This window comes from Girardinichthys multiradiatus, chromosome 17 (assembly GCF_021462225.1).
Source record: "Girardinichthys multiradiatus isolate DD_20200921_A chromosome 17, DD_fGirMul_XY1, whole genome shotgun sequence".
Lineage (NCBI taxonomy): Eukaryota > Metazoa > Chordata > Actinopteri > Cyprinodontiformes > Goodeidae > Girardinichthys > Girardinichthys multiradiatus.
In genome coordinates this window covers 26186830-26308725 of record NC_061809.1, presented here as the reverse complement: position 1 = coordinate 26308725, position 121896 = coordinate 26186830, and the positions used below count along the sequence as shown (strand labels likewise).

Genomic DNA, 121896 nt, shown 5'->3' with positions numbered 1-121896 from the left:
TTTTTTCTTCCCAGCACTGCAGAATAAAAACTGCTCCTTTCTCTATAAGCTGACTTACATAAAGATGACGAAGGAAATGAAGATGCTATGAGTTCATAGTTCCCGTAACTCAGTCCCAGTAAAACTGGGAGCTGTCCATTCCCCTTCCTGTAAATAATGATTAATCCTTTGTTCCAGCCGCCACCGGAAGCGACCATACTGGAAGCTCCGCCCCCTCGTATATAACCCAGAGCCAACCCCCGGATGATCCCACTTGTCTCTCATCTCTGGTGTCGGACCTCGTCTGGACTCGAACTTCAGCATTAAAGGTTGTTTTTTTTTCCGGTACCATTTACAGCCGCAGAAATGGCTCAGATAAACAGCTGCCTCAAACGGACCTTCATTGGGTTCAACTTCCTCTTCGCGGTAAGTTGGCGTGTTTTAAAAAATAGAGAAAATGATTAAGGATCAATTAGAATTTAAAGTGCGTAGTTGAAACTGGAGCCATGTAGCTCTGTTTATGCTGCTTAACTACACCTTAATAACGCGTTTAAACATTTAAAAGCTCTTACATTCAAACAAACTGTAATTTGATAAATGGTCCTCATTTCTTATTTATATATCGGTCCAAAGATGGAAATAGCTTAGATATCTGGATCTTCAATTGGTTGAAAGAAACTGCAGAATCACCCAGTTCCGGTTCGGCTGGGATTAGGTGTTTTACATGGCCTGTTTAGGCTGTACATGTAGGGATTCTGGATTAAGAGTTTAAGATGTTCAAATGTAGTAGAGTCTTTACAAAAAAGAGTGAAACAGCGCTTTATTTCTACATAATCAGACATTAACTTTAACTTCTTTACCTTAAAGTTGGACATGATCTGTTTATTCCTATTATTTTACAGCTTTTTGTTGGACAAATTGTTTGACATTTTTGATTTCATGCAAATGTTTAAAACCAGTGGGGATCGATTTATTTCAGGATATGAATTTATTTAATAGCGGCTGATTTTCTTTAGATGATCAAATCCTTTTGGTTTCTGTTTCTTTGTTAAGCTAAAAATCATCTGTAAATCTGGGATTTCTTCGCAGAAACGGTTGATTTTGACTGTAATTATTTGTGGATCAGGTTGATTTCTTTGTGTGGTTATGAAACCGGACCTGTTGGTTTGATCAGGTTACCTGCTGGCACCCATGTCTGCTCAGGCCAGGACGCGTTCAGGCTCCAGCTTTGTGTAACTCTTCAAACAGGCCTTCCCAGTTTCACATACTGGGTAGTGTGAGCTGTCGAGCTGCATTTTTAGGTCCTAAACTAACAGAAAAGTGTTCAATTCCAACATTAAAGCCATTAAAACTGATATTTGGGATTTCTTTGTGTAATCATGTGGGTTGTAGAGCTTTACAAGCTCACAGATGGGGGAAACCGATTTTTTGTGTTTAAAATATGTACTATGACAGAGCAGAGGCCTGAACGATCTCTGTGACCTTGTTTAACTCTCCGCTTTGAATATGAGATACAATCCCAGCTCCTAAATTCTGTAGATTATTTTAAACCCAGTTTACAATCTGAGAAGCCTTTTATTTTATTTGTGAAAGTTTGAAGAAGGCGGATTTTATTTCTTTTTAGAATCTAGGTCAACTCTGATGAGCCTCAGTTATAAATCTAATTCATAAACATGTCCAACCTGGACGGTTTTGTCCCACACCGATCAAAGATTGTTAAAGCAACCATTTCAGGTCTGTAAAAAAGCTTCTTAATGTGTTTAAAACTGAGTATTTTCATAGCTGTTTTCCAGTCCACTTTTCTGCATTGTTCTACACTGTCTCCAGATTGTCCACCAGCAGGATGGATTTAATTAATCAGGTCTTTCTTTTAGATTATCGGAGGAATCATCATCGGCCTTGCTGTTCTGTCTCAGATCCTCACCAGCGCTGAAAAGGATCCAAGTGTAAGCACTCACACTGTGTTTCATAAACGCAAAAACTAAAGTTGGCTTAAAAATGTAAATGTACATGTGTGCTGTCGCCCCTGGTCCCTGCAGGTGGAGGGTCGGGGCATGGGCCTCATCGTCCTCTACATCATGGGTACCGTCACCATGCTGCTCGGCCTCCTGGGAGCCTTTGGAGCTTACAAGGAGCAGAAACTGTCTCTGGTTGTGGTGAGTGCAGTTTCAGATCCAACAGGATGTCGTAAGTTTGGATTTACCAGCGATTTGAGATGTTGCATCATGCAGGAGTCTTTATTTCGAAACAAACGGGACGTGTTTGTTGAAACGGGCTCCGGTCTGAGGGGGGAAATTAAACAAGAAGCAATAAAAACTCTGTGTGAGATGAGCTTCAGGAACATCTGTGATTTCGTTTTTCAGACTGGTTTATATAGTTAGGAAACATTTATTTATAAGTTCTTTAGAAGATCGTGATTTGAAACTGTAGAAAAATCACCTGAGGGCAGACGCCATGCCCTAGTTGTTAACAACGTAAATTATCCCAAGATGCTACAGCATCTTAAAAGGATCCATGTGGTTTATGGCATGATCCAGTTTGTTACATAAATAACATTTAGTTCGAGCCACTAAAGAACGAGGAAGAGTTGTGAACAGGAGACATAATTCTGGTGTTTCCAGTCAAAATTTGATCTTTGCTGTGGAAAAATAAGATCTGAAGATGTTCCTTTAACCGTCTCTGGTCCACATCCGGGTCAGCTCGGATGTGGACCAGATTCTCTTTTAGATAACTAATAACTCAAAAGACTTTGGTTCTGTTTACTCCCAGAATACCAGCTCTTCCAACCACCTAACTGACATGTGGATTTAATTTGAACTCTGAACTGTGAGAAAAAACATTTACATATCTGAGTTTAATTGGTTTGTTATTCACTTTAAAAAATGACCAGGATGCAATTATTAATTTCTGAGATCAGCAGTTGTCCAGGAGGGCTTAAATAAAGTGGATATTGTTGTGTAATTTCTGCAGTTCCTGGTCTGCATGGTCATTGGAGCTTTCTTGATGATCCGAGGAGGAATCCCTGCAGCTATCTCACGTCCTCAGGTAACATCCCTGTTCCTCCACGCAGGAGAGGAGGTCCAGCAGGAGCACCTAACTGGAAATAACAGTTTCATTTTTCTACTTTTTGCCAGTTAAACGTTCAGCAGTGAATTTAATTAAATCTTAGGACTCATTAGCAAAAAAAAAAAGTCAAATTTGACTTTATTTGGGTATAATTATCCAGAAACTGTTTTCAGACAAATTTAAGTTGAAAATGATTCAAAACCTCACATTTATATGTTATAAAATAGGATAAAGTGATAATTGTCACACTGGCACAGTGTTTTTTTTACTTTTCTATATTAAGACTGAAATATTGTAATACTACGTAGATGAAACGGTAAAACTTAAATAATTTGATCTAAATAAATAAACACCAGAAATGGATAAAACCCTGGAAAATAATTTTTGAAAATATTTTACAGCAAGGGCTGCACGTTGGCGCAGTTGGTAGCACTGTTGCCTTGCAGCAAGAAGGTCCTGGGTTCGATTCCTGGCCAGGGGGTCTTTCTGCATGGAGTTTGCATGTTTTCCCCGTGCATGCGTGGGTTTTCACCAGGTACTCTGGCTTCCTCCCACAGTGCAAAGACCTGCCTGTTAGGTTAATTGGTCACTCTAAATTGACCTTAGGTGTATGAATGAGTGTGTGCATGGTTGTTTGTGTGTTGCCCTGCGATGGACTGGCAACCTGTTCAGGGTGAACCCGCCTCTCGCCCGTAGACTGCTGGAGATATGGCACCAGCAATGACTGACTGAATATTTTACAGCAAACAAACTTTACTCTAGAAAATTATGATTAAATGTTTCTTTTTTCCTTCCGAACTACTAACCTTTAATTTATTAGTTAAATCAGTGATTTCATAAACAAATGTTAATTTCTTGGGATTCCTGAACTTCCTTTTCTTTTCAGACTCGTTTATTTCCAGTTTGGTTTGCCTGTGAAAAGAATTGGGGGAACAAACGCTTCTGAGATGACTGCAGATGTTCCGGTGGTTTTCTGCTCGGCGTCGTTTCTGCCGATGAATAAATCCCTGCTGTTTGCTTGTTTGTAGATAGAGGGAGTTCTGGAGGAAAAGTTCAGGGATCTTCTGCCTCTCAACTCCGCCTCGTTCCAGGTGAAGCACATGGCCGACACCCTGCAGACTCAGGTGAGATGTCAACCTGCTTCTCCAGTGGAGGACTGTGATCTAGTCCTCCTTCGGAAACAAGAAAACAACGGAGCGTATGACACCCTCAGAGCAGGTGGTGTAGACCTTTCCACCCACCTCTCTGCTCATTCTGAAAGCATCTGAGCCCACAGAGATGTTTGTGGAGCATTCTAACTCCACAGCCTCAAACCTGGTTTATTTCTGATCGGTAAAAAAAACCCACAGGTTTCAAACTGCTTCAGAAACCTTCAGCTTCAGTCCCAGAGACACCAGTTGGTAGACAGGTGTGCCTCGGGCCGTCTGATTGGCCAACCAATGTCTCAGGAATTATTTTATGACTAACTGTCAGGCTGTAAAACTCTTGGTTCTCTCTCATCACTTCCTGTTTTCCTGAAGGTGGCTGAACATTTAACCGTCCCATCACTTCCACATTTTCTTTGACTAGAAGGTGAAACTGATCAGAAAGCAGAGCAAAAGAACCGATCTCACGTCAGGCTGTTTTCATTTTCATCCCGTAAGATCGGATTGAGTCGTGTTAAAGCAGCAGCTGAAACTCGGTTTCTATAGTGTGAGAAAGTGAGTTTTCACGTTCTCGGTGGGAAAACCACAGTTTGGCCTACATTAAAGCTTCAAAGCAAAACCACAACAGGAAGGTTTCACTGTGGGCTGCTCAGTACTAGATCCAACCACCTCTGCACCCAGTCATCACAGCCAAAAAAATAAAACAAGCGGACTTTGTTTTTGCCACCATCAAGTAAAAGTAGCTTCAGTGCGTTTAAACGTCAAACCCGAGGAAAGTTAAAGTCAGATGGATGGCCTCCATTTGTCCTCGGTTCTGTCCCCGGTCGTAGAAATTTTACAGATTAAAAAAAGAAAATAGTCAGATAAAATGTTGGTTAGTGATAATCTGCATTTTATCTCAATTATATGTTTCCTTGATATTGTTCAGCTGTAGTGGAAAACGGTTAAGTGAATTCATCCTGAGGTCGGAAAAAGCCCAACAGCTCATCTCAGACTTTTATCGAAGGGTTAAACGAGGAAGCATCTTGTTTTCTGGGGTTCATGTGTACAAATGAGACCAAAGTAGAGCAAAGCACAGAGAAATGTCTCAAACCAACCTCATGCCCGGTGGTGGAGGGTTGGCGGTTTGTTGTGACATTTAAACTGTGATGCAGCTACAAGCCTGAAGCTCAGTGTTCCTCCTGCGGTTTCAGATGCACTGCTGCGGCCTGTTCAGCTACACAGACTGGAACAATGACATCCCCGCCTCATGCCTGTGCTCCGACGAGGACGAGGAAAAATACGAGTGCAGGATGCTCGGCTACTCTGTGAGTAACTGCTCTCTGGCTCAGTCAGACTCACGTGTTTAATCCACCTGGAGCCACTAATGTTTTTATGTTTACGTCTCTTCCAGTATCTCAGCCAGAGAAGGTCCATCTACAGCAAGGTCAGTAAACCTGAGCTGGTTTAGCAACCTGACAGTAAAATCCAGTGATTGGATAAAGTAACTGATGTTTCTCCGTCCTTCCTGCAGCCCTGCTTCCCCATCCTCATGCACTACATCCTGCTACTCGCTGACATCTCGCTCGGGATCATCTTCACTCTGGCTGCTCTGGCTGTGAGGACACCCTTAGTTTATTTAGACATCACTGCTGCAACATAACTGATTAAAACATTATTTTAAATTAAAACTGCTAATAAGACCTGCACTAGACTACAGGGTGCCATTAAAATGAGTTAAGCTCTACTCAGACGTGTGGAAAGGAACATTAAATACTGTAGTTTTGTCCTTTTTAAGTCTATTCAAAGAGATTCATCTTGTTGAAGATAAAGGAAAGTTTGCTTTTAAAATGTTTGGTATGATATCAGCCTAAAAACATCAATTTAAAATACCAGAAACTGTTATTCAGATTAGATAGATTTGTGTTTTTAAAACACTTTAACCTTCAAGCTGGAGTTATGTGTCCAGTCTTCCTCAGATTAGAAATTTTAATAAATAACAGTGAAAATTCCCAGCTGAAGGTTAAATTCCTCTGATGGAGACCAGGAACGTAAACAGACTATCCAGGCAGATAAAACGTTCTGCTGCCTCGAGCTGCTTCCACATTCAAGGTTTCAGATCCGTAAGTGAATAAGAGGAACATCACAACAACTGTTGTGGTTTAACGGTTTTATCTGTGTTTAACCAGAAATAACCTTTCATTTGTAGTCCTTCTGCCGTTTTAACCAAGTTTCAAACAAAAAGCAACCAAACGAGATAAAATCATGTGTTGAACTTTATTAAACCCGTTTCATCTCAGCTCAGATAGAAAACACCCCAATCTAAAACCTGTTGACGTTTCCGTTTATTTCCTCGTTTTCATCAACATCCTCTCACCGCTCAGGTTCTCGGCGTGGTTCTGTCCTCCATCATGATCCACCAGCTGCGTCAGCCCAACAGAACCACCGTCCTCTTCAGTGTTCCCGCCATCTTCACTTCAGGACCTCCAAAGTACCAGGAGCTGCACAACCCTCCTCCCCCCTACTAAAGGAGCAGCGCCACTTTTCTGTCGTGCTAGCTTGGCGCTACACGCCGTCCTGCTTTTCCAGCTTGTTTTTTATTAAGGACTACATCTAAAGTGCCTTTCATGCCTGTGAGGAGCCCACTGCTTCATTTTCTAACAGGGGAGAAACTTCCCAGAGAAACCTCTGGACCAGCCTTCATAGAATGCCTTTTAAACCACTGATTAGTTTTAGTGAAGAAAGTTTTAAATTTGCTCTTCTGATTATTGGGGAAACAAAATAAACATGTTTTTTAAAGTTTGGTTTTAATTCTCTGGGAGCTTTTAAGAAATAAGTTTGTGGAAGTTTATTATTTTAAAGCTGACATGTTCACTTCTTGTCCTGTTTGGTTCAGATTACTTAAAAAATAAAAGTTGAAGGATTGAGGAGGAAGCCATAAACGTCTTAATCACAATGAAGAGTTTTATTCACCTGTTGTTACCTGATTTACTTTTCATATATTAAACATGTAGATTTGCTGCTTGTTTGACAAAATGCCACTTTCAGCCTGCTGGTAGATTACAGTCACTGATTTTTATTTTTTATTACAAAAACGTCAAAAGTGACGATGAATGTTGAAATAATTCGAATACCTTGAATATTTTCATTTGTTTTCTGCAAAACATGGAAAAAACTCATTTTACTCTAGCTTAAAGGGAAATAAAATCAAATGAAACGGTGTGTTTGGTGTCTGCTGAGCAGTGAAACGTTTCAAAGGTCTTCAGGTTTTTAGAGTTATAATAGGAGGCAGCACAGACCCCCAGATTATCCAATAATCAGATTATTAATGGATCATATGTGGGATCAGGTATTCCTATGACTGGAGCAGAACTTTGGGTTCTGCTTGTAAAGCCATGGGGAAAAAAGGCTCTCTCCAGTTATAGACAAAAACTAAGTACACCCTTCCATTCTTTATATGATTTGAGGAAGAAACAGGCAGCTGCTGCTGATCACATGCATTGATTAATTGATATATCAGTATGGCCACCTCTAGAAAAGCAATTCGCTGCTCTGGAGCACAAAGGGTTGTATTCCATCACTGACAGGATGGAAAGACATCAGCAGTGAGCTTAAAGAAGAAATTACCAGTTAATCTAGGAAGGTTTATAAAGATATTTCCTAAAGTCCGTCATTTTGAAGAGAGGAAGATCATTACTGAGAGAAACATTTAGACAGCTGAAAATCTCCCCAAGAGTCGTCATCCTGTCTAATTAACCCCAAGGTCAGAGCGTGAAGTGCTCAAAGAAATGACCTACAAGCTTCATGTCAGACTCTATAGGCCTCAGTGTGTTAAAGTTTAAAGTTCATGACAAGACATTTAAAAAAAGTCCAGACAAGTGTGGATTATTTGGAAGAGTTGAAGGTGGAGGCTTCTGTTTAAAAAACATTCTGGTAGACCGACTTAAACTTCCTTTAGACACGAGACCAAAGTAGAGATGTATGGTCATAATGGACAGCACCATGATTGAAGACAACCAAGCAACATATAAACATTAACAAGTCCTCCTTGTCAAGCATGGTGGTGGAGGGATGATGATTTGTGCTTGTTTGTCAACGTCTGGACTTCGACTCCTTACAGTCATTAAGTGGACCGTGATTACTGTTGTATACTGAAGTATTCTGGAGTCAGAGTCTGAGGCCATCTGTCCAGCAGCTGATGCTGGGCCCTGACAGGGTCATCACTGGGATGATTATCCTAAACACAACAGCAGGTCTAAAACAGCTTGCCTGAAAACAAAAAGAATAAGAGGGTGGCACTGGTCCAGTCCAAGTCTGGACCTTGAGTTGAGGGAAATGCTATGGTGGGATAGAAGAATGAGGCACAGTTTCTCCACAATGAGGTGAGAGACCAGGAAACATCTACTGAGAGGTCCTCCTGCCGAATGTGGTTCTGGATCATAACTTTGTCTTTCCAGGGTTCTCATTTTGGCCTCAAATTTGTTTAATAAAGGTGTTGAATTGGTCGTGTAATTTAATAAAAATTTAAATAACTTCAATGTGATGGCTTTTTTATAGTTTCACATGCATTTAAACTCTGTAGCAACATGATCAGATTTGGAGTACGGCACTGTGAAAACAGAACCCAGTCTTCTCTGTGTGTACATGGGTCAAAAGGTTTGTTTTATAACAGAAAAAAGTTGATGTTGTCCCCGCTGGTTATTCAAATCAGCAACTGGGAAATTCCCAATTCTGCCCTCAGATGTACCGAAACCTCTCAGCTGAGGAGGAAGCAGCCTGGTTCGGATTTAATCTGCAAGTCTGGTAATATTTTAAACACGAATATGAGTTTTTGCTGATAGGTAAACATAATAAACATCTTAACTCTTCTCTATGATGATTAGTGTTACTAAAGTTGGGCAAAAATGGTTTGATAACAAAGATGTTCAGTTGGAATCTTGCCCCCAAAACAGCTGAAAACCAAAGTGATTCATTTGCTTAAAGCGCCATCTAGTGGACAGACGAAACATCTGTCTAATTGGAATCAGCAGCAGGTGAGAACTTTTACCTTGAGTCAAACATTTTACTCGATTGAGAAAAGACACCAGAAAAGGTCCAGAAAAAACTCACATTACCTTCCCACCTTGGCCCACCTGCTTAAGTGGGCTAAGAGCCTCCTAAAAGACCCTTTACACCCAGGAAACTGATACTTCTCCACCCTTCCATCAGGAAGAATGAGGGCACGTACCAACGAGATAGAAATAGTTTCTTCCCTCAGCCTGTGGACACTCTGCTGAATAATCTCTCTGAAATAAAGCATAGCTGACAGTCAGGCAAAATGTCGTAACGGACTGTTAAAGACTGTAATGGTGACTGGACATAGAAATACATTGACCTTTTAATTTATACATCTATGTATTTTGCTTTTAATTTATTTCTTTTTCGCTTATTTTAACTGTACAGTGTATATCTTTGAGTTACTTTTGAACTGTGTTTTGTTGTCTGACATACTTGCTGCCAACAAAATTTCATTGTACTGCCTTGTGCATGTAATGACAATAAAGTTTATCTTTTTCACACTGTGGTCAATGGCAATGAGACCCCAAAAATGATTTTATCTTTTAGGGTTTTCATTTAATAAAACCAACAGCCTGGTTTGCTTTCTTGCACCTGAGAATATAGAGAATTTAAGAAAATATATTTCTAAAGAGAGGTTTAGGAGGAAGTAGAACCATTATGTCTTAGCATGATTGCTGAATGAGTTGACACAATGCCTACAAACAGTAAAATAATATTTTTTTTATTATTTGTGTTTTTGCTTTCAATAACCTGCTAAATTAGAGACTGTTGAATATTGCTCCTAAAAAAAAGTATAAATGTGGGTATAATTGGATTTAGAGACATTAGACACATAAGAAATAAAAGAAATTCCAGCCACAATACATAGATAACTTTATTGATGCTGCTGTTGCTTAAGCAGGACTTTGAAATTAATTTACAATGTTTTTTTTGGACAGGTAACTTTTTTTCACTGTTTTAAATAGAGCTAAAAACTGTAAAAATACTTTGTTCTCTTTTTCACAAAAAAAAAAAAAAAGTAGGCAATAAGCGTATGTAATTATTGATCTCTCATTATTTATTTGTCCTCTGATGTTATGTAATTCAGTTTCGCATACCTCTAATGCTGTACAGGTCCTTCTCAAAATATTAGCATATTGTGATAAAGTTCATTATTTTCCATAATGTCATGATGAAAATTTAACATTCATATATTTTAGATTCATTGCACACTAACTGAAATATTTCAGGTCTTTTATTGTCTTAATACGGATGATTTTGGCATACAGCTCATGAAAACCCAAAATTCCTATCTCACAAAATTAGCATATCATTAAAAGGGTCTCTAAACGAGCTATGAACCTAATCATCTGAATCAACAAGTTAACTCTAAACACCTGCAAAAGATTCCTGAGGCCTTTAAAACTCCCAGCCTGGTTCATCACTCAAAACCCCAATCATGGGTAAGACTGCCGACCTGACTGCTGTCCAGAAGGCCACTATTGACACCCTCAAGCAAGAGGGTAAGACACAGAAAGAAATTTCTGAACGAATAGGCTGTTCCCAGAGTGCTGTATCAAGGCACCTCAGTGGGAAGTCTGTGGGAAGGAAAAAGTGTGGCAGAAAACGCTGCACAACGAGAAGAGGTGACCGGACCCTGAGGAAGATTTTGGAGAAGGGCCGATTCCAGACCTTGGGGGACCTGCGGAAGCAGTGGACTGAGTCTGGAGTAGAAACATCCAGAGCCACCGTGTACAGGCGTGTGCAGGAAATGGGCTACAGGTGCCGCATTCCCCAGGTCAAGCCACTTTTGAACCAGAAACAGCGGCAGAAGCGCCTGACCTGGGCTACAGAGAAGCAGCACTGGACTGTTGTTCAGTGGTCCAAAGTACTTTTTTCAGATGAAAGCAAATTCTGCATGTCATTCGGAAATCAAGGTGCCAGAGTCTGGAGGAAGACTGGGGAGAAGGAAATGCCAAAATGCCAGAAGTCCAGTGTCAAGTACCCACAGTCAGTGATGGTCTGGGGTGCCGTGTCAGCTGCTGGTGTTGGTCCACTGTGTTTTATCAAGGGCAGGGTCAATGCAGCTAGCTATCAGGAGATTTTGGAGCACTTCATGCTTCCATCTGCTGAAAAGCTTTATGGAGATGAAGATTTCATTTTTCAGCACGACCTGGCACCTGCTCACAGTGCCAAAACCACTGGTAAATGGTTTACTGACCATGGTATCACTGTGCTCAATTGGCCTGCCAACTCTCCTGACCTGAACCCCATAGAGAATCTGTGGGATATTGTGAAGAGAACGTTGAGAGACTCAAGACCCAACACTCTGGATGAGCTAAAGGCCGCTATCGAAGCATCCTGGGCCTCCATAAGACCTCAGCAGTGCCACAGGCTGATTGCCTCCATGCCACGCCGCATTGAAGCAGTCATTTCTGCAAAAGGATTCCCGACCAAGTATTGAGTGCATAACTGTACATGATTATTTGAAGGTTGACGTTTTTTGTATTAAAAACACTTTTCTTTTATTGGTCGGATGAAATATGCTAATTTTGTGAGATAGGAATTTTGGGTTTTCATGAGCTGTATGCCAAAATCATCCGTATTAAGACAATAAAAGACCTGAAATATTTCAGTTAGTGTGCAATGAATCTAAAATATATGAATGTTAAATTTTCATCATGACATTATGGAAAATAATTAACTCTATCACAATATGCTAATATTTTGAGAAGGACCTGTATATGCACACAATTTGCAATTTCTACAATTCTCCACAATGGCGCACTTGCTGTTGCATGAATCATGTGTAATTCCCACTGTGACCGCTAGACCCCCTTATAATAGGACCTTTACCACCCAGCATTTGTGGCATACCTACATCACCTAAACTGTATTCAGCCCATTGGTTTAACAACTGAGTTTAATTCTTATATTCCTAAGCTTGTCTGTAAAACTGATGAACTTTATGTTCTTTCTTAATTAATAGTCTTTTTTTACCAGAACATTTCTTCAGTACTCTTTTAAACTTTGTGTAGGATTAGCACTTAATGAAAAGGTGGTGACTAGTATGTGTTTGATAGCTCATAGGGGCAACTTAGGAGTAGAAATAAGACAAGGATTAGGAAATTAAAAATGCTGAACAAAAATATCTAAAACTGAATATGAATAGGTGAGCAACAAAACAGGTCCAATTAAAAAAATAAATTTATAAAAATATAGTGAAAAAGTTTTTTCCACACATTTCAGAAAATGAAACTGAGGTACAGAATCCCCATTGCTTGAAGTCACTGATGGTTGGGCTGTCATGTGTCACCTGCTGGTGTTGGTCCACTTGGTTTTGTTAAACTTCACAGTCAATGTGGCCATCTACCAGGAAGTGTTCCTTCTGCTGACAAGCTTTGTGGTGATGTTAATTTAATTTTCTAGCAGGACTTGGTACCGGTCCACACTGCCATTGGGACCAATGACCATAGTGTTAGTGTGCTTGATTGATCAGCAAACTGGCCTGACCAGAAGCCCATAGAGAATCTATGGAGTATTCTCAAGAGGAAGACTAGAGACACCAGAACCAGCAATGCAGATGACCTGAAGACCACTATTAAAGAAACCTGGGCTTCCTGAACACCACAGCAGAACCAGAGGCTGATCTCTTCCAGGCCACGCATTGGAGATCAGCCTTGATGTAGTATTTTATACAAAAGGAGCCCAGACCAAGTATTGAGTTCTTAGAAATTAACATACTTTCCAGAAGCCTCACGTTTCTGTTTAAAATATAATTTTTTTATTGATCTTATTTAAAATTCTCATTTTCTGAGACATTGAATATTTGGTTTTTATTATCTGTAAGTCATAATCATCAAAATTACAAGTAATAAAGACTAGAAATATGGTTACTCTATGTAGGATGAATCTATATATGAATTTTACTTTCTAGAATGAGGGACAAAAAAGTTTGAACTTTTACTTGTGTAGAATATAAAATATCTATGTATGTAATATGACTTATCTATGTGTGTAACTGCAATGTGTGAAGCATAGAAAGGGCCGAGGGAGTGAGGAGCATAGAGAGTGCAAGGTCATAAATTAGAAGAGGACAAGGAAGGCCAGAGACAGGGGAGGATGTTACAATCAGAAGTATTCCTTATTTGGATTGTTATGTTATGTTATACATGTGTGCCATGATATATGTATATGTTGAAGACACCCTTGAGACTGAATAAAACTAGCTGGAAGCAAGAGTTGATCAGAGTTGGGCTCGCAGATACTTGGCTGGAGTCTCCATCTCTCACTCTGCAGAGGCGAACATAAAGTAGATTGTACTTGTGTTTATTTCACTCTTTGAAACCTGTACCCAAATCAACGGACCCGGGGAAGCAGAGACGGCTTCAACACTTGTTATTCTTGTGTGATTTGGTTGATATTTGTAGTTTTTCCACCTTTAACCACTCAGTTACCTAAGCATAAACAATGAGTTGTATGCTTAAATATTTTACTGTCAATAAATTATTTTTCTCCTTTAACAAGTAAAACTTGGAAAATGTGATTTTCGACCAAAATTGTTTTATTTCCTTAGCTGAACGTAACTGCTGGGTTGATTTTATTCTGGTTTCCAAACCTCAGGGTTAGCTAACATTGTTGCACCGGCAGCCATGTTTTTTTTCGACAACGACAAGAAGCGAAGAAGAAAAAAACCCTCTTTATTTCTCACTTTACCGATAAAACTAAAAGCTGATGTGTTTTTTAAACGAAAATCCGAAAATCTGAGTTTTAAACGATTACATTTTTGAAGGACGGTTTGGTTTTATCACGGAGGCAGCGCGAGTTTAGCATGAAGCTAACATGAAGCTAATAGCTGAAATGGTAAGACTCAGTGAGTTGGAGTCGTTACACTTTAATTAGTTCAGTAAATTTAAGGTTTATTTATTACTTGGTAAAATACTGGCCTGTTAGTGCTGGTGCTTTCACGGTTTTTATTTTTTTTTTAACTCAGTCTATTTTATCGGGATTATTAGTGGTTAACGGGTGACCATTATTTTAATCATAATTGAATGTTTACTGATTTAATTAATTGGTTAAAAATTATTTCTTAACATTTTTGCTAACCCCCAAAAATTATTATTATTGAACATTTCTCCTCCCCGTCCTCCTCTTCCCTCTCTCCCTTGGCCAGCCTCCACCTGAGCGTCATCTTTCCTCATTATCTCCCAGACTCGGATGGAAATAACCCGTCTCAGTTCACAGCAGCCACCGCTTCCACCACCACCTCAGACCGGCTGTCCCTCCTTCTCTCAGGCCGCTGCAGGGGACTGCAAGGCGGGGAACGAGCGGTAGGAGACCCGGCGGTGGAAGAAGACGAGTGGATCTCTGCTACTGACAGCTGCTTTAGCGAAAACAAGCCCTTCTGCTGTCCTTGATGTTCCTTGACAGCGGAGCTTCTGAGAGACGGTTTGTTTCATTGTGACCCACAGAAAGGCAGCATGATCCGCTGCAGCAGAGAAGAAGAGGGAGGCTTCCTCACCATGTTTTTCTGGTTGTGTTTAATTTGGACACAGCTGCTGATCCCAGGTAAGCGTCTGCTGACTGGATGCTGTCTCAGTCCACAAACACACACAGCATTAACACAACATATTGCCAGATAAATTGTTTTTTTCCACAACCTTCCCAAAAATAATCAAATATGCAGCTGATATGTGTTCATTTGATAAAGAGTCAGTTACATCTCTATAAAGCTTACTTTAGATGGTCAGATGTGTTTTATGATGGATATTTATATGTTGCAGATGGGATATGTTGTCTGTGGTTTAGTGTGAGGAAGTAGCATTCCTGATAGGCAATTCACAGTTTTCAATAAAATGCTTCAAAAAGGCTAAAACATTTCCCAAATGTTTAATTGTGACATTTGTAAAAAAAAAAATGTTTCCATTCTGAAGTCAACATTATATTTTTCTCAGATTCCAAAGAGAAAACTGTTTTATTTCTTTGTCTTAATGCATACCAGATACATCAGTTAAGCAGAAAGGAGAATCAGATGTAGTATTTTTAGCTTGGAGCGGTTTTTGAGTCAGCTGCAGAAGATGCCAGCATTCCCACTGCGTCTCCAGGGGCTATTCAGTGATGCAGTTCCTGTTTGAATGCCTTAAACTGAATATAGGTCAAAGTAGACCTTCACATGTAGTCTTCATAAACCCAGAGCCTAACTGTAACTCAAACAGCTTTACATGAACCTCAGTGATTAGATGTTAATCATAATGGTTGCATTAATGCAAATCCAGAAAAACCCAGACGGTTTTGGCGGAAGCTGGTTTTCCTTTTTAGAGAATGAGCTTACTTGTCTGGATTAGTAGCGGTGCCTTTTATAGAGTGTTTCTGAATATTTTCAAGAGGAATAAAAAAGAAAAGCTAAATAATTTACAAATTTGACATAAAAAAAAAAAAAAAATGGACCAACTGTTTGAAATACAGAATTGCAACCCGACAACTTTAATTGTGCCCAAGTCTCCAGTTAGGCTTTTTTTAAGGTTTCAGCGTTGGGTTCTGTCTGTTTGTTAGTGGGAAACATGGTATTAGTCCAAGCTCCGAACCCGATCAAAGAAAAACAGCGTAGTGAAAAAAACCAAAAACAAGACAGTTTATATACCGAAGACGGTGGTTTTAAGTACTACTGTTCCCCTTTACACCTAAATCCAGACTGAAACCAGTTTACTTTAAATGGAAGTCTCTGTAGAGATGCTTTTAAAGGAACTTTAAAGCAATCAGACATTTTAAAAAGCAGTAGGAGCCTGTTCTCTCTATCAGGAGACATTCTCTGAACTATCTTGAGTTTATTGCATGTTTGAGCTCATTAGACAAAAAAAAAAAAATAAAGAAGTTTTGTCGTAAATGTTGGCGAGCAGTTTAGTGGAGGTGTGTTACTATCAGTGAGTCTGCGGCTCTGTTTCTGCTTCAAAGGCTGGATTTGTGAATATACGACTAGCTACGCACCGTCCCCCCTAAAGAGCTTATTATCCCTGTTCATAAATGAAACATCCCCAGAATATCATTTATTGCTCGGGAAGAATGTCAAACTTTGGTCAGATTTTCCTGAAAATTAGTAGAAATATTTTGAATTAACCAAGTCTATTACAGTCATAGTATATTTTTCAAAAATCACCTGATTTGATGCTGCTTGAACCAAACCATGTGTAAAGGAAAAAACAATCTTGAGTTCATTTGATCTTAAATTTAGAATTTATCTGCAAACTAAGATACTTTTTTAATGGTGAAAACATCCTTTTCTACAAGAGCTACACAATATCAGGACATTTAAAAGCAATTCTGTTGCTGAATATTATGACGACGATATGATTAACCAACATTTCCTGCCTTTTGCTCTTTTTTTTATTGTTTTACTTCATTAAAATGTCCCTGCCATATTCTGTGAGCTTTAGCATTCAATGAACCTGATCTTTAAGACGAGTTTGTGTTGTTCTTATCCTGAAAATGATTTTGGCTGTCTGACGATGACTGATTCCTGCAGTAAATCAGCTGTTAATTAAAGTCTTCAGGTTTGTCATCCAGAGAAAAATAGCTGACATGTATTTATCATTTGGTGCAGTCTTGGTTCAGAGTGTTTATTTCATCGGTGTTGTCTTCGTCACAGTGGGGGGGTTCTTTTGGAACGATTTAGCTGATTAGATGGAGAACATTTGATCAGTCTGTCGTGGTCAGCAGGTTGCTTTGACAGGGGAGCTGAGAGCCAAATTATGGTTCTTGTGATTGATGATTCAGCTGTGAGGGAGCAGCTGTGATGCTGATTACACGAGAGAAACGGACTGAGCTTCCAGCATTTTCTACACAAAACACTCTGAGCTTTATTTTTAAACACAGGACCGGTCTGCCTTTTCTTTGCATTTGTGCTGATATTTGAAAGCAGATTAATTATTTTATCTGTGTGATGGTAGCACATCCCAAACCATATTTGTAAAAGCTTAAAAAAAGGAAATGGTCCTGCATATTTGTCTGCACAAACAGATCGGATAAAGGATTTCTTTCCTGCTCTGCTTTGTCTTGTAATTTTCTTCCAGCTTCAACAGAGGCATGATGACCCCTGTCCAATAAGAGCTCAGCTCAGCATCCTGCATAGCAACCGGGACGCTGTCGTTAGGGAGAAAAGAAGTGAGGAGGGGATGGAGAAAGCTGAGTCAGGTTCACAGCATCTCAGAGGAGATCTGTTGTTCTTAAACGCAGGTTTCAGCAGTTTTTACAATCAGGGAAAACTACTCTTTTGAATTCATTTGGCTTTCATGTAATTTCTGACAGTTTGGACCCAAATTATTTAATTTTTGTTTTATTTGTTTTACATCATTTCTTGCTGTCCATCTATTCCTGCTTGTCAAACTTTGCAGATGCAAATATTTCTTATTTCTGACGGATCCAGCCTTCTTTTTAATGAAGGATTTTGTGCATACAGGTCCTTCTCAAAATATTAGCATATGGTGATAAAGTTCATTATTTTCCATAATGTCATGATGAAAATTTAACATTCATATATTTTAGATTCATTGCACACTAACTGAAATATTTCAGGTCTTTTATTGTCTTAATATGGATGATTTTGGCATACAGCTCATGAAAACCCAAAATTCATATCTCACAAAATTAGCATATCATTAAAAGGGTCTCTAAACGAGCTATGAACCTAATCATCTGAATCAACGAGTTAACTCTAAACACCTGCAAAAGATTCCTGAGGCCTTTAAAACTCCCAGCCTGGTTCATCACTCAAAACCCCAATCATGGGTAAGACTGCCGACCTGACTGCTGTCCAGAAGGCCACTATTGACACCCTCAAGCAAGAGGGTAAGACACAGAAAGACATTTCTGAACGAATAGGCTGTTCCCAGAGTGCTGTATCAAGGCACCTCAGTGGGAAGTCTGAGGGAAGGAAAAAGTGTGGCAGAAAATGCTGCACAACGAGAAGAGGTGACCGGACCCTGAGGAAGATTGTGGAGAAGGGCCGATTCCAGACCTTGGGGGACCTGCGGAAGCAGTGGACTGAGTCTGGAGTAGAAACATCCAGAGCCACCGTGCACAGGCGTGTGCAGGAAATGGGCTACAGGTGCCGCATTCCCCAGGTCAAGCCACTTTTGAACCAGAAACAGTGGCAGAAGCGCCTGACCTGGGCTACAGAGAAGCAGCACTGGACTGTTGCTCAGTGGTCCAAAGTACTTTTTTTGGATGAAAGCAAATTCTGCATGTCATTCGGAAATCAAGGTGCCAGAGTCTGGAGGAAGACTGGGGAGAAGGAAATGCCAAAATGCCAGAAGTCCAGTGTCAAGTACCCACAGTCAGTGATGGTCTGGGGTGCCGTGTCAGCTGCTGGTGTTGGCCCACTGTGTTTTATCAAGGGCAGGGTCAATGCAGCTAGCTATCAGGAGATTTTGGAGCACTTCATGCTTCCATCTGCTGAAAAGCTTTATGGAGATGAAGATTTCATTTTTCAGCACGACCTGGCACCTGCTCACAGTGCCAAAACCACTGGTAAATGGTTTACTGACCATGGTATCACTGTGTTCAATTGGCCTGCCAACTCTCCTGACCTGAACCCCATAGAGAATCTGTGGGATATTGTGAAGAGAACGTTGAGAGATTCAAGACCCAACACTCTGGATGAGCTAAAGGCCGCTATCGAAGCATCCTGGGCCTCCATAAGACCTCAGCAGTGCCACAGGCTGATTGCCTCCATGCCACGCCGCATTGAAGCAGTCATTTCTGCAAAAGGATTCCCGACCAAGTATTGAGTGCATAACTGTACATGATTATTTGAAGGTTGACGTTTTTTGTATTAAAAACACTTTTCTTTTATTGGTCGGATGAAATATGCTAATTTTGTGAGATATGAATTTTGGGTTTTCATGAGCTGTATGCCAAAATCATCCGTATTAAGACAATAAAAGACCTGAAATATTTCAGTTAGTGTGCAATGAATCTAAAATATATGAATGTTAAATTTTCATCATGACATTATGGAAAATAATGAACTTTATCACAATATGCTAATATTTTGAGAAGGACCTGTATAACATCACCTTTAAAATAGGTTGAGATGCCATGTTGTTATTTTAGTTAATTAAACAGAGAAATCCACCACAGATCGTTAAAACAGGGTTTCTACACAGTCTTGAAAAGTCTGGAATCTGCTTGGTGTTGTATGTCCGAGATAAATATATTGTTAGACATTTTGTGACACTTTGCCAAGTTAAGCGCTGGCACTCTATCATATATGGATAACTTGAACTACTGGATGTCGCATTTTACCCTATTTGTGTCTGTTGCCATTGTGGGATCCATACCGGGCTGTATGAGCTACGTATGGTGACGCTGAGAAGGTCACTCTTCCTACTCCAGGAGTGTTGACTAATGTCTTGCTCAGCCATTAGTCTGTCGAGAATGAAAGCTATGATTTTCACCCTCTAAAACTATAACTGGTTATTATGTCACAGTGTTCAGACTCTATAATTTACCTAGAGTAGATCAGAGGAGACCATAACGTCTGTCTATTTCACAGCATTTACACTCTAAAACAGAATTATAATCACTTCAAAATTAGCGGAATCTTGCAACACTCAAAGATTTTAAATATTTAAAGCCTGAGAGATGTTTCCCAAAGGAACATAAACCACGTACGCACATGTGTGACCTGCTTGAAGAGCGCTCATTGAAAGGGTGGTCTTCAAACGGGTCACAGAAGACAAAATAACCTCCTTGACCTTAACCACTGGGAGTTCGAATGTGACCCCTCCACTGAAATGGGTCTAAACAGAAGCCCTAGCGACTTCCATGTCCTCAGTTCTTATCCTGATCGACTTCTCAACTGCATTTGACACAATCAACCACGTTATGTCCAGCGTGAGCATCTCCAGGAGGACACACTGCTAGTTTGACTTGTACCTCCCTGGTCGGTCATTTAACGTACCCGGGATTAGTTACTGTTCTGCAGCACAACTACTTGCCAGAGGGGTCCCCCAAGGCACAGTACTGTGACCTCTACTCTTTGTCATATACACCACCTCACTGGGCCTGATCATCTGATCACACGGATCTCTTTCTGCTGCTATGCTGACGATACCCAGCGCTTCCTGACATTGCCACCTGACGACCACGGCCACAGAGTGAATCTCAGACTGTCTGACAAATCAACACAGATAAAAATCATCAACCTGCCCCAAGCAGCTCTGTTAGCTTTGATATTAACTGCATTGTTTTATCCTAATTTGTAAGTTCCTTTGGATAAAAGAGCTAAATACAGAAACAATGTCGTCATTGTTTTTATTTGTGCCTAAAAATCCTAAAACATCATTTTGATCTGAATTTCCTTCTCAAAATGTTGCAGGTACTGGAAAAGGTTTCTGCACTGGAAATGCTCTTTTTGTTTGATTTATTGTGACCAGGAATATGACTTAACTGTTTTATCAAGTGATTCATTATCTGTGAGTCATAATCATCAAAACTACAAGAAATAAAGACCTGAAATATTTGCACAGCAGAGGTTTCAATCTGTGATTCTCTTCCAGTCCTTATTCCAGGAACACTGTTTTCATTGAGTTTAATGATATTCCAACACATTTGGTGTTAATCTAGAGATCCTCTGAACATCTTTGCTTCTCAAAGACTTTATATATATATATATATATATATATATATATATATATATATATATATGAACGCAACCATTATTTTGAAAAGCAGGCCCTTCGCATTTATGTATACATTTTTATTTGTTCGGAGAAGCCAGCGATGGAAAAACAGAAAGACAATTGACAGTTTCATTTTTAATTGTTACAAGATGGTGCTTTGGACAAAACAAAGTGATCTGCTTGCTTTGCAAGGGTGAATTATTTAATCACCGAAGCAGTTTATCACGGCCATGTCGCCTAAAGGCGAAGCACCCCGGTGTTGGGAGGGTGGAGGGCTCCGACAGACTACTTTGGGCCGCATTCCAAGCAAACTAGCAACACAATAACGGATCACACTAATTCATATTTTTATTATATTTTTATTATATATTTTTATCTCTTAGTAATTAAGATAATTTATTCTGAATTTGATTTAAAGGTCATGATATCTGTAGTTTAATTTTATACCGATTGAAAATATATTTTAGGATGCTGATTGGTTAAGTTTTACTGCATGTTTTAATGTATGTTTTTACCTGTTGTTGAAATTAAATGTAATATTTGGTAATTTGTGTAACTTTTAGTAATCTTTATTTATATTATGACATTTTTGAAACGTATTTATATATTATTTTTTTATCCTAGTTTTACCACTTTCATCAGGATATTAGTATTGTTATGTTTCATTGAATTTTAGGTCTAAGTTTATTTTCATCATCATCCTTAATGCTGATTGTTTCCTGAACCTCACCTCAGCTGCACATTTCTCTTCATTTTTATTTGTTTTTCCACGCTTAGTTATGTTTAGCTCCTTATTTCCTTTTTGTTGTGGCCGAAAGCCGCCTTTTAATTAAAGTCTGACTGATTCTTGTTAAATCTGCTTTAATAATCAAACGCAGAGCTGGAAGAACCAGAACTTACAGAATTAATTATTATTTTCTTCTCAGAGTGTTCTGCTGGAGGGCCCTTCCCTACCCACCATCCGGGTCACCTCCCTCCATCTCTGTACCCTCAGAGAGATGCGAACAAGCTGCCAGAGTCCCGCTCCCACCTCCATCGCCACCACCAGCGCCACCACCAGAACCCTGCCTGGGCTGCCCGGCACGAGTCTCGGCTTCAGCAGGAGCTCAGCGCCCGGCGGAGCCTGGACCTGCTGGAACAGCTGCATCAGGATGTGGAACCGGATAACTTTGGCTGGCGTGTTGTACCCAATGAATATGTGATTACAATGGTGAGTGATTTGTCTTCAGGTCTGAGTATTTATAGTTTTACTGTATGAGGTATTTCTAGGGGAGGGTGGTGATATTTCCTATTTTTACTGAACCTTGATGGTTCCGTTTTGTAAAAAGATAAATTTTTTGCCTCAGTCACTTGACAAACTGGTAGTTTGAAGCTGATCCAGATCAATAAGTACTGGTGCCCCACAGGGGTGTGTTCTATCCCCACTCCTCTTCTCTCTGTACACAAATGACTGCACCTCATCGGACTCGTCCGTGAAACTCCTGAAGTTTGCAGACGACACCACTGTCATTGGACTGATCCAGGACGGTGATGAGTCTGCATACAGACAGCAGGTGGATCGGCTGGTACACTGGTGCGGTCAGAACTACCTTGAACTGAACCCACTCAAGACTGGAAATGGTGGTGGACTTTCAGAGAACACCACCCCAATACACCCCCCACCATCCTCAACAACACTGTATCGGCCGTGGACCACTTCAGGTTCTTAGGAACCACCATCTCTGAGGACCTGAGATGGTCTTCACACATAGACACTGTTCAGAAGAAGGCCCAGCAGAGACTGTACTTCCTGAGGCAACTCAAGAAGTTCAACCTTCCACAGCAGCTGCTGGTCATCTTCTCCACTGCCATCATCCAATCTGTCCTGTCTTCATCTATCTCAGTGTGGTTTGGATCATCCACAAAACAGGACAGGTCCAGACTGCAACGAATAATCAGAACTACAGAGAATAATCAGGGCTGACCTTCCCTCCATCCAGGACTTATACAGGTCAAGGGTCAGGAAAAGAGCTGCTAAAATCTCTGCAGACCCCACACACCCTGCACATAAACTGTTCAGAGTTTTACCTTCAGGTGGCGCTACAGAGCACTGTTCACTAAAACCAGCCGCCACAGAGACAGTTTCTTCCCCCAGGCTGTTTCTCTGTTGAACATTCAATAGAGTACAAAACAACAGCATACAAATGTTGCAAATGCACCTTTGTATATATGTGTATTTACAGACATAAAGATATATGCATAAATATATTTAAAAACCCAGAGAGCAAAGTGTATCGGAGTCAAATTCCTTGTTTGTATGTACGAACTTGGCAATAAAGCTGATTCTGATTAATGGTGGAAGCCCTGTCTGCTCCCATTAGTTGATTTCAGATATCCAAGTTGGTGTTTGGCTTCATCAGTTCAGCTGTTTTATGCAGGCTAAATCGACGTGTGGATGAAGTGTTTCTCTGTGCATCAAGGGCAAATGCTGCTAAGCAAAGTACTTGGTTTATGAAGCAGGAGAACAACAGAGCAACGAATTATCAATGAGGGATGTCAGAACAGAGAGGATACAGTTTAGCATAGCTCCACCAGACAAAGATCATCAGCACGGAGAGATGTGTGTTGACTAGGGGTACACCGATTGATCGGATGGCTGGTCAATCGGCCCCGATTTCCTTAATTTTGCGTGACCGGTGGATAAGTTAAGACCTGAAAGGTCTGAAAATCACCCACTGTCCCCTGACCCACCCACCAGGTCACGTCTGCATGTTCGCGGTTCACAACTGTTGACTACATAAGATTGGAACATTGAAGGTGTGTTGTGACCTTATGACACCTGACAGTGTCAGTTATGAAGAAAGTGGAATTGGCAGGTCAGGCTTTTTAAAGATCGGTGATCGGCCATAAAACTGCAATTGGTGCACCTCTAGTGTTGACTAAAGACTTGGGCGGCCTACAGGTGACATGTCACACAGTTCTTTATAAATAAATGCTAAAAAAGAAATGGTAAAGCGTGTCTTAGGTAAGGTGTCGTTAGTGTAGCTATCTCCAGTCAGAAATTAAGGTGAAGCGTACTGATGTTTTATAAAGTTCCTTTAATGTGATCCATGTCTTCACAAAACAACGTAAAAGCTAGAAAAAGAAAATAAGACAAGGCTCGTAACCACAGGCGTCTGAATGACTAGTTAACATCACAGATCAACATGTCCTACAAATTTGTTTGAACAGCAAATAAAATAAAACCAACAACTCATACCTTGTTCCCAATCTGACCTGGAAGCTAAATGGAAGGACAATCATTTATATTGGAGTTGACAACAGCAATTAAACTCCAGTAAGGAAGATATTTTTACCAAGTAATGGCGGACCGGTAAACCAGAGAAAAGAAACTGAGCTAACTTCCGCCGAAGACCTTCAAAATAAAGCATAATAAACAACCCTAACAAATGTAACCCAAAAAACAAGAGAATTAACTATTTGCTATTAATTTGTCAACGTTATTTCTGTACTGGCCATTTTAGTTTACTTATCCTTGAACATTATGGAAACTTTCTGAAACCCAGTCCCCTCCATGTGAAGTGAACTAGCAAACGGGAACGTTTTAATGGTACAAAGAAATTATGATTCAATACGATTTCACATCAGTCAAGAGAAAGGATTAATTGTGGCCACTATAGAACTGACTGGAGATTCAGTTTGATTATTTTTAATTAATAAAGGATAGAATCAGAATCAGAATCAGAAAAGCTTTATTGCCAAGTACGTTTTTGGACATACAAGGAATTTGTTTTGGCGTAGTCGGTGCAATACAATACAAATTAAACAGTATAAACATATCTACAATATAATATAAATATATGTGCACAGTTTTAAGTGAGTGAGAGTAAATATAGAGCAGTATAAGATGCAAGAGCAATACAACAGTGCAGGTGATCATTGTGCAAGTAAAGCAGGAGTCCAAGCTGAGCGTTAATGTAACACATAGAGTTACAAGTTACAGGTGTCCTGTCAGCAAAAAAAGGGGGGGTGTGGGGGAAAGGGAGAGTGTCAGGGTGGTTTCCGGGCTTTGTTAACCAGGCTGGTGGCAGATGGGAAAAAACTGTTCTTGTGGCGTGAGGTTTTGGTCCGGATGGACCGCAGCCTCCTGCCAGAGGGGAGAGTCTCAAAGAGTCTGTGACCGGGGTGGGAGGGATCAGCCAGAATCTTCCCGGCCCGCTTCAGGTGGTTATAGCCGGTGGATTATACAACAATAAAAACAATTGAAAATAGTCAGCGTTGTTGTTTAGAGATTTCATACATATGAGAACAAAAGATTGTTTAAATTTCTTTAGTTTTGTTTTGATATTTAGACAACCCAGTGTACCAGATGTACTTGAATGCACCATAAATGTGTTGTAGCATCTGCTGTGCAATCTTTGGACTGGTTAAATCAGGGGAGTCCCTAGAGCCTTTTGGGGGCAATTTGTGGCCCCTGGACTGATTTTCAGGCTTTTTGCATTCTGTTCAATTTCATAGTAAAAACACCTATCCAGGGACTAAATACAGCAATCATGTTCTTATTGCTGAGAATGGATTAACATTTTTTCTCTTTTTTCCGGTCAAGCCCAAAAGAATTAGCAAATTGGATTCCTTTTTGTTTCATCAGGGTAACATGCAAATCCTTTCCGGATCTAACATGAATGCATCTACAATAATAAAAATAACTTTCCTACAAAACATAGGGCCCCTTTATTTGTTGCTTGCATAGTTTATTATTGAGCAGGTTAAAAAAACACAATTATTTGTTCTATTTGAATTTTTTTTATTATATATTGTTGTAATGTGAGTGCTGTTTAGGTGACAGAGTTTGGACAACCCTAGGTTAAATGCTGCAGGCAGCGGATTTTTCTCCAGAACCAGTGATGTTTCTATTCAGCTTGATGTGTGAGCTGAGTGCTTAGTGCCGTATTGCTGTTGACAAAGTTCTGGTTCGGTCCACCTTTCCTTCTCCACTGTAGCTACATGAGAACCCTTAATGTTCCCAAACAGCAGAGTTCAGTGACAGCTGGGAGTCCTCTCTGGTTTGTTTTGGTGTCACTTTTTAAAGCCACCCTACAGAACGTTGCATTGAGCACTTGGTTCTGCACACAAATATTCTGCATGGGTTCGGTTATAAAACTGTTGTCATTCAGTACCGAACCGGCAGAGCTGTACCATGTGGCCGTTCCACCTTTAATAAATGCATTTATTTTTACTCTTAATGTGTTGATTTTCCTTTAACAAAAAATGTATAAACAAAAAACAACAGTTAACATCTTAGTGAGCATATTAATGTAGTACATTAAATGTAATCCCAATACATTTGGGTTGGATTTTCTACTTGATAAACCAAGGTTCTAGTCTGAAGATGTGTTGGTTCCTGTACCACAGGTGGCATTGAGCGAATCCAGTCGAGTCATTGCAGCAGCACCCCTCAGATTACTGATGCCGCCCAGTGCCCTCCTCATTGATGGTCCCCCACCTCATTGTTGATGTCCTCTGACATTCAGGCAATTGCTTTGACCAGGTCAAGGGTCAGAAAGCTATGATTGATCAGATGCTGCAGACCTCTGTATGTATAGAGCTGCAGGATGGATGCTGCGCTCTCTGTTGCCATGGTAACATTAATCAGGAGAGTTGGTGTGTGTGTGTGTGTGTGTGAGAGAGAGAGAGACCCACTTCCCTCCACAATGGGTGGTTGTGTAACTCTTAGATAAACAGCAGTGACCTTCAGAGACAGACAAAGACACGGGGGACGTGTCGGGGAGACGGAGATGCAGTGAGACGGGTGTTCTGCTCTGAGGGTCTCTTTACATTTATCCTGTTTTGCACAAACTGTTGGTGTCCCAGTTACCGACTGCTTTTCAAAGGCTTCCAGAAGGTTTGTGCTGGAAAATGGCAGAGTTCTTCCAGATTTTTAAACTGAATCATTCTGCTCTGCATCTGGGACTATTTGTTTAAGACAAATCGAGACATTTATTATGTACGATTTAATAAGGGGTGCAAAAGGATAATTGCTATGAAGTTTATTTAGTTGAAAGCTAATCATTCTCATTAATAAAATACAGGATTTACTGCTCCAAATCTATCAGTCATTAGTATGAAAGTAGCACATTTTTTTAACTTTATCAGGTGTAATTGCATATTGTACAGGAGTGAGAGGAAATTCATTATAAAAACGTTTATTCTCAGTAGCACAATATCGACACTTCAATAGAGAATCAAACTCGTACCTTTAAATGTTAAATTAAGTTACTGAAAGGTTCTGACGAGAACTGGGAGCAAAAGTGCCTATTACCAGCTGGAAAATGTTCAGCTCAGTAAAAGAAATGTTTGGAACAAAGAAAAAGAAAATACCACCTTAGGTTAATTGGCTCTGGTCACCTTAAGTTGATAAGTGCCTTACTTTGGTCCGAAATCAGACTCTAGGAACTGGATTTGGACCTCAGCAGGCTGACGGGGAATATTTCGACACTCTGCCATTGGTCGGGTCATCTTCCCGGTCTCTTCTCTGGCACTGACCTCTGAATGTCTACATGGGTTCCTCACTTGGACTACAGGACTGAAATTAGCTCTCAGCTCTGGGTACATGAAGGCAAAACTGACAAAGCTTGCTGAGGGTCTATATGCAATGTACTAAACAATACACACAGTGAATGAAATGAATACGGATCAGGACCAAAAGTAGGATTTAGTCGAGTTAAAACTTCTTTGATGGTTCTTATATCTGAGTCCATCACTGTCTTGCTGTCGTCCCTCCGTCTCATTCAGCTTAGTTCAGCTCAGCAGCATCATAGTCATAGACATTGCATTTGGACTAGTTTAACAGTTGCAGCATCATTTCAGGTCAGTCTAATCTCCTGGTGGAAGTGTGGATGGATCTGATTTCTGAGCATCTAAAATGCTACAGAGGTCTGGTTCTTTAATTCTTTCTGCTTGTTTATATACAGGGGTTGGACAATGAAACTGAAACACCTGGTTTTAGACCACAATAATTTATTAGTATGGTGTAGGGCCTCCTTTTGCGGCCAATACAGCGTCAATTCGTCTTGGGAATGACATATACAAGTCCTGCACAGTGGTCAGAGGGATTTTAAGCCATTCTTCTTGCAGGATAGTGGCCAGATCACTACGTGATACTGGTGGAGGAAAACGTTTCCTGACTCGCTCCTCCAGAACACCCCAAAGTGGCTCAATAATATTTAGATGTGGTGACTGTGCAGGCCATGGGAGATGTTCAACTTCACTTTCATGTTCATCAAACCAATCTTTCACCAGTCTTGCTGTGTGTATTGGTGCATTGTCATCCTGGTACACAGCACCACCTTCAGGATACAATGTTTGAACCATTGGATCCACATGGTCCTCAAGAATGGTTCGGTAGTCCTTGGCAGTGACGCGCCCATCTAGCACAAGTATTGGGCCAAGGGAATGCCATGATATGGCAGCCCAAACCATCACTGATCCACCCCCATGCTTCACTCTGGGCATGCAACAGTCTGGGTGGTACGCTTCTTTGGGGCTTCTCCACACCGTAACTCTCAAGGATGTGGGGAAAACAGTAAAGGTGGACTCATCAGAGAACAATACATGTTTCACATTGTCCACAGCCCAAGATTTGCGCTCCTTGCACCATTGAAACCGACGTTTGGCATTGGCATGAGTGACCAAAGGTTTGGCTATAGCAGCCCTGCCGTGTATATTGACCCTGTGGACCTCCCGACGGACAGTTCTGGTGGAAACAGGAGAGTTCAGGTGCACATTTAATTCTGCCGTGATTTGGGCAGCCGTGGTTTTATGTTTTTTGGATACAATCCGGGTTAGCACCGAACATCCCTTTCAGACAGCTTCCTCTTGCGTCCACAGTTAATCCTGTTGGATGTGGTTCGTCCTTCTTGGTGGTATGCTGACATTACCCTGGATACCGTGGCTCTTGATACATCACAAAGACTTGCTGTCTTGGTCACAGATGCGCCAGCAAGACGTGCACCAAGAATTTGTCCGCTTTTGAACTCTGGTATGTCACCCATAATGTTGTGTGCATTTCAATATTTTGAACAAAACTGTGCTCTTACCCTGATAATTGAACCTTCACACTCTGCTCTTACTGGTGCAATGTGCAATCAATGAAGACTGGTTACCAGGCTGGTCCAATTTAGCCATGAAACCTCCCACACTAAAATGACAGGTGTTTCAGTTTCATTTTCCAACCCCTGTATATTAAACTGAAGTTTGGCTATTTTTAATGTTCACCCTTCCTTCCAGTGATTGTTTCCTCTGTGTTGCTTTTTGTTTTGGTTAAAGAAAATCTCTTATAGGCTGCAACATTCCTCTCTGGTTGGGTGAAGTTGCTTTGTGGTTTATCTTCTCGTTGCACACTAAAACAAATTAATGATAGCGTGGCTTTGTTGTGAAGAGGTGATTTAATGAGAGACGGACTTCTCATGATTTACTGTCCAGTTGTTCTTCAGTAGCATAATGTTTTTCTGCTTCTTCCCTTTGGCTGGCGTGTCTGTATGAGTCATTGTCATCACTTCATCAGATTTATGAACCGCAAGACGAATAAAATTCAGTTTCCATTAGTTTCAATAATGGCTCTAAACCAGGGGTGTCCAGGTCCGGTCCTGGAGAGCCTCTATCCTACAGCTTTTAGATGCATCCCTTCTCCAAGACACCTGAATCAGATGAATGGCTCTGAAACTGTTGTGTCCAAGGCTTCACACAGTGATATATTCACCTAGAAGACCATAAGTAAATAATACTGGACTTTATCAGGGACACCTCACCAGCAACAGTCCCACAATCTACAGGCAAAACAGTCAGAGGTGTCATGGCCACAGATGCATCGTGGGAGTGGCGACAATCTGCAGGAACCTGCTGCGGCATCTCAAAGACAGATGGGAATCCTGGCAGTTTGCAGACGCTAGTGTCTGTCTGTTTCAGGATCAGTCTGCAGGATCTGGGCTCTAAATCCGATACAATCTTTTCATATTCAATAAAAGCTGCTTTTTGATTGCAGCTATGCAGCAACAACAACTGCTCTGAGGCTCGGCACAGCCTCTGATTGTCGTTTTCTGTGCAGATGGACTTCCCGTGTGTCGTCACATGACCTGTCCCTGCAGGCTGTATCTCTGTGAAAACCATGCTCTAATGCACTGAGACTCTTCTGACTCGAAGCACCCTGCAAGCTTTCGACCTGAGAGAAACCATAAAATATAGTCCTGAGGTCATCTCATTCACAAAACCTGTTTATAATTAGGAAGTTTAAATTAAAACCTCACGAGTGACCACATGATCAGACATCCTTCCTCCAACTCACACCTAATTTAAAGGTGCGCATGATATAATATAGACTAATGTGATGCAACGAGGTGGAAGTGAGAGAAACGGTCGTTGTGTAAGCCTCAGATGGTAACCAGTTGCCTCCCATTGCTGCATTATATCACATGCCTCAATGATACCTTGTGACCTTTGCCCCTCTGTCTGCTTTTCACAGCATGTGTGGTGCAAGTTGATGCTCTGTTGTAGTCAAGGCGACGCCGTTATGACTCAGCGTGACTGTAGAGTTGTGTTGAAACTCGTTTGTTGCTGACTTGATGATTTAAACCCCTAAAGCTTGTATGTAGTTACAGGTTCCTTCATTCCTTCTTAAATTTAAACCTCCTCAGGTTGAAATTACCTCCTTCGCTTGTGTCTCATTGTAATCATCATTCTTACATGTAAACAGTCGTTTGCAGATCATATTAGGATTACATCATATAGTAAAAACAATCTTTCACACCTAAAATGGGATCATTTAATCATACCTGGACCTTCATCGTTCATGCATTTGGATGATGACCTCCAGAAATGACCTCTGGTTATGCATGCTCACATATCACATAGCTGCTTCTTATACTGTACTGCTGCAGATATTGTTTTAACAGGACATCTAGGTTGTTTTCTTACAGAGAATCAACCTACTTCAATGGCCATCTCAGTTCCAGGCCCAAATCCTGTAGAAAACCTGTTGGGCTGATCAGAAGAAAGCATAAGAGAGGAACCAGGAGCTGGATGATCCAGAGAGGTTCAAAGAGGGATGGTCAAACATCACCTTTCTCTGTATTCTCCAATCTTGTGAAATGTCTGTTTTTCTGCACCCTTAAATGCATCGTGTATATTGTTATTAATAGTTTTTTGGCAGGAAATCAGAAGATTTAGTTAAAATCTTATTGGAAACTCAACATTTTGCTTAAAGCAACATCAGGGGAGTGGGGGGTATACTTACTTTCAGCTGAATCTGAACGAGGTGTCCAGTTTGTGGTCCTGTTTGTAGAGTGCTTTATAAAGACTAGTGCTGCTCTGTTCAGGATCTTAATCCAAACCATCTTCAGCCTGTAGAACTGGGCCTGTTCTACAGGCCACTGGGTTAAGATCAAGTTTTGATTCCAGTGTTTGTTTTTAATGCTAGAATAATGGTTTAGTGTTAATTAATATTTACACCCCTATAGTTACAGTTAGGGATGCATAATTTCATACCATGCTTACAGTAAACTTCCAGATATGTTGACTTATAAAGTAGTATTTTCATGTTTAGTTTGAAATATTGAGATGTGATTCAAAACGGAACATCCAGAGAAACTCCTTCAAAACAAAGCAGCGATTAAACATGTGGAGCAGGGTCAAACATCTGCCCACACACCTCAGAGCATGAAGATCCATCCTGGGTTTCTGTGTTAAACTGATGAATAATTCATCTGTGTGCAGACAGTGTAGTGGAGGGGACTTTCATGCCGCTTCAAACCCACAGAGAGAAACATGATTCATCCAGCGCCGTTGGCTCCGATACCTCCCAGACACACACTTTGGGCTTTTGATTAAGGTTGAGTTTTCTAACTCTGAAATCAGAACTATTGATTTTGAAACCCTTGCGGTGATGGTACTCTGACTGCTCTGCAGATAAAGATGAGCCTTATGCAGCTGCTGTTAGTTTTACAGATGTCAACAGTGCTGTGAAGGAGTATTTGTCCTCCCAGTTTTCTTCCATTTTTTGCTGTTTCTGATCATCAAACAAATGTTAAAATCAGACGGCGACCTGAATGAAACCAAATGCCATTGTCTAATGATAAATAAAAAGCTCTTTGTGGAAAGGTAATTAATCATGAATAAGTAAATACTTTAGAAAGCTAAAGTCAGTTTAACGAGCCACACCCAGGCATGATTAATATCGGACCCGTAGTGTCTTGAAATCACTTCAATAGAACCTGTAGGGTCCTGCACAGCGGAGCAGTTGTTGGCACTGATGCCTTGCACCAAGACGATTCTGGGTTCGAATCCTGGTGTCTTACTGGATGGAGTTTGCTTGTTCTCCCCGTGCATGCGTGGGTTTCTTCTGGGTACTCCAGAAGGATTTTCTCCAAACTGCCTGGCTCACACAGCAGGATTTCACGCCGGTTTTTGCCACGATCTTCCCCGTCCAACATGCCCCAATCATCGTGATGGCTCTTAAGATAATCTTATGAGATAATCCTGATGTGTGTGATGTGTTAAGCGTGATCTAGTTGGCTGGAAGGACGTTGGGACCGCTCCAACTTCAAATCCCTGATATTCAACATGTTGGATGTTCTTGGCCCGATATCCTACCGTGTGGGGTGTTCCCCGATGACAAACGAGCACGATGCCTGTTGAATGAGACGAGCAGCCAATCAAAAGGTGAGGTGACAGAAACACGGAGAAAATTCACTCTGAACTTATGTTGGAGAGGCCTGAAAAGCTTCTCACAAAGATTTAAGACATTAATTTGCTCTGACTAGTCGGTTAAGAGTGATTTTTACCATAAGTGTTAAATCCATTCATAGAGTGGTCATAAGCGGACTGCAGAAAACACAGAGGACATGACAGAAAGTATTTATTGAGATGATTTCTTTTCACTATTATGTTTTTTTTTTCTATTGCTTTTTTGAAAGAAACATGCCGTCATTTCAAAATAACCTCAATTTTTTTTGTTTATTAGAAAATAAAGGATTTTCCTGTTAGTGGTTTCATGTTTTATCTACAGTTTGCCTCTAAAGTCCACAAAGGACTCCTCAGTTAAGGAGTTGTTTGTTTTTCTGTCCTGGAGGCTTTAAAATGACTCAAACTAGAATTGAATGTTGAATTGATTATCTGCTGATGACTAATCGCTGAAGCTCTAATCTTAGGTTGTGTTGGTGTTTTTAAATTGATTGAACCCTGTCCACAGCACCGCCCCCTTCCAGCCCTCCCTCTGTGATTGATCCCAGTTTGACCCCCACCCCGTCCCCATTCCATGCCCTCTCCCTGCCAACCCAGGCTGCTGGTTAATTAGAGGCTATAATCGCTAAAGCGTGTGGCTTGGACAAAAATAGTACCTGATCCCAACAGGAAGCACAGTGGGATAATGGCATTACCCGGACGACGGCCAATCAGGTGGAGGGTTGAGTTGTGTCATGCTCTAAGCCAATCAGAGATCAGTGAATGAGTAGATCAGGAAATGGAGCGAAAAGTTCCTGGTCTGTGACTGACAGGCGGCTCGCCTCCTTTCATTCAGGGAAAAGCCTCGTGTGCTCGACAATGTTTGCATGCTTGCTTGGTAAGGTTGTCTGCATTGTTTCCCACTTTATCCTGGTTTATTTAGTCCTTGCCTTGCGTCGTTTTTATATGAGCGAGTTTCATTATCTGGCTGCCTGTTAAACAGTTTATATGGTTACTGCTTGATGCATTCGGACGATTATCTGCTTACACAGAATTCAGTGGATTATTGCTGCCTGAAGCTGAAGCCGTTTGGTAATTTTACCAAGACAAAACCAACCAAATCCAGTCCAACATCAGGACTTTTATTTGGTCTCTGTCATCATGTCAGGGAGCAGATCATCTTAGAGGTGTTTACCTGCTAAGATTGTCTTAAATACTTTGGATTTTTAAAATTGAATGACATTTTTTCAGGTTAGGTTGTAGATTTTAAAGGTGTGAAAACAGAAACCCAGATGGAAACTGATGGTTGGTTAGTAGAGTCTTTCCCTTTAGGTAATTGTTCGTCATCATTATTTTTATTATTAATATAATTATTGGAGTATTTGGTTTGGTCAGGCTGTGTTTTATTTTCCTACTGAGAGAAACAGGAGTTGTTTAAAGAGAGCAAACTGTAACCAGGCACAGACTAATAACATCAGCTCTGGGAGCTGAGCCTGACGGGCTGCAGGTTTTGTTCCTCATATTGAATTAAGTTGCAGCAGAACATGTTGTTTTAGCCATTAGCAAACAGCCGCCCACTCTCCCATTCATTTGCACACACACAGTAACACACAGGGATGTTGAAGCTGCAGCAGCAGCCGGGGGGCTTCAGACTGGTGGACAGAAAGCTGCAGAGGTCAGACGTCTTGTTTGTTTGCTTCTAATCTCATTTAAAGAAACAATCTGATCTTCTCAGAGGCTTTTATTGCTTTTATTCAGTTAAATATTAGCTCCATGTCTATGTTTGGAGAGACGTTCAATCTGTTCATGGAGCTCTAAATGAAAGCATCACTTTTGGATCATTTCAATATATCGTCATCTCCATGTCATTGTGGGAAATATCAATATCACAAAGGACTGTTCGGAGTGCAAAATTTGTTGGCTGATATATTCCAAGTGTTATAAACTTACATTTTTCATGCTAATGTCATATTTAGCCAGTTGTTGCTGAAAATGCGAAGTCACGTAGTGATGAAAGCACAGAAGAGAAAGAGAGGAAAGAAGAAAAAAGGTAGATATCACACCTGATTTCATCCAGTATATACCATTATTATCACGACTGCAAGATTTTCTAATATGATGCAGCCCTAATCGGAGTCAGCCTCTGCCTAAAGTAGAGGATTTTAAGTATCTTGTTGTCTTGCTCATGAGTGGTAGGATGGAACGGTTGAAGGACAGGAAGATTGGGGCTACTCTGGTCTGTTGTGGTGAAGAAAGAGTCTAGCCAAAAAGCAAAGGTCCTGATTTACCTGCCGCCTACGTTCCGACCGTCACCTACCATCAGAGTGAGATATGACTTGTGAGCGAATAACAAGATCCTGGATACAAGACAGTGCTGAGCTGCAGTCACTGTTAGAATCAGTTCTCTCTCCTTCATTTGGCTCAGACACTGAGAAAAGAAACGACTCAGTTGCAGAAGTAATTTTAACAGTTAAAATTATGAACGAGGACAGAGCTGTAATTGATTTCTTCATTATTGGATTCCTGTGAATATTTGAGCAGAAATGAAATTAACTGATGTGTGTTGGTCAGTGATGTCTTCTTCTCGTATTGTCCAGCAGGTAGATGCTGGTTTCTTTTTATCTGACCTGTAGCGCTAAATGAGAAACGACTACAATAGTCAGACCTTTGAGATGATGCAGCTACACTGAAGACCCCCATCCTGTGGTCACATTCACAGACCCAGTATTTATTGACTCCTCCATCTTTGTTCCAGTACCTGGCTGTGGGTGTAAGGAGGCTGAACATCAGCCACCTTCTTTGGTTCCGGGACAGTGTAGCGGCGGCGCTCGGTGTTGCTCCTCAACACGTTCACATCAACAAGCTAAATGTAAGTCGCCCCCTCGCCACACTCAATTTAAGCCCCTTTTCTCTTTGCTGATGGACGGACGCTCTTTACAGGCAAGAAACGGCATCGAGCTCTTTGTGTCCTCTGAGAGGCGGGATATCTACGAGCTCCGCTCTGCTAAGGAAGTTGTCCAATCACTGAATCGCAGCGTTCTCCATCACCATTTGGCCAACTTTGGTATCACAGAGGTCAAACCGGAGGTAAATGTTTAAAAACTCAGCCTCCCCACAGAATAGTTTGAATAGTGGAGTTTTATGTAAATCTTTTTAATGTTCTTACAGATTTTAAATGATCCTTCCTTTCAGTGCTGCAGAAACATCCCAGATTCTTCTCCTTCATCTCCGAAGAAAAACGTCCTGCAGGACGAGCAGAGGGATCACGTCTGGAGCAGAGATGGTCTCTACAATATTGTCCTCTTCTTCACCTTCTTCCTCATCATCATCACCTGCTTGATGGTAAACCACAGCGTTGCTCAGAGTCACTACTGAAAGAATATGTTTATAAATTTTATTATAAGGAAGGAATCAGGACTTTACTTAACAAACCCATCTGAGTCTGGTGCTAAACTTCAGATGTTCAGTTTCCAATCTGGTAATAAAGTAAACTGTGAAAAAAGTGAAATTGTTCCACTCTAAAATGTTGAAAATCAGCAAACGAGTTAATTTAAATGGTCCCCAAGTGGAAAAAGATGCCTTGGGGTTATGGTAAATAAGAATATGGTGCTGAGTAATTGGTTGGTTGAGTACAAATTGATCCATTAATTTGATTGGCAGGATAAATTGTATTCAAATGAATATACCACCTAGGCTGCAGGATCTCTTCCCATCGTTACCCATCCTGGTACCTCGCAGGTTCTCTAAAAATCTCAATAAACATATGAGACTGTTCATATGGAACGCTAAATCCAAGGGTCCAAGGGAAGCAGGTATTACTTGGCCACCCAGATTAGATTTGTTTCCTTTTATTTTGAAAAGGAAGATGTTTCTATCTCCTCTTTATGTGGGTGGGTTTGGAGATACTTTGCTGATCATTTACGAATGTCAAAATCCTAAAATAAAGTTTTGCAAAACAAAAAGGAAAAAGGAAGGAATCAAAATAATGAAAAGCATCGACCAAATCCCCCAGAGAAATAAAGTAAATAAAATTTATTACAGAAAAATCACCTGATTTTAATCAAAAGTAAAAGTATGTTAAATATGTATCTATTAGGTAACAAAATAAACCCTAAAATTATATAATTGATAAAAAAATAAAGAAATAAAAATAAAGATATATTAAAATGAGGAATTTTGTAAAGAATTTAACTTCTAACTATTATACCTGGAAAATAATCTGATTTACTGTTTATTCAAAGAAAGTTGAGTGGAAGGAAAAAGTGTGGTATGAAAAGGTGGAACAGTGAGAGAATTGTTGGCTTGAGAGGATTTTTGTGCAAAATCCATTCAAGAATTTGGGGAAGCTTCTCAAGGAGTGGACTGATGCTGGAATTGGTGCATCAAGACCTGCTCAGCACAGATGAATCCTACACATGAGCTACAAGCTTTCTAGGCTGAGGAGAAAAATAATTGGACTGTTGCTCTGTGGTCCAAAGTCCTCTTTTCAGATGAAAGTAAAGTTTACATTTCATTTAGAAATCAAGGTCCCAGAGTATGGAGGAAAAGTGGAGAGATTCAGAATCCACACTGCCAAAGGTACCATAGCTGGTCCAGTGACCATGGTGTTACTGTGCTTGATTGGCCAGCAAACTGGCCTGACCAGAACCCCATAGAGATACATTAGAACTTGAACACCTCAGCAGAACCACAGGCTGGTCTCCTCCATGCCTTGATGCAGTAATTCATGCAAAAGGAGCCCAGACAAAACATCAAGTGCATAGAAATGAACATACTTTTCAGAAGACTAACATTTATGTTTAAAATATCCTTTTTTATTGATCTTATGTATTGTTAAAATTCTGATACACTGAATTTGGGGTTTACATTATCTGCAAGCCATAATCATCAAAACTACAGGGAATACAGGGTGAACTATTTCACTCTTTGTATGATGAATCTATATAATATATGAGCTTAGTTTTCTGAAATGAGTGACAGAAAATATTGAACTTTTTCACAATATTTCATTTTCTTAAGTGTACCAGTTTATCTATTTTGTTCCCTCCAGTGTAGTTTGACACTTTGTCCACATGAGGGAGCTCCTACACACAGAGAAACCTCAGAAAACTCCTTGCTCTAAAGACTCAAACACTTCCTGTTACTTAGACTTCGCCTCCCAAGGTCTACAGTAATCAGCAAGATCTCCTCTGAACTGATTACGTTTATCTTTCTTTAAAGACATTTATGTATTGAATCATAAAATGAAATCAAATAAAAACACAAAGAACTGGAGATTAATAAAAGATGCAAAGGAAAAAGTTAGTTTATATTGAAAATTCTACACATTCTAGCCATCAGTGTTACTAAAGATGTTTCATTTCAATCCTGTAGCTGCAGACCTGGAAGTCTCTAAAAGTCATTACAAACCAAAAAAAACCCCATATATATATATATATATACATGCTCTCTCCTTCAGACTCTAACCTTGAAAACTGGCTCAGAGTTTATCTGTTCTTTCTTTCTAGATGAAACGACTAAAGGAGCTACATCCATTAACATTTACTTTTCCTTCCCATAGAAAGTACTCCTGGATCAGTGCTTCTTTGTTCTCTTTGTGTCTCTGCTCTGTTCTCTCAAACCCCCAGTCGGTCGTGGCAGATGGCTGCTCACACTGAGCCTGGTTCTGGTTCTGCTGGAGGTCTCTTCTTGTTAAAAGGGAGTTTTTCCTTTCCACTGTCGCTACATGCATGCTCAGTATGAGGGATTGCTGCAAAGTCAACGCCAGTGACTGTCCACTGTCTCTACATGCTCATCCAGGAGGAGTGAATGCTGCAAGTCACTGACTGGATGCAATCTGCTGGGTTTCCTTAGATAGAAAAACTTTTTTATCCAATTTGAATAAATAACTGAATCTGACTGCACTGTTCAATGGTTAGGATTAATTGGAATGTATGAACCTGACTTTTGTGAAGTTCCTTGAGACGACATGTGTTGTGAATTGGCGCTATATAAATAAAACTGAATTGAATATACAGGGTGGGCCATTTATATGGATACACCTTCATAAAATGGGAATGGTTGGTCATATTAACTTCCTGTTTGTGGCACATTAGTATATGTGAGGGGGGAAACTTTTCAAGATGGGTGGTGGCCATGGTGGCCATTTTGAAGTTGGCCATTTTGAATCCAACTTTTGTTTTTTCAATAGGAAGAGGGTCACGTGACACATCAAACCTATTTGGAATTTCACAAGAAAAACAGCTCCCCCGCGACCCACTATGAAATAAGCGGTAGAAAATTACTGACTGACTGACAAGAAAAACAATGTTGTGTTTGGTTTTAACATAACTATTCTTTCATGAGTTATTTTGAAGTTTCTGACCACTTATAAAATGTGTTCAATGTGCTGCCCATTGTGTTGGATTGTCAATGCAACCCTCTTCTCCCACTCTTCACACACTGATAGCAACACCGCAGGAGAAATGCTAGCACAGGCTTCCAATATCCGTAGTTTCAGGTGCTGCACATCTCGTATCTTCACAGCATAGACAATTGCCTTCAGATGACCCCAAAGATAAAAGTCTAAGGGGGTCAGATCAGGAGACCTTGGGGGCCATTCAACTGGCCTACGACGACCAATCCACTTTCCAGGAAACTGTTCATCTAGGAATGCTCAGACCTGACACCCATAATGCGGTGGTGCACCATCTTGCTGGAAAAACTCAGGGAACGTGCCAGCTTCAATGGGAAACACATCATCATGTAGCAATTTCGCATATCCAGTGGGCTTGAGGTTTCCATTGATGAAGAATGGCCCTACTATCTTTGTTAACCTCGGCGACATGTCAATGGCTGTAAACATAGAGAAACCTGTGAATAACTCATGAAAGAATAAAGTTATGTTAAAACTAAGCACACCATTATTTTTCTTGTGAAATTCCCAATAGGTTTGATGTGTCACATGACCCTCTTCCTATTGAAAAAACAAACGTTTGATTGAAAATGGCCGACTTCAAAATGGCCGCCATGGCCACCAACCATCTTAAAAAGTTTCCCCCCTCTCATATACTAATGTGTCACAAACAGGAAGTTAATATGACCAACCATTCCCATTTTATGAAGGTGTATCCATATAAAGCAGGATTTATAAAGGAGAAGAAATATTCAACCTTAAAGGAAAACAGACCAGTGAACCTCAATGACATTAATTAATAAATGTTTTAAAATATAAAGAAATTAGTAATTTTGAAAATTGTTTGGTTTTAACTGTCGTTATTTTTTTATTTCCTTAAGATTTTTCTCATCTTTTGATAGAACAGTTTTTGGATTATTTTAAAAAATAATTCTTTCTTACTACATGCATGACAAAGTTAGGTGTTTCTAGGCAGATTAGAGCAACTCAAGCATCTGATTGGATGTTTCCACAGAATAACCTTTGTCAGATGAACTAACTGGACCTAATCGTTGTTTAATGATTGCGTTTTGGGCTTTTCTGTCTTGTTTTCTTCAGGTTTTGTATAGAATGAAGCAGAAGGTTCCTGTTACTGAGAAGCACCTTAAAGCTCCGCCCCCTGACCACCACGTGAGCCTGACCATCCCCCCAGACCCCTCCAAGAGGTCAAAGGGCAACAAGGTCTGAAACCTGAGAGATCTTTTACTCGCTTCTGTGACATATTTCCTTAACAGCAGTGGTGATCGTTTTCTTCAGGTTGTGAAGTCAGAAAGCATGGTCCAATCCGAGCTTTTGTCAGCTGTAGCCACGCCCATTCACCAGCAGCAGCAGCCAATCATAGCCTGCCGCCGCCTTGCTCCTACTGTCATCCCTCTGCCGAGGTGAGTTGGCCGAAACCTGCTTGCATCCAGTGATCCTTCGGACAAAGGGATGTGTCATAGTTAGATTTTCTCAGACTGGAGTTTAGCTGCTGAATTTTCAAATATGAACAATGTTTTTAATCACATTTCTCAGTCAGATTTGTGTTGATCTTAAATAAGCAGCAATAATAAGAAACTGTGCAAGGTTCCCAGTTCCTGCAGCCCCAATCATCACACTTCCACCACCCTGCTGAACAGTTGGTATGGGGTGTTTGTCCTTCGTTCCTGTTCATTTGTCAATTTTTTATTTTTTTTTACTTTCAAAATATTTCGCTAAATATTTCGCATCATTTTGTAATCAACCCATTCATTACATGATCATGTAGTATTTAGCTTTCCATCATTAATCCTCCTTTAAGTGCGGTGTGCCTACATGTACTATGCCTCAAAGTGGTCGGAGTCACAACGAAGCTGCTGTGTCTTTGTTGTTAAACAAGGAGCTCGTTCCTGGCTACAGGTTGACCCTTTCATTTAATTCAGATGTAAATTACAGACTGGCAGTTTGGGTGTACTTACATGTTTAGTGATCAGAGAGAGAAGTCAGGAATGGTAGAATATTTCAGATGTTTTCTTCCCTTAATGCTGAGATCTGAACAGAGCCAGTAGTCTCTGCAGGTACAGATTGACCTTTCAGTTTTTAGCTTTCCGTTTTTTACAACCATATCTTCAATCAGTGACAGAAAACTGCTATGCTTGTGTGTTAGTAACCCCCTCTCTGTGTGGTGTAAAGAAAACATTGTCTACTTTTGTTTACCAGGATTTGTCCTAAATAAGTTCTCACACTGTTCTCCAAACAAGCCACACGTTCAGTTCATTAGTTTATCTGCCCAAACCGAGCGCAGTCATCACTCTAGATGATGCTGTGTTGCACATTGTGAGATCAAGTAGAAACTTCTAACATATGCAGTGATTCCTGAACCTTTTCATGTTAAACTTTAATATCTTTTATTTAGATTTTACGTTTTAGACCAACATGAAACATGATTTGTGAAGCAGAAGAAAATGATTGTTTTCTGGGCAGAGAGCATTATTTATAGAAGCAGCCAGGTAGCCCATGGTAACTCTGGAGGAGCTGCAGAGATCCACAGCTTGGGTGTGCACAAATCTGTCCCTTTATGATAGTAAAAAGAGGAAATTATTGTTGAAACAAAGCCATAAAAAGTCCTGCATGCAGTTTCTGCTTGGAAGGCAACAGTGTGGCCTACGTCAGAGTGTCAAAAATGTGGCCAGTTAATACATGCAGCAAACATTTGGGAAAATAGATGGATCTAATCCTGACCTGTTGCTGAGAATAGTCCAATTGACCCAAAAATTCCAGGTTTTATGAGTTTCTTTATATAATTCGGATCTTACTTAAATTACAGATCAGAGGAGTGAAGAGGACCTCTGAGGTGGAGGTTCACCCTCCAGCAGGACCACCACCCTAAACATGCAGTGAGACCTACAGGTCCTTCTCAAAATATTAGCATATTGTGATAAAGTTCATTATTTTCCATAATGTCATGATGAAAATTTAACATTCATATATTTTAGATTCATTGCACACTAACTGAAATATTTCAGGTCTTTTATTGTCTTAATACGGATGATTTTGGCATACAGCTCATGAAAACCCAAAATTCCTATCTCACAAAATTAGCATATTTCATCCGACCAATAAAAGAAAAGTGTTTTTAATACAAAAAACGTCAACCTTCAAATAATCATGTACAGTTATGCACTCAATACTTGGTCGGGAATCCTTTGGCAGAAATGACTGCTTCAATGCAGCGTGGCATGGAGGCAATCAGCCTGTGGCACTGCTGAGGTCTTATGGAGGCCCAGGATGCTTCGATAGCGGCCTTTAGCTCATCCAGAGTTGGGTCTTGAGTCTCTCAACGTTCTCTTCACAATATCCCACAGATTCTCTATGGGGTTCAGGTCAGGAGAGTTGGCAGGCCAATTGAGCACAGTGATACCATGGTCAGTAAACCATTTACCAGTGGTTTTGGCACTGTGAGCAGGTGCCAGGTCGTGCTGAAAAATGAAATCTTCATCTCCATAAAGCTTTTCAGCAGATGGAAGCATGAAGTGCTCCAAAATCTCCTGATAGCTAGCTGCATTGACCCTGCCCTTGATAAAACACAGTGGACCAACACCAGCAGCTGACACGGCACCCCAGACCATCACTGACTGTGGGTACTTGACACTGGACTTCTGGCACTTTGGCAATTCCTTCTCTCCAGTCTTCCTCCAGACTCTGGCACCTTGATTTCCGAATGACATGCAGAATTTGCTTTCATCCGAAAAAAGTACTTTGGACCACTGAACAACAGTCCAGTGCTGCTTCTCTGTAGCCCAGGTCAGGCGCTTCTGCTGCTGTTTCTGGTTCAAAAGTGGCTTGACCTGGGGAATGCGGCACCTGTAGCCCATTTCCTGCACACGCCTGTGCACGGTGGTTCTGGATGTTTCTACTCCAGACTCAGTCCACTGCTTCCGCAGGTCCCTCAAGGTCTGGAATCGGCCCTTCTCCACAATCTTCCTCAGGGTCCGGTCACCTCTTCTCGTTGTGCAGCGTTTTCTGCCACACTTTTTCCTTCCCACAGACTTCCCACTGAGGTGCCTTGATACAGCACTCTGGGAACAGCCTATTGGTTCAGAAATGTCTTTCTGTGTCTTACCCTCTTGCTTGAGGGTGTCAATAGTGGCCTTCTGGACAGCAGTCAGGTCGGCAGTCTTACCCATGATTGGGGTTTTGAGTGATGAACCAGGCTGGGAGTTTTAAAGGCCTCAGGAATCTTTTGCAGGTGTTTAGAGTTAACTCGTTGATTCAGATGATTAGGTTCATAGCTCGTTTAGAGACCCTTTTAATGATATGCTAATTTTGTGAGATAGGAATTTTGGGTTTTCATGAGCTGTATGCCAAAATCATCCGTGTTAAGACAATAAAAGACCTGAAATATTTCAGTTAGTGTGCAATGAATCTAAAATATATGAATGTTAAATTTTCATCATTACATTATGGAAAATAATGAACTTTATCACAATATGCTAATATTTTGAGAAGGACCTGTAAAATGGGATGGCTTAAATCAAAGCATATCCATGTGTTAGAGCGGCCTAGTCAAAGTCCAGATCTAAATGCAATCAAGAATGTACCAATACTTGACATAAAGGTTCCCAGATGTTCTCTATCCAGTCGCAGCTCGAAATGAACCAAATTTTCATTCTGTAGATGTGAAAAACCTGGTAGAGACTAACTACTGATTTGAATGTCATCTTCAGTTATGTACCACTCTGTGTGGGTCTCTCATGTGCAATCCCAATAAAATACACTGAAGTTTGATTGAGATGTAATAACATGTAAACTTGAGTGGAACAACAAACAAAAACAATACAGGATAAACATCATTTTAGCTATTTTCATAACAGGTACAAAAGGGAAAACAAACCAGAGGAAACAAAACATTGGATTTGTTTTATGCAAATGTCAAGGACTCGTACATCTCTAAAGCAAGACCATCAGATCACAATCTTGTTTTTCTCTGCTCCAAATATCGAGACATTGTTTACCTGTAATAAAGAGGACTGTGAGAAAATGGTCACAGGAAGCTGAAGAAGCTCTGCAAGGTTGCTTTGAGGTTACAGACTGAGACGCACTGTGCCAGCCACATGGAGAGGACATCAATGCCATGACTGAGTGTGTAACAGACTATATAAACTTCTGTGTGGATAACATCATCCCCACCAGAACCATGAGATGCTTCCCCAATAACAAACCTTAGATCACCAGTGACCTGAAGGACCTGCTTAACAAGAGAAAAAGAGCCTTCAGAGAGGGAGACAGAGAATTATTGAGGAGTTTACAGAAGCAACTTAAAGTCAAGATAAGAGACAGCAAGGAGGTGTACAAGAAGAAGCTGGAGAGCAAGCTCCAGCAAAACAATATCAGAGATGTGTGGACAGGGATGAAGAAGATCACAGGCTTCAAGCAGAAGGATGATCAGACCAATGGAGGTCTGGACTTAGCCAATGAACTGAACATATTCTTCAATAGGTTCAGTTCAGAAAGAAGCTCAGCATCCTCCTCTCCTGCTCACAGCCAAGCAGACATCCCACCCTCCTTTGACCCACAGGACCCACAGCTGTCCAGTAACACCTCACATTTTTTATCTTCCACCTCAGCCCTAGACCCTTCTGCTTCTACATGTTTGCCTTCAACCATATCAGAAGATGCTGATACTTCCTTTGCTTCCCCCTTCCACCTGTGTGTCTCAAGAAGTCAGGTGAAGAGACAACTGGAGAGACTGAATAGGAATAAGGCTGCAGGTCCAGATAATGTCGGCCATAGAGTCCTGAAGGTCTGTGCAGAGCAGCTCTGTGGGATTCTGCAGCACCTCTTCAACCTTAGCCTGGCCCAGAAGAAGGTTCCGGTGTTGTGGAAGACCTCCTGTCTTGTTCCGGTACCAAAGAAAACTCACCCATCAGTCCTCAATGACTATAGACTTGTTGCCCTGACATCTCACATCATGAAGGTCCTAGAGAGACTCCTGTTGGCCCACCTGGGTAAGCAAACAGTAAACCATCAGGACCCCCTTCAGTTTGCTTATCGCTGTGGAGTTGAAGATGCCATCATACACCTGCTTCAACAAACTCACTGTCATCCGGACAAAGCCAGCAGCACTGTGAGGATCATGTTCTTTGATTTCTCCAGTTCATTTAATACAATCCAACCTGATTTGCTTTGTCAGAAACTCCAGAAGACTCAGGTGGAGGCCTCAACAATCTCCTGGATCAAAGACTACCTGACAAACAGACCACAGTTTGTGAGACTGAAGGGTTGTGAGTCTAACCAGGTAGTCAGCAGCACAGGAGCACCACAGGGGACTGTACTCTCACCATTCCTTTTCACTCTGTACACCTCAGACTTCCAGTACAAGACAGACTCCTGTCATCTGCAGAAATACTCAGATGATTCTGCAGTCGTGGGGTGGATCAGAGATGGACAAGAAGCTGAGTACAGGAAGGTGGTGGACCGCTTTGTGGCATGGTGTGGAAACAATCATCTCATTTTGAACGTGACTAAAACAAAGGAGATGATTGTAGATTTTAAGAGAAACAGGAATAAGTTCAAAACTATTTCTATCATGGGAGAAGAAGTGGAGGTGGTGGAGGAGTATAAATACCTCGATGTTCACCTGGACAACAGACTAGAGTGGAGATGCAACTGTGAAGCCATCTACAAGAAGGGACAGAGCAGACTGTACTTCTTGAGGAAGCTTAGGTCCTTTGGTGTTTGCAGCAAAATGCTGCATATCTTCTATAAGTCTGTTGTGGAAAGTCTGATCTCTTCTACCATCATCTGAGAATCATTATGGAGAACCCTGAGCATCCTCTTCATCAGACTGTCCTACAACAACAGAGTGTCTTCAGTCAGAGGCTTCTTCAGATCTGCTGTAAGACGGAGCGCTACAGGAGATCCTTCTTGCCCACAGCCATCAGCATCTACAACGCTCTTTGAGGAAACCTGCAGAACATGAGTTACAAGAACATTTAATTTCCCTTTGGCATTAATAAAATATTTTTGAATTGAATTGAATTTTTTTGGACTGTTTCTTGCCTATTTGCAAGTATTTAAAGTTATTTAATTTTGAGATTATTTGTTTTTTGTTCAAGCTTCCATTTTAATTTTCCACATCTGTTCACACATTTTAAATATTTGCTGCATTTCCATTTGGATCAACAAACCCAACATGTGGTTGACTTTGTTTTTGTCTTGTAGCCCCGCCCCTGTGCCCATCATTAACGCTGACAGCCACTCGCTGCCAACGAGCGCTCCCCCGGTGACGGCCAGTAACGAGCTGAAACCCTGCCCCTCCCCCTTCAGAATGAAACCCGCTGCAGGCCTGCAGGAAAGGTGAGATCACAGGAAGTGTTCGCTTATAGTTGCATCAAAATTGGTTCAAAACAAACAAAAATACAGTTAGAAACTGAGATGCATCCCACAACAGATTTTATTCTCCACCAGATCAATTTGTGTCTTTATTTTAATTTCTCATCGTATGTTAGGTTATTGTATAAATCAAAAAGTGTTTCGACTGAATCAAACTGAAATTAATGAAATCTTCTTGATTCTGTTTTCTGCAACAAAACGTTTGCCAGCTGAGGGGAAATAAAAACTTCAGGAGAAAAAAGTTTAATAATAACTGCGAATCCAACATATGATCCTTGGACTCATTGGCAATTGTTTAGGTAATAAAATAAATTTAAACTGGATGAACTCTTCAAACTTCATAAGGTTTGGAGGGGAAAACCTTCCTAATGAGCGTTCAGAACAATACAGTGTGTGTGTTTAGAGTTCAGTCACCTCTAACCTGTGATTGTTGAAGCAGCCAGGTGTTGGGTTCTGTACGTGCTGCAGAGGAGGCGTCACATCTGGATTCTTTAGAACCATTAGGTGTGTCGTATTTTTCTAGAAATGAAAGAAAACTTAAATAGACTTTCTCGAAGTCTGCTTTATGATATCTGTCTGTTTGGACATCTTTCCATTCGGTGGTCTGAGTGTCTCTCCTGGGTGTTTTTTCCTTGGAAACATTTCCTCCATGTTGAGTCTCATTAACCCCACCTTCCTGAGGTCTTTTTAGGGACTTTTTCTTTAAACTGAGGTTTTGACTCACTTCTTGCATCTCAGTGAACCTTCCATGAAACTTGGAGAAATAAGTAGCAGATGTGATAAGGACAGCAGGTGCTGCTGTAATATCGTCATTTTACTGGTTCTGAAGATGCATTTCAGTTTAAATTCAATCATTCAGATGGTGTCATCACATTTATCTAAACACAGAACAACTGAGGCTTAGTGACTTTAAATTTTATTGCAGAAACATTTAATTTCAACATTATATTGCAGGGTATAATTTAAAATGCATAAATGGCTTAAAAAACAAAATGTTGGTTTAGGTCAAAACAATTAAAAGGTTAATTAAAACAGATCTCAAACATTTCAGATAAAAATAGAAACTACTAAAGAAGCTTTCTTTGGGTTTTGAGTTTTTAAACTGTTACATAAAAAATATAAAGTTTTTCTAAGTTTTTTATCCCTCATCTTCAGTTTCCTCAGTATTAATGATCTCTTCCTCTCCCATCCTATTGACAATACAAGGCGTGGTTATTAAATAAGGATGCTGGCTTATGTAAGGCTCATTGTTTAAATACTTTCATTCTCCTGCTTGGTTCTGAAGGAGAATCCTGTTTTTCTTGTTGAAATTGAACTTGGACTACAGCTAGCTGTGCTTCCTTTAACCATTCAGCTTCTGGTTTAAAGTCCTGATTAATTATTGGTGCTCTAACGGAGCATTATGTCCAATTAAATCCGTTAAAAACAGCCGATTGTGCAGAATAAAGTGTGATTGGCTCCAACATGAAGGAGCTTCAGAGGAGCTGATTAAAGGAACCAGAACTGTGAATGGTTCCTGTTCTAAAAAGCGGGAGATTAAAAATAAAACTTTTTGTTTTATATGTAAAATAATCCGTGACTACAGGAGAAGTTTCGGAAAAAAAACCTCTTAAACTCACCTTCTAATGAACATTGCTTAAGATGTAATTAAAATTCATCTGCAAAATCAACTCGACAGGAAAGAGTAAAGTTTTCAGCATAGGAACCACATGTTGGACTTCTATTTAGTGTTTGTCTTACTTTATTAAAAGATTTGAGCTTTTTTAAATTATACCACCATTCATCAGTCGTTTAGTTCAGACTAATTTGATTTAGTGTTTAAATTCTAATGAACTGAGGTGTTTGCATGAAGAAGGAGAATAATACTTAAACATAGCGATGGCCCTGAATGTTCCCGGGGACACCGATGGAAGCATGGCTTGCAAGTAAAAGGAGCAGGTGCTACGCCCCCTGATGGCAAAAAGAGGAAGCTATTAACAGCTTCCACCTGATTCAGAAACCCTCGACTTGCTGAAAAAGACCTGCAGTGACTTGATGGCAGCAGCCAATGAAGTTTCAGTTTCAGTAAGACTCGGTAAATGCTGAACGTCTCCAGTGACTGAACTCCGAGATGAACACCATGACTGATCCAATATCACCAGAACAGTCGGCTCCAATCTGCTCAACCGACATTTTACTGATCAGCATTTTGGTTTTTGCCTCACCGATCTGCACATTCATTCAAAAATAAAAAAGGGTGATTTTACTACTTGAACTGGATCTGTGGGCTTTAAACTGACCCTGGTTAAAATGCAACACAATGCAACAGAGGTGCTATTTCTGGATTTATTTTATAAATAAAATAAAGTTACCAGTGTTCATTAATGTTGTTTAAACAATTACCTTTTTAAATTGTGCTTCAGTCCTTATTTGGCAGATGGGTGAGTTACAGATGTTGGAATAGTGCTGGTCTAGATGGTCCAGATGCCCAAAAAACAAGGGAATCCGGTTTCAGGGCCGTGATTTGTGGAACCTACAAATAAGATCACCCTTCCAACAGTTGTAGGTGAAGATGTTGCATCCAAGAAAGCTTTAAAGAGGAACTAAACCAAAAAATTAACTTTTTTTGCAGATAAACTGTATAAACTGGGCTTTACGTGTGCTATCTTTATGGTACTGTGGTATTTTTTTTATTTCATGTAAACTTGTTTAATTCTGCAATATTTGTCCTAAAACCATCTTAGTGGTGCCCTCTTTGGGTTGAATGGAGGTTATTGCAGTTAAAATTTCCTATTGATTCAAATGGTACAGCTTGGTCCAGGCTTACATCATAGCCCTGCGTTCGGGTAAAGAACCATCTCAGTCAGACATCCCCCCCTGTAGCGAGCCAGCAGCTCGAACTGATGAGACTCAGGCCTGCTGGGCTCCATAAAGCCTCTTTTAACCTCCGATGATGGGGCGTGAAACATCCTTCACGTTTCAATATGTCAAATTAAGCATTTTCCTTCGTCCTCCAGACCCCACGCCCGCTTAACCGCCTCCACTCATTCCCACACTGCCCACTTTGGTGGCATTTTTCAAACTTTGTCTGGGGGGCGGGGTTATTTTCTATGGGGTTTAGCTCCACTTTAAAAGCTGCAGAAACAAAGCTAGAAAATTTGAATCTGAAAAAGAAAAAGGAATCATGATATTAGAGCGGCTTCATAGTCACCTGACTTCAGCTTCAATGAAAAATCTGCAATGCCAGGCTGAGATTCCTGGCAGAAGAGGTGGTTCTGGTTCTGAATCCAATGAAGGGGTTGAATATTTTTGAGACTGCGCTTGTATAATTAGTTCTGTTGAGCCTTTTAAATTGTCCTTGCTGCCCGTTTCAGTGTCTTACCAGTAAATTTTAGAACCGGTTGTGGTCTGAGCTCAGATTGATGATAATCAAGCACCGGATCCAGTTCAAGAACGCATTCATTTTGTACTGATCCATTTGAATAAGGGTTTAAACTCTGCTTTAGGGCTCATCTGTGATGTGGTGACTTTTATTACACTTAAACGTGACCCTACTGACGTCCACATATGGGAAGATGGCTCATCAGCCAATAACAAGGTTTGCTTTAATTGCAACTCTCATTTTACTATTGTTGTAAGTTAGCAGCATGATGTTGGGGTGAAAACCTGCTTGTCGGTGCTGGAGATTCACAAACAAGGCAAGTCAAAAGCTAAAACTAAATCTAAAAAAAATGTTTAATAGGCCCGGACATATTGCAAAGTAGGTGAATGAAAGACATCTACAGAAAAACAATCTGAATTGTTTTTGTGAGGTTGTTTGTATTTTGTGCCTCATATTTTGCTTTGAGGGTTCAACCCAAGTTTCAGTCATGAGAGGTCTGACGTTGGCCTTGTTCTTGCAACCACAGACGTGTTGAGAAACTTGCTGTATTTCCTGCTGCTGTGTGTTTAGCGGCTCTTTAAAAACTGGCCGCAGTTCATTTCCTGCGTCTCTGTGTTAAGTAGTTTCACAACTGTAAAGAAAACATCTTTATCTACTCCTCAGCTTGAAAAGCAACAAGTCGGACGCCATTTTGTTCTGGTTTCACGATGGAGGGGAGGGTACAGTGGTGCGAACACATCGTGTTTCTTAAGGTAACAAAGGGAAGGAAGATTTCAGGCCCAGGAGTGAGAACAGGATGTTTTTCTGGATGCCTGTCAGCCTGTGTGTTGTCCACTCTGGATGCCAGCCAATCAGCAATCAAACAGAATGGAAGTAATGGCATCCTGAAGGGGAAACGGGCCAACACGTAGCCAGACAGAAGGAGTTCTTAGTGCTTTAACTAATTTATCCTTTATAGCAAGAAAAAACTTCTAACATTGGAGCAGGTCTGTGTGATCAAAGTAGACGTCTGTAGATGAAACTCTGCTGCAACATCTGACCCAAACTGGGTCATCATCGGGTAAATGATCCCAAACACAGCAGCAAATCTACAACCAAACGGCTAAAAAAGGAAAAGTCACTCTGTTTCAGTGACTTAGTCAAAGTCTCGGCTCAGACCTGGTATAAATGTTCGTCCTGATTGATGTAAGTAAACAACCCCAGTTCACCTCCGGCATTAAAACCTTTCCCAACAAGCAAATATACACGTGGTCATGTCACAGAGTGGGTCATCAATGGGTTCGCTGATGACGACGTGCATATTGTCACTGAACTGTGCTCCTATTCGTCACATTTTTGTTGAGATATTCCAGCTGTGAGGTCTTCATAAGCTCAGCTGTGTAGCTAAACAAAGCACGACGTGAGAAATGAAAAGGACAATAATGTGGGATATTATACTGAGACACTAATCTGTAAGAGTACCACAGTAAAACAGCTCACTTTAGGTTAGGTTATGTAAATGTGAGTGGACATTATGGTCACAAGATGTAGATCATGGCCGAAAGAATGGGATTCTGGATGCAAGCCACAGAAAATGGCTTCTTCCATGGGGTGACTTTGCCTGGCTTTAGAGATGGAGTCAAAAACTGCATCATCTGAGAGGAACTTGAGGTAGAGTCGTTGCTCCTTTGCTTCAAAATGAGCAGGTTGAGGTGGTTTGGGCTTCTGATCAGGCTCCCTGGGGTTTTCCAAGCAAGTCTCATTGAGAGGAGACCCCATGGAAGCCCCAAACCCACAAGATGGACTACATATATCTTCTGGTCTGGGATCCCACAGAATGAGCTGGGCATATGGATCTCTGTGTTTCCTTACTGGACCTGTTACCCCTGTGACCCAATCTTGCATATGTAGAAGAGAATGAATGGATGGATTCCAAGAAGTCTTTACCTTTTTAATAACCTTAGATTTGCTCAGAGCAGCACTGATTTTGGTTACGCTGTTCAGATTTTTTACTTTACCTCAGAGCCGTCTTAGAACTCCGCTGCTCGGGTAAAATCACGTCAGGTCAGTCGGAAGTCTTTCTAAGTGCACCGGGCGGGATGTTGCCGAGAGATGTGGTCCAAATGAAGCCCATCCTCAACTTGAACACACCTGAATTTAGTGCTGTCTGAACACAATCTGACCTCTCAGGATGCTTTTTAGTAAGGGGTGTGAACTGCGATGTGAAATAAATGCTAGTGGGGAATTTGTTGGGTACTTCTGTTCTCTCCAGGTTAGACTTTAATCATTTTAGAACCTGGGAAGAGGCAGTAGGGCCACCATTAACACATATTTTATAAATTGATACATTCTTTGGTTTTATCAGATTTAAATGATCAAACATGGGGCTGTTTGTGTGTAGTTACTGCTCCTTTGAGTCATGCTGCTCTAGCTTTATTTATTACAACTGCTGTTAAAGAGTCGGAAGTTTCTCTCCTCTTGCCATGAATGTGAATAAACCGTGAAATCTGTGTCTGCAGAATTTTAAAGCTTGCTATAGTGGCACCTTTATATGGGGTGTGGAGGGATTTGACCAAAGTTATGGAGAGTAATCGCTGTGAATCATATGTCTTAGTTGTATTGCTGAATATCGCTGCTTTTTATTTTTTTTTCTCTCTCTCCCAAACACAAGGCAGTACAATTCATTTTATATTCCATTGCTCTTACACATTTTTATGAAATTTGGAGTGACCTTACTCAGTTTTAAACTGTCACCGCTAGGAACCAGGAAATTACCAGTGTATTGATTTTATTGGTTTATTTCTATTCTGGACTCTAGTTTTAGTGGTTTTCTCTAAACCACTCAAACTGCATGAATAACCAAGGTTGAATGTGTTGTTTGCAAACAATAAGAAGTAATCCTGCTGTGCAGCTGGAATTTAACAGATTATCAGGCTATGGAGGCTGTAATTTATATAAACAGCATGGTTTGGCTACCCACAGTGGAAACTGGTCAACTGGTCTCCCTTACCTGCTGATCGTTGAGGCTTTCTGAACTAATTTCTTTGCATATTCCACCATTTTTGCTCTTCCTTTGCTTACTTGAAAGCATTGGCTTTAGTTGCAGAGATCAAATTTAAATACTTACGTGGTCAGCGTTGATTCTAGGAATGATTATTTGTAAACTGCCCAGATTAACAGTTTTGGAGAGGTAATGTAAAAGTTTTGGAAGAGTCATCATTCTCTGAGGAAATGGTTATAAATACACAGTTTATCTTGTTCTAGAGTCTTAATTAGTTTCGTTGACATGATGTAATGAACAAAAACAATAAGCTTTAACCTCACTGAAGTGAAAAGACTGTCATCAGTAGCTATTGTTATTGAGTATCCTCCCCTGTATATTCCTTTAACTTCAACAGAGCTTGAGCCTCTAATCACAAAAGTCTTAAACTTTCAATAAAATGCAGGAAGGAAACGACAGAAATCTCTGTGTCCTCTCCCATCCTTCCTGTGCAGACGAGGCTCTAACGTGTCCCTGGTGCTGGACATGTCTGCTTTGGGCTCGGTAGAACCCCTGAAAGTTTCTGTGGTAACCCCCAGAGAGGCGGCGGCCAGAGAGTACCTGCTGTCGGCCGGACGACCGCTAACACGGCAGCAGCTTCGTGACATCGTTGACAACACGCACAAACTGCATGTTGAGTTTGCTGTAAGTCCCATGAAATTACTCTGGCTGAACTCCAGAGATCTGTGTTGCTTCCACACCTTTTAGGCGAGCTGATGACAACTAAACAATACTGGGAAAAATGTCAAGTTTGTATTCATTTGGATATATTAAAACAGCATTGATATAGCTGAGTCCTTGTATCTTCACTGAGGGATTATTTCCAGGGGTGCACCGATTGCAGTTTTCTGGCCGATCAGCGATTTTTAAAGAGCCTGACCTGCCGATTTATTTATAACTGACACTATCAGGTGTTATTAGGTCACGATACACCTTCGAAGTTCCAATCTAATTTGTTTGAAAAACATTGAACAATATCTGTGAAACAATTAAAAACTTGTTCTAACTGCACGAGGCGGTGCTCTCAAATATAAATGAAACGTTTAGACCATTGAAGTTCTTTTAGCCTTTCATTTTTCACATTTTAAAACCAAACAAAACTTGCACAATAGGTTAGTAGATAAGATCGGTTTCACATGTAAGTATTGGCAGATCGCTGTCACGCAAAATTAAGGAAATCTGGGCTGATCAATCGGTGCACCCCTAATTATTTCTGTCTTAAAATGCTCGGAAAGTATTTAAATGTTTTTAACCTTTTCCAGGTGAGGATGAGTATTTTTAAAAACAAAAAAGGCTCTTTTGTTGCATCTAGACCCATCTAGATTCAGATGTTAAGCTTTACCTGTGGCTCTTAAACAAATTAAAACGATGAGACAGTTAACAAAGGTTTCAAACGTGACAAAACATCTTCTGAAGTCCAAAGATAAACTTTGGAAGCTCTAAAGAAAGGCTTGAGAACTATTATTCAGAACCACGTACAGTGGGCAGAGGAATTTGTTCAGAATCAGGAATCTGTTCAGGATTATATGAAGGGTCAAGAACTTATTCGAGATCATGTTCAGTCAGCAACATGTTCTGGAATCTCTTCAGACTCAGGAAACCATTAAAGATTTGGTTCAGAGAACAAATCTGTTTAGGAATTTTTCAGACATGGGAATCTGTTCAGGAATCTGATCAATATAAAGATACTGTTCAGGGTAGAAATATGATCAGGAATCTGTTTAGAGTTTGAATCTGATTAAAATAAAGAACATTTTCAGAACTGTAGTCTCTGAATTTCCAGGGAATCAGTCCATCATCTCGGATTATACGAGGATTTAGGAATATATTTAGAATCAGTGACCTGTTAAGCATCGGGAATCTGTTCAAAGCAAGTGTTCAACGATGGGAATCTGCTGAGCCTTGGTAACTAGAAAATGACCTGTTAAAGAGACCTGACTAAAGCTAGGTTAACCTTTAGCCAAAGAAATCCTGGAGAAGTATTGATCTAGACCCAGAAAGTACCAACTTCAATTACTAATAAGATCTGCTTGTAATGACGGTAAGATAAGATTCCAGAGGAAAATGTGGGACTATCAGTTTAGGATTGGCCTATCTAGAAATGATCTAGAACAATCAGCTGTACATTTCGTACACCTCATTGAACACTTTCCAGGATGTATTGTTTAGCGTGAGGATAAAGAGCTGTATCACTGATACCTGTCTTTCATCCCATCTCAGGAAATTCCAATGAATTTCATTGATCCCAAGGAGCTGGATATTCCAAACCACGGCACCAAGAACAGATATAAGACCATACTGCCCAGTAAGTGCTCTGTGTTGCTAAGAAGCAGCAACACTTCCAAAACAGCCATGAACCCTCATTTCCCCTTGAACCAGGAAGTTGTTTATTATGTCAGAGTGTCAAAGGCCAACATTCCCAAGAAGAGGGAATATTTCACCCTCCCTCTTCCACACCAGTAACAATAATTGTACTTTAAGCACAGTCTGTTCTCACAGTCGGGTGCTTACTCTGATTAAAACATTACATAACGAACAATTTTTGGATTGTGCACTCATGTTTTGGAAGTGGGGGCCAGGGTTATCAAAAACCGATCCGTTTCTTCCTGCAGCCAATCAAGATAAAGGAATGTTCACCCAAAGCTGCTGTCAGTCAAACTCCTTCCTGTGTTCCAGTTTCTGTTTTCTTTGCAAAGTGTTCATTGTGTTCTGCAGGGCTGTGGTCAGTTTGAGCTGTGAGGCGGTTCAAACCCTAAGCATGCTCCAAACAAGTCTACTGATCTCAGTACAGCTAATCCTATGCTCATTAGTGGCTGGCAGTTCTGTTAAATCCTGAGTAATCCTTGTTAATTGATCCCAAGCACTTTAGCTGGGTCTGGAGCTCAGGAATTTTCCAATCAGGTGCTGGTTATCACTGGAGGTCCTTTTTAATAACATTTAGTGGGTAAACCTTCAACACCTTCACTGGGCACTAATTATGTAAAAACACTCAATCAGTAGGATACAGTCTAAATGAGAGTTACAGCAACCTGTTGTCTGTTGTTCCCGTTTTCAGTTTTCCTTACATTTCGAGTTCCTCAAGGCCCAATTCTAAGCCCTCACCAATTTGTATCATAACTGTATCTTTGGGATCCAAATTTTCACAGATTTGCCAACAATGTTTACTTCTTTATGCCTAAAAGAATAAAAAGTAAACACAAAGCCACTAGCGCTGTGTGTAGCTTTTACTAGAGGTTTTTGGGCTCTTAATGATCCGGCCTCAGTTATATAGAAGAACTTCCACACCCTGATCTTTTACACTTCAGTTGACTTGCTTTGCTCTAGATTTTGCAGAAGTAAGACCAAAAAAGACTTTAACCTTTAGCTTATTTTCCACAGCTATAATATGTAGAGAGTGTGCTGAATTCAAGTACCTGCCTGAATCTTGTATTGGTACTTATTTCATTTGAAATAGTTCTGATCTTTATCAGGGGTTATATAAAAAAATCAGAGTTTAAACTAGCACTATATCATTCTCCTTCTGTTTCTCACCTTTTCTTCTTGTGTCTTAGATCCTCATTCCAGAGTGATCCTGAAGTCGAAGAGCTGCAACGACCTGCTGAGCTCCTACATCAATGCTAACTACATACGGGTGGGTAGCAGGTGTAATGATCCCAACTTTTATATGTTCTCTGTGCCAGCTGTCTGCTCTCTCAGCATCTAATAACACTAATGATATCCTGGTGGCATCAGGTTCAGATACTGTTAGAAAGGAGTGGACCTGTGTAATTTTCAGTCCCTCTCCACACTACCGTGAATCATTTTCTGGCGTTTTTGCACCTCCCAACAGTGTTTGGTGTCAAAAACTGGGATTTTTATAAACAATTTCTAAAGTGGAGATTTTTAAAAAACCTAGTTTGTGGTCTATCCGTGTGAAGCGGATATCTGGTGAGATCTGGTGAAGCCCCAATTTGCATGTCACCTACCACTATCTGAGCTACAAATCTCAACAGTATTGGAGTTGTTTATGAAGTACTATAAATAGATAACTTGTTTTCAACATTGTATTGTCAAAAATGAAGCTGTGCGGTAAGATACGTGTAACGTTTTGATGTTTTCAGTGAAAAGCAGAAAATTGTTATACATTTATATGATTCTCATTGTGAGAAAGAGCAGGATTGAGCAGCTGTCTGCACAGTGAAGCAGGTTCAAGACATTCAGGATCATCTTTGATAGACTGGTTTAACCTAAACCTTGATTTTCTGACTTGGGATCTGCACAGCTGATCTGTTCAGCTCTGTTGCTCTCATAAATGAAGCCACTAACGGAGCTATTGCTGCAATTCATCCTTTACTCTTACATGGGAAGTTGTCCTGGACCAGTGCTTAGTGTCTTCTGGAGCTAAAACTCCCAGTTAGTTGTTGGCCCTCAGCCAGATTCTGCTGGCATTTTAAAGGCATTAAAGGAGGAGGAATCCCTGCAAAGTTGTCAACTTGATGCAATCAGCCTGGTTTCCGTAGAAAGAAAACTTTTTTTCACCAGTTTGCATAAAACTGAACCTGACCGCGTTTCATTATAACTAGGATCAAATTGAAATTCAGTTGTTTGATTGCAGAAGTAAGCTGAACTGAATTGAATCAGAATTGCACATTTCTACCAAACGGAACAAACTACGACCTTAAACTAGTTTGAATCAGAATATTTACATCAAGCTTAAAGCAACACGGCTGCTGTACTTTAAGGCTTTAATGTCGGTTGTTGTGAATGGGTCTCTTGAATATTATGTCTGGGTTTTTCTTCTTCAGTTCAGAAAATAAATCCAAAAACAAAATACTAAGACGTTTGTCATTACTGCTCGTCTGGAATGTCTGCAGCTTTTCTTTGTTCTTCTGGATTCCTGGTGCTGAAACGTTGTGAAAGTGAACTCCGGCTGAAGTCTGTAATGTCGCTCTCAGACTTTCACACAATGGACCGCCTTCCTGTCAGGAAACTCTGTAGAAACAGTTTAAACTGTCTGGCTTGAACTCTTTGTCCTACTGTACTTAATATCTCTGGACCTAATTAAGATTGTTCAGAGTAGTTTTTAAAACATTCTCTAGAGGGAACTCAAAAATATCTTATGTTCAGAAAAATAAGGGCTCAGACTAACATTGCTGTGGCTCTTCTCTCAGGGTTACCTAGGCGACAGCAGGGCCTTCATCGCCACTCAGGGTCCCATGGTGAACACGGTGATCGACTTCTGGCAGATGGCGTGGCAGGAGGAGTCGCCCGTCATCGTAATGATAACCAAACTGAAGGAGAAGAACGAGGTAATCTGAGGAGGAGGTCTCCATGAGGTCGCCTCTAACTCCTGATGAAAGTTCTGTATTCTGGCCCAGCTCAAAGTTGGTCCTCAGAAAGAGCCGGGTTATTTGGCGCTGGAGCTTGCAGCAGTGAAGCCACAAAGAACTGAGACCAGAATTATTTTGGTGACAGACTGCTGGTAAACATCAGTTGAAAGATCCAATTTAAAGTTTAAATCCTTCTAAGAACAAGTGGGAAAAGCAGCTAAAGCCCAGAGAGAAAGTGTTAAAAAGACTGAAAAGGAGAGATTTGGTTGGAAAATTAATCCAGATGTTCTTGAATGTTAGATGTTTCCAAATAAAGTTGCATTAAAAACATTAAAAGTAAACCTATAGATATTTCAAGACTTGTATATACATCATCAGTTTTTAACAGGCTGTCATCACAAATATTCTGATCTTTTCACCATAAAATCTGTAACTTTGCTTTAAAGGACTAAAAACTGCAGCTGTGTGTTTATGGAGAACGCTGTGTGTGTCTGCAGAAGTGTGTCCTGTACTGGCCGGAGAAGAGGGGGATCTACGGGAAGGTGGAGGTGCTGGTGAACAGCAGCAGAGAATGTGAACACTACACGACTCGCAGCCTCACACTGAAGGTACGATCTCTGTTCTCCGGCGGCGTGATGATGAATACAGCTTCAGGTTTAGGACTGACCTCTCTTGTGTGTCTGAGCAGTGTGGGAATCAAACCCGCGTGCTGCAGCATTACTGGTACACGTCGTGGCCTGACCATAAAACCCCGGACTCAGCGTTGCCGCTGCTGCAGCTCATGGCCGACGTTGAGACGGACAGACGTGCCGCCGCCTTCGTGGGACCGGTTATTGTCCACTGCAGGTACTGACTTGGTAGTTTGTCTCTGACCCCGATTAAATGTCAGAAACACTCCATTACCTGTGTTTCTGTGCGCGTAGTGCTGGGATTGGCCGGACAGGATGCTTCATCGCTACGACGATAGGCTGCCGGCAGCTGCAGGTGGAGGGGGTGGTGGACGTGCTGAGCATCACCTGCCAGCTCCGAGCCGACAGGTAAAAACAGGGTTTAAAACATGGTGAGCAGGCGTAAAGCCTTTTATCTCAGTCAGCTGGTTGCTGCCTGATTTTAGTAAATAAAAAGTATTTTTTGATTGAAGTTATTATAATTTGCTCCTCTTTTCTGTGTTATTGACTCGTGTTCCTTTTAGTTTTGTGTCAGTTTCTATTTTGCCTCTTTTTTCATTTATTTTAAAGTTAGTCATTGTTGGTATTTCATTATCACTGTTTTCATCAGTTTGTTACATTTTACTCCACATTTTGTTATTTTATGACATTTCCGTTTATTTTGGACTTTTTGTACCTTTTTGTTGCCTCTGCTGTGGTGTTTGTGGCCTAATAAACGGTCTTTATTTGTTTGATTGGACTTGTTGTGTGTAGTGACCTAACTTTGTTTCGGATGAGTTATGTTTTGTTGTTATTCTTATTATTGTCATTTATTTTACTCTTTCATGCAATGTTTCATTTATATTTGCATGGCTGTTGTGTTTTTTCATTCTCTGCAGCGTTGGGTATTATTATCAAAGTTTCTTGACTAAAAGGTTTCATGGCTGTCTGTAACTGTTAACAGACCCCCAATCTCTCTCTAACTGTTAAAATGGTAAAATGAAAAAGGACAATATCTATTTGCAAATCATTTGAAAATCTACCAGGTTATGTGACAGAGTTATCGGTACAAACAAGACCCAACTAAAGCAACATATATACTTTACAAGACAGCTTGTAGATCGATTTGCCACAAGATCCTCACTTTTTCTGACAAGATCCATTTAAAACATAACAGAAGTGTCGAACTTAATGAGGGCTCTGAATTGCTATGTTTTAGCCTGTTACATTAATACATTTATTTTAATTGTACAGGATCCTTCAGAGGTTTTTCTATTATGATCAATAATCCACAGTGATGTCACACTGTGTGAGAGAGCCATCTGAGTAAAATCATGTTTAACTACAGAGCTGTGCAACTAACAAATAAAACAAATACAAAACGATTAACAAGATATAAATTCAAAAGACCCTTAAATTAACTGACATCTTTTGATCTTTTGTCAGCTTTGTGGTATCTGCGGATGTCTCATTGCCTGTTTTTAAAGAAACAGCCTAGCATGCTGCTTCTTTAAACCCCTCGGTAATGCAGTAAGGTAGTTAACTTAATCTTCTTTACTCCGTAACAACTTCCACAGTGAAGATGGTTGCTGTCAGTGACCTGAGAGTACTGAGGGATGGTGCATTCACTGATCAGAAAAGAAAATCGGATTTTGAGTCTGAACAATGCAACTTTTGTCAAAAATCATTCGTCTTTCTGGTCTTTCTGTCTCTGATGTTTCCTATGGTGATTGCAAATTGCTTCATATGTTTATAAATATTAGATTAATGGACAAATTAAGGGAGTAATATCAAGTTAAGAGTTTCTGTGATTTTAGTATCAAGTCTCTCATTAATAGGATAAAGTTTTTTTTTTTTTAGGTTGAATAAATAAAATTACATTTAACGTATTATTCATCCCTCATTTGTCACATTTACCAATGTTATCTGCTCTCTTGTGCAGAGGGGGTATGATCCAAACAGGCGAGCAGTACGAGTTCGTCCATCACGCCCTGGGTCTGTACGAGGCCCGGCTGTTGGCAGAATCCAGCCAGTGAGCGCCCCCCACCGCGGGACCTCGACTTCAGACCACCCGGGTGTTTAAGGAAAAGTCTCATGAGCTTTACAAGTTCTCTCCCACTGGGGAGACTCCTGGACTGTGAATATTGTGAGCAGAGATGGGAGAAGGAAAGAGGAGAAGGTAAATTTCAGCAGTTGGGATGTACCCATTCTTCTTCTTCTTTTCTTCGTGTGTCCATGGACTTCTCCTGTCGCCCAGCTGACTTTGGGACGGTGCCGTTTTTAAAGAACCACGGACATGTCAGGATAGTTTGACTGGAACAGATTTGACACGTGTCTCAGTGTCTTTATAGAATTTTAAATTCTTTTGTAATGTGACGTTCTTATCGGAAATCTGTTGAAAAATGACTGTTATCTAGTTGCACCTTTAGTTTTATCTGCTGTAGAAGTATTTAACCGACATGGTGAGACCTGTTTGTGACCCCTGCAAGCAGCATTATACTCTAGAATTTCATCACATGGATCTTCCCAATGTGAAGTCAAGAAAATGTCATGTTTAACTACAGGGTTTATTTTAGGAATTGTTTTTAATGTCAGATATCACAGATTTTAAGTCTCAATATCATTATTGACGTTTATGTTTGATGTTCCAATGCCCTTTTAAAAATACAAATGGGAAGTGCACAGAGGATTAATAATATGATGGATTATCCAAAACAAGTCCAATAAGGTCCAGGATTTTACGATAATCAATAAATTGCCAGACAATCCAAAAATCCTACATGAAAGCATTTGAATATATAAAAGTTAACAAGTTAAAATATACCTGGGTTATGTCAGAAATCTAAACTGGTTTAAGCTTTTCTTGCTTAAAAGTTTATAATTCAGCTAAAGTGACTAATCTGACTTTGTTTATGCAGTAAGCTTATTTAATCCTATTTAGTTTTTTAATGGCAAACTGACAAAAAACAGTGAGGCACCCAGATGGTGTGGTAGAAACCGCGTATATGTAAAGATTACAACATCAGTTAAGGGTGCGGCAACATCTCTAACCTGGATACAAACAGTGATTGAAGTCACAGAGCTGCTGTATTCCTTCCTGCAGCAAATTGAACCTTAGGTGTTGGAGCCGGGCCTTGAGGACCAGCGGGCCGCAGTCAGCATCTCAACTGATCCCACAAACAATTTTGGGAGAATGTCCAGCACACACGAGGACTTCAACATGGCACAGCCAGTCCAAAGACAGGTGTGCTTAGTGGTTGGTTGATAAGTTGAAAGGCTAAGCCAAGGTGTCGTATGAGCATTAATGCAAATAGATGTCACCTATATTACTGTTGAAGAAGCTTTTAACAGGCGGTGTTTGTGAACGCGTCACAATCGAATTGGCTGATCTCTCATCGGCACCAGCAGTGCTGGAAAACTGGACTTAAAAGCAACTTTTACAGCAGGGTTTATTAGCATTATCTGTTAAAAGACAGGAAGTGTTTAAGAAATAACTTGAATATAACATTTATGAAGTCAGCTGAAAATATTGGCTGTTAGTGCCGCACTTTGCAAGGCATTGGCCTACCAAACTCCGTGACAAGTGATATCAAAATAAGCAGCTGGATTATTAGAGAGATGTTATTCCAGCACTGATCCGAAGTTTTGTTAACGTTGAAGCACTATTTTTTTTATTTGTTTACTGTTTTTGTTGTTGACAGCAGTGTGGTTTCTGGCATCCACGTTCTCGACCATACCTTCTGACTATAGTGGTTGTATCTTATGGCCCGGCTTAAAGTTGGAGCTTATTAAGAATGTTTATTGGGGCCAGAGCTTGTGGCAGTGGAACAACAAAGAACTGCTGCCAAGCAAGCACTTAGACCAGTTTAGAACAGTTCGTAGATATCGTGTGGTTCTGTAAAACGTGGTGCACAACACAACAACCCTCTCATGTTGTAGTCTGTATTGAGCAACCAGAACCCACAAGAAATGTGACCACCCTCACGTACCAAATGGTTTCAACATCAAACCCACTGTGACATCTGCATGTCTCATCAGGTACAATCGGACCACTCTGATGGTGCGTTCACACCGAACACGGATTCTGCGATAGGAGTGGCCGATTTATATGTTATCCCTATGTAGAGGCGTGTTCAAGAGTGGAGCGTTGCGGTGCGAAGGAGGCGGTGCGGAAGGCGTGCCGAGCGAAGCGGAGCGAGAGCGATGGATGAGTTGAAAAATCTGAACTTTTTCTTAAATTCGCGTCAACCAATCAGGGACTGGATGTGGCTGTGACGTAGGGTGAAAGACTGCAGCGGAGAAGAAGCGGTTGTCAGTGAAGATGGAGGACCAGATCATAGTGGCGGTGTGCGGCAAGCCAGAGTTGTATGACTCAACTAATTACTTTTACCGAGACAAGTACAGAAAGAACCTGGCCTGGTTATGTTTAGGCACAAATATCTTATATTTAGGAGATGTGGACATTAAAAATCGGCTATTTTTTTATTGAGCTGACATTTATTTACTCACCGAAGACAGATGGACAGGCATTCAGCAATGGGGATACAGCGCCGGTAGTTGCTGTCCCGGAGGCCGATTCGTCTCCCAACGCGGGACAGCAGATCTTTGAACTGGGTCCTGTATAGACGGAAGTACCGCTGAAATCGACCATCATCCAGACGTAGCTCCTGGAGTAGGTGGTGGTACTCTCCGAACTGTTCCCGTCCCTGAAGAATCTGGTGAACCCAAGGACGTTGACGTCGGCAGCGTTTTTCGGCTCTCCACAGGTAAAACACCGTAATTAGGTCCGTGAAATCCATGTCCGCCATGTTCAGTTGAAACCAGCAAGCAGCAAATAGAAACTCCTCCTATTTGATGACGCGGCGAAGCGTTGCCGCTTGTTGCCAAATGGCAACTCGGAGTTCATGCGGAATGTCAGGCGGGCAAAAGCACACAAATGACGCGACAAATTCGCAGAATCCGCGTTCGGTGTGAACGCACCATAAGAAACTCTGAGGGTTGGACTTTTTCAGATGACCCCGGGATTGTTGAGGGGCGGGTTATATGCTTAGCAATGATGATTGGTGGACCTTTTTTTGCAGGGTTCTGACTTTCGCTCACCTGCCTTATTTAAGACCTGGGTGGTGTTGTTTTCTTCAGGTGATCGCCGACCTTCTTTCCCTTTCAGATCGCTGGTTTCAGTGACAATGTGGATCAACAACACAAGCAAAAAAGCCAGTTGTGCGTTCTCCATCTTGTTTTGGGGGCAAATGGCGGGATACGGGCTTCTCGGTTGGGCTTTGCTTGTTTGACGTTTGGTTTACCTAGTACTGCCACCTGCTGGACTGGAGGTGTAGTGCAGTTTTCTTCACAACTTCCCCATACGTTATTAGGCTGATTTAAATAACATTTCAGTGGCCATTTAGAGCTGTGGAAGGAGAAAGCACACAAATTACCTTGGTGTGGTTTTACCCGGGTAACAAAAGAACACTGGACTAAATCACATTCAAATAAGACAATTTCTCCTGGGTGCTGAACTTTATTTTTGTTAGTGAGTCTATAGCTCCCAAATGGGGCTTTTTTCAGCCATAAAATAAATGTTTAAAGCTAACCAAGCTTTTATTCACCAAGAAAAACAATTAGTTGATTTTAGCTTCAGTTACTTAGTGTTATATTTTAATGTTGCTGTAGATGGCACGCTGTTCTAATGCAATATTTAGTTAAAAGAATAATCTGCTGCCAATTAACGTCTGTAAAATATTAACTTTTTACTCTACAGTTAATGCGGCACTCATGTGACAACTAGAGCTGTATAGGTTGAAAAATAATAGTGAAAAGTTTGGCGATTGGAGGGAGATATTTAAAGAAATTAAAACAGACAAACCATATTAGAATATCTGTAGAGAGTTTAAGAGGTTTTATTATTAATTTAAATGATCCCATTGGCTGGTCAGACCTAACAGCCAATCAGAACAGCCTGGGATTTTTCAGGGTCAATCTCTGGTCTTACAAAGACAGGCGGTGAAATGAAATATAATAAGAATATAAATTATTATTACCAAATAATGGCTGCATCACTTTATTTATCAGCTGGTTTGGAGGAAACGGACTTAGCTGTGAAGAGTCGTCATCATAACACACTGTTAGATCCAGAAACTATTTTACTTTATACCAGTCACCATATTTATTCTGCAAAAGCATAAAAAACAGATTGATTATGTTACCATTCATTAGAGTTGGTGTAATTTTATCTTATAATTCCAGAACAAAAAAAACAACCAAAAAATCCACTTGAATGAAAGATTTAACATGTATATATATTTTTAATCAGCGTTTACTTATGTAATTCTGAAAAATATTACCTTAAAATGCTAACGCTATGCTCTCTAGACTATTACAAAAAACAAATAAAATGTATAAATTGTGGCCAGTGGTTGGCAGCATCATTAATATGAAAATACTGTTAGAGAAACATGATTTAATAAAGACAGAGTTTGTGCTGCTTAGTCTGAGTTTATACTCATTAACTTTGTCTCCAACATTGATGATAACCCTGCTTTATACCAAAAATGTGAAATTATCTATAACAACGGTGCAGGACTCTCATCAGTGTGCTATTGTAAAATTTATGTAATACATTATTTTTGCTGCATCAAAGTAATACGTTTATTTTTCTATGGTTTTTACATGTTTTTAGCCACGGTTAGCTATTTTCATTTTCTTTTTTTTTTTTTTTACCTTTTTCTAATCTGCAAATCTAATTTTCTAGTTTATCAAGCACCGGATTGAGCTAAAAAATGTCCAATAGGTTATGATCAGACACAGGAAATCAAAGATCGGGAAGACAATCCACTAAAACATTCCTGAGTTTGGCTTTGAGCATGGAAAACCATTTTTATCAATGCGAGGAGGGGAATAACTCAAAAAAACATAATTATTGAAAACTACTTCCTAACTTTGTTTCGGATGAGGTGTTTTGTTTGAGTTTCTGTTTCCAGTACCTTAGATTTCTAATGTAATGCCAGTAACGAAGAACATGAGCCACACATGCGTCTGATCGGCTCTCTGTGTCAACGGGACCACCGTGTACAGTACATGTACATATAAGTGCTATTAAACTTGTGTGTGGAGTTGAACTTCAGTCCATGAACCACAGACACAAGTATCTTGCTGCTAAAACCAGAATTGTTGGGACCGAATTGGACTGCAAAGAGGAAAAGCTTTTAAAGACTTTTTCTATGTTCAGATATATTTTATTTACTTCTTTTATTATAATACAATCATGGGACGTAAAACAACAAAATCCAACTTGCCTCGTGGGACCATCATCACTCACTCTTTTTCACTTCGGGCTCATTCAGGAATTGGATGGAAATTCAGATGTTGGAGCGGCCACCCCTGAGTGAAGTAAAAGTGAGTTCATCTCAGCGCCCCCTGCAGGAGCCTGTACAACAACACACACTGCCTCTGACGTAGTATTGTGTCTGTATAGTAGAATGTGGTACATGTTGTGTACTTTATTGTTTTAAGGTTGTTGACCAAGATTTAAAGGGACCCTAAATAGTTTTAGTTGGAAGGTAGAATCAATGTTGTGATAAATTTGGTAAAGCCTCTGAAGTACAGAGGAAGTGAAACTACAAAAATGTCAACAAGTCAGCATATTTTTAAATGGGCGCAAAGAGCTTGGCCAGATTTTTCAGTTCATCATTTTTCCCAAACTACTGGGTGCATATTGCAGATTAAAGAAGTAAATTAGGATGTCATTTATCTAAAAGATCCAATCGAATAGGGAGATCATTTTAAAATCAATTTCACTGATCTGTAAAAGGCTCATCTCTGGATCTCATTTATTTTTCAGATCACTAAGTGGGACTGAGTAGTTCTGTCCAGTTTGTCACCTCCGAGGAGTGCTGAAAGGTATAAAAATTGCACAAACATCAGTTTTTACATCCAACTTTAAATAAATAAGATGTATGAAGGAACCAAAGGGAACCAGGGGAAAAAACATTATTCTTTAACCACCAGAGCATTCTTAGGTCTCTGCAGCACCTGATGAGCTCCTAAACTGTGGGAAAGCTGCTTTTGTCTTTAGCTATAAAAACAAACATTTAGGTTCTCCATAAACAGAGTTCTAGGTTTTCTGAGAAAATGAAAGTCTATGGTAACAGAGCATCATATACTTAATTTGTAAGCCTTTTCATTATGTGGTTGCAGAGATAATCCCTTCTTCAAGCCACCTTTGACCATCCACAAATTAACCCCTTGAGCTAACCACATCTGGCAATGATGAGCAGGTAGTTAAATAAAACTGCCATGGCAAAACCAGCTGCTTTTTTCTAACCTCACTTCACGCCCACTCGACAACTCAGCTCTGTGACTTCCTACCTTTATGGCTCAGAAGTTGCAGGAGTGGAGGGTCGACTTCAACCCCGCCATCTTGTTCCAGGGCTTTCCTCTTAAAAAGTCCTAAACTAAGGCCTTAAGGTTATAAAAGCATCCAGTTTTTCCATACTGATTCTTAAATTACATTTAAGTTTGCTAATTTATGTATTGCAATTTCCATCTCTTTTTTTCCCCCCGCATTCAGTAGTCCCAATGTGCTGTAGTTTTGGCTGAAGTAATATTCGTCATTTAATTTAGTTTGGTGACTTTTATGTCATACCCAATAGTGGGTTTCTGTGCATCCAGGCTGAACTGTGATGCCTGACCACCGTTCAAACTTAAAAAAATAAAATAAAATAACTGAAATGTTTGCACCTAAAACATTTGACCAAAAGTCATTGAAGATGTTTAGAAATCTGATTATGGAGTTGTGAAATTTAAAATGGGTAGAAATCCACTACATGGATCTGGCCTTTCTGTTCTAATTTAGCTTGTTAAATAAAAAATAAAAAAACTAAGAACAAACCAAAAAAACGACAGAAAAAAGCTAAACCAAACCTAGAAACAAACTTGTAACTTGTAACTGAAACAAACACTCAGAAGGGTTAGAAAACGGCTGGTTTAAACCAGTTTGAGCTAGCTTCTTTTTAGCTAGCTCAAACTACTTTTAAGAACAAATTTCATCAAACATAAATCAACAATTATGCTCTAATGTTTCAATGTTACATAATGATTAACTTTAGCTTCTAATACATTTGGTATATTGTTTTTTAAAACCATTTTACAAACAATTTAATCACTTACTAATGAGCTAATCGTTAGCTAATGACACTGCAGCTAGCTAAAAATGGTTTGGACTGATCTGGAATAAAAGCAGCTTAGAGCAAGTGAACACATTTAAACTCAGTTCCATTGGGGCCTTACAGGTGTGCTATAACTTCTTTATGTTTAGTATTTGTGGCTGATTTTAAAGATGTATGGGTAATCATGAGAACACTTTTCAGTTGGCTGGTATCTTTATGACAAGTTTAATTTTCAAAAATTAGAAATGGAATATTAGGGTCCCTTTAAACAGTTTGGATGCTACAAATCATCAGTCTGAGTACACTTGATGTTGATTAGTGCACTACGGTTATTACTAATATATGTATAATACATGACTTGTAATGTACTACAATTTAACTTGAATGTTATTAATGGTCCAGAACATTAGCCACTGAGTAGTGCTGTAACCTTATCTACTCTACCCTCATATATATTGTTACCTGTAATATGTGCAATAAATACGCTAAAGATAAAAATTGTGGTGTCTTCACATAACGTCTAAACCTGCAGTATCCAAACTTTTTTGCATTTCAGGCAAAATTGCCAGATTAAAATTACCCAGAGCCATTTTAAAAAAAATTAAAAACCAAACAGTTTTGTTGGGAATTCCTTTCATTTTTCCGGACTCAGTTGTAAATTAAACATGCAATATTTTAATGAAAAGAAAAAGTAGAAAAGAAGATCCTTAACATTATTGTGGGTCTGAAAAATGCTCAAAGACATTTGCCTTAATGAAAGAAGGGTGTAATTTGGACTAAATGTTTTCTATTTTGTTGGTCTAGAAAATGTTTTTAGTCAATCCCAGCAACAAAAAACAAACCATTCTATGAAAACTCTTGCTGTATTTAGCCAGATTTTAATAAGCCGAAAGTCTGATATTAGGAAGAAAGCAAAAACAACATGGGTAATAGGTTTATCTGACAGAGAGTTTGCGCTAGAGTTAGCTAGAAGGCTATTTTTCATCGGCAGTTCCTGGACAAAATGGCAAGATAAAACCTTAGATATATATACAAACAACTATTAAAATATAAATACACACAACAGACTAGCTAATAACATATTAAATAATATACTACCAATGGGGAAGAATGCTAAAAGTAATAATGGAAAACAAATACTTTGTAAAACATTTTCCTTTTAAGAAGATGTACATTTTTCTTTGAAAATAAAAATAAAAAAATCTAATTTGTGCCATTCTTGAAGTTATTCTAAGGACCACTACTGGCCCTACTGTGGACACCCTGCTCTTAACACTTGTTTTTTGCAACGTTTTATCAGTGTGTAGTGTTTGTGATGTGTTTCATTGAGTATTGGTGCTCCAACAAAAAGCCTTCAATCCTGTTGGTTGTTTTACGCCACTCAGTGACGAGTTTATTAGCTTTCCTGTTAAAATGTGAAACTTTCATTCCTAGAAACTACTGCAATGAAAGAGGACGCCAGCAGGAAGGAAGGAAAGAGGTGTGGATGACTAAATGTAGCTCAAACCAGCTGAAACAAAAAGATTTTGGCCTTTAACCTGCAACACTGATTAACAAAAGAGTCGACTCCAACATTTTTGTGGCTCAAATTAAGTGTCTACTGACAGCCAAAACTTTTATGAGTCATTGAGCTGTAACAATAAAGACCTTGTTGATATACTTTGTTTCTGTAATAAAACAATCTCAGGACATTGTTCAAAGGACATGAGCCAAATATTACAAAATAAAATTACTTTTACTTGACTAGTTGAACCAAAATGGCAGCTATGACACCGATCCTTCCTCCTGAAATATGCAGCGTACTAAAAATGTTACCTAATAATCAGGCTGGTACAGAGAAATAACATTTTAGAATTATACATAAACTGATACGTGTTTATAGATGTTCATTCATAGCTACACAGAAGTCTGAAGGAGCTCTGCCATCAAACAGTAAAATGAAAAAGTAAAAAAAAAGGCAGTTAACAGGTGGTGATTGATCATAAAATAAATGTTGAAATAAGGATGTTGTATTTAAATACATGTCTTAGTTTATTATTCATTAAAACATGTGGATCTGAGGCTGATGTAAATTGTGCGCTCTTCAGCCTTGAGAAACCCTTGTGCTTCACCAGGTGCTTCCTCAGATTAGAAGTATTCCCACCGCTGGCCTTGCACTTCGCGTCACAAATATTGCATCGAGCGTGATTTGCATCGTATTTTGAAAAGTGGATCCATACTTTCTAGCGCTTTCTATCACCCATGCTGTGTTGATGATACCAGCGGCTACTGACATTATTACGCTCTTGTGTGTGCAATGCTGTGTTCATGTCCGGCATGGAAATTCGCCCACTCTTCCACTCCCTCAGTATCACAACGATGCATTTAGGTATCGAAACATGGTACCGTTTGATTTTATGTGAATAGGTATTCTGTAGTACTGATGGAATTCAGTCTGTACCTATAAAAGTACCGAATTCGGTACCCATCCCTAATTCAGCTACCCATTAGCAACAGGATGCATTTAATGGCTGTTGGTCATCCGCTTTTTACATGCTTTACTACACCAATAAGTAAATTATTTTACATATAGAAATATATTTTTTACCAAAAATCTTGTAGTTAGTGATGGTGGACTGCTGTTATTTTGAACAATTTGTATATATGTTGGGTAAAGTTTTTTTGACATCTTGTAAATAAGATGGCCGCCCTGACGTCAAACATCAGTCTGTGAGTTTTTTGGTTTGTTTGTGGACTGTTTCAAGTATGCCGACACTACAAACTTTTAATATACATTTACAGTAACAACAATGTACACCAGGGGACACACAAAGGATCAGAAAAAACTGGAAATGTCTAAAAATTTGGAAATGAAAATGTGATCTAAGGCTCTCCAGGTCAGTTCATTCATGGATTAGGTGTAGGCTGTGGTGTTGAATGTGTAGCTCCTTTTTCTTCTTCTTCACCATTTCATATTGTTAGAAATGTGGTTCTTTTGTAACAAATAAGTCAGATACCAAACTGAACCGGTTGCTATAAGATGTTTCTTACCAACCATGTGTCAATTTGTACTCGCCTGGGGGATGTTTTCCACATGCTTTGACTGTTGATGATTTAAAGTACTTTTCTGGTATCTGCTCATAGCCCTCTGAAAGAAAATGTGGATATGTGACTCCAAGAAATATCTACCACTGGAAAGACGCTCATTGGTTTTTAGATCAGCGGAAATAAATAATCTTCTAAAAAATTTAACTGGTCCAAACAGAATCAACCGGAAAAAAGGGCAACTCACAGTAATATAATATAGTCATGTAAAATGTCAACTTTAAGGCTTATTAGACTATTTGAATATCTGAACCCATCCCTAAACGATTATATTAAAGCAGCTGAATGTGGATGACACATGGAAAATACAGCTGACGGGAGTTATGAGCCATGTTGTAGCTTTTTTACTAGTCATTTTTCTGCAACCAAGTTAAATGTATCTTACTTTTAATTACAGCTTCAGTGTTTATTAAAGTTTTTCTTGTGATAGTTATTACTGATTATTATTATACAAGTAGATCTAAATAAATTAAAGTATCATTGAAAATGTATTTTAATAGATCCATAAGTGGATTTATAAATATTTGTATGTGAAAACATTAACAGCTGGTCCCAGACCAGATTACCGAACCGTAATTAGATGCAGTATGTTGCTGTCTAAACAGTTTTTTTCATTTATCATTAGGTTTTACCCTAAAAAAAGATATCGGCAAAAATGGATCTTATTGCTGAGGAACAAGATAGGACACCCTAACCCCTTATGGCTACTGGTACCATCTTTGGTTGAAATAAGTTCACTGAGAATGCTTCTTCTCTCCATCTACCTTCTCTGACATCAGTCTGATTCATTGCCCCACTCCTTTCTTGCATGGCCCATTTCAAGTCCCCACAGCATCTCAATAATATCTCGATCTGGGCTTTGACTTGGCATTTCCAGGACTATCCATTTCTTAATTTTAACACGGTCCTTGGTGAATTTATTGGTATGTTTTTTGGCACATGGTCTCGCATTTTCCTCAAATACCTTCTGATACACGGTAGAAATCATGGTGGATTCTGTGATGGTGATCTGGCCTGGTCTTGCTGCAGCAAATCATCTACATACCATGACACTTGCACCTCTGCGCTTCACTCCTGGTACAAGGTTATTTTCCTAAACAGCTGTACATCTGGTTTATGCCAAACAAGTCCTCTGCTTTGGTGTGCAAATCATTTAGTTTTAGACTCAACTGTCCAATGACTGTTATTCCTGAGGCCCTTGAATTTGTCTACGTTCTTTCTGGCTAACTTAAATTTGGCCTTCATGTTATTCTTGTAGAGCAAATTCCTATGAAGGTTGAACTTGTTTAGTCTCTTTCTGATTAGACAAACATGAATGTTCTTATCAAGAGTAGCAGGAACCTTCTGTAGGTCCTGTGGTGACATTTTAAGGGTTTTACAAACCTGGCGTCATGCAGTCTGCTTTCGGGGTGAAATTGCTTGGACAGCCACATCTGGGCATGTTGGCATCAGTTTTGAATGTTCTCTATTGATAATTTTTGCATACAATGAAATGGCTGATTTAAATTTAGTTTGAGACGTTTTAAATCTCTTCCAGACTCTAAGATGCTATAATCCTGATTCTGAAGGCCTCAGACAGCTCTCTGGATCTCATCATCGTGTTCACTCACACTTCAACAGTCAGGAGCACCAAACTAAGTGTCTGAGGTTTAAATAGATCAAACATCCTTCGAAATGATACGTTTTGAGTAGGAATAAACGTAGGGGTGTCCTAATTTGTTCTTCTGATGGAAGCATGCGTAGAAAAGCTGAACTCACACAGGAGATGGAGACAACTTTCATCTCAGTGGGAAATGATGCAACACAGTCTTTTTTTTTTTTATTGTCTACCTCTGTTGTCGGAGCAGCTAGTCTGGTTGTCTGGTGGCTGCAAGGCCTATTAATAGTCCCCTTTTCCGGTGGGTCCGTAGTCGTGCCTTTGCAGTGACTCAGACCTGAAGGCTTGATTGAGGAAGTCCGTTAGAACGTCGACAGACAGGCAGGAAGAGAGGAATACGGCTGGTGAGACAGGGTCCAGAGAGGAAAAGGTCCGGTCTAAGGAGGTCCGAGTCCAGGATGGACATGAGCTGCAGAGAAGACAAGTTTTCTGGGCACAGTTAACTTAAAATAAGGAATTACTTTGTTCTGCAGGAGACAGAAGGACACTTTATTTCCAGGAGGACTCCAGTGAAGAACGGGAGCTAAAACAGAGGGAATATCTGTCTTTGAAACATCTTGGACCTCAGGATTATGGTGGTGCATGCTCCAACTGAGGATCTGAAGGACAATCAAAATGCTGAAATGTAAAGTTGGAAGTTTCTCCTGCTGCCTGGGTTTCACCTCGCTGCTGCTGCTCCAGGTTAGTCTGGTGAATCCAAGTGGACATTCAGTCCATTTTATGCTTCTTTAGGGGAAAATATAGAACCAGTGTAGAACCAGTTTTCATTACTGTTATTGTTTGTTTTGCATCTGAAGCATTATTCTGTTCAAGGTGTGAAATATTTCAGTCAGGATCTTTTAACGCTTTTTTTCAGGCTGCATTGAAAGTTTGAAAGAGAAAAACATAACAGTGACGAGTCACTGCTTGTGATTTTTTTAAAAAGGTAACTTTGCCTGCTTGATGCCTCCATTTTTCATCTCAGCTAAAAAATATAATATACAATTTTCTCTACATGTAGGAACTCTGATTTGGCAGATCTGAGCTTTGATTTCTAGAATAAAAACACAAGAACCATCCCATCATTAGATCAGCTGGGGAAACAATAGGGATCATTTCTTTGGGAGGACCGTTGTGATCAAACAGCTGGTGCTTTATCTTGTTTAGAAATGTTGTTTAAAACCAGTTTTCTGGCTCTGAACGTTTTTTCTGGATCATGAAATCTGTAAATAGTGCACCAAAGCCGATCAAAGTGTTGAAGTCCAGCACAGACTCTGAAGCTGTAGTAAAAATAGAAATTAAAGGTTAAACACAAAAGAGGAAAGATTGTCGACTAAGAGCTGTGATATTGATGAAAGCAGGCTATGATTTTTCTTTTTAATTGAACTTTTTATTAATTTAGGACCTGAAGATGCTAATTACCTCTGTTTTCCAGAGGAACCTGTGTTAATTCCTGTTAAATCCCAGATTTCAGCAGCCAACAATGCCTTTTGGATTCACCTCCTCATGATGCTCCATGAAAGTGTTTCACATGATTCTGCAGACTTGAAGCTGATTCCTGGGTTTCCCTCACCCATCAGAACCACCAGTACAATTTTCCCCTGGATCACTTCCTTCTCTTCCTGTCTCTGTCCAGACTCTGAACTCCTTGAACTTATCTGCTCCTCTTCCCAAGTTTTAGTTTCATGCAGCTCAATCGTCACCGACAGCGTTATCACCTAGGACGTTGCACACAAACCAACAGGCAGCCGCTCGACCACAAACATGACTGTAGCAAGCGTTGGTCTTTAAATAGCTGCAGATCAGCAGCAACAGGCTGCTTCATGCTGCTGCAGCGTCTCTTCAAAGAAAACTAAATTCAGCAAATTATAGTTGTCCTAATTTATATATCAGGTTTGGCTGTTTATACTTGAGGAATAAGAAATATCAGCTGACATGTTTTCCCCTAATCTAAGGCACATTGGTGTCCTCAATGCCAGAACATCTAGTGTTGGAGAAGGAACTGGGAAAACGTCACTCAAATAATTTCTCTTAGGTGTCGAAGCCAGGTTGGTTCTATATTAAGACATGTAAAAAGAATGATATCATGAGAGTGAAAATGATCGGCTCAAGATAAATCCAGACCAGAAGCTCTAATAGTTCTGATGATCCAACAGAGTTTTGGATCAGTTTGTAAATTGGTAAAACTTTGAAATGTTGCTTTCCAACAGTTAATATTCAAATTGTTACTTCACTTTATGCTTACAGTGATAAGGCATACCATTATGACCACCTGCTAAATTGTGGGTTGGTCCTCCATTGGCTCCTCTAGACCCCTTAATGTGTGCTGTGGCTTCTGACACCAAGATGTTAGCAGCAGGTAACCTGTGAGGTGGAACCTCTATGAATTGGTCTTGTTTTCTCCAGCACACCAGTCAGTTTATAGTACTTTTCATAAAGTGCTTTACAGCAGGTCGATGTCGTCTTCTGCTTTATCCGGGACCGGGTCGCGGGGGCAGCAGACTCAGCAGAGACACCCAGACGTCCCTCTCCCCAGACACCTCCTCCAGTTCCTCCGGGGGGAGCCCAAGGCGTTCCCAGGCCAGCCGAGAGACATAGTCCCTCCAGCATGTCCTGGGCCGTCCCCTGGGCCTCCTCCCGGTGGGACGTGCCTGGAACACCTCCCGAGGAAGGCGTCCAGAGGCATCCGGTATAGATGCCCGAGCCACCTCAACTGGCTCCTCTCGATGTGGAGGAGCAGCGGCTCTACTCCGAGCCCCTCCCGGATGGCCGAGCTCCTCACCCTATCTCTAAGGGAGTGCCCAGCCACCCTACGGAAGAAGCTCATTTCAGCCGCTTGTATGCGGGATCTCTTTCTTTCGGTCATGATCCAAAGTTCATGGCCATAGGTGAGGGTAGGAACGTAGACCGACCGGTAAATCGAGAGCTTCGCTTTTCGGCTCAGCTCTCTCTTCACCACAATGGACCGGCACAGTGCCCCCATTACTGTGGCAGCTGCACCGATCCGTCTGTCGATCTCCCGCTCCATTCTTCCCTCACTCGTGAACAAGACCCCGAGATACTTAAACTCCTCCACTTGAGGCAGGAACTCCCCTCCAATCTGAAGAGGACAAATACTCCTGGAGCGCCCCCCACAGGACACCACTAGGGACACAGTCGAATGCTTTCTCCAGGTCCACAAAACACATGTGGACCAGTTGGGCAAACTGCCATGAACCCTCGAGTACCCTGTAGAGGGTATAGAGCTGGTCCAGTGTTCCAGGACCGGGACGAAAACCATACTGCAAGCCGAACTTTACAGCAGGTTATTGACAGAAATGATCAACCCAAGTATAAAACAAACAAGAAAAAGATAAAATGAATAAAGTAAATAGTTAGCAACCAGAGATAAATCTAAAAAATAAGAAATTGTAAAATTAGAAACTGCAAAGATCAAAATATGTGATAAAATCACAGAAAAACACAATAGCAAAAAGTCTAATTTCTCGCTAAACTGTTAATGACTAAAATAGGAACAAAAATAGTACAACACTGATGGATGGTAAATTTTCAAACCATTAAGATGTATGACTGACCACTGGGGAACACCCAGCAGGATGCAGTTTTGGAGATGCTCAGTCGTGTAACCTTCACCACGTGACAACTTTTCAGAGTCTGAGACTCCGACTCGAGTCGCAATTAAATCACAACATTAAAGACTTCAGTCTCGTCTTAGAAGTGTGCCCTAAAGACTTGAGACTTGACTTGGACTTGTGGTTTGAGACTCGAGTCTTAGTTCCAGTTTTAATCTCCTGTAAGGAAGAGTGACAGGAAGCCGGTCAGTGAGCTCCAGACTGCTTTACTGTGAAAGGACGAGTAGCCATTTTAGTGGATTATTATGGGATGTTAATGACTCATAACAACCTGTTCATGTTAGCTGTAGCTTCATAATAATGACCATTTGAATGTCTCTCCATCTAAAAGCGGAATTAAATGACATTAGATCATTTAGGAACAAAATAAACATAACTGACCTCTGACCTTCTCTCGCTGCTAAGCTAGCTGCTACATTACAAGGACACTTCCTACTGGAAATATCAGAATAAAGCACTTCCTGTTACTTTCACTCATTTATTTACCTCCTGCAGTTTCTTGTTCATAATGTAATTTATACCTTAAATGTGAACATCTTTATTATTTAGAATTGAGAACAAAGGTTTTAAAGTGGATTTATAAAATTATTTCCCAACATTATTAAAACTTCTCCAGCTCAGAGTGAGAAGAAAACCATCCAAACCAGATTTAAAGGAACATCTAATGAAGGAGAGGACAATATGAAGACAGGGAGAAACAGCTGTTAATTGTTAACTTACAAGACATTAAAGCAAAAATTCAACATAAGAGATAAAAACCTGTTCATGTTTTATTTATATTATTTTAAACGTTGATCCAAACCATCCTTTAGCTGATTTTGTAAATTAAATGTTAAAAGATTACTGTTAGTAAATATTAATAGATTTAAAAATAATCATTAATATTCATTTTGTTATTTAGGCCTGAAGTTCAGTCCAGGTTTGGGTTCCTAACCTACGAAGTGACCTAAATGTTGGGGATTTGAAAAGAAAATATTTATTTTAGTTGTTAAGAGACTTGGACTTGACTTGGAGTCCGAACAAATTAATATCTGTGGTCTGAGAACAAAATGTTTAATTGTTTCCTTATATTTCCCATCCACAATGAAAAGTTGATCAGTTTTATTCACTGGAATGGCTAAGGAAGAAGGTGGCTTCAGTTCCTCTTTAGTCTCAGTTTTGGTCTTCGTCGGCCTCCTGAAAGTTTCCCAGAACAATAGCATCAAAGTGCCGCTCCATCCTTGGACTTGTTTTGTCAAATTTGGACACCTGTCCCTTGCAGACTTGAAAGCCGGCTGTAAAAGTTTATTTTTCCTGCTTCTCAAACAGGTTTCAATACTTTTTCTGCATCTACAAGTCTGTAGAGATTTCACCATTTTCTCCCTTTTTTTTGCAGCATTTCTCTTGCTGGCTCATAAATCCAGTTTGTACTTCACATGTTTCATGTTTACAAGTTTGACGCAAAAGTATCAAGTTTCTTAAAAATAAAACAGCTGCTTCTAGTTGTTGGGAAAAAACATTGAAACTGGGCAGTTTTATTCTCATAGTTTGATGAAAATCAGCTTTAGAAGGGAATTAATTTACAGCTTCCCCCTAAAGCTGCTTCTGTGACATAAACTTAGAAAAATCTCTTTAGGGTTTCTGCAAGATCCTCAAAGTTTTACACTTAATAATCTTAATTTTAAGTCTTAGAAAGTCTTAATAGGCCCAAATTTCCTATACTGGGTTTTAACTTTGTATATGTTCATTTATAACCCTTTCTTTATTTATGCAGTTGAAACAAGAATTATTTATATTTGTTTAATTCCAGGGATTTGTTAATTTCTACAACTTTAGAGTTTTTAAACAATTGGGGAAAGGCCAGAAGATGTCATAGGTTTGTAAGCTTCCAATATCTGAACTGGATCTGGAGGAAAGCTGGCAAGTCTGAGAACACCTACCCAACTCTAACATACGAGGGTGGCAGCATTATTTTGTGGGTTGTTTTGCTGCAGGAGGTCCATCATGAGAAAAGAACATGAAGCAATTCAAGTGACAACCGGGACATTAAAGCTTGGGCAGGAATGGATCTTCCACTGGGACCCTACAGATACCAAAGTTCTGATCTCAGTCCCATAGAACATTAGTGGGCAGAGCTGAAAAGATGTGTGCGAGCAAGGTGGCTACAAATCTGACCCGGTTACACCAGTGCTGTCAGGAAGAATGAGCCAAAATTCTAGCAAAGTTTTCTGTAACGCTTTTAGAAGGAAACCTGAGACCTTTCACCCAAATCATATAGTTAAAAATGTATGTAAAGTTAAGAATTAAAAGAATTTCTCTCTATATTGTGGCATTTAGCAAAAATATAATTTAGGTATTCCTACCTGACCTAAAACTGGAGTTAAGTTGATTTAGTTAGGAGATAAAAAGGTTATTTACAATAATTATTGTGCCCAAACCGTCTCACTGGATTAAAACCGCATGTTTAGGTGATTAAGGAGGTTTGTCTTGAGTACAGGGGTGTAGTTAGTTTCCTGAAGCCTGTCACTATCATAAAGCCTACTGCATACATTAGGAAGGAACCGAAGTTAGCTAACTGGGTGTTTAAAAGCACTTGAAAAGGTTGTATTTACCTCTGATTATGCTATTGAGGTTATATTTAAGTTATTAAGTAAATAAGTTATTTATATTTTAAGTATGTTTAAAATTCAAATCATATTTGTCCTGAAAATACCTTTAAGTGGTCCTAAATTGAACTTACTGAAACTGAGATGATGTGTTCTGTTTCTACCCTCCCATCAGGTTGTGAGCAGTGCGGCTCCCACAAAGGTCCCTGCAGTGTCCATTCCCTGTAACATCTCTGTGTCTGGATCAATATCCAGTCTGAACTCTGTTTCTTTGACTGTGAGCACTCCTGGACAGAACTGCTCCTTCTCTGTGGCATCGCCGGACGTCGGAGCGGACATCTCCGAGTGTAGAAGAATCCCAGAACGGGAACTCAGGAGGAACGAGACTGTAGAAGGACAGGAAGAGGGAAGAGGGTTGAGCTTTGTGCCGACCGAGGATGGGGGAAACAGCAGCCGGACGGAGGTTTTCACCTGCGTTTTGGATCACCTGGAACCTGGAACCGCCTATCAGCTGCAGGTTCGGTCGCAGACAGACAATGAGTCAGCAGAGGTCACCGTGCACACCAGTAAGTTCTCCTCAGGTTCATAGCTGCCCTCAAACAAAGGTTCCTCTTTAATGTCAAACCTAGAGATTTGGTGCTAATTTGAAAAATGCTTGGAACATTTTTTGCCGATTATTCAATCCTTCATTTTTTACTCCACCTGTACCCCCTCAGACACAAAAATGCTTTTTTAAAGATATTTTTGTTTTAAATTCATTATTACCTTAAGTCCTTCACCATACTTTAGCTGCAACATTCAGTTTGAACAGTTTTTGGTAAATAAATTGCTCCACCTGATTCATTGAGACAAAAATGTTTCTTTAAAGATTCATGTATCAACATAATTGTTTTTATTTTTTTAATTATATAATTAACCTAAATCTTCATCCTCTTCAATGCCACTTTTGCAAGAAAATATATAGAGTACCCGACCCTCTGACTTTAAAACATTGATACCATTTATAATTTTAACTCAAAATTGTTAAAAAGTTGACTAGATGTATCCCATATAAGCAAATTTACAGTAGATAAAAAATAGCTTCAGCTGGTAAAAGAATAATAAAATAAAATTTGACAAGATTTCAACTTTAGGGGATGAAAAGAAAATTTCATTACAAATTAAATTATTTATTGTAATATACATATAGTATATTTAAAAAAATCTATTTGGAACAGAATTTAATGGCTCAAAAACTGCAGAAGAGAGACAGATTGCTCTATTTGGTTTAGTTCATTTTAGTTATTTAGTCATAAAAAACATGAAAATCTCGCTCCAAAACACACATTTCATTGTATTTGCATCAACACGGCCACAGTTTGAAAAGATCAAATATTAATAAACGGAGAACATATTATCCCTGAGGGGTTTAACTATCATTTAGTTTGTGTAGAGCATCTCAAACTCCATTAACTTGTTTGCACAGCATTATTCTGATGTTTTTGCCACTTCTCCGTCTGTAGATAGCGGGACTCTGCCGTTCTTCTCTATATTTAAGCTGTTGACTTCCAGCAAAGATTTCAGAACAAGGCATTTCCTTCACTTAGACTACATTCATAATGTTGACAGCCACTTAGGCTAACTGTCTGATTACATATCCGTTGTTTAAAGGTCATGGTTGTTGTCTAAGCTTGTGTCACAATGATATGATTTATATATACACCGACTAAAACACAGTTCGGCTCCCAGAAAGAATGATGCGATGTGGAGGTAATCCGGTCTGGACTGGATCATCCTATGGTCAATAGACATTAAAGATGCCTTAACAGTACATAAGACAGCATTACTACCACTTGGAGTTTGATAAAGGTCAAATTTAGAGTTCCTAAGAGGCTGGAGGGTTGTATCGGCCCATTGAGGCAAAATCCAAAGGCACCACACCCTTGGCAATTTGCAAATATGCCTAACTGAAGGAGAACGTTTGCCACTTTTATCCTGCTGAACATAATTTTATAACACCTAGATGGTAGCTTGGCCAATGCTAGGTTTTTGTTTATTTCTCTGGCTCAGGATTGGCTGACCACAATAAATGTGACAGCTGTAGTCCACAGCCTGGAAACGTCTGTGAGTAGCGGCTCTTGAAGCTCTGACTCCAGCTGCAGTCCAAGTCTTGAGAAGCTCCCCTAAACTCTTCAATGGATTTTGCTTCATAATCCTGTCCAGGCTACAGTTATCCCTTTTTCTACTACACTTTTTCTTTCCACTCAACTTTCCAATAACATGCTTGGATGTTAATGGAAAATTGCAGTCGTCCCCATGATTATGTGGGAAAGAGGACATTTTATTGGTCTTGTGTAATATTCTAATTTCTTTGGAACTGAATTTGGGTTTTCATTAGCTGTAAGTTATGATCTTCAAATACGTCAGTCGGTGTGTAATGAAACTATATAATGAGTTTCAATTTCTTAGATGAATTACAGAAATAAATGAACATTTTCAATAATATGCTTTTTAAATAGCTGGAGCCATGTACACAGAGTAAGCAAACCTTAATCATTTAATAATTCATCAGCCGTTTTAGGACGTTAGTTAAAGAGCCACATTCCTGACGCTCACTTTACCTGTGCGCTCTCACTCTCTGCTTGTATTGTGTTCAGCTCAGTTGTTTCCATCCCCGCTGACCTCTGGCAGTTTGAAGTGAACAAACACAGCCCCCCTCCGCTGTGTCTCCGAGTTAATGTTATGAAGCTTCCCCCCTCTGCCGCTCTGTGATTAGCTACAGGAACCGCAGTCCTGCTGAGGCAGAGTGATAGAGCTGCAGCGGTGCATGTTGAAAGTGCATGTGTGCGCCGCGTCCCCCACGTTGGCGGGCATCCAGAACAGAAGTTGGACCCTTGGTGTGTATTTCCATGGTGGGCAGAGCTCCGGGTTCAGCCATTTCCTGCCTCCATTGTTTCTTTGTTCTGTGGGAAAGGGTGTGAGGGTGCGTGTATGTTGCGTTTGGAGGAAACGGGGCGTTGCTGCGCCCAGCAGAGTCCCGACGGTAACCTTCGCAGCCATGCAAACAGTCCCTCTGTCCTGTTGGAGCGTTCTTATCTCTGGAGGCTCTGCTGACCTTTTAAGAACTTTTGTTTTAGTTTTCTTAACTTTTGATGTGGCAAATGCTCGAGTGTCAGTGGAGTGTTTAACCGTGTGTTGACTGATGGAGTTAAGGATGTTGCTGTGGAGACTTTCTCTCTCAAGATACAGTGATGTGAAAATTTTCCATCAAAAAAGGTTCCATCAAAGTAAATGTTTAAAACAGTGGTTTAATTGCACTTAAAGAGTGAAAGTTTACTTTGTTTTACTGAAGAACATTTATAATTTACATTTTGGGCCATGCAGCCTCAGGAAGATCTGCAGGAAATTAAAGAAGTTTATAAAATGAGTGGGAAGGTTTTTATTCATTTAAAAACAAAAATATATCACAATTGATTAAAAGTCCATCCGTCCATCATACCCTGAAAATCTGCAAAGGGAGTCATCCAGGATGCATCCTGATCAGGTGAACCACCTCAACTGGCTCCTTTCGATATGGAAGAGCAGGTGCTCTACTCTAAGGCTCCCTCCAGTGCCCGGCTCAGATTAAATTACTGTAAATAATTTTAGAGGAAACCGTTGTTAAAATGTTAAATTAAGAGCATAAGCCTGTTCTCTATAACCAGAGCCACTATAAAATGTTTTCAGCTCTCTTTGACCTCAACCATCTTCAGTTAAGTGTAGGCATCTCCTGTTGTGAGACTCCGGCTGAATATTTTATTGGCATGCAAAGGGTGAATTAATGATGACTGGAATTAACCAATAATGACTGGACTCTTAACACTTCATGCTCTAACTCTTTATCACCATGGGCCAGTGTGGAATATCTAAAGCTTTGGATCCCCTTAACATAATGCTGCCAACCTCGTGCCTCACAGTTGGATTTGAGTTCTTTAGGCTTGCAAGCTTTGCCCTTTTTCTTCTGAATATCCAGAGCTGCCCTGCTTAAGTTGAAGATAATTTCAGTCGCTTATTTCCAGGATCTTGTTCTTTCAGTCATGATTCGATTCTCATGAATGTAGGTGAGGGTTGGAACATGCATGGATCAGTAAATTTAGAGCTTCACTTTGTAGTTCATCTCCTTCTTCACCACCAGAGGCTAGAGAAAGCCCCTCATTACTCCAGATACATTCTTCGAATACATCCTACCATGATAAAGACACCCAGATCCTGCTCTGGAGGCAGAAACTTCCTTCTGATCCAATAAAAAATGGAAATGTTTTTCTGTTTACAAAGCTCTCTTCACTTTATATGATGAATCAATGATTTTAAGTCAAGTCAAGTTTATGTATACAGCGCTTTTCAGCAACAAGGCACTCAAAGCGCTGTAGATGAGGAAAAACATTACAATGATACATATAATCAAACAGAAAAACAAATCGCACATTAATAATCCTTGGGGGTTTACTGGTAAGAGCTGGTTCTAATCCAATCTTTCTAATAGAGGTAATTATATTATTAAGTCCTCTGTGGTAAGGAATTCATCCGGTGCTAGAAGAAAAATGATAATCTATCTTTAGTAAATGGATATGTACCACAGGCTTTTAAATTAGCTGTAATTAAACCTTTACTTAAGAAACCTTCGCTTGATCGAGATGACTTGAAAAATTACAGACCTATATCCAATCTTCCATTCTTATCTAAAATTCTTGAGAAAATAGTTACTAATCAAATGTGTGAACATTTATACAGCAATGACCTGTTTGAAGAGTTTCAGTCAGGTTTCAGAGCTCATCATAGCACTGAAACAGCTCTGCTGAAAGTCACTAATGATATTCTTATGGCCTCAGATAATGGACTTGTGTCTGTTCTGGTTCTGTTAGATCTCAGTGCTGCATTTGATACAGTCGATCATAATATTCTCTTAGAAAGGCTGGAATATGTTGTAGGGATCAGGGGAACAGCGCTAGGCTGGTTTAAATCTGATCTGTCTGACAGATTCCAGTTTGTTCATGTAAATGATAAATCATCTTTAAACTCCAGGGTTAATTGTGGAGTACCACAGGGTTCAGTACCTGGGCCAATTCTCTTTACTATATATATGCTTCCAATAGGTAAAATTATTAGGCAGCATAGGATACATTTTCACTGTTACGCTGATGATACTCAGCTTTACTTGTCCATAAATCCTGATGAACCCAACCAGTTAGATAGACTACAAGCATGTCTTGAAGATATAAAAACTTGGATGACTTTAAATTTTCTGCTTCTAAATTCAGACAAGACAGAAGTTGTCGTCTTTGGACCGGAGTCTTTAAACAAGAAACTACTTAGTCAATCACTTAACCTGGATGGCATTAAATTGACCTCCGGTAATAAAGTAAAAAACCTTGGTGTTATTTTTGACCAGGACATGTCCATGTATTTGTTACTGCAAGGCTGGACTATTGTAATTCTTTACTATTAGGATGTCCACAAAATGCAGTTAAAAACCTTCAACTGATTCAAAATGCTGCAGCAAGAGTTCTGATGAAAATTAAAAAGAGAGATCATATTTCTCCTATTTTAGCTTCCCTTCATTGGCTTCCTGTTAAATCCAGAATAGAATTTAAAATTCTCCTTCTCACATATAAAGCCCTTAATGATCTAGCTCCATCATACATCAGAGATCTGATTGGTCCATATGTTCCTAACAGAGCACTTTGTTCTCAGACTGCAGGTTTACTGGTGGTTCCTAGAGTCTCTAGAAGTAGAATGGGAGGCAGATCCTTTAGTTATCAGGCTCCTCTCCTGTGGAACCAGCTCCCAGTTTTAGTCCGTGAGGCAGACACCCTGTCTACTTTTAAGGCTAGGTTTAAAACTTTCCTTTTTGATAAAGCTTATAGTTAGAGTGGCTTAGTTTATCAGGGAGGGAGCCTTCTTCCCTCCCTGTTGGTGTAAGGGGGAGTCAGGTTTAGCCTAAACAGGCTCAGTTATGGTTGAGGTGCAAACACACCCTCCATTTCTGCTACCTGTATGACCCCTTCTCTTTTCCAATGGTTATAATCAGTTTGACAGAGAGAGGTATCCCAATCCTTGGGGTTTTTAGTATAACAATAACCATCAGTGGGACCCTTTGTGGGGTTCCTTGAGACGACATTGTTGTAAATAAGCGCCGTTTAACTAAATAATCTGAACTGAAACTATCTGTGTAGTTATGCTGCTATAGGCTTAGGCTGCTGGAGGACATAATGACCACTTTCACCCTCTTTGCTACATTCTCACACTACTCTCCAATTTTGCATTATTTGCTGTTATTTCAGCTTTTAACTTTGTTCTCTCTTTTCTCTTCCTAGAAGCTACACCTGGCCTGACTCTGTGTCTACCTGTGACACTTTTTTGGAGAGGGGCATCGTCTGAGCTTCTGCTGACAACAACTTAATGCTCACCCTCTACAGATGATCCACATGGCCCTGTCTTTTAGTGTTTAACCCTTTCTCTCTCCTAGACATGGCTACTGACTGAGCTTCTACTGTAACTAACTCTATGTTCTCTCTTTCAGACTCTAACCTTGAAAACTGGCTCAGAGTTTATCTGTTCTTTCTTTCTAGATGAAACGACTAAAGGAGCTACATCCATTAACATTTACTTTTCCTTCCCATAGAAAGTACTCCTGGATCAGTGCTTCTTTATTCTCTTTGTGTCTCTGCTCTGTTCTCTCAAACCCCCAGTCGGTCGTGGCAGATGGCCGCTCACACTGAGCCTGGTTCTGGTTCTGCTGGAGGTTTCTTCCTGTTAAAAGGGAGTTTTTCCTCTCCACTGTCGCTACATGCATGCTCAGTATGAGGGATTGCTGCAAAGTCAACGCCAGTCACTGTCCACTGTCTCTACATGCTCATCCAGGAGGAGGGAATGCTGCAAGTCACTGACTGGATGCAATCTGCTGGGTTTCCTTAGATAGAAAAACTTTTTATCCAATTTGAATAAATAACTGAATCTGACTGAACTGTTCAATAATTAGGATTAATTGGAATGTATGAACCTGACTGTTGTGAAGTGCCTTGAGATGACGTGTTGTGAAATGGCGCTATATAAATAATACTGAATTGAATTGAATAATATTAATCCTTCAGGTCGCTGGTATGAGGCAGTTCTGGTCCCATCGTTCAAATAAGATGGGTCACTGGTCACTGGTATTTCCCTTTGGGATTAATAAAGTATTTTTGAATTGAATTGAATAACACAGTTTTAGTCCAAACTTTTTAAATACTAATAATTTTTGGCTTTCACTGGTATGAAATAGTTGTAATACAATCCTTCTCAGAAATCTAAAAATATATAAATTCTTCTAAGAAATCTAAAAATCTCTGGTCATCTATGTATAAACAGCTGTAGTCAAATTTTCAAATACTAATAACAATTGGCTTTTGCTGGTAATCCTGAGAAATCTGAAAATCTATGAAAAGTAATGAAATCACACGTTTAGCTAAAGTAAGATAAGAGGGGGAAAAAAAAAATCATATTTAATAGCACAAAAAACCTCAGCAGGGGTACGCAACACACACATAAGGAAAGATTCAGCAAGGGTACGGTGGAATCTTGAGGGTGTGAATATTTAAGTCTGAGTGTGTTTGCAAGAATTAGACCGTCAACACTGATAGAAGCGCCATTGTCCTTGAGAAGAGAGGTGGAAGTTTTATCAATCGGCCGCATGGTCCTATCAGCACACAGCTGGTAGGGGAGTGCTGGGGAAGAGCATCGTGTTTTTATAACATCCAGGAGATTAAAATCTTATTTTTAGTATTTGGTTGCGGAGTTGCTGACATAATCTTGAAAAACCTTGAGCTCAACATTTCAGAAAGTGAAACTCATATATAGATTATTTATGGAGTAAAATATTTTAAGCCTTTATGTCTTGTAGTTTTGATGATTCTGGCTTACAGAGAATGAAAACCCGAAATTCACCTTTTTAAAATATTTCAGTATTTTAAAAATATTTTAAGCAGAAATGTCAGGTTTCTAAATAGTATGTTCATTTCTATTCACTCAGTACCTGGTCTGGGCTCCTTTTGCATGAATTACTTCATCAATGCAGCAGGCGTGGAGGAGATCAGCCTGTGGTTCTGCTGAGGTGTTTAGGAAGCCCAGGTTGCTTTGATACCGGCCTTGAGGTAATTGTTGGTTCTGGTGCCTCTCATCTTCCTCTTGACAGCCCAGTTTGCTTGCCAATTAAGCACAGTAAAACCATGCTCATTGGACCAACATTTGGCACCTTTGGCAGTGTGGGCCGGCACCTGCTTGACAATCCTCTGAAGGCTGTGGTTATCCCTGCTGCTGGTGCACCTTGACCTACCACACTTTTTCCTTCCACTCAGCTTTCTATCAATATGCTATAACATTTTCACAATAAGGTAATTTCCTGAGATACTGCATTGTGGGTTTTCATTCTCTGTAAACCAGAATCATCACAATTACAAGAAATAAGTCTTGAAATTTGTAACTGTGTAATAAATCTATATAAGAGTTTCACTTTCTGAAATGAGGGACCAAGAATATTGACCTTTTTCACAATATTCTTTTTTGAGTGGTACTTGTAGTTTTTGAGTAACCCTGGAACTCTTGTTGTTAAAGCTAAAATATTATCTAAGATTTCTTTGTCAAACTGTTGTTTGGGATTTTTCATCAATTCAGGAAGAAATTGGAACAAAAAGTCTTTGTCAGACTGCTGGTAACAAGTCTAGAGACAAAATTCAAACCCGGTCTAAATTGTCTGTTTAGTTTCGACTCTACGTTGGTTGATATAAGTTCAGAATGATAAAGAACCTCCATAATGGAGCTTTGGTAGAACCTTTTAGACGCTTAACGGGTCATAGTGGGGCTGCTTTAAACCCAGGTTAGACTTCCCTGATCAAGTGCACCACTGCAGGTCAAGGATGTTCTGATCTGATCTTGGTGCAAACATGTCATAAACAGTCAGACTTCCTTTGAAGGTTTTTTTAAATCTGTTTTAAACCTAAAGTTCAGAAAGATTTCCGCAGGAAGAGCATCAGTACTTCAGTGTGAATACACCCGGACACTAAAAATCTGCCCATGTCCTCAACCCATTTTAGAGTCCTGGTTTGTTTTTCCACCAGTTCTCTCTGTGAGGACTGATAGGCGTGTGTTTGTGTCACCGCTACCACATCAGACAGGTCAATCTTATCAGGATGAAACATCTACGCTTCAGGAGCTCCACAAGGACACAAAAACAGAAAGTTTACCTTCTGTGGTCCAGCAAGGACATTTTGAAGGGAGCTGGACAAAAACGGTTCTCTTGTAACTGAAATTTCAAATCTGAGGTGTTCGTGTGCTCTACGATGCAATAAAAGGTGATTAAATGTGCTTTTTGACAGTTTCTGTGTATGTTTTTTTGTACCAGGGCCATCGGCAGTGGTGGGCCTTGCGGTGACCTCCAGGACATGCCGGAGCCTGGGCCTTTCCTGGCAGGCGGGCCCAGGCAGGACGCAACGCTTCAGGCTGCAGCTCCGGGAAGAAGTGAAGAGTTTGAATCAATCTGGTATGTAGGAGCATCGCAAATGTCAGAGTTTATAATTCTTAAAAAGTGGCAGAACCTTCTGGTGGCCAAACAAGATAACTTCTCATTTGTCTGCAATGTTTTACATAGGAGCTATAACACTTAAAACACAACCTTTTATTCTTGTTTCCAATGGAAACCTAAAAAATAATGTGAATAAGCTGGAAAACTTGACTGAAAACAATAAAACATAATTAGAAGCGACACTGAAATTTGAAGGTCAAACATCAAAGAAAACTGTGATCGGCCTGAAAAAGACTGGTGATGCATCTCCACCAGAAAATGTTATTTACATTGACAAAAACAGATAATATGCAATAAACAAGCTCCTCAGGAGGGTCATGTAATCTTTATGACCTTTGCAACTCCAGGTCTGCTGAAGAACGAGTCGTTAGGAAGCACGACGACGCAGCACACGATCAATGACCTGACACCAGGGCGACTGTACAACGTTACCGTGGTGACGGAGGCCGGTGGGCTGCAGAACAGCAAGACGATCGAGGCTCGGACAGGTAGAGGCCAAGAGCAGAAGGAAAGGAGAGAATGAGAGAGGAAGTGAGGGAAGGAGTGAAGAACGCGAAGGAAAAATGCAAGATGGTAGGGAGGACAGATAGTCAGGTAGGAAAGGAGGGACAAGAAGCAGCATAGAAGGAAATAAGGAATGGAAAAGGAAGAAGGAAAAAACACTGGAGGTAAAGTAGAAGTGGAACAGCTACAAGAAGCTAAAGAAATGAAGAGAAGGGGGGAAAAAAGAAGGCAAAAATAAAGTTTTAACACTTTGTTTCGTCACTAGCGCCCTCTGCTGTTTCCAACATCACCTCGGAAAACAATGGCACCAGTCTGCGGTTGTCATGGCAACAACCTGAAGGCCACGTGGATGCTTTCGTCGTCACGTTCTCCAACAACAACACGTTCCTCCAGATAACAACTCAGTCTGGAGATGCCACAGAAGTAGAGGCCTACCAGCTCACCCCTGGCTCGGCCTATCAGGTGGAAGTGATGTCTGTTAGTGGTACTCTAACAAACCAATCAGAAATCACCGTCAGGACAGGTGAGACAAGACATATTCTTTTCCTTTTATCTTTTTCTTTTTCTTCACTATTTCTGTTTGATTTCCAGCTCCGGCACCAGCGTCTCTTCTCAACTTGTCTCCTTCTTCCTCCGGCGGGCTTCTCCTAACTTGGGCGCCCCCTGCTGGCAACTGGGAGAGCTACAGGGTTGTCCTGTTTGAGGGCTTGAAGCAGTTAGTCGGTACCTCCCTGGACAGGAAAACGGTGAACTTTAGCTTTCCGGGGACATTGCTGACACCTGGAAGACGATACAGAGCCGTGGTGAGCGTGGAGAGTGGAGGACTGACGATCGACAGCAGCTGTGATGGATCAACAGGTTGGAAATTAACGTTTTCGTATTAAGAACTTCACAAAAACAAGAAAAATGTTTAAAATGAAATAATAAAATTAAGATTCAATTAAACTAATTTCAGCTGGATCATAGTTCTAAAACAGCACAGAGGAATCTAGAGCAATGTAATTCAGTGCATGTACTCTAACCACCAGCATACCAACATTTAAACAGCTATTCTTGGCCCTCTCTTTTCATACCCTGCAACTTATATTAACCACGAAGTATATATTCGCTCATATGATCTGTTTTTATCGATGGCACCAAGGGTTCGTACCGGGTTTGGAAGAAAAGCTTTCAGATATTTTGTATTCACTTCCAAAATCAACCACATTTAAATGAACTTGTTGTTTAATATTTAAAACAGTCAAACATCTGAATACAGCTGTGTTAATTGATGGTTTAATTTTCCTGTTTGACGTGTCTGGACTTAATTCAGAGCAGCCTTGGCAAGGACATTCTTGTAACTGTGATTTTTACATTTCAGTGGGTCTTTCCTGGTAAAAAAATAAATATGACATACACAAAGATATCATCAGTGCTTAACGTGAGACAGGAAATAAAATAACTCATCTGTGTAAAATGTGTCTCTGCAGCTCCTGCTGCAGTGGTGGATCTCCACATTCGCCACTCTGATGAGACTTCGCTCAGTGCCATGTGGAACCACGCCCCTTCTGGGTCACGTGACGGCTACTTCCTCACCATTCGCCATGGTAACGCCAAATCCCCACTAGAAATGCATGACCACTTTTCAGCTTGGATGTTTTTGTAATCCCCACCATCTTCCAGATGATGCCACCGTGGACACACGAGAGGTTGAGCCAAACATGAGGGAGTGCACGTTTAACGTGCTCACACCTGGAAGGTGGTACATCATCACCGTGACAACGAGGAGCGGGAAACTGAACACATCTGTGTCAGTGGAGGGAAGGACAGGTGTCTCAACCAATCCTATTTTAATGTTTTTGTATTTTTCCGTTGAGACGATGAACCAAATGTAGTTTTAGCTTTGCTAAGATAAATGTCCTCATGCTACTGGTGTTTTCAGCTCCTATGGCGCTGCGTACGATCAGCCTGAGTAACTCTGGAGTCAACAGCCTTCAGGTGACGTGGGAGAAACCACCAGGAGACGTGGACTCATACAAACTGGCTCTGCTGCAAAACAGGTGAGTAATTATTGGAATATTTGTCTGTCACTTAACCAGACAGACTTTAGTACCTTGCTAAAGTATGCACACCCCTTAAAGCTTTTCACATTTTGTCATTTTACTGTCAGAAACTGCAATGTATTTTATTGGCACATAATTGGGAAGTGGAGGGAAAATGGCATTGCCTCCAAAACTCACCTCATGTGTGAAAACAGAGTCCACCTGTGTGTAGTTCAATCTGAGTAAAAATGCAGCTGTTCTGTTTCTGGTCTCAGAGGAACATCAGAGAACAACCAGCATCATGAAGACCAAGGAACACTGCAGACAGTCAGGGAGGAAGTTGTGGAAAAGGTTAAAGCAGGGTTACCTTCTACAGTAATATCCAAGCTTTGAACATCTCCCAGAGTTCTGTTCAATCAATCATCTGAACATGGAAAGAAGATGGACCAACTGCAGACCTACCAAGACATGGACGTCTGCCTAAGATAACAGGCCGGACAAGCAGAGCATTAATCAAGGAAGCAGAGAGGAGGGCCATAGTAACTCTGGTGGAGCTTCAGAGATCCACAGATCAGGAGGAAGATTCTGTTGAAAGGAGAATAATTAGTTGTGCTACAAATCTAACTTCTATAGAACAGCGGCAAGAAAAAAAGCAATTGTTGAAAGAAAGCTATCACATGGTGGTGGCAGCATCATGGTGTGGGGATGCTTTTCTTCAGCAAGAACAGGTAAGCTGGTCAGAGTTGATGGGTAGATGGATGGAGCTAAATCCAGGACAATCCTGGAAGAAAACCTGTTAGAGGCTGCAGAAGACCTGAGACTGGGATGGAGGTTCACCTTCCAGCAGGAGAACCACACTAAACATACAGCCAGAGATACAACGAGATGGTTTAGATTAAAGCATATTCATGGGTTAGAATGACCTAGTCAAAGTCTAATTAAAATCAAGAATCTGTGGCAAGATTTAGAATGTGATGTCCAAGGACACCTTGAGTTCAGTCTGACTGAGCCTGAACTATTTTGCAAATAATATGGGTTTCGGTTTCAGTTTGTAGACGTACAAACCTGGTAGAGACCCAGGTGTGCACTACTTTCTGTTGATCAATCACGTGAAATCACCAAGAGAATACATTGAAGTTTATGGTCGTAGCATGAAAAGGCTCAAAGCATCCAGAAATCATCATAAATGCCCAGGTTACCTGTTTTTCCTCTGTATACACTTGAGTTTGTCATCAAAGTGAACTCTTCTTGCCCTCCACAGTGTTGTTGTTCAGAACCACAGTGTTCCAGCTGGGTCCGCTTCTCTTGTTCTGACTGGTTTGACACCAGGAACCCTCTACAGGCTGCAGGCTGCCACTGTCAGCGGGGACCTGCAATCTAAATCCATCAGTCTGGAGGCTCAAACAGGTGAGTCCACATCTACTGTTGTTACACGGTTTATCCTTGGTGTGTGTGGATAAAAAATGGAGGTTGTTTTCTGTAGTTTGCACAGGGAAACTTATTGTTCATGAGAGCTAATGACAAACAAACACACTCTCTTATGTAACCATGGTTGATTGCCGGTCAGTTGGGATCTTATTGTGTAGATATATTCCCATCCAGCTTTTTCCTAACGAACACAATCAACGGCCAAAACAGGAAACCTCATGGAGGCTTTCGACCAAACAATCAACAGAACAGGAATGCTCCAACACTACATTTCAAAAGATCCAATATGACCAAAGCCCATCTGTTAGGAAAATTAAACTTTACAATAAGAATTACTGGAAAAGCGTTTTATTTAGTTTCTCAGACAAGGCTTCTATTACAGGAAGAGAGTTAAAAACTTCGCAAATTCTTACCCTCCTTTAAACAGACTGTTAAATCTATGTTTTCTAAATAAAATCTAGACTAACTATAGCTTTAAAGAAACATACTTCCATTCCGTGCAACTCGAGGTGGGTTTTAGACATTACGTTTTAAGGAATTAGCTGCCTGTTTCAAAATAGTCTATAATTCTAGCTCCATTTTAAGACTTGCTGATCCATCTGCTGCATAGAAAATGCATAAAAGCAATCTAAAGGGAATACAAGAAATTCTAAGATAGTTTTTGTTTATTTTGGTTATTTGACTTTTTAATTTAAACGGATAAACACATATACTCATATATATTTGCATAAATACATTATCACATTATTGTACTAATAATATGCATATAGTGCCTTGAAAAAGTATTCAACTTTAAACTTTATTACATTTTTTCAAGTTACAACAGACTTCAATGTATTTTATTGGCATTTTATGTGATAGAACAGAACAAAATTGTGCATTATTGTGAAATGGAGGAAAAGGGAAGATTTAGCCCAACTTTACTTTGATCCTCTAAATGAAAAGCAGTACCAGATGCCTTCATGAGTCACTTTAATTGAAGTATAAATACAGACGTTCTGTGAAGGCATCAGAGGATAGTTTGCCTCAAGCCATGTATGGGACAGCAGAAGAAGAAAGTGCTCTGCTTAAAGGATTTTACTAGTATAAATAAATAAATAAAAAGAAGGACAAGTATTAAATATGTTTTTAATTCTTTACTGAGAAGCATAATTACACGAAGTTTAATTATGCTAAAAACAAATTGACTTTTGCAAAAGTCAATTTGTTTTTAGTATTTTGAGCAGGAACACCAAATCTGCCTGATCATTCGTTGTAGGTTTGTTAAAATATCTTTTTATTGAGTGTAACGACAAGTTAACTTGTCCTTAGTTTGGTGCAAAAAATTAACAGAGCTGTTAAAAGTTCAAAATTGGGGCTTAAGGGGGTTATTATTTCGACATGTAGCTGCGGTGCTTTGCGTGCCGGCTCACAGTTCTCGCACAAAGAATGTGATAACATCAGGCGCTGCTTAAAAACAATGTCCGACGTGCCTAAAAAAGAAGGCTTGGAATGTTCCACAAAGACACTCCCAGGACTCAAAGGTTTCTGTGTCACACACACACACACACACACACACACACACACACACACACAATACAATGTTGTTACAATAGCCGGAACATTTTGTGACTATTTAGTCGGTTTTCTGAGCAGGCAGTGTGTGAGTACATACTTGTATTCCTGGCATTGTGAGGATCCATGATTCTTGTATTTTCTTACGTTCAGAGCGCCAGTGAACTTTTTAATGCTTCAGACTTGGTTCAAGGGTCGATGGCAAGAACTCTCAGTATTTTATCTTGCATGTGACTGTATAAGTGCAATGTAAGTTAAGTTAGACTGATTGATCCTGCTAAAATACATGCATAAGTTAGGTAATAGTCTTCACAATGGTATATGCACAAATGTGTGTGATGAGCTATGCTGCCAACCAATCAGCTGATAATCATGTTGTTTTTAATCAATTCAAATATATATTATTTAAATTAAAAAACAGTGTAAATTATACTTTCTGTGTATTCATTGGTTTTGTTTTACTAATATTTTAAATATCTTTCATAAGACGATTCAGTCTTAAATTAAGAGGTCAAAGATGAACTCTAAAAACAAAACTAAGAATTATGATAACAAATAAAACCTAATAATAAAACACCATCTAAGAGTAGTAAACGATCTTTGACAAGAGGAGAAAATATGCTATGGTTTGTTTTTGCTCCTTATTGGATAAAATAAGAAGTGTGATAGTTCATAGTGCAGCAGTGGTTGATCGTAGGTGTTCAGAGAGTAATAGCAACACAACGATCAAAGATCTCCTGGTATGTCGCCATCGTTCTAGAGCTTTTGGAGATTGGTTGATGTTGTATGAATGACATGGATGCATCTCATTTAATTCAAAATAATTGAAAACTTATTTATTTCAGTGATTTAGTTCAGGACTGGAGCTCCTATATAGATTCATTACGCACAGAGTGAATTATTTCAAGCATTTATATGTTTTAATTTTAAAGATTGATCAGCAATAAAAATGTTTTCTGAGAAAAATACAATATTACATCAGATAATTAAAAGGATTTTAAATACAGAAATGTGGATGTACTGAATAGAATAACAATTTATTATACAGTACCTCCACTGAGTACTTGGTCAGGGCTCCTTCATTGTTGGGTCTGGTGTTTCTGGTAGACAGTTCTACTGACTTTAAACTTTATAAAACAAAGTGGACCAACACCAGCAGATCAGATGGCTCCCCAAATCATCACTGACTGGAAACTTCACACTGGACCTCCAGCAGCTTGGAATATTTGCGTCTCCACTCATCCTCCAGACTCTGGAAACTTGATTTCGAAAGCTGAAAGCAAAATTTACTTTCATCTTCATCTAAAAATAGGGCTTGGAAAACTGAGCAACAGCCTTGTCCTTTTTTTCTTAAGCACAGGTAAGACCCCTCTGATGTTGTCTCACTTGAAGCTCTGACCCCAGCTGCAGTCCAAACCTTGTGAATCTTCCCCAAATTCTTGAATGGGTTTTGCTCCACAATCTTCTCCAAGATGCTGTTATCAATGTTGTATGTGACCATTTTCCTCTCACCTTTTTTCCTTCCACTCTACTTTCTGTTCATATGTTTGCTTACAGTACTGAATGAGCCACCAGTGACCGTGACGCTCACTAAATTTAACACTGAAAATATATTGCCCTCTATAAAACCGAACAACTTAAATAAATTAGCTTTTTGATGATCTAATTTACTGCGATGCACACAATGGGGTTGCACTACAGGAAACAGATCCAGTCTCTGGGAAATTGCAGAATTGTCACACTCTTACAATGGTCTCATGTGTATTAATGGGATTACATGGTCATGTCTTGAACTCCTGTGTGCACCATGTTTTTTGCACACCTTGTTGACGTGCTCTCCTGTATGTTGATCAATGTTTGGTCTGCAGCCCCAGCCGCCGTCTCCAACGTGAAGGTTGCCAATGGCGGCAGGTCAGATGCTCTTTACGTCTCGTGGCTTCCTGCAGAGGGCGTCGTGGACAGCTACCTGCTCCACCTAGAGGACGGGAAGCGGACCGTCCACATGTTGGCAGTGTCCAGCTCCTCGCCGCCTGAGTGCTCCTTCAGTTCCCTGGAGGCTGGACGCCTGTATTCAGTCGTCATAGTAACAAGGAGCAGCGGACTGAAGAACACCACGGTGGTTCAGGCTCGAACACGTAAGGGTTTTCTTCTGTTTTTTGTTGTTGTTGTTGTTTTGTTCCTTTTATTGTACCAATCTGTTTTTGGTCTGTTCGTCTTACAGAACCGGCAACGGTGGGAAACCCAAATGCTGTTCACGCTGGAAGAGACGACTACCTCAAGGTGAGTTAATAAAACAAAAGAAAACCACCTAAAAATCATGAATGATGTTATTTCAAACAACTCTTCATAGATATGCAATGTTAAAGTTCTTAGGAACATTTAAGCCTCAAAGTTTAACTGCTAAAAGTTGTGGTCTTTGGAGTTTTTCGGGTTCCTTCTGGTGTTTTTTTTCTACTTGATTGATATGTTTAGATATGGTATTATTTTTGTTTTTACTCAAGAGTTAAGTTTTCCTTTCTGCTTCCATTTAAAAGAAGGTTTTTTTTTTTTTTTCTTTTAAAACAAAATGAATGCAGTTAACCTTCATTGACTAACAGGAAGTGGCCCAGTCAGGCGGTGCACTTCGAAATTCATGCAGCTGGATTTTATTTAGATTCATCTCCTTTCTGAAAAACAACTCTTAATAGGACACATTTCAAGAAAATACCAGGGTCATCTTCTGTAAATTCAAAACGTTTTCGAGGTTTCTCTCTAAATTTTGTGTGTTTTAAGAAAACAAGTTGAGTGATGTTGCTCTAGATGATTTATTAGAAGTCTGAATAACTGAGACTCTGTTTAAAAATGTTTTATTGCTACATATATTAAACACAGAATGTATCTAGTTGTAGACCCTTGAGCAATCGAAAAACATTTGCAGCTTTGTTGGCAGTATACACGGTATTTATGTAATATTGTTTTCCCTGTAAGCAGAGCAGCCGTGTTAACTCCTAAGGCATGTCTTCAGGTGTACTGGCATCATGCAGCGGGAGATCTGGACCGCTATGTGGTTCTGATTAGTTACAACCACACCATCCTGCAGAACCAGAGCGTCCCCACAGGACACAACGAGTGCACCTTCTCGTCTCTGATGCCAGGGCGACTGTACACAGTCACCGTGGAAACATGGAGTGGCAACTACGTCAGCAGCGTCTCTACCCACGGACGAACTCGTGAGTCAGAATTAAAGGAAAGGAACTTGGCTGCCTCTAGTGTTGGGTTTTTCTCACCAATGGTTTGTTTTTCAGTCCCTGCAGCTGTGAGGAATCTGTCAGTTAGAAACACAGGAACAGCTGATCTGAATGTTACCTGGAGCCCCGCCCTTGGAGATGTGGACCATTATGAGGTAAGGTCAGATAGCTTCGCTATTTTCATAAATCATCTGTTAAACATTTTGCATACCTGTTGTTTAATGTGGAGCTTGAACCCAGTAATGGTTCTGTCTCAAGGCTCAGTCCGTTTTACTTATTTACTCACTTTCAGGTGACTCTGCTCTTCAACGACACCCGCGTTTTCCCCCCCGTCATGCTGGGCAGTGATGCGTGTCATCACCTGCTCTCCTCTCTGACACCTGGGCGCCTCTATAAGATAATGGTGTCAACATTCAGCGGGCCTCTTCAGATCGCTCAGGTGATGGAAGGACGGACAGGTAGGACAGCAGTCTTGATTTCGTGTAATAAAACAACTCTGAATCCAGATCTTGTAAGGACAGATTCAATTTTCCAGTTCCCAGTGCTGCAAAGAACCTGCGAATGATTCCCCAACCCGGCCGGACAGTATCTAATGGTGGGCTGTTTTTCTCATGGACGCCTGGACAAGGAGACCTGGACTTTTACAAAGTGTCCCTGTCAACCAGGGTGAGACGGATTTATTGCAATTCTCCGTGTACGCTTCACAGTATTCCAGAAGTCTTCCAAATAAGCCACAAAGGTGCATCTCAATGAATCAGAGAAACACCTAAAAGTTAACTTATTTGAGTGATTCTTCTGCTGATTTTGATGATGGCTTGTAGCTAATTAAAACCCCGCCTTCAGTTTATCAGAAAATTTGAATATTATCTTAATAATATCTTGTATATTTTTATAATACTAGAGAGAAGACCAGCAGACAATCACTGACGTCTTTAGCATAGAGTGTAAGCCACCAAAGGTTGTTGCTAAAGAAGCTATGCTGTATCGAAGCATAACAGTGGAAAGTTGAGTGGAAGGAAAAAGTGTGGTAGAAAAAGGTGCATAAGCGTAAATGTAGATATATTTAAAAACTATGACGCAAAGCCCATTTAGCAGTTTGAGGGAGATGCACAAAGTGTGGATTATGGCTGGTGTCAAAACTGGAAGAGGAGTGGAGAAGCACAGCATGCAAGATGCTTGAGGTCTAGTGTGAAACTTCCACAGTGATGATTTGAGGAACCATGTCATCTGCTATAGTTGGTCCACTATGTTTTATCAAGTCCAGGCAGCACAGCCATCAAGCAGGACATTTTCTTCCACAGCAGTAAACTTTATGTAACTGCTCTGCAAAATATAAGTTTGACTTTTTGAATCGAAGTAATGAAGTTAATGAACTTTGCAATAAAATTCTTATTTGTTGAGTTGCACCTTTTAGGTTTTGAGTCTTGTAATTGTTGTGAACTTTAAGGTTTAACATGCCAACTGAGTCCTGTAGTATCTGAGATGGACCTCTTGAGTTTATTGTCCTGCTCTCTGAGATTTGATGCTGCAGGGATGCTATAGATGAAGATGGACGCTAAAATTTGCCCCATTTGTCTCTTTCAGGGTGGAGGTTCTATCGATACGCGCCCCGTCCCCAAACACGTTTCTTCCCTTGGCTTTTTAGATTTAATACCAGGCCAGGTGTACACAGTCACCATCCAATCACAGAGCGGGACGCTGAGCAATAGTAACGCAGTCACTGGTAGAACAGGTAAGACTACAGTCGAGTTGTTTATAATGTATGGATCAACCTTGGATCTTTCTTCTCATTGCTTGATTTCTTCCATCAGCTCCAGCTACAGTCACCGCCCTGCAGGCCGATAATGGACACACCACCCACAGCCTCACCGTCCGCTGGGAGCGTCCGGTCGGCGTGTACGACGGCTACAGCCTGCAGTTACTGGACGAAGCTGGAGGCATTCTGAGAAATCAGTCGGTGCTGGTGGACAGCCAGAGCGAGCTGCTGGAGGGTCTGACTGCAGGGAAGTGGTACCGGGTGAAGATGGTGACTCTCAGCAGTGGTGTTCCATCGCTGGATGCAGCCACAGCAGAAGGGCAAACCCGTGAGTGACCGCTGACTTTTGCTCTTTTCTTTATAGAGGAAATATTATTTTAAAGTTTAGAAACTTACATTTTCAATATAGTAGTAGGATCTTTGTTTTCACTCTCATATGTTGTACTGCTCTACCTCAAAACTATGGTTCTCCACTCAGATTTAATGTCTCTTACACAGATTTTCTCTCTTCCTTGTGCCTGTTGCCAGACATGGGTTACAGACACTCTACATTGCCCCCTATAGGCAAATGTGGAAAAACTAAAACAATTCAAGAAATACTTTGGCCTTTTCTATAAAACTTTGCAAGTTTTTTAAAAAACATTAATAGAAATATTATTTAAATGAGTAACTTTTATTAGCATGTTAGCCCAACAGAGAATGAACAGAATCTGCGAGCAGACCTGAGTCAACAGGGTTAACCCACACAGGGAAGACGTTTCAGAGCAATAAGAAGGAGATGATCTGAATTTAATCTGAGTGGAGAAACTTAGAAAGATAGTTTAGTTATTTTGTGTGTGAATGAGTATTTAAAGAAGTCGGAGCACATGTTAAGTGGATTTGTTCTCCCCTTCAGGTCCTGCTGCCGTTCAAAACCTGACAGTTGTCTTGGTGAACACCACCTCCCTCAGCTTCTCCTGGCGGCCCTCAGACGGCCATGTTGACACCTATGACCTGTCGCTCTACCATGTCTCCGAGGCAATGACCAATCACAGAGCATCAGGCAACAGGAAGGAGCATCAGCAGGTGTGAAAATGTTTGAGGTCTGTAGAAAAACTCTAGCTGATCAGAGCTTCATGTTCCCATCATGTTGTTTTGTTTTCAGACTGCAGGCGAGCTGGTGGACCGGCAGAACGTCGGTCCAACTGGCAACGGCTGTGTGTTCTCAGGCCTGCAAGCAGGAAGTCTGTATCGCCTCCTGGTGGTGAGCTGGAGCCGGGACATGAGCAGTGACTCGTCTGTTCTCGCCAGAACTGGTCAGTTAACGCAGACACAGTGATTCTTGCGTTCTCCTCATCCTCGTTTTATTTTCTGATGTTTCTAACACACCCCGTCTCTTCTCCTTCTGCAGTCCCGTCTCCAGTGTCGTCCCTACAGGTTCAGAGTTCAGGACAGACCAACAGACTGACGGTCAGCTGGCAGCATGGAGAGGGAAGCTGGAGCAGCTATCAGGTAAACAGATTTTTATGTGTTTGTGTTTCTTATTTTAATTCAGATGATTATGCTTATTACAGCTTATAAAAAGTTAGTTTCTCAGAAAATTTTAATTTTACCAAAGAACAAAGAAAAGGATTTTAATACAAAAACGTCAGCCTACCAAAAACTATGTCCATTTACTGTACAGTATGCTCTCGGTACTTGGTCTGGGCTCCTTTTGTATGAATTACTGCATCAATGCGGCGCGGCATGGAGGAGATCAGCCTGCGGTTCTGCTGAGGTGTAATGGAAGTCCAGGTTGATTTGATAGCGGCCTTCAGGCCTTCTGCATTGTTGGTTCTGGTGTCTCTCATCTTCGTCTTGACAGAACTCCATACATTCTCTGTGGGGTTCTGGTCAGGCCAGTTTGCTGGCCAATCAAACACAGTAACACCATGGTTGTTGGACCAGCTTTTGATAACTTTGGCGGTGTGGGCTGGTATGAAGGTCCTACTGGAAAATAAAATCAGCATCTACCTAAAACTTGTCAGCGGAAGGAAGCATGAAGTTCTCTAAACTTGATGACATGACACCTTAAATCATCACTGACTGAAAAACTTCACACTGGACTTCAAGCAACATGGATTCTGGGACTTTGATTTCCAAATATAATGTAGAATTTACTTTCATCTGAAAAGGACTTTGGACCACTAAGCAATAGTCCAGTTCCTTTTCTCCTTAGCCCAGATGAGATGCTTCTGACATTTTATTGGCTCAGGTTTGGCTCGACACGAAGAATGCGGCAGTTGTAGCCCTGAGTCCTCGATATGTCTTTGTGTTTTGACTCCAGCTGCAATCAAGACCTTGTGAATCACCCGCAAACTGAATGGGCTCGACATCACAATCTTTTCAAGGATACCTTTATATCTGTTGCCTTTGCACATTTTTCCCTCCACTCAACTTTCCTATAATATGCTTGGACACAACACTTTGTGAACTGCCAGTTTCTTTAACATTAATCTGTCTCACCCTCCCTGTGGAGATGAAGTGTCATGTGAGCAGTTTTTCACATGACTTAGTGAATGATTTCATTTTTGCAGTCACATTCTAGCGAGAAGAAGCTGTACTTTGATAACGGTCCATATAAAGTCTCCACTGAGAGAACAAGAAAATACAAACATTAAATAAACACTTTTTATTTGCCACATACTTGCTAAATACTGGGCTGCTTAAAATATCATTAGCATTTTATTTTAAACTGTGAACTGTACCAGTTCAGTACCACTAGAGGGAGCTCATGTGTCACCAGCACCAGATGTTTGTAAACCATCTGGATGGATAATTATATTTTAATTTATTATATTATCTGTTTGAAACATCCCACATTTACTTCAGCTGTGTAAATATAAGCATAAAATATTATTTTCTAGACTAAAACAGCCTTTATTTTCTACACATTTAATTATTTTTGATTTTTTTTGGTTTAGAAAAACAATAATTATGTGCTTAGTATAGATTACTGTTTAAAGAAATGGTAAAAATCCTCATATCTACTTCTGTCAAAAAAAATGCTTAAGTGTAAAATTTAGTGATTTATTTATTTAAGGATAGTTATTTTAGCATTTAAACTATGTAGTAACTGTTGCATGTGTAACAAAGTAAATGTAGACAATATCACTGAGTTTTATTGTTTTCAACTCAGACAGACCTTATCTTTTTTTAGCTTAAACATTTTGTAATTTGGGGTTTTTAAACCTTTGGATTTTAACTAAATTATTTAAATATATACCATTTGAAAGCATGTGTTCTTCACTTTTTTATTTCTTATTCGAGCAGCTCCTTAGGAACCCTTATTCAGGTTATTAAACTTTCAAATAAAAGATATTTTATTTCATCAGATTAAAGTAAAATCTGTGTAATTTATTTTTAGAATAGATGGATAACTTCTCACACGTTCTGGTAAAAATCCTAAAGTTCCTACTGGCTGTTGTTGATGTTTAAGGTTCTGTTGTACGACGCGTCCGGAACCACTCTGGGAGCTCAAACCCTGGGGGCGGAGCACAGGAGTCACACTTTCCTCGGACTGATTCCTGGTAGGCTGTATCATGCTGAGGTCATCACACACAGCGGGGATCTAGCCAACAGCGTCTCAGAATTTGGGCGAACTTGTGAGTCTGTAAAAAAAAAAACTTCAGTTAAAAATACTTTTTTTTGGTAGTTTTAATTTAATTTTTATTTTTCTTTCCTTTTAGCTCCAGAACCTCCCACCCACCTGTCCGTCAGACAAGGCCCGACCAATGACACGATAGAGCTGTTGTGGTCTGGTCCCGCTTCCGGAGACTATGATAACTTCAGCCTGCAGTGGGCGCCAGAGGACCACCTGTCCATCATACCGACCCACCTAACCAGCTGCATCGTGGGTGGGATGTTTCCTGGACGAAACTACAACTTCACCTTGATGACTGTCAGTGGGGGCGGAGCCAAAGGCGATCCTACTACCAAAAGCCAGCCAATCCAGAGGAGCGTCAGAACAAGTAGGCGGAGCATTTAACATTTCACAACGGCAAAACAAATAACCAGTTTTACTTAAATTTGATTTAAAATCTTTTATACAAACATATACAATGTTAAAATACAGAATATTGCATTGTACATTGTATATTTGTATATTCTGTAATGCAAAAACAGAACAAAAGAGCAAAGTGTACCAGAGTCAAATTCCTTGTTTGTATGTACAAACTTGGCAATAAAGCTGATTCTGAAATACTTTTACTTACTTTTTTACTAATTGCATATATGGCCTCTCAAAGGGAAATAATGTATTTAATAAATGCATAGATTTAATAAAAAATATTTACACAAATGTAAGAAGAAAACATGATTATATTGCTTTAAATGAATATTTTATTAGTATTTTGTAGTGCTACAATCATTCTAGATAGATGGATAGACTGACTTTATGAGGGGAAAATTATTTCGTCAGAGTAATGTATTTTAAAATAAACAACATAGTTTGAAACAGTCTGTATATGATGCAAACATTTAAAAACTAAGCATGAGTTGGAAAAATGAAATTGTTTTATTCTATATACACTGCTGAAAAAAATAAAGGGAACACTTAAACAACACAATATAACTCCAAGTAAATCAAACTTCTATGAAATCAAACTGTCTACTTATGAAGCAACACTGATTGACAATTAATTTCACATCTTGTTGTTCAAATGGAAAAGACAACAGGAGGAAATCTTTGGTGATTAGCAAGACACTCAATAAAGGAGTGGTTCTGCAGGTGGGGACCACAGACCACTTCTCAGTACCGATGCTTTCTGGATGATGTTTTGGTCACTTTGAATGTTGGTGGTGCTTTCACACTCGTGGTAGCATGAGACGGACTCTACAACCCACACAAGTGGTTCAGGTAGTGCAGCTCATCCAGGATGGCACATCAATACCAGCTGTGGCAAGAAGGTTTGCTGTGTCTGTCAGCGTAGTGTCCAGAGCCTGGAGGCGCTACCAGGAGACAGGCCAGTACACCAGGAGACGTGGAGGAGGCTGTAGGAGGGCAACAACCCAGCAGCAGGACCACTACCTCCACCTTTGTGCAAGGAGGAAGAGGAGGAGCACTGCCAGAGCCCTGCAAAATGACCTCCAGCAGGCCACAAATGTGCATGTGTCTGCACAGACGGTTCGAAACTGACTCCATGAGGATGGTATGAGGGCCCGACGTCCACAAATGAGGGTTGTGCTCACAGCCCAACACCGTGCAGGACGCTTGGCATTTGCCAGAGAACACCAGGATTGGCAAATTTGCCACTGGTGCCCTGTGGTCTTCACAGATGAAAGCAGGTTCACACTGAGCACATGTGACAGACGTGACAGAGTCTGGAGACATCGTGGAGAGAGATCTGCTGCCTCCAACATCCTTCAGCATGACTGGTTTGGCAGTGGGTCAGTAATGGTGTGGGGTGGCATTTCTTTCCATGTGCTCGCCAGAGGTAGCCTGACTGTCATTAGGTATCGAGATGAGATCCTCAGACCCCTTGTGAGACCATATGCTGGTGCGGTTGGCCCTGGGTTCCTCCTAATGCAGGACAATGCTAGACCTCATGTGGCTGGAGTGTGTCAGCAGTTCCTGCAAGATGAAGACATTGAAGCTATGGACTGGCCCGCCCGTTCCCCAGACCTGAATCCGATTGAGCACATCTGGGACATCATGTCTCGCTCCATCCACCAACGTCACGTTGCACCACAGACTGTCCAGGAGATGGTGGATGCTTTAGTCCAGGTCTGGGAGGAGATCCCTCAGGAGACCATCCACCATCTCATCAGGAGCATGTCCAGGCGTTGTAGGGAGGTCATACAGGAACGTGGAGGTCACACACAATACTGAGCCTCATTTTGACTTGTTTTAAGGACATTACATCAAAGTTGGATCAACCTCTAGTGTGTTTTCCACTTTAATAGTGGGTGTGACTCCAAATCCAGGCCTCCATTGGTTAATAAACTTGATTTCCATTGATGATTTTTGTTGTCAGAAAAAAGTATTCAATGAGAATATTTCATTCATTCAGATCTAGGATGTTATTTTAGTGTTCCCTTTATTTGTTTGAGCAGTGTAGTTATATCAATACTACTAATATATAAATTTTATTGCCCCTTTTAGTTGAAAACTGATAAAATAAAAAAATAAAAACATTATCAGGTTGGCCACCAGATGGCAGCAGAATGAAAGCTGTTCTGGTTGTTTTTCTGTTGAATCAATTTTAATCACATTCTGTCTTGTGAGGTTTGGGCTGCAGGAAAGAAACTGATCTGATCGCCACAGGGAATCAAACACAAAAAGTAATCCAGGACACATTTGAAGTATTTATAAATCCAACCCAGTTTCTCCTGTTTACTTCAGCCGAGGTCGGGCTGTAAAAGCAGATTTGTGTCTCACTTCTGAACATCAACAGGTCATGTGTAGCAGCTGTTGGCGTCCAGCAGCTGCAGAAAGAAACCAGGTTTTATCTGAGGTTTGCTGCACAACTCAACATGACCAATATGTAAAATATGTTCTCTCCCTCTGAGCGTCTTTTGTCTCATCAGGACCAAAAACTTCCTGCTGCAGACCCATTTACAAACAATGAGTTTTTATTTCTCACAACGAGGTCACAGAGGAGCTCAAACTGACTCGGCAGCTTCTCTCCTGCAGGTCCGTCTCCTCTCAGGTCCATCCACTGCTTCCCTCTGTCCTCCTCCTCCCTCTCCTGCTCCTGGACGGCTCCGCTCGCTGACTTCGACTCCTACGAGGTCGAGTGCCGTCGCCACGACAGCGGGGAACTGACTTCGGCCCTAAGGCTGGTCGGGGGTGTTACCGCGGTAATACTGGACCACCTGGATGCATTCAGGAAGTACTCTGTGACGGTCAGAGTGTCATCGGCTGGACAGATGAGTCCGCCGGCGACTCAGACCACCGTCACCATGATTGACCGTGAGTTTAATCACACACACACTGGCTCTAGCCTGAACCCTATCAGAGCCTAATCTGTCTGGTTTTAATTAAGAGCGGAGTAGAAATGGGTCTGCCCGCCTGGGAGACGGACCAGGAACAGACAACAGCCGAGTTGATCTGTACACTGCTGTGGAATATCAGACTAAAGCAGAGAAACAGCCTAAACTTGATCTACACCAAGTTTACCCAGAATAAACATTTACTTTGACTTAGCTTCACCTCTTTTCTTTGTTCAGTCCTTGGACTAGACCCTTAAAGAGTACAGAGGTACCAGTTAATCAGCATGTCAGAATCTGATTTGGTATTCATGCATAGCTAAGATCTCCCACCAGTTTTGGTCTGGTTTCAGTCAACATCTGGTACTTGGATGCACTTTTATTGGCTTTAATCTCATAATATCCTCATTTTCTGTTGGATTCAAAACTGCTACTTCCGTTGAAGTCCTTGAACTGAATTGGTGAAGACGCCGTTTTATTGTGCTCATAATAACCGATAACACTCTCCAAGATGAAGTCACTGTGACCCAAAAAACATATTTCTCCTCTTTTACAACATTTTCTTCCATCTTTGTTCTTCTTCTCTCTGCCTGTGTTACATCATAAATCATCCTGACAAGAGGACACTGGGCAAAATGCATTAGTGGAAGAAGAGATGACAAAGAAATTTTTCCAAGGAGGTTTCTAACCTCCAGAGCAGCAGAGGCTATTTAAAGAGTCTGTAGGGAAGATTATGCTGATTTTAATGCTTCTTCTGTGCTTTGTGAGAAGTCCAGATAACAGAAAAGTTAAAGTTATTACATCCAGTGATGTTTGACCAACAAATCTCTCCTCAGGTCCCCCCATCCCGCCTCCCAGCGTTCTTATCAGTGAGAAGTCGTCCAAAATGACTTCTTCCTCCATCTTGTTCCGCTTTAACTGTTCCTGGTTCAGCGACGCCAACGGAGCCGTCAGATACTTCACTGTGATCGTGGCCGAGTCGGATGGTAGGAAAAGTCCCTCACAGTTACACCTTTTAATGCTTTGAGGATCAGCACACAGCTGCTCTTACAGTATATTCCGCCTAAATCTTTATTAGGGATACAATTAGTTGAATACAATAAAAGAAATAGATTTTTTAAACATCTTAAATATAGTGGCTTGGAAATGAATGAATTCCCTTGGGACTTTTTCACATTTTGTCTCATTTAAGCCACAAACGTCTTTTATTGGGATTTTATGTTAGACCAACACAAGGCAGCGTGTTATTGTGAAGTGGAAGGAAATAGATTGTTTTTACAAATAATGTGAAAGGTAAAATACCTTCCTTCAGAAGTCATCTAGTTGGCAAATAGAGTCCAGCTGTGTAATTTCTTCTCAGTATAAATGCAACTCTTGTGTGGAGGCCTCAGAGGTTTAGAGACCAAACAGCATCATGAAGACCAAGAACACAGCAGACAGGTCAGAGAGAACATTGTAGAGAAGTTTAAAACAGGGTTAGGTTATAAAACTATATCTCACGGAGCTCCGTTCAATCCATCATCTGAACATGGAGGTGAAAAAAAATAATTTAACTTTTTAGTCAACTTGCTAAACTAATAATTGCAATCCTGAAGGAAAACAGGAACACGGAGCTGAACATAAAGCAAGAGCTACAACAGAACGGTTCGGATCAAAGCATATTTATGTGTTTGAATGGCCTAGTCAAAGCTCAGACCTAAATTCAACTAAAAATCTGTGGCAAGAAGTTTTAAATTGGTGTTCAGAAACTCTCCATCTGATCTGACTGAGCTTGAGCAGATGTTTAGAACTGGTAGGTGTACAGCTAAAGACTTGGAGTTGTAATTGCTGTTAAAGGCAGTTCTGAATTCAAAGGCAAGCCACACTTTTCAGATTTTTTTTTTTAGTAAAACAAATTTAAATCCCTCCACTTCACATGATGCACTAATTTGTGTTTGCAATGTAGAAGACATTGAATGTAAGTCAGTAATTACAACAGGAAGTCAGACTCATTGTGTATCTCAACAGCCAATGAAAATCTGCAGCCAGAACAGCGCCACCCGCTGCCCACGTACCGCGATTACATCAACAACTCCTCTGTCAGAGCGTATCAGACAGCATACTTCCCAAGTCGCTGTCCTCAGGACGCAGACATCTCCACTGGACAGGTAACAGCTGTTGCAGCTCTGATTGGTTCTTCTTTAAATTCAGTTATTTTCTGCTAAAAGATTTAACTGTTGTTTCGGTTCCCCGTTTACATTTTTTTTATGCAGTAAATCAAAAACAAGCAAGAAAATTAGACAGTTTTTGTAATAATTATTATTTAATAACTGATCAGGTGGTGGAAGTGAATCTGGGGGCAGGTGGGGAGCGGCTGGGCGGAGCCTGTGATCATTACCATGACGATGAGCTGTACCTGGGCAACGGTTACGACAGCTTCTGTGACGGGCCACTGAAACCTAAAATGTCTTACAGGTGAACAGAACGCACAGACAAAGTAAAGCTCACACACAGGAAACTACCTCTGTGATAATCAGGTGTGTGTTTGTGTGTGTGTGTGTAGGCTGAGCGTGCGAGCCTTCACCAGACTGTTTGATGAAAACCACAGAGAGGTCGCTCAGCCACTCTTCTCAGACACATACCTGTCCTCGCCGCTCAGGACGCACGCAGGTAAGAAAGAAATGTTTTAAGTCAAAATCAGGTGAAATACTTCAAAAACATTTCAAGTCCTCACCTGTTGCTGCTCATGTTGGTTCTGTCAGAGCCTCTAGGTGGCGTCGTGGAGGGCCTGAGTGCGGGGATGTTCCTCATTGGGATGATGGTGGCTGTCGTTTCCCTGCTGGCCTACAGACAGAGGCTGCGCAAAGTGTGAGTAGAAAACACATCAACAAGGAGAAGCAGAGTGATTCCACACCTGTAGTTGATTCACTTTGGGTCAGAATCAGTTGATCAGTTTGTCTCTACAAACCAGGCGAGAACATTCAGTCCGTTAATTGGTCGGATGTGTCAGGGCAACCAAGTTTAAATTATTTGATAAGTAAATGATTTTGAGAAGATGTCTTGAAGGTTTCGTGGGGCTTTATGGAAAACACACGCTGCCATTTTTTGCATCCCAAAATGCAATGCATACCAGGCTACAGGAAGGCGTTTGAGTCAGCTGTAAAACATCCCTGTTGCTGCTCAGAGTTAATCAGAGAAGTTCTGCTGGTTCTGTGCCTGCAGGGCCGTGCAGGAGAACCCAGTGGTGAGGATGAGTATGTGGAAAGAAGTCCCAGCTTCAGGGATGTATATGGGAGTGAGGAGGTGAGTTTGCATCTATAAATATTCTGCAGCAGAGCCTGAGGGACAGGCACATTAGTTTCCAGTGTCTCCCACGTCCAATATGTGAGGGCGTGAAGCATTAGTTTCCAATAAAGTGTTGGCTCAGTCGGGCCTGATGAGCTCATCAGTCACCAACAGAACCTCGGACTCCACTAATCACTCTGAGTTGATTAGAAAACCAAACATCTGCAGCTAAAAGGAGCTTCAGTTTGTCAGCATTCATGTTTCTCTCTGAACTGCTGGTTCAGGTCCAATCACTAATTAAATAAGCATTCAATAAATTAAAAATCCTATTTATCTAATTTAGTTTTTTTAAGTAGGCTCAGCATTAGACTCTTAGATCCAATTGTTTAGCCTGCAGCTCCACTGCTGATCGACCAATCACCTCGTCTAAAAATTTAGCTGACGAATAAAATAAAATTCATTATTTCATTTTAATGAGTATTTTCACAATCAATTATGAATTTAAACAGTTTTTAAAAAATGAACAAATACTGATGTATTAAATTGTGGTAGGTAAGTTAAACCTAATGTGTTTTTTAGAGTCAAATTTCAAGTAAAATGTTTTGTATTTTGGTATCATGAGTAGAAATGAACTGAACAACTTTTTGTTTCCCTGCAGTAACCGCCGGGTCACCAGGTGAGTTTGGTTCCTCTGAATCTGTAAATCTGACTAAACCAGCAGATGATGAACAGCTTGTTCACGTTTTCCCTCCTTCCTGCACAGCCCTGTCAAAGTGTGCCACTTTGAGTCCCATCTGAGCAAACTGCAGGCAGACTCCAACTACCTGCTGTCCGAGGAGTTCGAGGTAATTTCACACAAGACAGGTTGCTTGTTGACTTAAGGCAAAAAACTGGTGGCAGGGAGGCACCTGAGACAGACGCTTAACTCACCTCATCTTATCCTGCTTGGACATTCTTGCTCACTGCATCCTTTGGTGCCACTGGTACATCTCAGGAACCAAGAATATCTTTGAAAAGTTAGTTTATTTCCCCAATTTAGCTTAAAAGGTGAAAATATAGCAATATTTTCATAATAGCAAAAGAACATGTGCAAATGAAGCAACTAATCTGAGCAATATTAAATGCTTGTGAAAGTTGCAGTCATTCTGAACTGTGATCAGCTCCAGAAAGATGCTCCCAGCAGAAAACCTGCAGGAATGTTTGGACCTCCTCCTGATCTCACTGCTTTAAATACAAACCAGGGAAGCAGCCCATGAATCTGCTGTTTGCTTAAGTAAATAGAGGCAATGAGTCAAGGAGGACAACCTCGTCTCTTCTAGACTTCGTGCCTCATCCCATTGCACGCACAAATTTTAATTTCCCCGCGTGGTGACGGCTGCCTACTGAACATTACTTTGAGAGTGGACCTTGTGTTTCTGCAGGATCTGAAGGATGTGGGCCGCAATCAGACGATGGACCTCGCCAGACTGCCGGAAAACCGAGGGAAGAACCGCTACAACAACATCCTGCCATGTAGGTATCCTTGAATAATGAACATGTGCTGCTGCACCACCTTAGAGATAAACAATGAAGAAAACAGGAGAGAATTTGAAATGCTTAAACCTCCACAACTGAATAACGCAGATGTTTTCTGCAGCTATTATATACATTTATTACAAATTAGCTTTTTTGTTTCAAAGTAAATATATTGAGCCTTTGGTTCTGCATAAAAATCCATCGACCTGAAAGTAAATTTAGTTTATATGAAAAAATCATCAGTTAATATTTCTTTTTCTACTTGTTTAGTTGGATTTGATGAGTATGGTTAGGTTGTGTTGAATTTAGTTGCATACCTTGGTTATAATTTATAGATCAATTCTAGTGTTTTATCAATTAGCTTTACCTGTAAGATGCAAAACATAAGATAAAAGCATTTTTATGAGTATTCATTCTGATTTGTGTGAATTTTTGCTGTGGGTCACCAGACCTGAGCTCCATCTTCTGGAGGAGTGGTCTTTAGCATGTCTTGTGGGACCACTACAGGCCATCAGAAGCTGTTCATTAGTAGGTTTGGAGATTCATTTGGACTAAATACATAATTTTATAAGCTTTGTAGTGGTTGAGGAGGAAAAGTCTACTTTTTAAGACTAGCAGAAAAACCTGAATGACATTTTCATGATGGTCACAGAAACTAATGGTGTGTTTTATATTGAAAATGAGTTTATTTCAGCCGAGCAGCATCAGGTTTAATGAACTAATTAATCGTCAGTCATGTGTAACAAACAGCAGCATCTATAGAAACACATTAATACACGATGAACAGAAGGAGAGAAGTTATGAATAAAACCTACATCAGACTCATGTTTGTTTCTGTTTCCAGACGACTCAACCAGAGTGAAGCTGTCCTACCTGGAGGATGACCCCTGCTCAGACTACATCAACGCCAGCTACATGCCTGTACGTACACACACCTCACACACTCCACATATAGACCAACATGTCCTGACCCCCTCCTCCCTCCACAGGGGAACAACTACCGCAGGGAGTACATCGCCACCCAGGGGCCGCTGCCGGGCACTAAAGATGACTTCTGGAGGATGGTGTGGGAGCATGGTGTGCACAACGTCGTCATGGTGACACAGTGCGTGGAGAAGGGACGGGTAAGAATAGTCCATCTATTATTAAGCAACCTGCACATTTATGCTTTCCTTAGGGTGCTAGGTTTTGAATAATGCTTCTCAGAACGTGAAACTCGTATAGAACCTTCAACACAGCAGAACATTGCAGGTGTTTACCTCTGCTGATGACATTTTACTGCTAATAGAAGTCCACTCAGTCCCATAAAGGGTTTTAGCATAGAAACATGGTATGCATCAGCATTTATTACAGGCCTCCTTCAGAATGAATTACTGCGTCAATGCGGCGTGGCCTGGAGGAGAGCAGCCTGTGGTTCTGCTGAGGTGTTCAGGAAGCCCAGGTTGCCTTGATAGCTGCCTTCAGGTCATCTGCACTGTTGGTTCTGGTGTCTCTACTCTTCCTCTTGACAATACTCCATAGATCAGGGATCTTCAACTTAAGTCCTCGAGAGCTGCTGTCCTGCAGCTTTCAGATGCATCCCTGCTCCAACACAGCTCAATCAAATGGTTGAATTACCTCTTCAGATGCCTTCAAGCTAGGCAAAGGCCTGGTAATAAGCCATTCTTTTGACTGCTTTGTATTTGAGCTGGGATCCATCTAAAAGCTGCAGGACAGTTGCTCTCGAGGACTGGAGTTCGTGAACCCTGCTGTACATTCTCTTTGGGATTCAGATCAATTGCTGGTCAGTTTTGCAAAGTGAATCCAAGGTCAGCTTCTACCAAATGTTTTCCTTCTACTAAACTTTCCATTAATGTGCTTGAATACAGCAGTCTCTAAACAGGCAGAAACCAATAAATAGATTTTAATACTAAAAACAGAGTGCTGTACCCAAGTGTATTAATGGAAAGTTGAGTGGAAGGAAAAAATGTGGAAGAAAAAGAGCATGGTATCACTGTTTCAGTGGCCAGCAAACTGGTCTGACTCAGAACCTGTGGAATTTAGTCAGGAGTAAGATGATGGGCTCCTTCAAAGCAACCAGGGCTTCTGAAACACCTCAGCAGAACAACAGGCTGATTAGCTCCATGCCAAAAGGAGCCCCAATCAAGTACTCAAGTCCAAATATTGGACTGATTGTTTTCTAATAAACAGAATTGTGGGTTTTCATTAGCTATAAGCCATCATCACTGAAATTAAGAGGTAAACATCTGACCGTTTCTAATGAATTATTAAAATAAATGTTTGGATGATTTTTTTACATGGAAACGCACCTGTTATGTTTCCAGGTGAAGTGTGATCAGTACTGGCCTGCTGACAAGGAACCGCTGTACTACGGCGACCTGGTCATTCAGATGCTGTCAGAGTCCGTCCTGCCCGAGTGGACCATCAGAGAGTTCAAGATCACCTCGGTACCTGCTCCTCAGCATCATTCACTGTAGCTTCCTGCACTTTAAAAAGATTTTTTTTATTAATTAGAGAGTAAAGAAGGAAACATCCTAGAGCAGAAACTCAACGTACTTTCTGATTTAAAGGAGAACAGCCGCAGTTATTCCCGGATGCTGCGCCACTTTCACTACACCGTGTGGCCTGACCACGGCGTTCCGGAGAGCACCCAGTCCCTGATCCAGTTTGTCCGGACAGTCCGGGACTACGTGGACCGATCACCGAGTACCGGAGCCACGGTCGTGCACTGCAGGTGGGACGCTGATCAGACCTGCAGGGTTAAGACAGACGACAAATCCGTATTATTCTGGATCGTTAACCGGGTTGTGTTGTTTGTGTCAGTGCTGGAGTTGGGCGCACAGGGACCTTCATCGCTTTGGATCGGGTTCTACAGCAGCTGGACTCCAGAGGAAGCATCGACCTGTACGGCTGCGTGTTCGACCTGCGGCTGCACCGACAGCACATGGTCCAGACCGAGGTACAGAATCTAGAACCAGAAACGTAATCCAATCAACACTGGGCAAACAAACAGTTAAGTGATGTGATGTGTGCAGTGTCAGTACGCCTTCCTGCACCAGTGTGTGAGGGATGTCCTGAGAGCCCGGAAGCATCGCAGCGAGCAGGAGAACCCTCTGTATCCCATCTATGAGAACTTCAACCCAGAGTACTGCCGTGGTGAGTCCGCCGGCTCCCCGGCACTGAAACCAGGTCTCACCTTTAAATGCTGAAAGAAAAACAACAGCATCAACAGTCTTGGATTTGACCTTCAAATGTCCCAATAAAATGTTTCTATAGCCTTGTTTGTTTTCATTTTAACATACAGTAGAGGCACATTAGACCTTAAATCAGACAGAAACATAAAAAGCCATGCATGCCAGGTTTTTGGACTGGCAGCTAGGGTACCTAGAGAGAACCCACACATGCATGAGGAGGACATTTAAGATCCATACAGATGACTCCTCATTCAACTATTTAAAACAACACTAATTATTTCCAGCAGTTCAAGACAGAATGGGGGTCCCATTCTGTCAGAAACACACGGTCCTGAAACCTCCAGAGTGTTTCAGATCGGTTTCGTCCACCAGGAGGCAGTAGTCGGACTTTAGCATTTCAATCTGCCTTTGGCGAATCAATATACAAAATTTATCTTTTGGTATTTAAATGATTGATCTCATTTGAAATTAAGTTTGTTTTGATCCCTCGCCTCACTGCAGTCAATGGAAAACATTAAGAATTTGTTTTTGTGAACAGATTCTGCACGATACAACTAACAATCGTTAAATTAAACTATGCTAAGCTCCCACAAATGACCCGTTTAAAATAGAACCTCTCCTCTCCATTTGGGTTGATGTCCCTGGATTGAATTTCTGCAAATGTTTTGAGCTTTCTAAATTAGGCTGCAGAACATGCGAGAACAGGTCATTAAGATCATAATTATGTCTTCTCAGATTTTATGTACAACGGACGTTAAGGAGACGACGACGTTCATCCAATCAGGAGGGAGGAAACGCATCAGAACAAGGTCCACCATGGAGACACGTGTTCAGTAATAGGTCTGATCTGCCTGAACTCACATTGAGCAACGTCCTTCAGCACGACGTTAGCAGCTGAAATAACTTCTGTTTGGATAAAGCCTAAATATTCATGAATGATTGGTGTGGATCAAAGGTTTATAGAGTTTTAGAGCATTAAAAAGGTTTTTTTAAATTTAGGATAAATCACCATGGAAACGGAGCACATTATCTGCTTTAAATAATGTTTAGTTCTGACTTTCAGGTTAAATGCGCTGTAAAAAGCTCCATCCTGCCACTTGTGGTTAAAAGCTCCACAAAGAAATTTCTACATGATATAAAAACTGCTTGTTTATGTTGCTGCAACCTTTCTAAATAAAAATTTAAAAACATGGCTTCAGTTTATGAGACGAGGTTCAGTCAGGTTGCTAAAAAGTTCTGCTGTACATTTATAATTATTTTTATTATCTTGCAAACAGTCAGAGATTAAAATCAAGTAATATTAAACAGTTTGGGATCTGAGGTCAAGGTCTTAAAAAGTTAAGGTTTAAAGTACTTTTAATGAGTAATGGAACATACAGCAACATGACGCTGCCCCTCCCCATCTGTTGCTGCACACTACGGGTCAGCTGCCTGAAATTCTGCCACCAATCAGGTGGATTAGTTTTTTTTTTCTACTGCTGTCGAGTTGCAAGCAGCATCTCAACTGTTAGTTAGCTGCCTGACTAATTATCCATGTAATATCAGCTTGTTTTTATTATGAGGGCAGAAAGGTATATTTTGTACAAGAAGCACATAAAAACTGCTACTGATGTTACCGGGTGTTTAGTCTATATTTTTGCTCAAGATACTGGAATAATAATAATAATAAATGTAAGATATTAATTTAACTATGACAATAGCTTGAACGGGAATATTTGTTGCTTTTCTGTTTTAAATAAAAGCAATTAGATCCTGTTTCATTTTTATGGTAGTACTGTGAAATGGTGGTATTTTCACTCAAACACAAACTCATTAACAACTTAGATCATTTGGAGAGTCAGTTCCTAATGTTTGTCTAAATAATGCATAAAAAACATTTTATATCGGCAACTTTTAATTAATGTGCTAATATCAGGTATTCGTCTGATCAGTAAACCGGTGGAGCTTCTTACAGATGTTTTAATCAGAACAGGAACCGACCCAGAGCAGGTTAGGAGTTCTGACCTGATCTCCTTTTAAAAAGTTCGGACCTAGATGTGTTTTACGGGGAGACCGACACAGAAAAGAGGGTTGAAGTTGACCTACAGCAGAGTAGGTGTGAAGGGAGGGGGCGGAGCCTGTGTCATGACATCATAGCCAAGCTAGCTGACTTTATACTAGTTCACAATTGTTAGATAATGTTTCCAGCCCGAGTGTTTGACTCGTTAAATGCTCATTTTTATGATAAAGTCTCATGTTACCATGGTGATCTAACTGGGTTAAAAAAAAAGTGACTGTCCTCTCAACTCAGCTGGGATGAGATGGTTACTTCCCAGGATGTCCTTCAACACACTCAGCTGCTGGTCAGAGACTAAAGGTCAACCCAACCTCAACAGGGACAACCCCTGAGGTCATAGTCCGGTCCAAAGGACCAAAACAGACCCAAATCCTGTTCATTCTGATCCATAAACTCATCACATAGTCTGAACCAAACTCTAAAATGATCAGTGATCAATAATACTCTATTCTCTGAAGCCCAAACCAACTTCACATTTTCATAAATTTACCTAAGAAACTACATTTAAAACTAAACGGTTCTGTTCTAAATTGTTCTGAAGTTGTTTGAGGAAATAAACACCTATTTTTCTACCTTCTGTATGTTTTCACTGCTCCATATAAGCTGTTTATTTAAGGAAAACTTCACATAATGCTGTATGTAAATATTGATGTAATACTCGTTTTCCGTTGCTGGGTTTCTGTTTGTGTTTTCATGCTGTGTAACATTTAGATTTCTGCTTCAGACTTTAACTTCCTGCCTTAAATTAACACTTAAAATGTTTAAACTGAACATCTGAACACAAACAGGCCTCAAGTTTCATTTTAAAGAAATCAGGATGCGTCTAAAATGTTTGCATTTAAAAACAATCATTGGCTGTTTTATTTTCTCAATCTAAAAGTTATTTTTAAGTTAGAAAACATCTCAGTCTTCTAACCTGCCGTCTGAGTCATGTAAACCTGATCATAAAATGCTCATTAAAATTAGCGGCCACTCCAAGTTTCTGTCTTTATTCACCTCTGAAATCTAGATTTTCCTTCCAGTCAGCCGGAGTTTTAAGATGATCCTGATCATCACTTCTTTAGGTTGTCTAAACATCTTATTTCAGTCCAGTTCTTGACCTTTGCATCACAACTGCATGGAGAGAGCCTCCTGAACTCAAGAGTCAGAACCAGAAGTTCTTGAAGAGACTTTGCAGCTTTGTGCTGCCAGTTCACAGTGCAGATTAATTTATTATGGATAAGAAAATTAAATTTAGTTTCAACAATGTCAGCACAGAAAGCTGTGAAAGAGTCCAGCTGAAATCAGTCAATCCAAGTAACGCACCAGGGCCACACTGGTTGTCATGCATGCAGTCATCATCGCCTAATGCAGGAACCTGCAGATTTCAGGAGCATTAAGAACTTCAAGTTAAGAGGTTGAGCTGCAAAGAAGAGGTCCGTCTCTACCACCAATGCAGAGCTTGCTCAACATTGGCAGCAGGTGTGTGAGTGCATCTGCTAGCACAGTGAAGACTTTTAGAGAAGAACGGCAAGCAAAGAAGCTGCTTTTGTCCAAGAAAACTATCAAAGATAGACTGGATAAACTGCAGAAGAAGAGTGGAGGAAGGTTCTTCTCACTACTTGGGACATCCGGTAAAAAAAAGGTCAGTAGGGGGTTGCTTCTCATCCAAGGGAGTAGGTGGCAAAGGAGGAACACTACCCTGAACAAGGAGTGGAATCACCAGGAGCAATTTCCAAAGATCAGACCTGTGGTCAAGAGAGATCTGAACCCCAATGAGAAAATTTGTTCATTTCTCAAAAAAAAAAACAGGTGAAGAAACAGAAGCGAACAAACTGATCAACTTCTAGAAGACAAGAATGAGTCAATATCCTGCAGGTCAGACAGCCTCAAAACAGAACATTGAGCTGAAATGGTTGAAAACCTGGAGAAGCTGCTTTAAAGTCCACTTCACCCAGAAGACACAAAGCAGGTGCTGCTATCTGGCTTGTTTGGGTTTCATCATAACCATCTTCTCAGTGGTTTATATGTTAATATATTAATGATAAATACTGAAACACTTCACTGGTATTCTGGTTGAAGAGAGAAATGTGTTTTGATGATGGATGTTAATTATTAAAATCCCGACACTATTTGTGCATATAGTTTCTTTATCTTTTAAAGTGTCTTTAATTTAATTACCTTCTCTGGGGATAATATTTTACATTGAAATCTTTTTAAAAATCTGAATTTGTTTTTTGAACTTTTTCCACCCACTATAAGTTTAACAGTTTGTCCCTCGTTTTTTAAAGTGAAACTCATGTATTCTATAGATTGATCCCACAGAGACTGAAATATTTCCTGTATTTGATTATTATGACTTAGAGAATGAAAACCAAAATGTAGTGTCTCAGAAAATTTAAATATGGTGAAAAAGTGAAATGTTGGTAACTCATTGAGTCACACCCTAATCAACTAATTAAGTCAAACACCTGCAAAGGTTTTCTGAGCCTCTAAACGGTCTCTCAGTCTGGGTCAGTAGGCTAGAGGAAGACTGCTGACTGAAAAGATCTCCAGAAGACAGACCTTGACACCTTCCAGGAGGAGAAGCCACAAAAGATCATTGCTAAAGAAGCTGGTTGTTCAGAATGTGTCGTATACAAGTATATTCATAGAAAGTTGAGTGGAAGGAAAAAGGTTGCACCAGCAACCGGGATGACTTGAGGATTGTCAAGCAGAATCCATTCAAGAATTTAAGGAGGAACTGAGCTGGAGTGGACTGACTCCAGCCTCTGTCCACTGAGAGGAGTGGCTGGAGTCAGCGTACCAAGAACCATTACACACAGATGAATCCTCCACATGGGCTATAAATGTGGGATTCCTCGTGCCGAGCCACTCCTGGACCAGAGACAGCATCAGAAGGATCTTACCTCCTCAACCTTGGCAGGAAGAGGGTAGGAACCATTCTGTGATAACTTGATGGCATAGGGACTAGACAGGTGATGCACAACACTTGAGTACTGTGGAAGAAGTTTAAGATGTGCCAACCACACATATGTGAATCTGTACAAAACAGACATTTACAAGAACCAGATTGAAACCTCAGAGAATCTATGGGGTTCTGTCATGAGGAAAGAGACACCAGAACCAACAAAGCAGATGACCTCAAGGTTGCTATCAAAGCAATCTGGGCTTCCTGAACACCTCAGCAGAACCACAGGCGGATCTCCTCCATGCCACGCTGCATGGATGCAGTAATTCATGTAAAAGGAGCCCAGAAAGAAACAGTTTTCAGAAGTCTGACATTTCTGTTTAAAATAACCTTTCATATTCATCTTATTTTATATTCTGATTGTAGGTTTTCATTATCTGTAAGTCAACATCATCAATAAAACAAGAAATAAAGGCTTGAAATGCTTCACTAGATGTAATAAATCTATGGTATGAGTTTCACTTTCTGAAATGAGCGACAAAAAGGTTGAACTTGGAGTTCTTATTGTTTGAGATGTTTGTGTAGATTTTACCAGCAGAGATGCACCAATTAGGCTTTTATACGCTGAAAAAGATGGTCTGACCTGCTGATGCTGATTTTCTGAACATATCCAAACTGATTTATGCAAACTTTATTTTAATTCATCACTCCGTCTAACACATGATGACCAGAAGAGAGAAAGAAACTGCTGCTTGATAGATGTAGAACTTCAGAATCCAACAGAAAATGTATTTATTACAAACAATGTGCCGTTTGTTGACGTGTTTACAGAAAGTGAGAGTTTTCAGTTTTGATGCATTTACTAATTACCAAAATACCCAAACAGAGTTGCATAGACCAAACTAGGACCCTGGGTTCTTTTGGTTACGGATTAAAGCTGCTGGTGTCTAAAAGCTGCAGAACCGGACTGGACACCTCCAAACTTAGTCCAGAGACAAAAAAACTGAGCAACACAGTTACAGCAGTTTGCATCAGTCAAACTGAATCTTAAACTTGTGATTTCCATATCGATCTGGGCCACGCCGAGGCCGGAGCAGAACTGGGTGACCCAGTTAGAGCAGCTGACAGAGGCTCACAGAGAGGTGAGGAGCCCCGAACCTGCAGACGCTCGCTCACAGTCGCTCATTTTATTAAACTCAGTGATGAAAAACCTGAAGATGTTTGAAAGTTCTCATCTTTAAAAGCCTTTAAAAGGAGATCAGCTGGAAAACACCATCAGATGCTTTTAGTTTATGGAGAAATCTTCAGATGCTGTCAATGATTTTTGGAGACTCTTCAGGGTTGAAAAACATCTCGTTTACCGAGATGTTGAGTCTTGGATTATGTCACTTCTAGGTCAAAGTAAATAAAACTTCATAACCTTTAACTATTGGCACCCCTTGTAAAAAATAAAATGTAAAAAAATGTAGAAAACAGACTTCTAATTTGAGTTAATTTCATCACTTTTCAAGTCTTATATGACACCTGAGTCAAAATCCAGGAAAAGAAGGAAAGTTCTTACTGAACCGGCCAACAACATGAAGAGAGGATGCAAAAGACAAAAAACTACCTCAAAATATCCAGCATCACAAGTTCTAATTCAGCGTCTACCTGCATTCTTCTTGGCCAGGAAATTTCCAAAGCACATTACTCTGGTGCATTTGAACCCTACCAAATAAAATTTCCTTCGCTGACTTTTGGACAATAAAATACAGTGGACCAACACCCTCAGATGGCTGGGCTCCCCAGATCATCAGTAACTAAGGAATCTTCACACTGGACCTCAAAACAGTTTGTATTCTGCTCCTCTCCCTCGAAACGGTCAGGCATTAATTTCAAAGTAAATGCAGAATTTACTGGATTATCTCTGGAGCTCGTGCACATGCTTGTACCATACTTTTTCCTTCAACTGATCTTTCCTTGTGGAGGTTGTCAGTGACTTAGGCTGAGAAGCTCACATCCTGCACAGGAGATAATCTACCTACAAACCGATGCAGTGCCCTAGAAATATTTTTAGAAGAACAAAGACATGTTGGACCGTTCCCCTCCGGCAGGACAAACAGTGTTTCATACGTGTTAAAGTAATTAAAGCCAGTAAAATACTGGTTTTTCATCAATGGATGAAAATATGCAAAATAAACTTGACTGTTAGTGTTTATATGGGAGCACAGAGGAACCCAGAGTGAATAAAGTCTAGTTGATTTTATTTATCTGGACCAGATCATCACGACTCTGGGCTCAATACCAACCATCTCTCCAGCATAGAGTGTGAAATATCTGAGAATAAAACTGTTATTCTAACAGCTCCCCGAGACCTGATCTGGTATCAGTTTGCAGCTGAATAATAACGGCTCTATTTATTTATGAGTTTATATGCATCCTTAACAAATAAAACACACAGTATGCCTTTTAAACCCAACCTCAACCGAATATTTTAAGATAAATTATGTGGTTGTAGTGAACAGCAACTTTGAAAAAGGAAGACAGTCTCCTGCTCTGGGGCGTACAGGCGTGTTTCACCAAAATGCCAGGGCAGAAAGACACCAGCAATGACCTTAGAGAAGCTACTGTAGCTGCCCATCAATCTGTGGAGGGTTAGAAACTAATTTCCCAGCAAATTCACCCCAAAGTCAGAGCGTGCGATGCTCAGAGAAACGCCATAAAACTGAAAGAGCTCTAAGAACAGCCTGCCACTGTGCAAAAACAAAGGGAGAACAAGGTGCCTCCTTTCACCACGCATTGTTTTATAGTTTTACTCCCTGCTGCACAAACAATCTTTATCAAAATCTGATCATCCACCACATCTTGATCAGAGCTGGTTTTCAGGTCTTCCTGGCAGTAGATTAAACCCCACCTGTCAGTTTGGTACACCTCAGAGCTGACCTTTCTCAGCCTGACGCATTTGAGAAGATGGCATTTTACATCTCTTCATTAAAACAAAAACCGAGATTAAAGGGGACACGGTGGACGAAAATGGTTTCAGCTCTCTAAATATCACCAGAATTGTTCTTCTCCTCAGACGACCTGGATATAAAACCTTCAACAGGTGAGAACAATCTGAAGAAAACTGATCCGTTATTAGAAAGAAACCTACATATGACGGATATGAACTCTTTAAATAAATGTAT

At 40.4% G+C, this 121896-nt stretch overlaps 3 protein-coding genes and 1 long non-coding RNA gene across 6 annotated transcripts; 3 read left to right on the top strand and 1 right to left on the bottom strand.

Moving 5' to 3' along the window:
* Nucleotides 1–245: 245 nt before the first annotated feature.
* Nucleotides 246–7391, top strand: LOC124883257 (tetraspanin-8-like). Its single transcript, XM_047390271.1, has 9 exons — nucleotides 246–405; nucleotides 1854–1925; nucleotides 2019–2135; nucleotides 2950–3024; nucleotides 4074–4169; nucleotides 5384–5497; nucleotides 5584–5616; nucleotides 5704–5787; nucleotides 6554–7391. The coding sequence occupies exons 1-9, from the start codon at nucleotides 346–348 to the stop codon at nucleotides 6695–6697; spliced, it is 795 nt and encodes a 264-aa protein (XP_047246227.1). The 5' UTR covers nucleotides 246–345; the 3' UTR covers nucleotides 6698–7391.
* A 6464-nt stretch (nucleotides 7392–13855) lies between these two features.
* On the top strand, nucleotides 13856–68359 carry ptprr (protein tyrosine phosphatase receptor type R). 2 transcript variants are annotated; one of them, XR_007042077.1, is made up of 18 exons: nucleotides 13856–14069; nucleotides 14380–14774; nucleotides 21811–22094; nucleotides 35331–35444; nucleotides 35516–35662; nucleotides 35768–35917; nucleotides 40068–40190; nucleotides 40266–40390; nucleotides 46191–46325; nucleotides 53197–53386; nucleotides 54962–55046; nucleotides 56293–56372; nucleotides 57892–58029; nucleotides 58548–58658; nucleotides 58739–58896; nucleotides 58974–59087; nucleotides 60640–60876; nucleotides 66535–68359. XR_007042077.1 is itself a non-coding variant. In XM_047389984.1 (17 exons), exons 2-17 carry the CDS (start codon nucleotides 14687–14689, stop codon nucleotides 60731–60733), a joined length of 2136 nt encoding a protein of 711 aa, XP_047245940.1. In that variant the 5' UTR covers nucleotides 13856–14069; nucleotides 14380–14686; the 3' UTR covers nucleotides 60734–61476. The 2 variants fall into 2 exon arrangements, 1 of the variants encoding a protein (XP_047245940.1); XM_047389984.1 differs by lacking the exon at nucleotides 66535–68359 and having other exon boundaries at nucleotides 60640–61476.
* A 4591-nt stretch (nucleotides 68360–72950) lies between these two features.
* Nucleotides 72951–116817, top strand: ptprb (protein tyrosine phosphatase receptor type b). 2 transcript variants are annotated; one of them, XM_047389633.1, is made up of 40 exons: nucleotides 72951–73283; nucleotides 78974–79364; nucleotides 88193–88330; nucleotides 88720–88860; nucleotides 89142–89399; nucleotides 89468–89734; nucleotides 90346–90462; nucleotides 90539–90685; nucleotides 90798–90915; nucleotides 92159–92304; nucleotides 95748–96014; nucleotides 96101–96159; nucleotides 96884–97088; nucleotides 97164–97261; nucleotides 97399–97564; nucleotides 97642–97772; nucleotides 98691–98838; nucleotides 98918–99190; nucleotides 99758–99927; nucleotides 100007–100157; nucleotides 100253–100353; nucleotides 102320–102485; nucleotides 102570–102851; nucleotides 105515–105793; nucleotides 106647–106796; nucleotides 107818–107957; nucleotides 108128–108264; nucleotides 108353–108459; nucleotides 108552–108657; nucleotides 109012–109092; nucleotides 109733–109750; nucleotides 109838–109919; nucleotides 110496–110586; nucleotides 111434–111510; nucleotides 111579–111713; nucleotides 112914–113036; nucleotides 113160–113323; nucleotides 113413–113548; nucleotides 113625–113745; nucleotides 114519–116817. In XM_047389633.1, the coding sequence occupies exons 1-40, from the start codon at nucleotides 73218–73220 to the stop codon at nucleotides 114539–114541; spliced, it is 5976 nt and encodes a 1991-aa protein (XP_047245589.1). In that variant the 5' UTR covers nucleotides 72951–73217; the 3' UTR covers nucleotides 114542–116817. The 2 variants fall into 2 exon arrangements, with proteins under 2 accessions (XP_047245589.1, XP_047245590.1); XM_047389634.1 differs by lacking the exons at nucleotides 72951–73283; nucleotides 78974–79364; nucleotides 88193–88330; nucleotides 88720–88860 and adding an exon at nucleotides 88900–89040.
* LOC124882941 lies at nucleotides 110491–113283 on the bottom strand. The gene is made up of 3 exons (XR_007042039.1): nucleotides 113146–113283; nucleotides 112899–113075; nucleotides 110491–110626 (listed from the first exon to the last, which is right to left on the bottom strand). It is a non-coding gene; the product is annotated as an uncharacterized LOC124882941 (long non-coding RNA).
* Nucleotides 116818–121896: the final 5079 nt, after the last annotated feature.

Excerpts from the sequence above, each read along its gene's own strand:
- LOC124883257 (XM_047390271.1), top strand. The coding sequence starts at position 346 with ATGGCTCAGATAAACAGCTGCCTCAAACGGACCTTCATTGGGTTCAAC. Across the intron at positions 406-1,853 it reads GGTTCAACTTCCTCTTCGCG|ATTATCGGAGGAATCATCAT; the intron begins GTAAGTTGGCGT and ends TCTTTCTTTTAG. Across the intron at positions 1,926-2,018 it reads GCGCTGAAAAGGATCCAAGT|GTGGAGGGTCGGGGCATGGG; the intron begins GTAAGCACTCAC and ends TGGTCCCTGCAG.
- ptprr (XM_047389984.1), top strand. The coding sequence starts at position 14,687 with ATGATCCGCTGCAGCAGAGAAGAAGAGGGAGGCTTCCTCACCATGTTT. Across the intron at positions 35,918-40,067 it reads TCATCATCACCTGCTTGATG|GTTTTGTATAGAATGAAGCA; the intron begins GTAAACCACAGC and ends TGTTTTCTTCAG. Across the intron at positions 56,373-57,891 it reads TCAATGCTAACTACATACGG|GGTTACCTAGGCGACAGCAG; the intron begins GTGGGTAGCAGG and ends CTCTTCTCTCAG.
- ptprb (XM_047389633.1), top strand. The coding sequence starts at position 73,218 with ATGCTGAAATGTAAAGTTGGAAGTTTCTCCTGCTGCCTGGGTTTCACC. Across the intron at positions 73,284-78,973 it reads CCTCGCTGCTGCTGCTCCAG|GTTGTGAGCAGTGCGGCTCC; the intron begins GTTAGTCTGGTG and ends CCCTCCCATCAG. Across the intron at positions 96,015-96,100 it reads GGTGGTTCAGGCTCGAACAC|AACCGGCAACGGTGGGAAAC; the intron begins GTAAGGGTTTTC and ends TTCGTCTTACAG.